This window comes from Oncorhynchus masou, chromosome 1 (genome assembly GCF_036934945.1).
Source record: "Oncorhynchus masou masou isolate Uvic2021 chromosome 1, UVic_Omas_1.1, whole genome shotgun sequence".
In the NCBI taxonomy this organism is placed as follows: domain Eukaryota; kingdom Metazoa; phylum Chordata; class Actinopteri; order Salmoniformes; family Salmonidae; genus Oncorhynchus; species Oncorhynchus masou.
Genome location: NC_088212.1, coordinates 51,436,378 through 51,580,556, shown reverse-complemented (window position 1 = coordinate 51,580,556; position 144,179 = coordinate 51,436,378). Strand labels below are relative to the sequence as shown.

Genomic DNA, 144,179 nt, shown 5'->3' with positions numbered 1-144,179 from the left:
TTTTTTTCCTGCTGTATCAAATTGGCTCAAATTAAGTTCCTACATCTGTAGTTAATTGAAGTGAAGTGGTATGAATGACTGAACATAAGATAAATTATATTATTTCAGTGTGTATGTCTCTCGCATATCACTCCCATCTATTTGTCCATACCCTCAGTCTGCAGTGTTATCATTGTTCATTTTCCTCACTTTTTTCATTACTCACTATTATAGGTGATGTGGGGTGATGTAGCGGTGGAACTTGATCCCAAAGAAACTGGAAAACTCGTCACAAGTGCCAACAAGTAAGATTATTTAATTATTTATTACGTTGTTTTTTTTTCACTTCACCAACTTAGAATATTAAAATGTATGTCCATTACATGAAATCCAAATAAAATTCAATTTAAATTACAGGTTGTAATGCAACAAAATAGGAAAACCGCGAAGGTGGATGAATACTTTTGCAAAGCACAGTAAATGTTTTGATTAAGTTTGTAACTAAAGTGGCCAAATAACTTCTTACAAATAAGCACATTAATCTACTTTATAACCGGTGTAGAGCCTGACTGGCATACAGTTTCAAGTTTGGGGAAGAACATTTTCACCATAAAAATGCTCAATGATAATAAAGCTTTACATGCATAGTGGCATTTGCGGTCATTTTTGAGAACAGTGTTTTCCTGCTAACTGATTGCATTTTCACACTTATTCTTGCTTGTAATGTGAAGAAATAGCCAAATAGTTTAACCTTTTAAGCTAAATGTTCTGATCTGTTGCATCAACCTCATTGCTTTTAAACCTTTTTTTATGGGCGTGGGTGTATTAATTTGGGATCTATCGCAACTACCACAACTGTCCCAGAATATGTTTGGAATATTCATTTATTGCACAGAAGGACAAGTTGACCAATAGAATAGGTCAACTTCCGTACTATTGGGGATAGTAGCTTGACATGGCTAGTGCTTTTGCTGCTCGTTAGCTCTACTCATCTTGTTGGCTGACAAAGTAAATGTGGACGTCTTCAATATGCACCTCGGAATTTGATACAAGGGACTCGCACAGTTGCGTCATGATGTGTCATACCTTTGAAAAGGACCCCATCACATGATGTCCGTTAGCTAATAAGAATTGAGATATCTGAGAGAGCCATGTGAGTGTGAGGTGCTTCGGAGCATGGCAGTTGGGAGAAGGGAATTCTAATTATTAAATTCAGCACAAGGGCACAACAGCCAAAGGTTAGTTCCTCTCGTAGCCTATAGACTTACTTGTTGGCAAGTGTCTTCTACATTTTCAACCTCCCTGTCTGAGTCTGTAATACTGTCATGTTTCAAGCAGACCACCATAGTCCCTGTGCCCAAGAACACTAAGGTAACCTGCCTAAATGACTACCGCCCCGTAGCACTCACGTCTGTAGCCATGAAGTGCTTTGAAAGGCTGGTCATGGCTCACATCAACACCATTATCCCAGAAACCCTCGACGCACTCCAATTTGCATACCGCCCCAACAGATCCACAGATGATGCAAACTCTATTGCACTCCACACTGCCCTTTCCCACCTGGACAAAGGGAACACCTATGTGAGAATGCTATTCATTGACTATAGCTCAGAGTTCAACACCATAGTGCCCTCAAGGCTCATCAATAAGCTAAGGACCCTGGGACTAAACACCTCCCTCTGCATTTGTGTCCTGGACTTCCTGATGGGCCGCCCCCAGGTGGTAAGGGTATTTAACAACACATCCGCCAAGCTGATCCGCAACACAGGCGCCCTTCATGGGTGCGTGCTCAGTCCACTCCTGTACTCCCTGTTCACTCATGACTGCACGGCCAGACACGACTCCAACACCATCACTTTTGCTGATGACACAACGGCGACAACAATGACACAGCCTATAGGGAGGAGGTCAGAGACCTGACTGTGTGGTGCAAGGACAACAACCTCTCCCTCAGTGTGATCAAGACAAAGAAGATGATTGTGGACTACAGGAAAAGGAGGACCGAGCACGCCCCCAGTCTCATCGACTGGGCTGTAGTGGAGCAGGTTGAGAGCTTCAAGTTCCTTGGTGTCCACGTCACCAACAAACTAACATGGTCCAAGCACACCAAGACCGTGGTGAAGAGGGCACGACAAAACCTATTCCCCCTCAGGAGACTGAAAAGATTTGGCATGGGTCCTCAGATACTCTAAGGTTTTTGCAGCTTACATCACTGCCTGGTATGGCAACTGCTTGGACTCCGACCGCAAGGCACTACAGACGGTAGTGCGTACGGACCAGTACATCACTGCGGCCAAGTTTGCTGCCATCCAGGACCTCTATACCAGGCAGTGTCAGAGGAAGGCCCTAAAAATTGTCAAAGATTCCAGCCACCCTAGTCATAGACTGTTCTCACTGCTACCGCACGGCAAGCGGTACCAGAGCGCCAAGTCTAGGTCCAAGAGGCTCCCAAATAGCTTATACCCCCAAGCCATAAGACTCCTGAACATCTAATCAAATGACTACCCAGACTATTTGCATTGCCCCCCATGTACCTACATGTACATATTACCTCGACACCGGTTCCCCTGCACATTGACTCTGTACCGGTACCTCCTTGTATATAGCCCCGCTATTGTTATTGAATGCTGCTCTTTAATTATTTGTTATTCTTATCTTACTTTTTTGGTGGTATTTTTGGTAAGCATTTCACTTAATAAGTTCTACAAAAATGTATTTGAGTTTACAATAGAGACAAGATAATCAAACTGACTTTATATTGCATTCAAAGACTTCCGTAACTGGCTTTATCGCTGGATGAGATAACCCTGTTGCCATGCTCACCAGAATGGTAGAATGCAATGGCAATGAGCTACGTTAATGTACCTGGAGAAATTGTGGTATTGGTCAGCTAGTGTGCTTCCTGGGTTAATCAGAGATGCCCTCTGTACCAAGCAGGGGAGAACTCAGTACATAAGCAGATTATCTACTGTTTTCCAATATAATACTCATTATCCTTAACTACAGTATCTCTCTATAAGATTCATAAATTATATTTGTTGCTTTCCTAACTGTATGTAATGACATCAATATAATATATACACTTGTGTAGTCGCTTACCCAATCAAATATATTTTTGCCCTCCAGGTTCTCCATCCCACAGTGGAAGCAGAACGAGTGAAGTGGTTCTGTTAACAAAATCACACAATTGCTGAATGGTTTCTTAATAGTCCCCCTTTATCTTAAATCAAATTATGTTTCATAGTGTAATTCATTATCAGGGACTGCCAGTCCTTGCATCTAGAGCTCTGTTTAAGAGTTTGGTTACATTTCCCCATCATTCAACTTTAGACCTTTGTCTCGTGAAGGTTGTGAGACCGAAACTTTTGTATACTGTAGCAAGTTACGCACCTCTTCTCTTTGTTGTTTTGACCACAAAACCGAAATAATTAGTGGCCACCTATTCAATGGAGGCTCGTGACTATTCTTTTTACTGTCTTTTCACAAATGTAATTTGCATGATCAATTTACAATCTCAAACATGTTATAGAAATATACTTGTCTGCCATTTAAAAAATTGTTTAATTGATATTAGAATTGGGGGGCTGGGCTGTGGATTTTTGTCCTTCCTTCCCCGCTTCAGAATATATAATTTTCATAGTCATGCTATGCAAGAAATACAATATACACTGAATTGTCTCTACAAAAAAATGTCTTGTGGATTTTTGACCATCCTCCCCTTATTCAGAATATCTTTATTGTCATGGCATGCTTGGTTCAATAGCTATTGCTGAGAGAACCGAATATCCACTACTTTTTACCTCGGACATAAACCCTGACTTTGTGGCTGTGTTAACTAGTGACGACCGGCTAACTAGCTGCACTGCGGTTTGCTACTAGCTGTTACTGCACCCGGATGCATTTTCGATATCATAGCTAGCTATGGTTTGGAGACCGCGTCTATCCTGCACTTCCCAATGAAATCTGATCTATGTTTTTTCTGAAGTTTTTTTCAGAGGAAAATAACAATAAGGTAACTATTCAACTAACGTTAGCTCGCTAAAGTAGCCATCTGCCAAATCTGAGACCGTGGAATTTCTACATTTTCACGGGCCTGTGTTCATGCTAGCTAAGGTTAGCTAATAATGTTACATACTAACTAGTTACACAACGAATGGCATGGCTTCTTTAATCTAAATGTTTTTATCATTTGTATTTTTAAATTACTTTTGTGTTTGTCCTTTGGATGGTGTGTGTGCACCGGGTTTGTGGATGTGTCTTAATAGACGTAGCTACCCGGCTAGCTAGTAACGTTAGCTACTTCCCCAATCCCCAGCTAAGACTATTGGTGTATAGCTAGTACAGTATGTCCAAGCTAACTGGCTTTGTCACGAACAAAGACACATTACTTTATCCAATGTGGAACTTTATATAGCTTCAAGTATACAGTAACTTTTGCTAGATATTAACGTTTCTTATTCATAGACAATCACCGTTTTGTTGGTGATTGAAATAATTGAAAACGTTAGCTTGTGAAACAACACATGATTTCAACAATCTAGCTACTACAGTTCTTTTAATTTTGATTTCTGAATATACATTTTGTCTCCATCCTGGACAGTGCTTTCATGGGACTACAGATGCCGATGCCTTTGATGGGATTGTATTGCATGAAGCATAATGAAGGTGTATTGAAAAACAGGACAGAACCTTAATGTTAACATTTGGAGGTGCTGAATCTGCATACTTTTGGGGGAAGAAGATCTGCATAAAATGGAGATGGAGGAAACATGCGTTGTTAGAAAGAATATAGTCGATTTTTAACCTCAGGCCAAATCTTATTGGTCTTAAATTGTGTATTGGGAAAAAGATATCATATATAAAGATGACTTCAGAAGGATACCAGTACAGAGCACTGTATGACTATAAAAAGGAGAGGGAGGAGGACATTGATTTGCATGTAGGCGATATACTTGTGGTGAGCAAGGGTGCTCTGCTGGCCCTAGGCTGCCCTAATTGGGCTGAAGAAAAACCAGATGAGATTGGGTGGCTGCCAGGATTCAATGAGACAACTCATGAAAAAGGTGACTTCCCGGGGACTTACGTTGAGTTTGTGGGAAGAAAAGTAATTTCACCACCAACACCAAAACCAAGGCCACCTAGGCCTCTTCCTTCCACATCAGATCTGGCCAGGACGGATTCAGAATCAGAGGGTGAGTAGTTGTACATCAGGTTACATTGCTGATGTTTTTATCTTGTCGGTTTTAAAGTACTGTACTACCAATCTGATTTTAAATTACAGTGACCTATCTTTTTGCACTGTTGGTTATGAATGTTATTGTGCATAGACATGAATTTCAGGCTGTAGTTTTGTGTTTCAGCTCTTCCTTGGCTTGCTGTTTCATCAGTTTGAGTTGGTTACAACTAGTATTAAGCACTGAGCTGCAGATGTGCAGCAAGCCAAGGAAGAGCAGCTGTGCTGAATATGGATCTATGAAAACGCTGATGTGGAGGATTAGAGTGCTTCATAAGCTTTTACAAAGGAAGCTTAAGAGGCAAAACAGCAAATGCTTGTGTGTAACTCTGATCTAATACTAATAATTTACTGTAAGGCAGGCCTATACCTACAACAGTGCTGTGACTCCGCAAGGAAAAATGAATATCTGTGCAGGCTTGTTAGATGCGACACAACCATTGCTGTGTGTAAGATCTTAAGATCTTCATTTTAATTGAATGCCTATAAAGGAAAGGTGAGCAAGATGGGTGTTTGTTATCAGGTAACAATCAACTGTCCGGTAGCAGTTTAGAAAGCTTCAGGTACGTCATCTTTCTGTTGTACAGGCTTCATGTTGCCAGATCTGCCAGAACAGTTTGCTCCTCCAGAGACCGCATCACCCATCCTGGTCAAGCTTCTGGAGGCAATAGAAGGCAAAGGTAAGAAGAGACGGTGGCCTGGTGCATGGGAGTAGTTAACGATGGTGAATGTTTTGCTTTTACATTGAAATGGTTAATCAAATCCACCTCCTGATCCTATTTTCTGTCCTGCAGGTTTGGAATGTCCAACCCTTTATAGAACTTTCACAGCAGCTTGTGGGCTGGATATGAGACAGTTCACTGACTGTGGTGAGTGAGTGGCAGACTGTGCCTAATGTGGTGGTTCATTTCTTTACTATCAAATGAGGCGAGACAAACTTATCACGCAAGTCAGAGTTATACTTAAACTAAATATTTAATCACTTATTAATAAGGGAGCAGGTCAATACAACGCACACACAAGTGAATCGAATGAGTGCTCTACGATAATGATGGCTGGTCATGGCTGGTTGACAATTTACGCTCAGATGATTAGTTGAGAGCCCCGAGACAAAAGTACAAAGGTATTTTATAGCCAAGATACACCCCTTCCAACCTACATTTAAATTATTATTTTTTAACATTTATTTAACTAGGCAAGTCGGTTAAGAACAAATTCTTATTTTCAATGACGGCCAAGGAACAGTGGGTTAACTGCCTTGTTCAGGGGCAGAACGACAGATTTGTACCTTGTCAGCTCGGGGATTCGAGTCCCAATGCTCTAACCACTAGGCTACGCTGCCGCCCCTGACGAACAACAGATGTATAGAATGGGTCACAAGGTTAAGATTTGTATGGAAGATTTCTATAATACATAGCAGACAGTATCTGCTGTGTCAACAGATTTCATTGTATAGAGACCAGTGTCTGGCCCCGTATAGAACAGAAACATTAACTCATGCTCTGGAATGCTCTTTAGGTTTTATCACCCAAAAGACATTGTAAATCTCCTGTCAGTGTTATCTCCCAGAGGCCCATCCTCAGTAGAACACACACACAATAGTTAACAGAATACTCTATTCTGTTGCATAAAACAGCCATTTGATGTAATAAAAGTATTATAACATAATCTTGCAATTTTTTCCACCATACTACTTCTCCCATTTTTAATAGTTCTTGAGAAATATTATTATTTTTTCTTAACCAAGTGGTTGTTGTAACTGTCATTTGTTGCGTTCATCTCTACCATCTAAGTTTATTGATGCATTTACAGATTTGGAGCCTTTGGACCTACAGTCGCTATGTGATGGCCTTTGGAGATACCTGCAGGATTTGCCTAATCCAGTTGTTCCCACCTCTCTCCAAAGTGAGATGATTCATGCAGTACAGGGTGAGTAAGACCTGATGGCTATAAAACTAATAGAATCCCTCAAACCAAATGTATACTCAAGAAGCGGCCCACGGACCAAATCCGGCCCGCAAGCCCGTTATATGTGGCTCACCATACAAATAAAGTTATGGTATGTTGTGGCAAGTTTTCCAGGGCAATGCTGTGCAGTACATGTTAATAGTGGTTGTCATTGATTTAATCTTTACCTTGTGTGACTGTTTCCTCTTTTCATGCTCACAGAGGTAAAGGATCCAAAGGACTGTGCCCAGTTGTTGCGCAGAATAGCCAGCTCATCTAACCATCCGCCCCAATACTGCCTCACGTTCTACTGCCTCATCAAACATTTCTGCCGGATTTCTCAGAACAGCAGCAAAAACCAACTCTGTGTCAGAGACTTGGCGGAAATCTTTAGCCCTGTGCTTTTCAGGCTTCAACCAGCAAGGTCAGTATACAATTACAATTGAAATACTTTATTTATCCCACAATGGGCAATTATGCTGACAGGAATGCTTTTATGTATGAGGGCAGTATAAAAACAACATGTCATAGAGACAGTAACACTCACAGTAACTGTAGAATGTGAACAGATTATTTTTTGTGTGTTTAAATACACATACCAAATTTATTTAACCTTAATTTGATCAAGGAGTCATACTGATACCAAGGTCTCTTTTACAGATGAGCCCTGAATTACATAAATTACAGAAAATACACACATCAGAATATAAATACAAAATGCAAGCAGAAAGAAAGAAAAAACACGGTCTACAATTTAGCGAGAGGCAGGATCCATTTCTATAGAAGAAGCCCGTTTTTATTCTCAGCTTCTAAACTAACTCCTCAATTTGCTTTTTAAGACAGATTTTCATCTTTCCAGATGCCCAGATATTTGTAAACAGGGGCACGATCAATATGGACACCATCTAAAGTACATATGCTTAAATCATCAAACGTTTTTTTTGTGCGCTCTAGAAAACAACATATACTTAGTTTTACCTGCTTTCAGAACTAATTTCAGCTCAAAGTTTTTCTGTAATACAATGAAGGAAGACTGTAGTTCAGATAGTGCCTGGTCAACCGTGGAGGCAATAGCATATACAACAGTATAATCGGTATACAAGTACAGGTTACAACTTTTTACAGACAAGTCAATATTCTTAATGTAAACGGTAAAAACTACCGGACCCAGAATCGACCCCTGCGGCACACCTTTCGTAATATCCAGGAAGATGGATTTAACACCAGCAGTAGATATACATTGAGTTCTATCTGTCAAGTAATGTTTAAACAATTGACATGCATCCTGGTCAAGACCAATTGAGGAAAGCCTCTGAATTAGCAGTGAGTGATCAACATTATCGAAAGCCTTTGACAGGGCAATGAAATAAGGATGCAGCAGATAATAAATGTAACCATTTCCTATCTCTCAGCTGTGAGGCCAGCCTGGATTCCCTTATCAAGATTCTAGAGATCTTGGTCAACAGTGAATTGAGTGAAACCCAGGCTGCTCCAGGTAATACAATTAATATTTTTTATGTTTCATATTTGGAATTGAATGTGATTTTCATGTCTGCTGAACTAATTGCTGACTATAGATCTCGAAGATAGAAAACTCTTGCATGGGCCATAGCTGGTTACTTTTTCTTTTAGTAATTACTAAATAGTATCAGTATATGTTCTAGTGCTGGATTAAACTATCAAGTACACAAACTGTTTTCTGAGATGCTCATGCGTATTAGTATCGTTTATGGATCTTTTTTTTGGTGAGAATTTAAGGTTGAATGATTGTTCCGTGTTTGCGAGAGAGGGAGAGCGAATACTGGAACCATACAGTATTGTAACTATTTGGTAAAGATGTAGTCTATTTTAAGCTCAATATAATATTGCTTGTATCAGAATCTCAAGTGCCCTTGAGCTAGGCACTTAACCTGCTCAAGTGGAGCTTCTCTGCGGCTGACCCTGTGCTACTTCCAGCCTCTACCGGTCAAAAGTTTTAGAACATATAATCATTCAAGGGTTTTTCTTTATTTTTACTATTTTCTACATTGTAGAATAATAGTGAAGACATAAAAACTATGAAATAACACACGTGGAATCATGTAGTATCCAAAAAAGTGTCAAATCAAAATATATTTTAGATTCATCAAATAGCCACCCTTTGCCTTGATGACAGCTTTGCACACTCTTGGAATTCTCTCAACCAGCTTCACCTGGAAGGCTTTTCCAACTGTCTTGAAGGAGTTCCCACGTATGCTGAGCATTTGTTGGCTGCTTTTCCTTCACTCTGCGGTCCGACTCATCCCAAACCATCTGAATTGGGTTGAGGTCGGGGGATTGTGGAGGCCAGGTCATCTGATGCAGCACTCCATCGCTCTACTTCTTGATCAAATAGCCCTTACACAGCCTGGAGGTGTTGGGTCATTGTCCTGTTGAAAAACCAATGCTGAGACCCACTAAGCCCAAACCAGATTAGATGGTGTATCTGGTTTGCACCCCAACACCATAACCATAACACCACCACCTCCATGCTTTACGGTGGGAAATACACATGCAGAGATCTTCTGTTCACCCATACCGCGTCTCATAAAGACACGGTGGTTGGTGAACCAAAAATCTCACCTTTGGACTGTAAACCAAAGGACTTATTTCCACTGGTCTAATGTCCGTTGCTCGTGTTTCTTGGCCCAAGCAAGTCTCTTCTTATTGGTGTCCTTTAGTAGTGGTTTCTTTGCAGCAATTCAACCACGAAGGCCTGATTCATGCAGTCTCTTTTGAACAGTTGATATTGAGATGTCTGTTACTTGAACTCTGTGGACCTTTAATTTGGCTGCAATTTCTGAGGCTGGTAACTCCAATGAACTTATCCTCTGCAGCAGAGGGGTTCTGTGTCAGTACCCTGACAGTCAATAAAGTAGGAATTGAAGGTTATGGGTCCTTTTGAACAGTTGGGTCCTCTCCCATGGAACATTGAACCAATGTGTTTGGTGTTGATATTCTCCGCCAGTAGATTGATTGTCATCCCAGCAAGGACGCACTGAGATTATGAGTAGAGCGGCTACATAACTGACAATCATGGCAATGTACTGGAGATAAAACACATTGAGCTTTAAATCTTTTCATGAGTTACTTAGCTGGGGGCGGCGTACACCTGATGCTTTAGATAAAATAACAGCATTCGTAGGAGAAGCGGCACCTGCTGCACCACCCTCCCTTCCGTCTGCCATTTTAGAACACCAGTAATCCACGGAGACTGTGTGCCACAATGAGTGACAACTTTACAAAACCTGACCAGATCATTTTAAGTCATCAGTCGAGTCCCAAGTTGAGGCTCCAAGTCAACCGCTGTTGTGTCATCGGCAAACTTGATGGTGTTGGAGTCGTGCCTGGTCAGGCAGTCATGTTTTCCTTTTTGCTTATGGCCGTATACAGCTCATTGAGTGCGGTCTTAGTGCCAGCATCGGTTTGTGGTGTTAAATAGACAGCTGTGAAGAATATAGATAACTCTCTAGGTAGGTAGTGTGGTCTACAGCTTACCATGAGGTACTCTACCTCAGGCGAGCAAAACCTTGAGACTTCCTTAAATGTCGTGCACCAGCTGTTGTTTACAAATATACAAAGACCGCCACCCCTGTCTTACCAGAGGCTGCTGTTCTATCCTGCCGATACAGTGTATAACCCGCCAGCTGTATGTTATTCATGTTGTCGTTCAGCCACGACTCGGTGAAGCATAAGATATTACAGTTTTTAATGACCCGGATATGGGTGCTTGTAGTTCGTCCACTTTATTATCCAACAATTGTACGTTGGCCTATAGTAAAGATGGTAAAGGCAGATTAGCCGCTCGCCGCCATAACCTCACAAGGCACCCCGGCCTCCTTCCGCGATATGTCTCTTTCTCCTGCGAATGTTGGGGATGAGGGCCTTGTCTGGAGTAAATCCAACTCGTCAAAGGAAGAAAAAAAATTCCAGTTCAAGGTGAGTAATCGCAGTTCTGATGTCCAGAAGCTCTTTTCGGTCATAAGAGATGGTATCAGCAACATTATGTACAAAATTATTTACAAACCATGCGAAAAATAAATAAATAACGAATAGCATGGTTGGTTAAGAGCCCATAAAACGGGAGCCATCCCCTCCAGCGCAACATCTGTTCTCCATCTGAGGTTTGCATGTGTTTCTTTGGCATCCTCCTACATAATTTTTTTTGTGATGTTACCATTAGGCTGTATAACGTATTTTCATTGTGGGTATTTCTACATGCATTGTGATGATTAGGCTATGTTACATTGATAGCTTGGGAGAGCAGATGAACTGCAGCGACGTACTACTATTTCACACAGGAGTAGTTATGGTGTACAGAGGCGTACTTCTTTTGGGATTTAATGTCTTTGCATTCAGTCCTCATTTTCTCCGTTTTTTTATTTATTTAGTCTGTCATCATAATATTTTGATATTGTTACATTAAAATGTGGCCAAATAACACACTTCCACTTTTTTCCCCCCTTTTTTCTGGTCATTATGTTAATGCAACAAAGTGTAGCTACTTAACTGGTAATGCAGTAGTTGACACAAATAAACCAAACAATAGCCTACATGTAGGTATTTAGTTTTGAGCCATTACACTCATATTGTTATGAACCGTTGCAATTTTTTTAGGAATTTAAGCCTGTTTCTGGTAGCTGATAACTATCTTCCTCACTCACCTAATCAAGTCAACTTAAAATTCACAAGTTCAGAAAAGGTAAGTTTTGCGCTGTGAGACTGCAAATTGACAGCTTCATTCTCTCTTCTTGCCGCAGCTTTGCCCCCGAAACCACCAAAGGCCACTACCCCAGTTCCAAACAACGGGTTCAACAACAACATGGCCTTGCAAGACGGGGAGTGGTACTGGGGAGACATCTCAAGGCAAGCGCTTATGATCTTAATGATAATTCAATTAATAATGAATTAATGGTCAGTGTCTTGTGATGTAAATCTCTTGGTTTCCAGTTTGATAATGAGTCCTATTGGATTTGTGAAGAAACTGTAGCATAGCCCTTCGTTTTCTTGTAGGGAGGAGGTGAATGAGAAGCTGAGAGACACAGCTGATGGTACGTTTCTGGTCCGAGATGCATCCACCAAAATGCATGGAGACTACACACTGACTCTGAGGTACGTTGTGAATCGCATGGTTGCTAAATTAATATGGAACTCTTAATATCCTGCTCTGTCTAATGCAGGGTTTCTGTTAGCCGGTAATAGACGATTTTTAAATAAAATAATTGAAAAGCCAATAAATAAAATTGTCCGTAAGAAAATAAAAAATCCCATAGCAAAATAATGCTTTTAGCCTATTAATTGATGGAAATACCAGTCATGCTTATCGGTCTGTGGGTTCATTTGCATAATTGAGTGGAATTCAATTGGCAGCATACAGATAAGTAGCACGAGAGCTGCTACTACAGCTCGTTCCTTTCTGCTGGAGTGAAACATGCTTTTATAACTTCCAATGCGCATCAATTTTAAACGCAGTCGCATGTTAAATCGTGGCTATCAAAACTGTTTTTTAAAATGGCAAACTTATTTTTCAACTGGTCATTGACCCACACTTCCCATTTTGCCATTCAAGTGCACAGGCAAGGGTCGGCAGGCAGGCTTCAGTGTGTCACTTTGCAATGAGCTAGGGGCAATATGCACTTTAAAAACAAACTTAATTGTTTTAAACATGATTGTTTTGCTTCATACTATAAGGCATGTCTTACCTTGCTTTGAAGTAGCCTAGCCAAAATCTGACCATAGAAACAGTTACTTTATAAAGACTTCCATATGCCATTGAAACCAGTAGCCTATTTTTTTCAAATAAACTTTTTCATTGTCCAGTAGCCAAAGACACAATCCTGCTCATATTAGAAGCCTAGTTGTTGCATCATTAGATCTTCCCTCTTTCTTAATCTCTAACGGATATTTTGATCTCTGCCGCTCTTATGTGCGGTGCGCTTTTGGAAACAGTATTTTCCCGGCTAATTAAATTATGGAACAAGCATTCGTGAGCTTATAATGCGAAGAAATAATAGTTTATCAACATTTTAAACTAAACTTTCAAATCTGTTGCATCAGCCTGATTTTGCTTTCTAACGTTCTTTTTATGTAGCTAAATTGGTTATATAAGTTAGGGATCCCACAACTGTCTTAGTCTGTGGCGAATAGTAGATTGACATCGGCTAGTGATTTCAGTGTTTGTAACTCGTCTTGTTGGCTGAGGAAAAGTGGCAGTTATTCTAACGTCTTCAAAGTGCGCATCAGAATTCGGTTAGAAGGACACACACCGTTGCATCCTAGAGTTGCATGTTCTGTTAAGATGAATTACCATAATCTAAATGTGATTTCTGTCATTCTGAGCACCGTTGGTGGACGCCCTAATCACACAATGCATATGGGTCCGGTATATTTCTCAAATGTCCGGTATATTTAAAATTAAACCCTGGCCTAAAGAGACATGGCCATTTTCAAAGTTCCCTTTTTGATCTCGCTCATAGGAAAGGAGGAAATAACAAACTGATCAAAATATTCCATCGGGATGGGAAATACGGCTTCTCGGACCCACTGACATTCAACTCGGTGGTTGAGCTCATCAATCACTACAGACACGAGTCCTTAGCCCAGTACAACCCAAAGCTGGACGTGAGACTGCTGTACCCAGTGTCAAGGCTCCAGCAGGTAAGGGTGCCTCCACAATTCAAACACAAATGGAAGCTACACGTATTCACAGATAAGAGATCCCTTGGTCAGATTATTCTATGAGCACAGTCAGTGCTTCATTTTCATATCTGGAATTTGAGTGTCACCCAGAGCTTTTTTTGCCAGATGACCGAGTGAGATTTGTTCCTCTAACTGCTTTGTTGTCTCCTGCAGGACCAGGTTGTTAAAGAGGACAACATTGAAGCTGTCGGTAAAAGGCTGCAGGAGTACCACCTTCAGTTCCAGGAGAAGAACCGAGAGTACGATCGTCTGTACGAGGAGTATACAAGAACATCACAGGTGAATTGCTTTTGTCATTCAATTGTGATTGAATCGTTTCTGATTGTACTGTATCCAACCTCCGGTTCTTTGTTTTCCTCAGGAAATTCAAATGAAGAGAACGGCCATTGAGGCATTCAATGAAACCATTAAGATCTTTGAGGAGCAATGCCAAACCCAAGAGCGCTATAGCAAGGAGTACATTGAAAAGTTCAGGAGAGAGGGTAACGATAAAGAAATCCAGAGGTAATAATGAAAATTCTTTTATATTATCTTTTCAACCAAAGATGTAGCTAACACTAATCACAGTTCAGTTCTATGATAAAGTGGTTAATATCTGTTAGGGATGCACAATGTATCGGTGAGCGTATCAGAATCAGCCTACATTAGCTAAAAATGCCAGCATCGGCCCAATGTCTAGTTTAACGCCGATGTGCAAAACCGATGTCAAAGCTGACGTGCATACCTATATATAACATAAGTAGATCATGTAATAACGCCATGAAAACTACAGCGCTGCACAGAACAAAAGCAGAAAAATACTAAGCGCACGCTTCCAACAAGTTCAATTTGAGCAGTCATTTGAAAGAGTAAGAACATTTCAGCGAGACAACTCAAAGGCGAAATGCATTAACACCAAGATTATGGAATTCATTGCCCTTGACAATCAACAGTTCTCTGTCGTGGGTGATGTTGATTTCGCGACTGGTCGAGCACCGGCACACACTACCAAGTGCTCTATTTTTCAGATGTTGCCCTACCGGAGTTACACAGTAATAGCGTCACTCCACTTAGCTTCACAACATACTATGGAACGCCATTTGGGTATTTTGCGTGTCAAATAACACTATTTGACAATAACACTACTTGATGCATTTAAGCTTTTTTTATTTGACAGTTCTACTATAGAATGTTGTGTGTTCTGAATTTGCACGTGCAAGCCAAGCGCCACCACTACTATCAGTAGCACTGTCAAAGCTGTACAAAAAATCTGCAAACAAGAAAACACTGTGTTGGTAATAAAGCGTTATTTGTTCAACCGCAACTTCTGGGGTAGCTTTAGCGTGGTACCTAGCTAGCACCAATACAACCAGCCTGAAAACAATGACCAGTCGAAACTTCAGTCATTTTCATTATTCTTAGCAATGATTTAGGAATCCTGGTAAGTATTAGCTAGGTAGCCACGTGTTGTTCACCTATTGAAATTGAACCTCAGTTCATGAAAATAAATAGCCAGTCAGCTACTTAACCCTGTTGCCCAAAGTTAACGTTATAAGCAGCCAGCTAGCTTCATCTGGCTAGTGAGGCTCGACGGGACCGGGTTATGTGTTGTTAAGCTAGGCACAATAGGGGAATTTGCGGTTTGCTTTCAAAATAAAAGTACCTCCTTTGAAAGTGATGCAGAAGGTAAAGTACCTCCTTTGAAAGTGATGCACAATTGGTATAATCATTCCATATTTAGACTAGATAATGTTAAACAAGGTTGGAATGTGAAGCAATGAAATGGGGTATCCGTCTACTCGGTGACACCCACAGAACACAACTGAAGAGTTTACGCAAATATTAGCGTTGTAGCTCTTATCGCGGGACTGTGACTGTGTGAAATCACCTCCCCAGTCAGCCTATTGTGTGTATTGACATTCATATTGTACAGCTTTACGTAAGGATTGGGGATCAATGAAATGGGGTATTAGTCTACTCAATACCCAAGCTATTTTTTCCCAACATCCTCAGAGTTATCGGACTCCAAAATATCCACAAAATATGGTTTTTCCTCTGGAATAGTGTTCAATACACATAGGTGGACAATAAATGTGGCTCAAATGTGGCTCAAGTTGTTTGAGTCCTGCAATAAGAGCTACGACACTAATGTTCTCTGGGTGTCACTGAGTAGACTGAAACCCCATGTCATTGATCCACAATCCATAGGTAATACTGTACAGTGAAATAAGTATGCCCCTCCTCCCAATGCAATTCTAAAGTAAAATACATTGTGTGATTTCAGATTTTTGTCAAATTAACAAATTGTCTTTTGTTGGTTTTATATAACATTCCAACCTTGTTTAGCATGATTTATTCTACTATTTGTATTCATTTGCATCTTTGTCAATGACATTCTTTTATTTTGAAGGCTAACTGCAAAGTACACTATTGTGGCCATCTTCACATAGATGAGTCTGACCATTACATTTACATTTAAGTCATTTAGCAGACGCTCTTATCCAGAGCGACTTACAAATTGGTGAATTCACCTTCTGACATCACCATTAATCAAATAAGAACTGTCTTATAAATGAGGGTTATTTTAGATGGTGACACCTAGCTATATATATAGTTAGCCAGCCAACTATAGCTACTGAAACAGATTGTCTTTTTGCTATATTTTGGGGGAAGAACATTGCTTGCATCCATGAGCTAGCTAGCTTTTTTTATGACCAGCAATGTAGGTGCGCGAGACAACTTTACAGGCATCGTAGCATAAATATTGATGAATCGTTGTGACATATTAAATACAGATGATAGTGTAATCACTACGTAAAACAATAAAACGTGTTCAATTATTATGTGACATGCAGTCATATTCAGGTCCTGATTGGTCAACAAGCTTATTTGACACGCAAAGGCTCAAATGGCGTTCCATAGAAATCCTGCTTGAGAATGAAACGAAACAGCGCAGCAAGTACATGAAAGAAATAGCTTTTGATTATGTTTTACTGGTAATGGGGACAAACAAAATAACTTGTTGGTCAGTGTGGTGTGTAAAACCTTTATTTAACCAGTCAAATCAGTTCAGAACAAATTCTTATTTACAATAATGGCCAAACCCGGACGAAGCTGGGCCAATTGTGCGTAGCCCTATGGGACTCCCCAATCACAGCCGGATGTGATACAGCCTGGATTTCAAACCAGGAACTGTAGTGACTCCTCTTGCCCTGAGATGCAGTGCCTTAAACCGCTTTGTCCGTGTGTGTGTAACTGTTTAACTGTACTAGAATGCTTAAAAGGCCGCTAAATGTTTAAATATCGGTATTGTTTTTTTGGCAAGGAAAATATTGAGTATCGGCCAAAAATGTCATATCGGTGCATCACTAATGGTAATAGTATAGTAGAAGTTTGTATACCCACAGAATAATCACTGGAGTTTTGTTGATGCTACAACTACTCAGATTGCTTCACTGTTGGAGAAGCCAAATGTGCCTTTCTTATAGAAGTACAACAGCTGTCTCATATATTGACAATAGGTGATATATTTTTGACAACAATAATTGTTTCTCCTAGAATCATGGGAAACTACGACAAACTGAAATCGAGAATAAGTGAGATTGTGGACAGCAAACGGCACCTGGAGGACGATCTGAAAAAGCAAGCAGCGGATTACAGGGAGATCGATAAGAAGATGAACAGCATCAAACCTGATCTGATTCAGCTCCGCAAGACCAGAGACCATTACCTAATGTAAGTATAGCACCAGTCTTTGCTGTTATCAAATATTTTGTCTATAATGTCCCGTTACTAAATGACTGACACACAACCTTTTTTTATTTTCTCGTGGTAGGTGGCTGACACAAAAGGGAGTGAGGCAGAAGAAGCTGAATGAATGGTTGGGTATCAAGAATGAAAACCCAGAGGAGTAAGTATCCATTTCCCACGCTTTTACTTTGGATTGTTTTTTAAAGATCCACTTCAAAGTTGTCTCCTTTTGCATGTTTCTTTTTAAAGGAGTAATTCAAACAGAAGTTAGTGCTGTATAAAACTAACGTGATTATTGTATTGCAGTGAGTACTCAATGGTTGAAGATGACGAGGACCTCCCACATCATGATGAACGTTCGTGGAGGCTAGGCAACATCAACCGGCTGCAGGCAGAAGCTCTGCTCCGAGGGAAGAAGGACGGAACATTCCTGGTCCGGGACAGTAGCAAAGCTGGCTGCTACGCCTGCAGTGTTGTGTATGTATCTAATAATACAAGTTTGCTTATTTAATGCGATCCGATTATTCAGTCTTAATGTGTTGACAGATTTTATGATGTTAATTTGCAGCATTAGTATTGAGTGTATATTGGCAACTTGATTAGCATATTGATCAGATTTGTCATGCTCGATCATATACATAATAAACAAACTGGTTCTCCTCATGCTACATATTGAGAGAGACTGAAGGAAGAAGGAAAAGTTGACCTTGGTGTGTTTTCTAAATGATCAAGTTGACAACATGTAACAAATCAGGTCATTCTTTATTTTCGGAACCATGTAAAATAGTCCATACATGGAATTTGGAAGTATTCTGAACTTGATGTATTCTAATTTAAAATGTCTTTCTTTGCAGTGTTGATGGTGAGGTGAAGCATTGTGTTATCAACAAGAGTCATACGGGCTATGGATTTGCAGAGCCGTATAACCTGTATGGCTCCCTAAAAGAACTAGTCCTGCATTACCACCACACGTCACTCGTACAGCACAATGATTCTTTAAATGTCACGCTCGCCTACCCAGTTTACACACAAAAGAGGCGGTGAGGAACTCATGGTGAGGACTTGGACTTCATGATGGACAATCAAGATGATTTCTTTGGAAATGCAAATGCCTAGGATGGTATCAATTAAAAAAGGGAAACATTGGTACAGGTGTTTGACATTTTGGAAATTTCAAAAATCAGTAGATGGTCCACGTTTAATCTTTTTTTTGTGCTTTTTTTGTGCTTTTTCCTTTGGATAGCCATGATTACATATGTGTGAATGAGCATGGTATGTGTAGTCAAGCCTACTAATTGAAAAAGGAGGAGAGACTTGAAGCAGCATGTGACATTTTAAGACAGGTTTTTCAGACACAGATTAAGCCTGGTACTGGGCTAAAATGCATGGTCAATGGAGAGTCTCCATTGAAATTGCTTTTTAGTCCCGGACTAGGCTTAATCTGTGTCTGGGAAACCGCATTTTCAGTGTTTGCATTTAACTGAAATGTTTGGCTTTCAATACCAAAGTCTTCATTCAACATCCTGACACTGTCAAGTGTAAGTTTTTGTTGTGCTATGCAATGCTGTCTGCGTCCTCAGAATTAATATGTACCCTAAAATATATTTGTATTTTTTTTTATGATTATTGTCCATCAATGTAGGCTACCTATTAGCCAGACATGGTATGGGACATTTTTCATTTTCTACTTCTACACACAAGACTTATTTGATTTACACTTTGTAAAATGTTAAAAGCATTCACATTAGAGTAATTTTAAATGTATATATATATATAATATGACACACACAGTACCAGTCAAAAATCTGGACACCTACTCATTCTTTATTTTTACTATTTTCTGTAGAATAATAGGGAGGACATCAAAATTATGAAATGACACATGGAATCATGTAATAACCAAAAAAGTGTTTGAAGAATCTCAAATATATTTTAGATTCTTCAAAGAAGCTACCCTTTGCCTTGATGACAGCTTTGCACACTCTAGACATTCTCTCAGCCAGCTTCACTTGGAATGCTTTTCCAACATTCTTGAAGGAGTTCCCACATATGCTGAGCACTTGGCTGCTTTCCCTTCATTCTGCGGTCCAACTCATCCCAAACCATCTCAATTGGATTGAGGTCGGGTGATTGTGGAGACCAGGTCATCTAATGCAGCACTCCATCACTCTCCTTTTTAGGGGCGGCAGATTGGTTAGTGTGTTGGACCCGTAACCGGAAGGTTGTTGGATCGAATCCCAGAACTGACAAGTTAAAAATCTGTTGTTCTGCCCCTGAGCAAGACGTGGATGTCGATTAAGACAGCCCCCAGCTCCTCTCTGATTCAGAGGGGTTGGGTTAAACGTGGAAGACACCTTTCATTTGAATACATTGTTGGACAACTGACTAGGTATCTCCCTTTCCTTCATGATCACATAACCCTTACACAGCCACGCGGTGTGTTGGGTCGTTGACCTGTTGAAAAACAAATGATATTCCCACTTAGCGCAAACCAGATGGGATGGCGTATCGCTGCAGAATGCTGTGGTTGCCATGCTGGTTAAGTGTGCCTTCAATTCTAAATACATCACTGACAGTGTCACCAGCAAAGCACCATCACACCTCCTCTCCCATGCTTCATGATGTGAACCAGACATACAGAGATCCGTTCACCTACTCTGCGTCAAACAAAGACATGGCGGTTAGAACAGAAAATCTCGAACTCATCAGACCAAAGAACAGATTTCCACCTGTCTTAATGTTATTGCTTGTATTTCTTGGCCCAAGCAAGTCTCATCGTCTTATTGATGTCCTTTGGTAGTGGTTTCTTTGCAGCAATTCGACCATGAAGGCCTGATTCACACAGTTTCCTCTGAAGAGTTGATGTTGAGATGTCTGTTACTTGAACTCTTTCAAGCATTAATTTGGGCTGCAATCTGACTAATGAATTTACCCTCTGCAGCAGAGGTAACTGTGGGTCTTCCTTTCCTGTGGTGGTCCTCATGGGAGAGTTTCATCATAGCGCTTGGTGGTTTTTGCGACTGCACTTGAATATTTTTTTTCCGCATTGACTGACCATGTCTTAAAATAATGATGGACTATTGTTTCTCTTTATCTAAGCTGTTCTTGCCATAATATGGACTTTTACCAAATAGGGCTATCTTTTGTATATGACCCCTACCTTGTCACAACTGACAAGGAAAGAAATTCCACAAATTTACTTTTTAACAAGGCACACCTGTTCATTGAAATGCATTCCAGGTGACTAACTCATGAAGCTGGTTAAGAGAATGCCAAGAGTCGGCAAAGCTGTCATCAAGGCAAATGGTTGCTACTTTGAAGAATCTCAAATATAAAATATTTGGATTTGTTTAACACTTTTTTGCTACATGATTCCATGTGTTATTTCATAGTTTGTCTAAGCTATTGTTCTGCAATGCAGAAAATAGTTAAAATAAAAATCCTTTAATGAGTAGCTGTGACAACTTTTGACTGGTATGCATATATATATATATATGGTTTTATTTATTTCCCTTTGACCCAGAAACCCTGTGCAAAGATGATTTGTTTCTCTAATTATTTTATGTTGTGTTATTGTGTTACTAATATTCCCTGTTGTGAGTGCATATAAACCACCCTGTTTCCTCATAGAAAGGTCAGTGAAGTATTTGGTGTCCCTGAGAGAGAGAAAATGTCATTCCTTGATTCTGTATTTTCTGTATCAGAAAATCTTTACTTAGAATTCTTTAGTTGCAACTGTTATCTTTTTTCTTTTTGTGTAATTCATGCCATGCCTGACTTGATATGACATAGGGAACATTAAAGCACCAAATTCATGAAATATATAATTTACATTTGTTCTGTTTTTACTTACATGTATTTGCCAATTGGGACAATTGTATGCTTCAACAGTGCAAATACGACCTACACAGATTGATTAATATGGTAGACACAAGTATAGGGACAAAGTGGAGGAGCGGGTCGAACATGAGGGCTTCTAACAATCTCGGATTACAAAAATAAAGCTGCCCTACCCGATGAGCTAAACACTTTTTTTGTCACACTTCGAGCATAGCTAGTCTGAGCAACTGAGGACGAGGGCTACATGCTTATGGTCTCCATGGAGGACGTATGTATGTATATCGCATTCGGAAAGTATTTAGACCCCTTGACCTTTTCCACATTTTGTTACGTTACAGCCTTATTCTAAAATATATATTTTTTTTAATCCTCAATCTACACACACTACCCCATAATGCAAAGTAAAAACAGGTTTTTAGAAAATGGTAATTTCTAAAAACAAAAAAACCACCTTTTACGTAAGTATTCAGACACTTGACTCAGTGCTTTGTTGTAGCACCTTTGGCAGCGATTAAAGCCTCAAGTCTTCTTGGGTAGGATGCTTCAAGCTTGGCACACCTGTATTTGGGGAATGTCTCCCATTCTTCTCTGCAGATCCTCTCAATCTCTGTCAGATACATGTTTGATCGGGTTCAAGTCCTGGCTCTGGCTGAGCCATTCAAGGACATTCAGAGACTTGTCCCGAAGCCACTCCTGCATTGTCTTGGCTGTGTGCTTAGGGTCGTTGTCCTGTTAGACTGCGGCGAAGGTTCACCTTCTGAGGTCCTGAGCGCGCTGGAGCAGGTTTTCATCCAAGATCTTTCTGTACTTTGCGCTGTTCATCTTCCCTCGATCCTGACTGGTCTAGTAGTCCCTGCTGCTGAAAAACATCCCCACAGCATGATGCTGCCACCACCATGCTTCACCGTAGGGATGGTGCCAGGTTTTCTCCAGATGTAAAACACATTTATCACACAAGTGATTATGACAAATAATATTTAACAATGGTAATGTTTTACAGTCATGAGAAATGACAAAATACATACGAATTATGTAATTTTCAAATTTATTTTCAGATTTTTCATCAGGGGCTCCTGACCAATTTTGCTATTGTGTTTTTTACTACTTATTGTAACTTTTCTTTAGATAATGTTTCTGCCGTTGCCTGCGTCTTCTACCTTTCTGTCTGAGGACTACACAGATGAGCTGGCTGACAGAGTCAGGAATCGAGTTCAAGAAGAGAGTGAGAGTATCCGTGACTTTGCATACAGTTACTACTGTATGTGGAAACCTGGTGGAAACCTGGCATTGAGGAGGAAGAGGTTATTAAGTTGATCTTGAAGGGAAAAAAACAACCCTCTGCTAGCCTATAAACTCAGTCACCACTGTAGATGGACTGGTTAGACCGGGACAGCTGTTCGAGAATGATAGTGAATGTCATCAGCAATATGAACAGAGAAAGAAACAGACACCCAAACAAATACCCAAGCCATGCCATCGATCCCTCCGGTGTTCTGTTGGCGATGTAGTAAAGCGGGACATTCTCCAGCTACATGTCCAAATCAGCATCAAGTAAACTCATCCAGAAACCACAATCTGTACAGCAAGTCACAACAGGCCAACACACCTAACTCCCATCACAAGAACAACCATTCTACTCTGGGTGCTCTGACCAGAGCTGAAACCCCAAGAGTCACTGCCTACGCCCACCCATCGGCATCTCCTTCCTTTCAGCCAATACCGCACCAGCTGGTGTTACCCTTGTCCATAGGCCCTTGGACAGGAAGAGCCATCCTGGACACTGGATCATCCTACACGCTGCTCAATGAGAAGCTGTGAAAGGTCCACAATAGAACAGGAAGCCATGGACAATAGGTCCATTATATCTGGCTGACGGTGAGGCTAAAAGACCACTCGTATGGAGTGAGGTGGGAATCCGCCTGTGTAACCACTCCTATATGATTCCTTCTGTTATTACTTTTCCTGTTTCGTGTTGGGAATTGATTTCATGTGGTTCAGTGATGTCCAGATGGACATCGCACTACTGATTTCCAAACAATCAGAGCGAGAAGCTTTTCTTCCAAGCAGAAGCTACACAGTTACATGATTGGGGTCCAAGTGTGGCAGTCTTCTCTGCCATTGCTCCGGTACAGTTAACGCCTGATAAGCACCGAACTCCTGAAGCACAAAACATTCCTGCTTTTTGGATTAAAGAATGCGCCTGCCACCTTCCAAAGAGTCATGGAGACTACGTTAGGTGAGCTCAAAGGGAAGATCTATTTCGCCTACCTGGAATATATACTGTTATTATCTATGCCCAGACCAGAGAAAAACACTTTCAAGATCTTCAGGCAGTGTTGGACAAGCTTAGAGAAGCTGGTCTGACATTGAACATGAAGAAGAGTAACTTCTGCCAAACCTCCCTGAAGCTCCTATGGTGACCTCTGACGGCATCCATGTAGATCCTGAAAAGACCGAGACTTCCCTGTGCCAACCACCCTCAATGCCCTTCAACGGTTCCTTGGTATGGCAGGATGGTACCATCGGTTTGTGTCAAACTACTCCCTGGTGGCAGAACCACTCTAGGATTAAAGCAGAAAGGATCAAAGTTTGTTTCATGCACTGTTTATTGAGGACAATTGAGTGACTGAGGTTGCAGACTTGTTTACGTGTCGCTGTGCAATTTTGTTGCCAACCTTATTTGCTGCCTGACAACTTTACGGTTTTTAATTTTTAATTAAAAAATTCATATTTTTAGTTTTCCCTCACTCAACTTTTTCTTTTTCATTCAACCTTTTCACTCCGGACGCTTTATCTGGACATGGTTCGTCAGGACTTCCAACAGCCGAAGCTAAGTAGTAACATTAACATGATGCCTTCTAATTGCAGTCGATGTACCCATAATATACAGGAGAACGATCGCCTTACGGTGAGGATAGCTGTGCTGCAAGCCCAGCTTTAGATGCAATCGTTAGGCAAGGGTAATTTCAGGAAAGGATGAAACATCGTCTGTGCCACCAGTAAGTACAGATAGTAACGTTAGTACAAATCCCCTCGCACGGTCCCCGCAGCCGGACAACTTTCTCATGGTTCTGGAGGGAATAATGCTGTAGGAATGCTCAACCAGTGTCGCTCATTCAGCCGACAGAAACTTTTAACCGGTTTTCCCCATTAATAAGCAGCGAGTCGGAGTCTGAGGCCGAGCCTTCTCTGGTCTCTACTCCTCCCGTTATGGGGTCTGAGACGCCGAAGCTTCCCACCATAAGCTCTGACAAATTGAAAACCCTAGTCATTGGTGACTCCATTACCCGCCGTATTAGACTTAAAACGAATCATCCAGGGGGCAGGGCTACCAATGTTAAGGCTAATCTGAAGATGGTGCTGGCTAAAGCTAAATCTGGCGAGTGTAGAGAGTATAGAGATATTGTTATCCACCTCGGCACCAACAATGTTAGGATGAAACAGTCAGAGGTCACCAAGCGCAACATAGCTTCAGCGTGTAAATCAGCTAGAAAGATGTGTCGGTGGTTGAGTAATTGTCTCTGTCCCCCTACCAGTTAGGGGGAGTGATGAGCTCTACAGCAGTCTCACAACTCAATCGCTGGTTGAAAACTGTTTTCTGCCCCCCCCAAAAAGATAGAATTTGTAGATAATTGGCCCTCTTTCTGGGACTCACCCACAAACAGGACCTGGCCTTTTGAGGAGTGACGGACTCCATCCTAGCTGGAGGGGTGCTCTCATCTCATACCAACATAGACAGGGCTCTAACTCTTCTAGCTTCACAATGAAATAGGGTGCAGGCCAGGCAGCAGGCTGTTAGCCAGCCTGCCAGCTTAGTGGAGACTGCCACTAGCACAGTCAGTGTAGTCAGCTCAGCTATCCCCATTGAGACCGTGTCTGTGCCTCGACCTAGGTTTGGCAAAACTAAACATGGCAATGTTCGCCTTAGCAATCTCACTAGGATACCTCCTCCATTCCTGCCATTATTGAAAGAAATTGTGATACCTCACATCTCAAAATAGGGCTACTTAATGTTAGATCCCTCACTTCAAAGGCAGTAATAGTCAATGAACTAATCACTGATCATAATCTTGATGTGATTGGTCTGACTGAAACATGGCTTTAAGCCTGATGAATTTACTGTGTTAAATGAGGCCTCACCTCCTGGCTACACTAGTGACCATATCCCCCTTGCATCCCGCAAAGGCGGAGGTGTTGCTAACATTTACGATAGTAAATTTCAATTTTCTAAAAAAATTACGTTTTTCTTCTTTTGAGCTTCAAGTCATGAAATCTATGCAGCCTACTCAATCACTTTTTATAGCTACTGTTTTACAGGCCTTTTACAGCGTTCCTCACTGAGTTCCCTGAATTCCCATCGGACCTTGTAGTCATAGCAGATAATATTCACATTTTTTGTGATTTTAATATTCACATGGAAAAGTTTACAGACCCACTCCAAAAGGCTTTCGGAGCCATCATTGACTCAGTGGGTTTTGTCCAACATGTCTCTGGACCTACTCACTGTCACAGTCATCCTCTGGACCTAGTTTTGTCCCATGTAATAAATGTTGTGGATCTTAATGTTTTTCCTCATAATCCTGGACTATCGGACCACCATTTTATTACATTTGCAATCGCAACAAATAATCTGCACAGACCCCAACCAAGGAGCATCAAAAGGCATGCTATAAATTCTCAGACAACCCAAAGATTCCTTGATACCTTTCCAGACTCTCTCTGACCACCCAAGGATGTCAGAGGACAAAAATCAGTTAACCACCTAACTGAGGAACTCAATTTAACCTTGCGTAATGCAGTGGCGCCCCTAGAAATTAAAAGCATTTGTCATAAGAAACTAGCTGCCTGGTATACAGAAAATACCCGAGCTCTGAAGCCAGCTTCCAGAAAATTGGAACGGAAATGGCGCCATGCCAAACTGGAAGTCTTCCGACTAGCTTGGAAAGACAGTACCGTGCAGTACCGAAGAGCCCTCACTGCTGCTCGATCATTCTATTTTTACAACTTAATTGAGGAAAATAAGAACAATCCGAAAAAAAATGTTGATACTGTTGCAAAGCTAATTAAAAAGCAGCATTCCCCAAGAGAAGATGGCTTTCACTTCAGCATTAATAAATTCATGAACTTCTTTGAGGAAAAGATCATGATCATTAGAAAGCATATTATGGACTCCTCTTTAAATCTGTGTATTCCTCCAAACCTCAGTTGTCCTGAATCTGCACAACTCTGCCAGGACCTAGGATCAAGAGAGACACTCAAGTGTTTTAGTACTTTATCTCTTGACACAATGATGAAAATAATCATGGCCTCTAAACCTTCAAGCTGCATACTGGACCCTATTCCAACTAAACTGAAAGGCCTGCTTCCTGTGCTTGCCCCTCCTATGTTGAACATAATAAACGGCTCTCTATCCACCGGAAGTGTACCAAACTCACTAAAAGTGGCAGTAATAAAGCTTCTCTTGAAAAAGCCAAACCTTGACCCAGAAAGTATAAAAAACTATCAGCCTATATCTGTTACGGCTTTCTAGGTGTGAAGGAGAGTCGGACCAAAATGCGGTGTGTAGATTGCGATCCATGTTTATTAAACTGAAGCAACACGAATCTAAATACAAACACTACAAATAATAAACGTAACGAAAACAGCCTAATACTGGTGCAAACTAGTACACAAGACAGGAACATAAGGACACTAAGGACAATCACCCACGAAACACTCAAAGAATATGGCTGCCTAAATATGGTTCCCAATCAGAGACAACGATAAACACCTGCCTCTGATTGAGAACCACTTCAGACAGCCATAGACTTAACTACAACACCCCACTAAGCTACAATCCCAATACAAACACACCACATACAAAAACCCATGCCACACCCTCGCCTGTCCAAATAAATGAAGACAAACACAAAATACTTCGACCAGGGCGTGACAATATCGATCTTCCATTCCTCTCAAAAAGTTTTGAAAAAGCTGAAATGCGAAATGCTTCAGTCTGGTTTTAGACCCCATCATATCACTGATACTGCACTTGTGAAGGTGGTAAATTACCTTTAAATAATGTCAGACCGAGGCTCTGCATCTGTCCTCGTGCTCCTAGACCTTAGTGCTGCTTTTGATACCATCGATCACCACATTCTTTTGGAGAGATTGGAAACCCAAATTGGTCTACATGGACAAGTTCTGGCCTGGTTTAGATCTTAACTGCCGGAAAGATATGTTTGTTTCTGTGAATGGTTTCTCCTCTGATAAATCCACTGTAAAATGTCGGTGTTCCTCAAGGTTCCGTTTTAGGACCACTGTTGTTTTCACTATATATTTTACTTCTTGGGGATCTCATTAGAAAACATAATGTTAACTTTCACTGCTATGCGGATGACACACAGCTGTACATTTCAATGAAACAGGGTGAAGCCCCAAAATTGCCCTCGCTAGAAGCCTGTGTTTCAGACATAAGGAAGTGGATGGCTGCAAACTTTCTACTTTCAAACTCGGACAAAACAGAGATGCTTGTTCTATGTCCCAAGAAACAAAGAGATCTTCTGTTGAATCTGACAATTAATCTTGATGCTTGTACAGTCGTCTCAAATAAAACTGTGAAGGACCTCAGCATTACTCTGGACCCTGATCTCTCTTTTGACAAACATATCAAGACTGTTTCAAGGACAGCTTTTTTCCAATCTACGTAACATTGCAAAAATCAGAAACTTTCTGTCCAAAAATGATGCAGAAAAATTAATCCATGCTTTTGTCACTTCTAGGTTAGACTACTGCAATGCTCTACTTTCCGGCTACCCGGATAAAGCACTAAATAAACTTCAGTTAGTGCTAAATACGGCCGCTAGAATCCTGACTAGAACCCAAAAATTTGGTGCTAGCCTCCCTACACTGGCTTCCTGTTAAGGCAAGGGCTGATTTCAAGGTTTTACTGCTAACCTGCAAAGCATTACATGGACTTGCTCCTACCTATCTTTCCGATTTGGTCCTGCCGTACATACCTACACATACGCTACGGTCACAAGACGCAGGCCTCCTAATTGTCCCTAGAATTTCTAAGCAAACAGCTGGAGGCAGGGCTTTCTTCTGTAGAGCTCAATTTTTATGGAATGGTCTGCCTACCCATGTGAGAGACGCAGACTCGGTCTCAACCTTTAAGTCTTTACTGAAGACTCATCTCTTCAGTGGGTCATATGATTGAGTGTAGTCTGGCCCAGGAGTGTTAAGGTGAACGGAAAGGCTCTGGAGCAACGAACCGCACTTGCTGTCTCTGCCAGCCTCACAACCGCAGACCACGTGTAACTACGCCAGCCCAGGACATTCACATCTGGCTTCTTCACCTACGGGATCATCTGAGACCAGCCACACAGACAGCTGATGAAACTATGGGTTTGCTCAATTGAATAATTTCTGCACAAACTGCCTGAATCCGTCTTAGGGATGCTCATTCGCGTGCTCGTCGTCCTCACAAGGGTCTGTACCTGACTGCAATTCGGTGTCGTAACCAACTTCAGTGGGAAAATGATCACCTTTGATGTCCACTGGCACGCTGAAGAAGTGTGCTCGTCACAGATGAAGCCTGGTTCAACTGTACCGGGTAGATGGCAGACAGTGTGTATGCAGCGTGCTAATGTCAACAATGTGAATAGAGTGCCCCATGGTGGCTGTGGGGTTATGTTGTGGGCAGGCATAAGATGGACAATGAACACAATTGCATTTTATTGATTTCAATTTTAATGTACAGAGATACCGTGACGAGATTCTGAAGCCCAATGTCGTGCCATTCAACTGCCGCCATCACCTCACATTTCAGCATGACAATGACCGTCCCCATGTTGCAGCGATCTGTACCCAATTCCTGGAAGCTGAAAATGTCCCAGTTATTCCATGGCCTTCATACTCAGACATGTCATCCATTAGCATGTTTGGGATGCTCTTCATCAATGTGTATGACTGCATGTTTCAGTTCCCGCCAATATCCAGCAATTTAGCACAGCCATTGAACAGGAGTGGGACAACCTTCCACAGGACACAATCAACAGCCTGATCAACTCTATGCGAAGGAAATGTGCTGCACGGTGCTGACAACAGATACTGACTGGTTTTCTGATCCACACCCCTACCCTTTTTAATGAATTCATTTCAATTTATTGATTTCTTTATATGAACTGTAACTCAGTAAAATCTTAAATTGTTGCATGTTTGTTGCGTTTATATTTTTATTCAGTGTAGATAGGGAAAAGAGGTTAGTTAACTCTTGATACTACCCATCCCGGATCCGGGATTGTGAATAAAGCCTCAGGCTCATTAGCATAACGCAACGTTAACGATTTCTGAAAATCGCAAATGAAATGAAAATAATATGCCTGCTCTCAAGCTTAGCATTTTCTTAACAACACTGTCATCTCAGATTTTCAAAATATGCTTTTGAACCATAGCAAATCAAGCATTTGTGTAAGAGTATTGCAAGCTAGCTTAGCATTTTGCGTAGCATTTAGCACACAACATTTTCACAAAAACCAGATAACCAAATAAATAAAATCATTTACCTTTGAAGAGCTTCGGATGTTTTCAATGAGGAGACTCTCAGTTACATAGCAAATGTTCAGTTTTTCCTGAAAGAATCTTTGTGTAGGAGAAATCGCTCCGTTTTGTACATCAACATTTGGCTACCGAAACTAACCGAAAATTCAGTCACCAAAACGTCAAACCTTTTCCGAATTAACTCCATAATATCGACCGAAACATGGCAAACGTTGTTTAGAATCAATCCTCAAGGTGTTTTTTCACATATCTCTTCATTGATATGCCGTTCGTGGAAGCCTGCTTTCCGCTCAGAATCCCATGGAAAAATACCAGCAGCTGAAAATGACGCAGGAATTTCGACGGAGGACACCGGGCGGACACCTGGAAAATGTAGTCTCTTATGGTCAATCTTCCAATGATATGCCTACAAATACGGCACAATGCTGCAGACACCTTGGGGAAATGATAGATAGGGCAGGCTCATTCCTCTCGCATTCACAGCCATATAAGGAGACAATGGAAAACAGAGCCTCAAAAATCCTGCTCATTTCCTGGTTGCCGTTTCATCTTGGTTTTGCCTGAAGCTCCTGTTCTACGGCACCCACAGACAATATCTTTGCAGTTCTGGAAAATTGAGTGTTTTCTTTCCAAAGCTATCAATTATATGCATAGTCGAGCATCTTTTTGTGACAAAATATCTTGTTTAAAACGGGAACGTTTTTCATCCAAAAATGAAATTGCGCCCCTGGAGTTAAGAGGTTAAGAGATGGCAGAATTATTGATAAATGTGACTCGTTTCAGGTTTCTAGGCATATTTTGCGCATTACTACTTCACAGGAGAGGCATATGAACTTTAAAAAATGTTTTAATCAAAATGCATTTTAGGGCTGAACTGCCTTCTGGAACATGTGAACTTTCATGTGCCTTAATAACAAACTTGTATGCCATCTGTAAATACAAATAAAATTACTCCTTAAATTAAGAACCTGAGAAAACAGATGGGCTGGACATGCCAAGAGATGAGTTCAGATTGGTCTGCCATGTAGCACGCTTCTGTCTATAACATGAGCTGGTAGGTAATCCTTTCTAATGCAGCTTTTTTTTTAAATGATATCAAAGTGTTGATCTCCCCTTTTTGGAGGACCGAGGTTTGAAATTAGTGAAAGGCCCGATGGAATTTGAATATGATAGCTAAGGAGATTGCAAATATGCCAATGGAGACAAAAAGAACACAAAAGGCTGTATAAAACGCCTGTCTCTGGATTACATCTTCAAACTAAGGGAAACCATGGCCTCCATAACAGAGAGGGAGAAGTGTCTATCCATGATAAGGTAAGATAGTAGAGCTAGCTACATTTTCAGATGTTACACATTTCTAATTTTGTCAGAAGGTAGCTGGTAAATTTGCTCTCACTATCTACTCCGATTTCAGAGCACTCTCATCTGTGTGCCAGAGGGCAGAAAAACTGACACATTTGCGAACCCTCAATACCCGTTGAATATGGCCGGTCTACGTAAATGTTGGCAAAAAAGTGTAATTAAATTGTTGCCAGCAGCACAGTTACAGTCATAACATAAAAACAGCCTAACCAGCTCTGCTAGGGCGAGTAAAAAAGTCAGAATGAGCTGTTCTCTCATGTGTCTGGAAGTAGCTAGCAAGCTAGCCAACGTTAGCTTGGGATCAACCCTACTCTTCGGCCAGAGCATCCAGTGTGCGCTCTGAACGCTCCGAGAGCGAAATGCTCTGAAATTATGTAAGGGCAATTTGACAAGCTCTAAGTTTATGAACGCCCAGGTCGCACTCTAGCACTCCAGATTGAATTTAAATGTCACGAGAATTATGTTCTCAATGTTCATAAACTGAACTTCAATTAAACTGCTCAGTCTGCAACCCAGAATTTGTAAGATTCTAGTTGAATGAAACAGAGTCCCAGCTTATAATAGTCAGAAGGTTTATTCACGAGAGCGCTAAAAATCATACAATGCACATAGCCTTTTATACCTCACATTTGGTAATATAAATGCCCCTCCTCTCTAACACTGTCAATGATGTTTACAAGTTTTCTCCAACTCATACCTTGCTTATCATATCCTGCAACATGTTACACAATCTACTGCAAGCCCAACGGTTTCTCCCCTTCCTGGGTGGGGAGACCTCCTTCCCTGTTATCAGTTTCACAGTTGTCCCAACTTGTCTGCTACAGTCTCTTGTCTGTTAACAGTTCCTCTTTTTTATGCACATACAATCAAGAATTCTAGTCTTATGATTCAAAGACATTTTATTCCTTTATACAGTGACCGAGTGGAATACTGTTAGTTATGGCCTTAACATTAATTGGAACGTATTAATCATTTAGTCATTTACTTACCATTACCTTAACCATATGAATCTCCATAACAATCCACCCTTTGACTAAATATTATACACACACAATTTTACACCTATTTTTATTAAAATGATCAATGTTACTCAAAATCAACCACAAAAAAACAATATATGTATTTACATCTTATCCTCATTAATGACTGCCTTAGGCCTACATCCAATCATGACTCTTCCCTTCAAGATTTTTGTCATAATCTTCATTAAAAAAAACAGTCTAAACATTAAAAAGAGTCGCCGATGACAATTCGTCACCTGGGTTGTGGGGAACCTCCCTGCAGTGGCTGACGTGAACCTAAGTAGACCTCTCTGCATCCTTAATCGCGGTCTGTGTTGACTGGAGCACCTGGAATGGAAGAGTCCAGCGCTGTTGGTGCCTAGTCTTTCTGCGGAGGTCCTTGATGACCACCCAATCGCCTGGCTGAAGTTTGTGGAGTGGTCCAGGTAAAGCAGCTTTTACCCTGGGTAAAATAGACTTCAGAACAATATTAAGTGCAGGACAGTAACTTACCATTTGGGCCTCACAGTCCATCAGTGTCAGCCTATTCTGTGGGAATGGGGTGTTTAGTATTCTCATGGGTCTTCGTGTGAATATTTCATGAGATGCTAAACCAGTAGTACGATGTGCACATCCACGCATGTACATCAGAGGCATTACTGTTACTAATGTGAGCGGACCAAGTAATTGGGCATCACTCTAAAGCGGGAAGGTGGAATAAACAAGTCAAGAGTAGGTTCTCTTGACTGAACACTGTTCTCTATTGAGGGCATTTGGTCAACACAAACATTCCAACATAATCAATGAAAATCTTCCAAGGAAAAACATACATCTTCTCCAGATGAAACAGGAACACAAAAGGATTATCTTTAAACTACAACAAAAGTCACGGGATTGTTACCGTCTTAGTGGTTCTTCCTGGATAGCTCCTCTGTCTCGGTGGCCATCTTCCAGAGATAGTTTTCCCCTCCCGTCTCTACTGGTTCCATTCTCTCTCTTTTATAGGGGAAGGAGAATATGTCATTAGTACCGTCAGCTGTGCTTAATTGCCTCTGGTTACCTTGTCTCCCATGCCTTGTTGGGCTACTATCCGTGAGCCCAGCCTGCCCTCTGGTGGGCCTTCCACATACCTTCCCGCCCAGGACCGAACCGGAGGGTCAGGCTCCAGACGCACCGTCTTGGTCACGTCGGGACAGCGCGTCTGCATTCCCGTTCCTCGATCCGGCCCTGTGGATGACATGGAAAGAGAATGGTTGTAAAGACAAAAACCATCTGGCTATTCTGTTGTTATTGTTTCTCTTACCAGCCATCTATGTGAGGGGCGCATGGTCAGTAACTAATGCAAACCTCCGACCCAGTAGGTAGTACCAGAGATAATCGAGGGCCCACTTGATGGCTAAGGCCTCTTTCTCTACGGTAGCATACCTCTGTTCCTGATCGCTGAGCTTCCTACTTATGAAGAGAATCGGCTTCTCTGCTTCACCTTTACCCTGAGCTAGTACAGCCCCGAGCCCCGTATCCGAGGCATCGACCTGCACAATGAACTCTTGTGAGAAGTCTGGAGCCTGTAGAACGGGATCAGAACACAGGCCATCTTTTAGCAATTGAAAGGCCTCTTCTGTCTCGTCTTTCCACTCTACCTGGTTTGGCAGGTTTTTCTTGATGAAGTTTGTGAGGGGGTTGGCAATGGTTGCATATCCCGGGATAAAATGGCAATAATATCCTGTTATCCGCAAGAAGGCCCGAACGTCTCGCTTGGTCCGGGGTAGAGGCCAGTCACGAATTGCCCTGGTTCTCTGCCTGTGGGCGTATTTTCCCATTCCCCACGGTGTACCCCAGGTATTCCGATTCGGACAGGCCCAGGCAGCATTTATTTGGATTGGCTGTCAGCCCTGTGGCTTCCAAACTCACGAGCACTGCCCGTAATCGCAGGAGGTGACTATCCCAGTCCTCGCTGTGGATGACCACATCGTCTATGTACGCCGCTGTATACTCTTGATGGGGCCGTAGAATAGCATCCATGAGGCGTTGGAAAGTTGCAGCGGCACCATGCAGTCCGAAGGGCATCCTCACATACTGGAAAAGCCCCTCTGGGGTGGAGAAGGCAGTCTTTGGGCGATACTCTGGAGCCACCGGCACTTGCCAATATCCCTTTGTCAAATCCAGGGTGGTGATGAACTTGGCCTTTCCTAAGCGCTCCAAGAGTTCATCCACGTGGGGCATGGGATACGCATCGAATGTAGAGATGGCATTCACGCCCCTAAAGTCGTTGCAGAGTCTCATACTACCATCGGATTTGGGGACCAGGACTATGGGACTGGACCACTCACTCGTCGGTGGCTCGATCACGCCCATCCGCAACATCTCCCGTACCTATTTCTTAGCGATGACTCGGCGAGCCTCAGGAATCCTGTAAGGACGGATATGCACCTTCTTGCCAGGTTCAGTGTGGATATGGTGGAACAGGACATCTGTTTGTCCTGGGAATGGAGAGAATATTCGACCGAAGTTCATAATCAGCTTGTCTAGCTGTCTTGACTGCTCCAGTAGGAGAGTTTGGCCACGGCGCACCGGTGGTAGAGCCTCCTCTTTTCCTTTGCCCTCCAGGGCCATCAAAGCCACCTCCTCCTCTCGTCCATGGTACGTCTTCAACAGGTTTATGTGATAGAGTTGGACCTTCTTCCTCCTGTCAGGTTGCTTGATGAGGTAATTAACCGGTGAGACCCTTTTCATTACCTCGTAGGGCCCCCTCCACTGAGCCAGCAAGCGATGTTTGGCCGTGGGCACGAGCACCATCACTTTCTCTCCCACGGTGAACTCACGGGGGGGTCGCGGACTTATCATAGGCCCGGCCTTGGGTCCTTTCTGCCTTCTCCATATGCTCCTTGACTATGGGCCACACTGCTGACAGGTGGTCTCTCATCAGGGTAACGTGTTCTATTGTGGATCGAAAGGGGCATGGTTGGGTCTCCCAGGTCTCCTTGGCCAAGTCGAGGATCCCTCGACAGGGTCTGCCATAGAACAATTCAAACGGAGAGAATCTAGTGGATGCCTGGGGTACTTGTCGCAGGGCAAACATTAAGTGTGAGAGAAGCATGTCCCAGTTTTTCCTGTCTCGGGACACCACGCTTCTCAACATGCTTTTAATCGTTTTGTTCAAGTGTTCACACAACCAGTCTGATTGAGGGTGGAATATGCGTGTACGTATCTGTTGAACCAGATATAACCGACACAAGTCCTTCATCAACCGGGACATGAATGGGGTTCCCTGATCGGTTAAGATCACCTTGGGGAGGCCCACACGAGAGAACATCAGGAATAACTCCTTGGCAATTCCCTTTGACGACATGTTACGCAGGGGTATGGCCTCCGGGAACTTGGTTACATAATCTATAACCACTAGGATGTACTCGTGTCCTATGGTGGATTTTGGAAGGAGTCCTACGAGGTCCATAGCTATCAGTGGTGGGCCGTCAGGGCCAGCAAGGCCTTCTCTGCTGGCCTAAACATCATCAGAATATATATTTTTTTAAATATGTTTTCCCACAAATATGTATTACATTATTCCCCAGAGTAGGAGTTACACTCTTCATTTCATAGCGTTCCTCTTGGTTGAACTGCTTCCAGCCCCAGGTTGAGATTTGGAGGGCTGGTCTTTATGTTAGATATTTTATCCAATCATATTCAGCCATGTGTTGCCAGGGGTCTAAAATCTGCACTCAGGCCTTCAGAATCAACAGTGCGGGCGCTTGTAGCTTAAAGTGAATGGAAATTAAAATTTAGTGTCAACCAATCAGCTTTAGAGTTGGCTATTGTACGCCTGCTGGCTGGCTCCAGTGTTACACAGGAGCCAGCTAGCAGGCGTAGTGCCTGCACGTCTTTTGATTGGATTACCAATATTGAGAGGCAGGTCCTATATGGGCAGGTCTCAGAACTAGGAAACTGAAATTGATCAACAAATTAATTAATTTGCGTACTACTAAGCTGTTTTTTCAATCCACAATGGCGGAAGGAGAAGATATCGATTTGGTCAAGGATATAATTATAACGCCATTCTCAAGACAAACTTTTCAAGAAAAGTTAGACATTGTCAGGAGAAGTAGACGCCGACGCTACAAAGCCTGTCACAGGCGGGAAAGGGGTTCGTTCGCCACTTTCAATTATGGGTGCTATCAATGACTCACAGGCTCCGAGAAGCACTGCAAACTGTACTGCTGGGAATGCCTATTATTTGCAAGTGATCGATTTAGTGTTTGCAGCCACACTGGCTTTGCAAACCTGAGTTGTCTAACCAAGGCAGCAACGAGACACCAAAGTACGGCTGGGCACACACAAACAATGGTGCTTTTGAAAACTTTTGGGGACACCCGAGTGGATCTACAGCTCAACAAACAAGCGCGCAGGGCAACGAAGCTGCACAATGAAAAGGTATTGTACTCTTCCCCTGCAATTCTCTGGATAAAAATGTCAAGGTGACGTAACGCCTGGTTATACTGTGTTTCTGTCTAAATGTATAGTGTCTAGAGCCATGGCATCATAATGATGGTAATAAGAGATGGATTCATTCGGGTGGGACTGTGTAGGACTTCACTGAAGGCCCAGGCCCCAGAACCATGGTACGCTACTGATAGCTATGCGTTCAAAGGGAGTCTCTATGATGGGGAGAGGAATCAAAGGGTTACGTAGGTGTGGCCGTGGAGCTGTATGTTGACATTGATCACACGTCCTACAATACCTGGCCACATCCCGGGTGACCCGGGGTCAATAGAATCTCTGCATGATTCTGTCAATAGTCTTGTCTCATGCCAGGTGTCCTCATAGGACGTGGGAATGGGCTAACTGTAGAACTGTATCCCTGTATGGTCTAGACACCATTAGTAATTCCTGGTTTTCCCCCCTTCTTCAAACGACCCAGTATAAGAGACCCCGCCTGATTGCATAGTAAGGAAGAGGGGGCTCACCTGATCCGTCGACGTTCCTCCCGTCGATCACCTTCACCTTCCTCATGGCCTTCCTTAGGTCTGGGTCTCTATGCTGCGAGGTGCCGAACTATCCCTTTAATTCCTGGGGCAGGTTGACCTCGGTAGAGGGATGTGGAGGTTGTTCCCCATCCCCATCAGGGGTGACCGAGGAGAATCCCTTCCAGGTTCCCTCCTCGGGTGGAGCTTCAAATATATCACATAGCACCTGGTTGCTCATTCCTTCCTGTCTTGTGTATAACCCTTCACAGGTGTCTTCATCGGTAGTTTCCTGGAATATCTGTCGTAAACGTTGGGTCACTATTTCTTCCTCTGCTGCAGAGGACGAGGACGCGGCTACGTCTCCTTGTCGTCCCTGCTACCTCAGGCTTGGATTTTCTCTTCTTTCCTGTCCCCCTTCTTCCCGTGCATAACGTCATCTGCCGAAGCTCCTTATATAGGGGACAGTCTCTCCCGATCAATAATGGCACCTTCAGCTGGGACACTTTCCCTGCCCTGACTGTACACCTTCCTTTTGGAGTGAGAATAGGCAGATTCATAGTGGGGTAATAGTGGGTGTCTCTATGGATACAGGATATGGCTACTTTGTCTGGTAGCAGTGTTGCGGAGGTCACCATCCTCTCCTCTACTAACGTAAGGAGAGAATGGCTACCGCATCTTGTCCTTCGACTCGACCGGAATCTCTGGGGCTGGGGCCATCTCTGCTAACCAACAGTGTTGATCCTGCCCCTCAAAATGGGATGTGTGGTGGTAGGCAGTGATGACACCGTGACCATGGGCTCATCCTTGCTAGGACATTGTGGGGCATAATGGTCGGGAGACTGATGTTTATAACACCGACCCTGCTGTGTGGTGGCTGACTTCTCCCACCTCCGGGGGGGGGGGGCTTGGACGTTTCGGTGGCGGACGCGCCGGGGTGAGTCATGGTACGGGATTGGAAGACTCCTTCCGTTCCTCCTTGTCACTTTTTAACAACTCCCCTGTAGACCGATATGTTTCCACCACCTGGGCAATGTCGTCGGCTGACAACGGGTTGGCTTGCCCCACAACCCTTTAAGTCACTGGGTAATTGTCTCAATATCTTGTCCACTACAAGTGTCTGTAACACACGTCCTACTCCCTTTCCAGGTTCAAGCCACTGTTTTTCGTCAGTCGTATTAATGCGAAGATCTGGGCACAGACGGGTTGATCAGCTGTATAGGTCCATTGATGGAACTTTACGGCCCTATCTCTGGCAGTCAGCTGGTACCGGGACAGGATCTCGTTTTTTAGTCGCCCATAGTCCGCAGCTTCGCGGGAATCCAGGTCAAAATAGGCTTCCTGAGCCACCCCGGTCAACAGAGGGGCTAATGTGCTTGCCCATTCTGTGGGCGGCCACTCTTCCAAGGTGGCCGTCCTTTTGAAGGTCATGAGGAAGGCCTCAATATCATCCTCCTTGGAGAGACGAGGTAAGATGGCATGAGCAGCCACTCTTGGCTTAACTCTAGGTTCTTCTCGTCGGCTCAGCTGTTGTTGCAGGAGTTCTATGGTTGTCTGCTGTGCCGTGATCAATTGTTGTAGTAGGGCGTTATCCATCGTTCTTGAATGGTTCCTCCGGGTCTACTGAAAGAATCTTGATTTACTCACTTTTCCTTGTGTCACTCGTCCACCTAATGCCCGCATTCTCCACCAATGTGAGTGGACCAAGTAATTGGGCATCACTCTAAAGCGGGAAGGTGGAATAAACGAGTCAGGAGTAGGTTTTCTCTATTGAGGGCATTTGGTCAACACAAACATTCCAACATAATCAATGAAAATCTTCCAAGGAAAAACATACATCTTCTTCTCCAGATGAAACAGGAACACAAAAGGATTATCTTTAAACTACAACAAAAGTCACGGTATTGTTACCGTCTTAGTGGTTCTTCCTGGATAGCTCCTCTGTCTCGGTGGCCATCTTCCAGAGACAGTTTTCCTCTCCGATCTCTACTGGTTCCATTCTCTCTCTTTTATAGGGGAAAGAGAATATGTCATTAGTACTGTCAGCTGTGCTTAATTGCCTCTGGTTACCTTGTCTCCCATGCCTTTTTGGGTTACTATCCGTGAGCCCAGCCTGCCCTCTGGTGGGCCTTCCACACTAATGACAATCCAGTCTCAGCAGTCCTCTGCCTACGTTGTTAATCATACAAATCACACACTTTGCTCTGCAAAAACAGAGAATCCAGGATCAAACGAAAAATGAAGTACAGTTTCTACAACTCCCCCCTTTGACACTTGGTCTTGGCCAGAGGTTCCTCTGTGTGCCAAACAAACACTTTTTTCCTCCATAGCCTCACTTCCCTAGGCCCTCCACATGATTGCAGATCAGAAACATCCTGTAAAGAAAACATGCTTTTAGCAGAGACCGGAAGTGAAACCATCTGGAGTGTGGGGGAGACAGTTGACATTGTGGCTCCCTTAGTAGTCATATAAGCAACAGCATTTTCTTGGGAAACAGTGTCTGAGGCATTAGTGTGAGCTTGACACTTGCAAACAGAAATGGAGGTAGGCAACAAAATAGCTTCTAACCAGTTTTTAACCAATTTAGTTGCAAAATTGCCTTACCAGATGATGTGAGGAACCCGCGTTGCTTCCACAGTGTACCCGAAGTCATGCACAACCCCAAATGCATATCTGCTGTCAGTGTAGATCGTAACAGTTTTATCCTTAGCCAACATGCATGCTCTAGCAAACAATTCTGCAGCATGAACTGACAAATGTTAATTGAGCACTCTCTAGGCTAGACGCACCGCACCATAGTTACTGCATACGCCACTAATGGTTCACCTTAAGGGGATTTTTGTGCGAAGCCATTAACAAACAGTTCCAATTCAGCGTTTATCAAAAGCACATCAGCTAGATTAGGGCGAGGCTTACAGACTTGGTCTACCAGGACAGCACCCTCGTGGGGTTCACCCTCATCATCAGTAGGTAGAAGAGTAGCTGGGTTAAGAACCGTGTACCGCTTCAGGGTAACATGAGACATTGCCAACAGCACATTCTGATAATGTAGCAGCCGTGATGTAGTGAGATGGGCGGTCCGTGCCTGTGAGATGAGAGCATGAACAGCATGAGGAACGTGAATGGTTAATGGGCACATTGCAACAATGTCAGCACAGGCTAACATGGCCTCTGTAGCAGTCGCTACAGCTCTGAGGCAACATACCAATCCTCTTAGCACAATGCCAAGTCTCTTAGAATAGTAAGCTACAGGGCGCTGCTTCCCACCATGGTCCTGAGTGAGGACAGATGACATGAAAACATTTTTCTCACAAACAGATTAAATGGTGTATATTACAGTGATCCGGCAAACCCGAATCCGGCAAATTGACTGGGCACCATTTGGAGGTGATAAATTGGTGTGTGAAACACTTATTTTAACCAGCAGGATCATTGTGAGCAATTCATTCATTGCTCCTGAGGCCCCCACGGTGCTGACTGATTCATTTGACATAGGAGAGCCAGACATAGATTTAGAATTTATGACAGACATTGCAGCCCCAGTATCAACTAGAAATTCAACAGACTCACCATTGATGAGGAGAAGAACCATTGGCTCCTCACGAGGGCTTGAACAAAAATCCTGAAATGCTGTCCAAGGGGTCAACTTACTACTTCATGTACGTCAATATGTGGGTTGTAAAAGGCTAGTTTTCGGCGGTCGTCCGGTTATCCACCCCCCCCCCCCCCCCCCACTGCCCCATGTTCGGTAGGTTTGCTTCGACATGTTCTGGCATAATGCCCCTCCTGTCCACAGATATAGCAGGTCAAGCTATTACCTTGCGATGTCCGTTGTCCAGCCCATCCTTCAGCAGTCTCCTCTGCCTCCTCTTCCTCTACCCCTTCCTTTCCCCTCTGTCCACCATTTTGAGGTCCTCCCTGAGCCTGCCGCTGCTGGCCCTGTCCTTGATAGAAGGCCAGCTGTGCAGCTTGTAGTCTCACGCCCTCCTTTTCCATTCTCTGTTTCATCTTATCTTCTTGAGACAGTTGCTGCCTCTCAGCAGGTTTACAGTGTTCAATGACCGTCTGTTGGGTTGGAGTTTCCCAGCCCTTTCGCAGGCAATCCGCTAGAGAACCACCTCAACAACATCCGGTGAAATTGCAGAGTGCCAAATTCAAATACAGAAATAGTCATAATAAACATTAATAAAAAATACAAGTGTTATACATTGGGGTAAAGATGAACTTCTTGTTAACCTCACTAGGGTATCCCATCTGGCCAACATCCAGTGAAATTGCAGAGCACCAAATTCAAGTACAGAAATGCTCATTATAAAAATTCAGAACACATACTAGTATTTTACATAGGTTTAAGATTAACTTCTTGTGAATCCGACCACTGTGTCAGATTTCAAAAAGGCTTTGCGGCGAAAGCATAACTTATGACTATTTTAGAACATCACCCAACAGACAAATCATTACAAACAGTAACCAGCCAAGTAGAAGAGTTACACAAGTCAGAAATAGAGATACAATCAATCACTTAACTTTTATTTTATTTTTTATATTAGATGGTGGATCAGCATAATATTGCGGAAAGAATTTTGCTTCCAATGTAATTGTCTGCATCATTTCCAATCCCCCATATTTTTTTGGTAAATATATATATCCATACACGCATACATATATATACACATCTATACATACACATATCTACAGTGCCTTGCGAAGTATTTGCCCCCTTGAACTTTGGTGACCTTTTGCCACATTTCAGGCTTCAAACATAAAGATATAAAACTGTATTTTTTTGTGAAGAATCAACAACAAGTGGGACACAATCATGAAGTGGAACGACATTTATTGGATATTTCAAACTTTTTTAACAAATCAAAAACTGAAAAATTCGTGCAAAATTATTCAGCCCCTTTACTTTCAGTGCAGCAAACTCTCTAGTTCAGTGAGGATCTCTGAATGATCCAATGTTGACCTAAATGACTAATGATGACAAATACAATCCACCTGTGTGTAATCAAGTCTCTGTATAAATGCACCTGCACTGTGATAGTCTCAGAGGTGTTAAAAGCGCAGAGAGCATCATGAAGAACAAGGAACTCACCAGGCCCGAGATACTGAAGAAGTTTAAAGCCGGATTTGGATACAAAAAAGATTTCCCAAGCTTTAAACATCCCAAGGAGCACTGTGCAGCGATAATATTGAAATGGAAGGAGTATCAGACCACTGCAAATCTACCAAGACCTGGCCGTCCCTCTAAACTTTCAGCTCATACAAGGAGAAGACTGATCAGAGATGCAGCCAAGAGGCCCATGATCACTCTGGATGAACTGCAGAGATCTACAGCTGAGGTGGGAGACTCTGTCCATAGGACAACAATCAGTCGTATATTGCACAAATCTGGCCTTTATGGAAGAGTGGCAAGAAGAAAGCCATTTCTTAAAGATATCCAGTTTGCCACAAGCCACCTGGGAGACACACCAAACATGTGGAAGAAGGTGCTCTGGTCAGATGAAACCAAAATTGAACTGGCAACAATGCAAAACGTTATGTTTGGCGTAAAAGCAACACAGCTCATCAACCTGAACACACCATACCCACTGTCAAACATGGTGGTGGCAGCATCATGGTTTGGGCCTGCTTTTCTTCAGCAGGGACAGGGAAGATGGTTAAAATTGATGGGAAGATGGATGGAGCCAAATACAGGACAATTCTGGAAGAAAACCTGATGGAGTCTGCAAAAGACCTGAGACTGGGACAGAGATTTATCTTCCAACAAGACAATGATCCAAAACATAAAGCAAAATCTACAATGGAATGGTTCAAAAATAAACATATCCAGGTGTTAGAATGGCCAAGTCAAAGTCTAGACCTGAATCCAATCATCTGTGGAAAGAACTGAAAACTGCTGTTCACAAATGCTCTCCATCCAACCTCACTGAGCTCGAGCTGTTCTGCAAGGAGGAATGGGAAAAATTTCAGTCTCTCGATGTGCAAAACTGATAGAGACATACCCCAAGCGACTTACAGCCAGCAAAAGGTGGCGCTTTTAACTTAAGGGGGCTGAATAATTTTGATTTTTCAGTTTTTGATTTGTTAAAAAAGTTTGAAATATCCAATAAATGTCGTTCCACTTCATGATTGTTTCCCACTTGTTGTTGATTCTTCACAAAAAAATACAGTTTTATATCTTTATGTTTGAAGCCTGAAATGTGGCAAAAGGTCGCAAAGTTCAAGGGGGCCGAATACTTTCGCAAGGCACTGTATATGGACAATACCAAAATAAATGATCTAATGACTCTGCCTCCTCACAGCAGAATCTGCAGAGCTGGGAAGATTGTATCCCCCATATATATAACATTCTATTATTTGCAAGAATTTTGTATAGTAATTTATATTGAATAATTCAAAGTTTTGAATCCGGCATTGTTTTGCGTATCAATTCATTAACCATGTGCCATGGAATGGGTACATCGAAAATCTCTTCCCAACTATTTTGCAATTTATATGGCACAGCTGTCAGTTTTTTGGTCCTTAAATTAAATTGGTATATGTTTTTATTTATCACAATTTTGTTTAACCATTTATGTTCTTTAATACAGGGCCGACATAAAAGCTCCTTACTTTTTCCCCTTCTACTTGCCTCTTCCATTTTTGTGGTAATGCTGCAATTAAACGGTTGTAATTTTGGGTAGAGCAGACATTTCCATATGTCTGTGTTAGCTACATGTGTGACATAACTCCACCAGTCCTATTTATGATATCATTCACTAAAAGTATACCTTTTTTAAATTTCTTCGATAAATACAGTTTTTTTAATCAATTAGTATATTTTAATTTAACCACAATATTTGTTGAACTATTTGTTCCGTCCTATCAGGTGGATTAAACTGAAATTGCAACCAACTTTCTAAGGCTTGTTTAAAAAATAAAGATATTTTGGAGATTATTTCCTTTTCAAACAACCGAAATTGAGCAGGTGTAATCTGAATGAAGGGGAAAAGGCCCTTCCTGAATATAGGATGAGACATTCGTACCAATTTACTAGAGAACCAGTTTGGATTTAAGTATAACTTTTGTATGACTGATGCCTTTAGTGAGAAGTCTAATGCTTTAATATTTAATAATTTCTGCCCACTGAATTCATATTCGTTATATAAATAGGCCCTTTTAATTTGTTCTGGTTTGCCGTTCCAAATAAAATTGAATATTTTTTGTTCATATCATTTAGAAAGCAGGTCACTAGGTGTAGGCAAAACCATAAGCAAATAGGTCAACTGTGATATAACTAAGGAGTTAATCAGGGTGATTTTTCCACAAATAGACAGGTATTTTCCTTTCCATGGTAGCAAGATCAAAAAGATTTATTGGAGTTCTTTTGGGATTTGTATACCGAGTATGTCCACATCTCCGTCAGACCATTTAATTGGTAAACTACATGGTAATGTAAAATGTGCATTTTTAGTGATCCAATACGTAATATGGTACATTTATCATAATTTGCTTTTAATCCAGAGAGGATAGCAAAAGTATCTAGATCCTCTAAGAGGCCATGGAGAGACTCCAATTGTGGTTTTAAAAGAAAACATGAATCATCAGCGACCAATGACACCTTAGTTTTTAAGCCACGGATTTCTAATCCCTTAATATTATTGTTTGATCTAATCTTTGCAGCTAACATTTCGATGGTAATAATAAATAGATATGCCGATAGTGGACAACCTTGTTTTACTCCTTTAGATAGTTTAAAACTTTCTGAGATGAAGCCATTATTTACCATTTTACACCTAGGGTTACTATACATAACCTTAACCCATTTTATAAGAGATTCCCCAAAATTGAAATATTCTAGGCGTTTATATATAAACTCCAGTCGTACTTTATCAAAAGCTTTTTCAAAATCAGCTATGAAAACCAGGCCTGGTGTCCCCGATATTTTATAGTGTTCTATTGTTTCCAGTACTTGTCTTATATTATCTCCAATGTATCGTCCATGTAAAAAACCTGTCTGATTAGGATGAATAATATCTGACAATTCTTTTTTCATTCTATGTGCCAAGCATTTTGCTAGGATTTTTGCATCACAACACTGAAGTGTAAGAGGTCTCCAATTTTTTAAATGGACTGGATCTTTATATATACCACTTGGGTCCTGTTTCAGTAATAATGATATCAGACCTTCTTGTTTGATAATCTACCATTTATATAGGAGTGGTTAAAACAAGCCAATAATGGTCCTTTGAGTATACCAAAAAAAGTTTTGTATACTTCCACTGGTATGCCATCCAACCCTGGAGTTTTCCCATCCTCAAAGGCCCCAATTGCCTCAAGCAGTTCCTCCTCTGTAATTTTGCCTTCACATGAGTCTTTCTGTACAGATATTAATTTTACATTATTATTAGGAAAGAAAACCATACAATTAGTTTCAGTTAGTGGAGATGGAGGAGTCTGAAATTAAAACATATTCTTAAAGTACTTTACTTCCTCTTTCAAAATATCATTTGGCGAAACATGCGTGACTCCATCATTTGTAACAAGTTTTAATACATTCTTTTGGTAGCATTTCTATATTGAAGATTGAAAAATAATTTGGTGCATTTTTCCCCATATTCCATCCAGTTGCTTTATTTTTATAATATATTACACTTGATCTTTCTTGAATAAGTTCCTCCATTTCTTTTTGTTTTTCCTCTAACTTATTCTGTGCCTCTATAGTACCGTTTTTATTGCTATCTAACTGTACTGTTAGTCCTTCATTTTCCTTTGTTAATATGGACTCTTGATCTACATTGCTTTTGTTTTATAGATGAGTACCTAATTGCATTGCCTCTAAAGGCACATTTAAAAGTGTCCCATACAGTAAGGGGATCTGCTGTACCTATGTTATGTCTTAAAAAGTCAGTTCTAAATTCTTCTGTCCTAGTTCTAAACAATTTAATCATCCAGTAGGCTTTGATTCAATTTCCAATATCCACGCCCACATGGAATTTTTATAAGAGTAATAATAATGCCAATTTCTTGATGATCCGAACGCATTCTGTCCCCTATCAACACTGAACTTTTGGTGCCAGAGAGAATGGAAAGTAGTCAAGGCGACTAGCTTGATTAAGCCTCCCCCATGTATATCTCACTATGTCAGGGTATTTAAGTCTCCATATATCCACTAATTCCAATATATCCATGACATTCATGATTTCCTTAAGTGCCTGAGGGTGATAGTTTTTAGTGTGATTTTTTTCTGGTCCATAGAGGTATTTAAGACCGTATTAAAATCTCCCAACATAATAATGGAGTCCAGTGTTGCTTGTAGAGTTGATAGATTCTTATATATATGTCCAAAGAAGCTTGGATCATCATTATTCGGACCGTATAGTTTAATAAGCCATATCTGTTTATTGTCCAATAACATATTCAAAATAATCCATCTACCTTGAGGATCTGTTTGGACAATTTGCACATTTGGATCAAAATTATTGTTAATTAAAACCATCACCCCTTTTGAATTTCTTTACCCATGGGAGAAGTATATCCCCCCCCCCAGTTCTTTTTCCACAAAACTTCATCTCAAACTGTTGAATGTGTTTCCTGTAAACAATATATATTATATTCCTTCTCTTTTATCCAGGTAAATACTGATTGTATTTTCTTATTATCTGCTAGGCCATTACAATTGTAACTGGCTATACTTATTTCACCACCTACCATAATGAGACAAAACTTTCAATTCTTTTTATCAAAATGTATGTTTGTAAACGTACCATTAAAAAGTAACATGATGACTGAGTGTCTATATAGCTGTACCATGATCTTTGCCTTTCTACTAAGTAAACCTCCAATTGGTCCCTACTATTCCACCCGCTAAAAGCCCTCCTCATCCCGAGTTGGTTTGTCATCCCAATGCCCGGCAGACCACCCTCGACCCCCTGTATCCCATAACCCATAACCGACTGGGATCCATCCTTTGAAAAGAGCACACAGTGCCATTTACCGAATTGAAGTAGATGAACTGCCAAATGCATTTTCATCGCCATCATCACTTACCTTTGATGATCTTCATATGGTTGCACTCAGAAGACATTCATTTACTCAATAAATGTTTGTTTTGTTTGATAAAGTCTCTCTCTATATCCAAAAACCTCAATTTTGTCCGCGCGTTTTCTTCAGTAATCCACAGGTTCAAACGCAGTCACAACAGGCAGACAAAAAATTCCAAATTGTATCCGTAACATGTAACATAGAAACATGTCAAACGATGTTTATATTCAAATCTCGGGTTGTTTTAAGCCTAAATAATCGATAATATTTCAACCGGACAATAACGTTGTCAATATAAAAGGTAAACAAGAAAGGCACTCTCAGTCGCACGCATGAAAAAGCTCTGTGACACTGCAGGGTCCACTCATTCAGACTGCTCTTACTCCCTCATTTTTCAGAATACAAGTCTGAAACAATTTCTAGTGGAAGGCATAGGAACTGCAATTTGAGTCCTAAATCAATGGATACTGTAATGTAATGGCATTGAATAGAAAACTACAGTAACAAAAAAGATCCTGCTTCCTGAATGGATTTTTCTTAGGTTTTCGCCTGCCAAATCAGTTCTGTTATACTCACATACACTATTTTAACAATTATATGCATATATGCATATATTATATGCATATCCTATCTTCTGGGCCTGAGTAGAAGGCAGTTTAATTTGGGCACACTTTTCATCCAAAATTCAGAATGCTCCCCCCTAACCTAGAGAAGTTAGTCCAGCCGCTTTGTCAGATTTCAAAAAGGCTTTATGGCGAAAGCATACCATGCGATTATCTGAGGACAGCGCCCTGCTTACAAAAGCATACAAACATTTTACAACCAAGTAAAGGAATTACAAAAGTCAGAAATAGCAATACAATTAATCACTTACCTTTGAAGATCTTCATATGGTTGCAGTCACAAGAGTCCCAGCTACACAATAAATGTTAGTTTTGTTCGATAAAGTCACTCTTTATATCCCAAAAACTCAGTTTTGTTCAGTATTCCACTGGCTCAAAGGCGGTCAAAACATGCAGACGAATACATCCTAATAGTACCAGTAAAGGTTGTCGAAACATGTCAAGCAATGTTTATAATGCATCCTCAGGTTGTCAATTGTTGATAGTATTTCAACCGGACAATTGCGTATTCAATAGAACAGAAAGAGTTTCAGGCTGGTTTTTGGAAAAATAAGCTAGATGTTGTAGTTTTCCTAAGTGGCTCCCATTTTGGCTGTAGTGTTTCCAAGCGCGTGGGTGAAAGCGCGTTCTTTGTTATTTATCTCCGGTAATGAACATTACTATTCTCCATCTTAAATTTTGTTTATTTACGTATTAGGGTTCCTGAGGTTTGATTCTAAACATTGTTTGACTTGTTTGGATAAGTTTATTGGGATTCATTTTGTATGCATTTTGAAGAAGAGAAACCAGTGGATTATTGAATGAAGCGCGCCAGCTAAACTGAGTTTTTATGGATATAAAGAAGGACTTTATCGAACAAAAGGACCATTTGTGATGTAACTGGGGCCTTTTGGAGTGCCAACCAAAGAAGATCTTCAAAGGTAAGGCATTTATTATATCGCTATTTCTGACTTTCGTGTCGCACCTGCCTGGTTGAAAAATGTTTTTCATGTGTTTGTATGCGGCGTGCTGTCCTCAGATAATCGCATGGTGTGCTTACGCCGTAAAGCCTTTTTGAAATCTGACACAGCGGCTGGATTAACAAGAAGTTACTCTTTATTTTGATGTATAATACTTGTATTTTCATGAATGTTAAATATTTCTATTTCTGTCATTTGAAATTCGCACTCTGCAATTTCACTGGATGTTGGCCAGGTGGGACATTACTGTCCTACCTGCCCATAAGAAGTTGTCACTTTGTCACAAGTTGTCACTTTCTGAACTTAGTTCTTTTGTTTTGTCTTTGTTTTAGTATGGTCAGGGCGTGAGTTGGGTGGGTATGTTCCTTTTTCTATGTGGTATTTTTGTGTTTGGCCTGGTATGGTTCTCAATCAGAGGCAGGTGTCGTTAGTTGTCTCTGATTGAGAATCATACTTGGGTAGCCTTTTCCCACCTGTGTGGTGTGGGTGATTGTTTTCTGTCTTTGTGTATGACACCAGACAGGACTGTTTTGTTTAGTTCGTTCTCGTTATTTTGTTTTTGTGTTCATGAAAATAAATTATTAATATGGACACTTACCAAGCTGCACATTGGTCCTCCTCTTCTTCCACCACAGTCAAATCCCAATTATAATCAACTGTTTAATTGATTCCTTATTTTTTACAATAACAAATGTTTTAACCTTCTGGAATCACATAGCTCATGCATTTACATCTAACGATCGTAACCCATGGCATATTACTTCAGGATCTTGTCCTGGAATACTTTCATCAGGATCCTGTCCTGGTATCTCTATAGTACCTCAGGATCTTATCATGGAATCTCTTTCAACAGGACTGTCCTGGTATCTCTAACACACATAACCTGTTTCTAGAACAAGATTTTCTAAAAGTTAACAGAACTTTCCCCAATTGGAGGTTGTGTTTAAGAAAATCAGTCTCACCCTTAACTCTGTATTTTCGGGATGGCGCCTCACTCCCTGCCGGGTCCGAGGCAGTTCCCTTCTGCTCCTCTCAATTGGAGTGTGGGCTCCCTGAGCCACGTCTAACCTAGCCTCTATGCACAGTTAACCTTGGTGTCCCTGGGAACGATCAGCAAGTGGAATTAGCCATCTCATCCTTGTCTCCAAGAATTGTTGTGGAATTTCTAACCCAAATGAAGAGAGACTGTAGATTCTTAAAACATCAACTTTATTAGAAGACTTTTAAACCTGAAGTGGTAAACAAATCACTCAATGGTGCAGAGTTAGGAGCCCAACAAACGGAGTTGGGTTTCAGCTTTTATAGAAAAGTACAACCTCTGTCTACGTGGCAGTTAGCAGATGTGTGAAGACATAGGTGGAGGAATAGAGTGCAGACAAGTGATGTTTTGTTACTATTTTTTGCTTATATTTAGGTGCTGCTGCTCCAGCTAGTTTCTGTTCTCTTGCATATCTCCACACAGCTGTGCCCTTGGTGGATACCAAAATAACAGGATGTATCACTCACTGTGGTCACCCCCAAACGGCCCTTGGCCACATGACTAAGTTACTCAAAGACAGTTTGTATCAGTAGAAAAAACACTATCATATAACAATAGACAGTACTCTAAGTAACAACATGCATGGCATGTCTAATTTGTAACTTTACACCACATTATCCAAAACATGATGTAGCTACCACTATGCTTGAATTTAAGGAGAGAGGTACTCAGTAATGTGTTGTGTTGGATTTGCCCCAAACATAAAACTTTGTATTCAGGACAAAAAGTGAATTGTTGCAAACAGGATGCATGTTTCAGAATATTTGTTTTCTGTACAAACTTCCTTTTTTTAACTCTGTCAATTAGGTTAGTATATTGTGGATTAACTACAATGTTGTTGAGCCATCCTCAGGTTTCTATTACAACCATTAAACTCTGGAACCTTAACAGTTACAGAAGGATGTCTGTATCTTTGCGTTGACTGGGTATATTGAAACACCATCCAAAGTGTAATTAATAACTCTATCATGCTCAAAGGGATATTCAATGTCTGCTTTTTTGTGTTTTACCCATCTGCCAACAGGTGCCCTTCTTTGCGAGGCATTGGAAAATCTCCCTGGTCTGTGGTTGAATCTGTGTTTGAAATGCACTGCTCGACTAAGGGACCTTTCAGATAATTGTATGTGTGGGGTACAGAGATGAGGCAGTCCTTCAAAATCTTGTTAAACACTATGAGTCCACACATTCATAAAAAATATAAAAAACTGAAATAATACATTTACACAAGTATACAGACACTTTATTCAGTACTTTGTTGAAGCACCTTTGGCAGTCTCAAGTGTTCTTGGGTATGATGATATACAAGCTTGGCGCACCTGTATTTCGAGAGTTTCTAACATTCTTCTCTGCAGATCCTCTCAAGCGCTGTCAGGTTTGGATGGGGAGCATCTCAGCACAGCTGAGGGTCTCAGGTCTCTCCAGAGATGTTCAATCGGGTTCATGTCCGGGCTCTGGCTGGGCCAATCAAGGACATTCAGAGACTTGTCCCAAGCCACTCCTGCGTTGTCTAGGCTGTGTGCTTAGGGTTGTTGTCCTGTTGGAAGGTGAACCTTCGCCCGAGTCTGAGGTTCTGATCGCTCTGGAGCAGGTTGTCATCAAGGATCTTTCTGTACTTTGCGCCGTTCATCTTTCCTTTGATTCTGACTTGTCATCCAGTTCCTGCCGTTGAAAAACATCCACATATCACGATGCTCCCACCACCATGCTTCACCGTTGGGATGGTGCCAGGTTTCTTCCAGAGTGACCATCGGGTTCTTGGTTAGGGAGGTGACTAAGGCTCTTCTCCCCCGATTTCTCAGTTTGGTCGGGTGGCCAGCTGTGGGAAGAGTCTTGGTGGTTCCAAACTTCTTCCATTTAAGAATGATTGAGGCCCCTGTGTTCTTGGGGACCTTCAATGCTGCTGACATTTTTCGGTACCCTTCCACAGATCTGTGCCTCGACACAATCCTGTCTCAGAGCTCTAGGGACAATTCCGTCAACCTCATGGCTTGCTTTTTGCTCTGACATGCACTGTCAACTGTGTGACCTTATATAGACAGGTGAGTGACTTTCCAAATCATGTCCAATCAATTTAATGTACCACAGGTGGACTGCAATCAAGTTGCAGAAACATCTCAAGGATGATCAATGGAAACAGGATGCACCGGAGCTCAATTTTGAGTCTCATAGCAAAGGGTCTGAATACGTATTTACATAAGGTATTTCTTTTTTTAATTTTAATGTGTTTTTGCTTTGTCATTATTATTATTTAGAATAAGGTTGTAACAAAATGTGGAAGAATTCAAGGGGTCTGAGTACTTTCCGAAGGCATTGTAAATCGTGAATCTTTATTTGTGTTGTTGTGTGGCCGGGAATGTGCATGGTGCTGAATTTCACATGGTTCTTGTTATACGCTTCATCTTTATGAATGGACAATTGCGTGCCTGAGGTCACTTGGGTTCATGGATTTTTTTTATGCCCGAGGTACGGGACATTTACTGAGGAACCTAAGTTATTATTTTGTGACTAATATTGATTGTGTGATAATTTATGTTAGTAATTGTAACGGAGACGCTGATTTGAATTTGGAAAGAACTGGGCCCTGCGGAGGTATTTGATGGCACCAATGGGAGATTGTACCGATACTTTGTGGTGATTTCGTTAAGTCCTCTGAGGTGTGGGACATCTACCTCCATGGGTTCAGGCTCTGATCCCGAGTGTTCACTGAGGAAAGGAGAGAAGCGATGAGTACCGGCTCTCCTGAAGTTGGTCATCCAGACGGCCATCGCAATAAGTGTGTCCAGGGTGAGGTTGTCGTCTCAACAGGCCAGTTCCATCTGGACTTCTTTGAGTAAACCTCTTCTGAATAGCGTACGAAGCGCCGGCTCATTCCATCCACTGGATGCTGCTACTGTCCGGAAGGTGAACGCGTACTCATAAGCTGACATGTCCCCCTGTCGTAATTGCCATAGAGCATTACCCTCTGGGGAATTATCAAAAATACATTTAAAACAGAGCCATGAACCCCTAACAGGAATCCTGTCTCCCAGATGGCCGTAGCCCATTCCAACACCCGCCAGTCAGTAGAGTAATAACCGTGGCAACGTTGGACCTCTTGATGGTGGGGGCTCCCAACTGGTGTGTAAAGTAGAGGGAGCACTGAAGTAGGAAGCCACGGCTTGTGGATGGTGTACTATCATACTTATCCGGGAGGGAAAAATGGCCATAGCTGACCTGAGCAGGTTGCTGAATGGGCTGTTGTGCTGGTTTGCTGGGTCGACTGGTTGTAGAGTATTCTCCGCTGGTTGAAGGCAACACCTCCTGGGTGTGTTTGAGACATTTCAAACCGCAAAGAACCTCCTCCATAGCCGTCCCCAGTTGTGCCAGCTGGTTATGGTGTTGAAGTAGAAGGTAACCCTGTTCGTCGACCGTCAGAAATATTCAAAGTTCCTGCTGCTTCCATAGTTGGAGTCGGTATTCTGTAAAGTAGACGCTGTGAGTCGAGAAGCATGTGCAACATTTAATAAAACAACAAACATGAACCAAGACACCACAACAGTGGCGATAATGCATGTACACAGGAACAATACCGACTAATGAAGGAACCCAAGGGAGTGACAGATAAAGGGAAGGTAATCAGAAAAGAAATGGAGTCCAGGTGAGTATCAAAATTATCTGCAGGTGTGCATAATGATGGATGCCAGGTGTGAGTAATGATGGATGCCAGGTGTGAATAATGATGGATCCCAGGACTGGTGGTTAGTATACCGGCGACGTCGAATGCCGGAGGGGAGGAATGGGAGTATTTAAAAAATATATATTTAACCTCTCTGGGCAACCCGACGCGCTAGCGTCCCACCTTGCCAACAATAAATGCAAATGCGCTACGCCAAATGCTAATAGCACTCGTTAAAACTCAAACGTTCATTAAAACACACATGCAGGGTACTCAATTCAAGCTACACTCGTTGTGAATCTAGCCAACAAGTCAGATTTTTGAAATGCTTTTCGGCAAAAGCATGAGAAGCTATTATCTGATAGCATGCAACACCCCGAAATACCTGAAGGGGACGTAAACAAAAGAATTAGCGTAGCCGGCGCTACACAAAACGCAGAAATAAAATATAAAACATTCATTACCTTTGACGAGCTTCTTTGTTGGCACTCCTATATGTCCCATAAACATCACAATGGGGTCTTTTTTTTCGATTAAATCGGTCCTTGTATACCCAAAATGTCCATTTATGAAGACAGGAAAAAACACTTTTTCTAAACGCAACGTTATTTTTTTAAATTAAAAAAGTTGCCTATAAACTTTGACAAAACACTTCAAACTACTTCTGTAATCCAACTTTAGGTATTAGTAAACGTTAATACGCGATCGAATTCATCACGGGGCGATCTGTATTCAATAGCAGTAAGTCTTGAGACGATGGTCGATATTCTCTCTGCCAAAACTTCCTTTGTGATGCAGTGATGACAGGACGTGCCTCTTCTTCGTTGAACCAAGGAATAACGTCACACCAATTGCCAAGACTGGCGACATCGTGTGGAAGCTGTAGGAATTGTCAACTGGGAGCTATCTATTTTCTCTTGCCATAGACAATACAGGCAACTGGCGCATTGATATTTTTTTCTTTTGTGTGATCAGTTTTCCTTGGGGTTTTCCCCGAGACACATGTCCTGTTATAGTCACAGTCGTGGTTTAACCAGTTTAACCAGAGTGTTTTCTATCCACACATACTAATCATATGCATATACTATATTCCTGGCATGAGTAGCAGGACGTTGAAATGTTGCGCGATTTTTAACAGAATGTTGAAAGAAGTAGCCCAATCTCTAACAGGTTTTAACTAAGCAAGTCAGTTAAGAACAACTTCTTATTTGCAATGACGGCCTACACCGGCCAAACCCGGACAAAACTGAGCCAATTGTACACCCCCCTATAGGACTCCCAATCACGGCAGGTTGTGATATAGCCAGGAATTGAACCAGGGTGTTTATAGTGACCCCTCAAGCACTGAGATGCAGGGCCTTAGACCGCTTCACCACTCGGGAGTAGACGTTACAGTCAAATGCAAAATAACCATTGTTTTGAAGTTAATTCCTTCTATGTTTTAAGGGTTTACAGTTCAAGTCGGAAGTTTACATACACTTATGTTGGAGTCATGAAAACTCATTTTTCAACCACTACACAAATCTCTTGTTAACTAACTATAGTTTTAGCAAGGCAGTTAGAACATCTACTTTGTGCATGACAAGTAATTTTCCAACAATTGTTTACAGACAGATTATTTAACTTATAATTCACTGCATCACAAGTCTAGTGGGTCAGAAGTTTACATACACTAACTTGACTGTGCCTTTAAACAGCAATTCCAGAAATTATGTCACGGCTTTAGAAGCTTCTGATAGGCTAATTGATGTAATTTGAGTCAATTGGAGGTGTACCTGTGGATGTATTTCAAGGCCTAACTTCAATCTCAGTGCCTCTTTGCTTGACATCATGTGAAAATCAGCCATGACCTCAGAAAAGAATCTGTAGACCTCCACAGGTCTGGATCATCCTTGGGAGCAATTTCCAAATGCCTGAAACGCCCTGAAGAAAGGGAAAGAGAATGTGCAGGCAGACAAGAAGAAGAAGAAGAATGTGCTCCTGTCACTCAATTAAAAGATATGGAGCAGGAAGCGTGACAAAGGGAGATAGATCTGGAAGTACTCCAAATCAAGTCAGGCCATCCTGTAGCCTTAACAGTGATCTTGGTCGGAACCACCGTCTTGTACTACTTTTCACCGAAAAGGAGGGTAGGCAACAACACATCGGCCACAGTGATCCTCAACACGGGAGCCTTTCAGCGGTGCGTGCTTAGTCCCCTCCTGTACTCCCTTTACTCCCTGTTCACCTACGACTGCATGGCCAAGCACGACTTCAACACCATCATTAAGTTTGCTGACGACACAATGGTGGTAGGCCTGAACACCGACAATGATGAGACGGCCTATAGTGAGGAGGTCAAAGACCTGGCAGTGTGGTGCCATGCCAACAATCTTTCCCTCAACGTGAGGAAAACAAAGGAGCTGATCGTGGACTACAGAAAAAGGAGGACTGAACAAGCTCCCCAGTCACATCAATGGGGCTGTAGTGGAATTCATTTTTGACCATCAAATCATCTTTAAGCTTAATGAGTTTATCAAAATCATCTTTAGAATTGTCTGTGAATATACTGAAACTGTCTTTATGACCCTTGATTAGATTGGTATAATCAGTGATTGATATAGAGGGTGACTGGAGGCCCTTCATAGTGAAATCACTGACATCAAATAACTTAACAAATGCTCCAGCATCCTTTTCTATTTGGGGTCTCTTTAAAAAGAATTGAAGGCTTTGTTTTTCCTGGTTAATAATCAACCATAATTCAATGTCATTACATAGGTCTACATTAAATAGATTTTATGTACAGCAGTAGATTCTATGTAGGCCTACTTTTAATGTACAATGTTCTTGACTGTCCTGAAAGGCATCTGCCAAATAACATTTATTACTATTATTATTATTGTCAATATACACTGAACAAAAATATAAAGTGTTGGTCCCATGTTTCCCAGAAATGTGTTTACAGTGAGCATTTAGTGAGCATTTCTCCTTTGCCAAGATATGCCACACCTGTCAGGTGGATGGATTATCAAGAAGCTGATTAAACGGCATGATCATTACACAAGTGCACCTTGTGCAGGGGACAATAAAAGGCCACTCTAAAATGTGCAATTCTGTCACACAACATAATGCCACAGATGTCTCCAGTTTTGAGGGAGTGTGCAATTGGCATGCTGACTGCAGGAACGTCCATTTCTCTACCATAAGCTGCGTCCAATGTAATTTTAGAGAATTTGGCAGTACGTCCAACCAGCCGAAGACCACATCCGGCTTCTTCACCGGCGGAAATGTCTTTGGGGGGTGGGGTATTTCTGTCTAATTGGCTGGACCTGACTCCCCAGTGGGTGGGCCTGGCTTCCAAGTGAATGGGCCTATGTCCTCCCAGACCCACCCATGGCTGCACCCCTGCCCAGCCATGTGAAATCCATAGATTAGGGCCTAATTAATTAATTTAAATTGACAGATTTTATCATATGAACTGTAACTCAGTAAGATCTTTGAAATTGTTGCATGTTGCATTTATATTTTTATTCAGTATATATCCCTTTCCCACCCCATCCTACTTCTTGCTATGAATTCTATCTGATGGCATATGCCTGTTTAGGCCAGTGCTTGACTTGGACTGAAATAGGGGCCGGTACTCATTTTGGGTGCCAGTAGCATTTTTATTTAGGTGCAGGAACTCCTCAATACTTTTGAGCTAATATTCTATAGGAGGTGGAGGAAGTCAAGCAGAAGACAATTTGAGGTGCCAGTACTCAATTCCACTGAGCTCCTGCCCAAATCAAGTACTGTGTTTTGGTAAAAAGACAAATAATGTCTGATTTGGAACACTGATTGAGTGGGCCTGGGTCCAGGTGGTATATTGGTGTACACTATCAGTTAAAAGTTTTAGAACACCTACTCATTCAAGGGTTTTTCTTTATTTTGTACTATTTTCTACATTGAAGAATAATAGTGAAGACATCAAAACTATGAAATAACACAAATGGAATCATGTAGTAAACAAAGAAGTGTTAAACAAATCTAAATATGTTTTATATTTGAGATTCTTCAAATAGCCAACCTGTACCTTGATGACAGCTTTGCACACTCTTGGCATTCTCTCAACCAGCTTCATGAGGTAGTCACCTGGAATACTTTTCAATTAACAGGTGTGCCTTCTTAAAAGTTCATTTGTGTAATTTCTTTCCTTCTTAATGCATTTGAGCCAATCAGTTGTGCTGTGACAAGGTGGGGGTGGTATACAGAAGATAGCCCTATTTGGTAAAAGACCAAGTCCATATTATGGCAAGAACAGCTCAAATAAGCAAAGAGAAAGACAGTTCATCATATCTTTAAGACATGAAGGTCAGTCAATACGGAACATTTCAAGAACTTTAAAAGTTTCAAGTGCAGTCGCATAAACCATTAAGCGCTATAATGAAACTGGCTCTCATGAGGACCACCACAGGAATGAAAGACCCAGTGTCACCTCTGCTGCAGAGGATGAGTTCATTAGAGTTACCAACCTCAGAAATTGCAGCCCAAACAAATGCTTCACAGAGTTCAAATTACAGACACATCTCAACATCAACTGTTCAGATGAGACTGTGAATCAAGCCTTCATGGTCGAATTGCTGCAAAGAAACCACTACTAAAGGACAGCAATAAGAAGAAGAGACTTGCTTGGGCCAAGACACATGAGCAATGGACATTAGACCAGTGGAAATTAGTCCTTTGGTCTGGAGTCTAAATTGGATATTTTTGATTCCACCTGATGTGTCTTTGAGAGACGTGGTGCGAGTGAACAGATGATCTCCGCATGTGTATTTCCCAATGTAAAGCATGGAGGAGGAGGTGTTATGGTGTGGGGGTGCTTTGCTGGTGACACTGTCTGTGATTTATTTGGAAGGCAGTGGCTGCGATGTTGACACTACACTAATCAAGTCGAGTGTAATAGTTTCTACAGTGCTGCTATTCGGGGGCTAGCTGGCTAGCTAGCAAGGTTGATTGTCTGTGATTTATTTGGAAGGCACACTTAACCAGCATGGCCACCACAGCATTCTGCAGCGATACGCCATCCCATCTGGTTTGGGCTTAGTGGGACAATAATTTGTTTTTTTAACATAAAAATGACCCAACACACCTCAAGAATGTGTAAGGGCTATTTTACTAAGAAGGAGAGTGATGGAGTGCTGCATCAGAAGACCTGGCCTCCACAATCCCCAGACCTCAACCAAATTGAGATGGTTTGTGATGAGTCGGACCGCAGAGTGAAGGAAAAGCAGTCAACAAGTGCTCAGTATTTGTGGGAACTCCTTCAAGACTGTTGGAAAAGCATTCCAGGTGAAGCTAGTTGAGAGAATGCCTAAAACGTTTGACCGGTAGTGTATAAATAAAATTGTACTTTGAGTGGTGATGTTTAAGGTCAGACTCTCCATGTCACGAATCCCGCTTCCTGAGTCTGTGTTTGCCTGTGTTTCTGTCCTGGAGTGTGTTTCCGGTGTCATGGAACGCACCCTGTCTGGTTGCCGGGCGAATTAGCTTGTTGGGAGATCGATGTTCACCCGCACCTGTATCCCATCAGTAATCTGCACACCAGTCCTGATCATCACCTCTCACCTTCAAAAGCTCTGACCTGACATCCATTCCCTGCCGGATCGTTAGCCATGAACAGTATGTTGTGCCCACGAACCAGCCTCCAGTTTATAGTTTGTTTTGTTTTATTCTTTTGTACGTCTTGCTTGCCTTTAACTTACCACCGTTTGTTTTGTCTACAGCCATTCACCCGGAACCCATCCCTGTCTGCTCGTCGCCAGTGTGTTATCCATTGGATCTGCCTATCCACTCCCATCAACCCACCTCCACCCGAAACTATCTACCTCCACGTTCTAATTGATTAATAAATACTCACCATCTTTATACTCACCTTGTCCTGGTCTGCTTCTGGGTCCAATTCTGGTAAACCCTGACACTCCAACTGTTATGGCTTACTTTAAACTGAGACTCAACGATATGATGTGATAAGTTGGCCGCATATAGCTGTTTACTTTGCATAACTGACTTTGCCTTTATTATAATACCTATTTTGCTATAATGAGTTGGGATTTTATTTTTTTGTCAATGTGGGTCTAGACTTTGACTCTCATACTACAAGATACACAGGGTGAGAACCTGGGCTATTGCTGAGTAGCAGTGAATCATGCTCATGACAACATCTTTCAGCATTGGCACCAGGAAACAATATTTTGAGTGTGATACAGTGGCATAGCATCTGTAGTTTGACAGGGCAGTAAACACATTTTGCCACTGCTGTCAGTCAGATATTTGCCTACCACAGAGAGTACACATGACATGATAATGAATGCCCTTCAGACCACCTGTTGGGTGCAAATGGCTGCATGTCAGAAGTGTTTGGGGAGCCTTGTGCCCTCTAGTTGTGCTGTATTTACTTAATTTCAATGATCTTCTTGTGTTATATGTTTTATGTTCTTTGACCATTCTGTAATTGAAAATGTTTGTACCACCTAGCATTGGTCTTGGAAAATAATACCAGCATGCAAAATTGGCTAGGACTACTCTATAGACTGACAAGTGGTCGGTACAGTAATAGCGAACAGCTGAGATATTCCAATATTTTAGGCTATTCATTGTGTGAATATGTCACAGTGGTAGTGCTCTGACAACTTGTTCTAACTACACTGAACAAAAATATAAATGCAACACTCAACAATTTCAAAGATTTTACTGAGTTACAGTTCATATAAAGAGATCAGAACATTTTAATAAATTCATTAGTCCCTACTTGGGAGCTAGGCCCAGCCAATCGGAATGAGTTTTTCCCCACCGAAGTGCTTTATTACAGAAAATCCCGCAGGTGAAGAAGCTGGACGTGGAGGTCCTGGGCTGGCATGGTTACACGTAGTAGTTGTGAGGCCGGTTGGACGTACTTCCAAATTCTCTAAATTCTCTTGGAGGTAGCTTATGGTAGGGAAATGAACATTCCATTCTCTGGCAAAAGCTCTGTTGGACATTCCTGCAGTCAGCATGCCAATTGCACGCTCCCTCAAAACTTGAGACATCTGTGGTATTGTGTTTTGTGACAAAACTGCATATTTTAGAGTGGCTAATATGTCTACCAAAACAAGTGGCTGACAATTTCACTGGAATATAGAGGTAGATAGATATATTTCTAATTACCAGTTAATACATAGAACACAGTAAATATATATTTTTTTAAACATGACAAGGATATCACAAAAGTCAGAGACTTATTTCCATTGTAGTCCCTATAACTTGCAAAGCAAAAGAATAAACAGGCACAGCAATTTATAGCTATATAAAAAAAATGTAACGCAAATGGTGTCTCTAGCCTACTTCAGATAGAAGTAGAGGCAGTTCGGAAAGGCAGGATTGAGTGAAGATAAGGGTATTGATAGTTACAGTAGCCAGGGTCCGGGAGAAAGTCAGCCTGACAGACAGGCTCTTCTTCAAGGCACCTTGCCATCTTCAACATTCATTCCCCCATACTTCCTCTGAATGTCTTAGTGCACCACCGACAACAGTGTAGCACCCGCCTCTAGGTGATGCTTCGGCTGCTCCTGAGGAGGTATCACAAATATATCAGCATAAGTGTCTTAGGCCTTAGAATTTAAAAATATCTACTCATAGCCGCTAGCCTATAGTTTATAAAGTGATAAATACCTACACGCCTTCACCGACTGCTTAGGATACTGAGTATTTTCCAACAGAAATAAATCAACTTACAAAATCATTTGGCATATTTACCAACGTAATCTGTCCCAAACTAACATTTACTTTGATATTTTTATACATGATCTCAGTAAAACTTCCTATATTCATACCAATAGTGTCATTGTTCCATGTAGAAATGGCACAATTTATATAGTTGACTTCTGCAGTCCTTTTACAGTGATACTAGAATACACTTGAGAAAACTGAACTCCTCGGGTCAGTTTCCAACACTCTTCAACCTGTTTTAACTGCAAGTGTGTACACTTCGTTCACTTAAGCCTACTTAAGCCTATGCGTAAGCCTTAAACCTAAGTATAGATAATGCTGGACTAAAAAGTATGCTCAATAGTGAATCTTCCCTCAGTGTGAGACAAAACAGGAGTGATCATGATAAAACATGTTTTTTATTGATATCAGAAAAAATACATCACTCTTCACGAGAACAGAGGGGACAAATGCAACACTCCGTTATGTGTCATCTGCCTGTTTGGCAAGTTTGCTCTTCCTCAGAAGTTCGTCGTTTAATTTCTTCAGATGTTTTGTTCGACTCTCAAGCCTTCGGTGCCATTCGTCTCGCAGCCTATGTGAAGACAAAGTATTATAATTTTTTAAAAGTCGGACACATTCCATAAGCCATATGTTTAGGCTACTTAATTGTATGTGTATTGTTAAGACAATGGATTTTTTCTAGCCTGGTTACAGATCTGTTTGTGCTTTTACCTACTTCATTAGCAAGAGTGCAGAAACAAACGGGCACCCAGGCAAAATTTCTACAACAATTCCTCTAGGAATTCCAATGGGTTTATTATTTGTGACACCATGCTCTTGTGCCCAGTATTGTGAGGATGGCTCTGCCACCTTCCTCACATCTACTTGGCTTATTGCATTTGTTGCTGCTGTGACACTGCTATGACACTGCTGTGTCTGATAATCCTCTAACCTTAAAGCAGCACAGGTTATTGTAGGACAGCTAAGCATGGAATATGGCATCCCCTAATATCACTCAACACTTTCTGATTATCATATCGGATTCCCTAAAGTTTTTCCAGTCCTTCTCAAATCAGGGATATACACATGATTACATGGACTAGCTACGGACAAGCCATGGGGTTATGAGATATTAGAGTGCACTCTTGCTTTTGTGGTTAGAGATTCTTATGGCCAAGTACTTTAATATGATTGTCAGTGTAAGTTGTCCTGAGATGCCCTTAGTGTTAACATTTTGCTCGTAACAAAATCATGATCTGTTACATACATGTAACATGTGCGTCGAAAGTGATATCGCCTAAATTGTGTAAGTTTTATCACTCATAGCAGGATGTATTCCTAATCCAAATATGAAGAAGAAAAGTTCTGCAAAAACATAAATAAATAGACCTTTGTTTCCCTTGAGTAACCTTTCCTCATATCCTGTGCAGTATTCTTATAGCACAAAAGTGTATCCCTTCAGAATGTCCAACAATTCTTACTTGGTGAGAGCACTATTTTTCTTCCTCATGTCTTCAGTTTCTGTCCTTTGGTCGTGTTTAGCAATTTTTTGTTCCCAGAGATCTTTTATAAAAAGCTTATCATGAATAAGAGCCACATTCATTTCCTAGAAGAAAAGACACATCTAATTAGTTAACATGGACTCAAATAAATTCTGCTAGATTTAATTCTGGTTTGAAAAAGCTACGCAATGTCTCACATTTCTCAATGGCTCAGAAAATCAATGTCAATTATGTTTACTCTTGACAGTAATACATTTTTCATCTTGAATATGTATTTGTATAGTAGTAGATAGTAGCTACAGTATATGTAGTCAGATATTAGTGATGAGACAATGAGTTCCAAACAGCTGGACTAATAAGAGGAACAGCATGCATAGATCATTAAAAAACAAACCTTCTGTGGATATGAATTGTCTTCTCCCAAAGAGCCTCAATGTCACAGGATGTACTGTATAGTCCTGTCGTGGTGGATGTGGTGCCGATGAAAGTCTCCCCTCTTCCGCGCCCCCTGCTGAGCTTTATTTAAGAGGGGACAACATAAGACCTTCGTGTCATCTGGCCTTTTTGAGAAGAGTTTGGAAGGGAGGGGGAAACATAACGTTACTTCCCTTTGTTACGTCTGATGACATTATGTTTAGAGGGGACCTATAGCAGAGCTGTAGTAGTGCTCAGCTCAGCATTAGGGGCCTCCCACACGGGCCTTATTCTAATCGCCCCCACTACTCCAATGACACCAGCACCAAAAGAAGGATTGGCTTGTTCTGTTCATTCTGGCTAGATCGCATCAGTCATTTGATATCATCCCCTTTTATTCAATTTGAATGGCTCGCGCCACATTTTAAGACGGTGGCCCCTGAGAGGCTAGAGCAGCAAGGCTAGACTGGGTAGCTGTGGATCGTGTTACTTGTAAAACTGATGAATGTATCAGGTTCTAATTTATGACCAGAAAATCCTTGACATCTTCTTGACAACTCCTTGACTGCTTATGACAACCTCAATGATTGGATGGCATTGAGGTAAAAGGAGGGCAGTCCAAATGATTAGCCAAGCAAGGGAAGTTTGCAACGTAAGCCCCTCAGCCCTCGTGTTTAGTCGGCTTTGCAAGTGTACAATTATGTTCACTCCGGGGCCTGAAACTCCCCATAATTCAATTCGTGACAATAGTACATCCGCTAAGAAACGTCTGTCAAAACTTAAAAACAACGTCAATGGAGAAGTCAACATACAAATGTAAGTAGAAACAAATGCAAATAAGTTTGAAATGGTGCTACTAATGCACATGACGATACAAACACGTCTTGTAAAAAGTAAATGTGTTTTTGTTTGGTTATCTTTTGGAAATTGTAGAAATAAAAAATCTTGAAATAAAAAACCTTCTTCAGAGGTTCCAGCTAGGCAGGCAAATGTTAGTTAGCTAATTCATTTGCTAGCTTTCATTCAGTAAGCCTATATTAATTATATATTTAATATAAGTAGACATGCACTCATAATTGACTGTGGTGCATATAAAGCAAGACCACAAGCTACCGGTGGCTGAAAACACAATCATTGCGGGATGAACGAGTGACGAATTTCCGGCCAAGGGTGGTCCATTTAAAAATCATTCCTTCCTCTCGCCAATTGCCCTGCAAGTTTATTCTCGTCAGACGTCATGACACGTCATCAGAAGTGTCCACTTCATTTGAGGACTGAGGGGATAGGGTGTGTCTTTTTAGTGTTTGGACCGCAACCAGTGTCTTTATATTGCAAGTGCAACAGTTCACTTTACCTCAATGCCATCCAATCATTGAGATTCCCCCAAGGGCATAAGGTGAGGGTAAGTGGACGAGGGTGTATTTTAAGTGTTTGGACCGCAGCCACTGTTTGAAGCTACAATTGATATTAAGTGTTTTTTGTGTGTTAACTGACTGCAGATGAGTGGTAATAGTATTCGTTCTGAAAATGTTATACTGCCACTACTCCTTTGTTTTATCTCTCTGAAAACAATTGTGCAGGACAACACTTAGCCTAAAAAAATGTAAATGTGCCCCACAGAAAATGTTTTGATATCCCTACAATTTATTAAAATTGAATTGCATTTATTTTATCTTTGCTTACGTTATACGTTTTATATAGTCATCTATGCCACCTTGACATGACTGGTTGATGTATACAATATAGATACATTTCACAATAAATCTGATTCATTAATTGATTTTTACTATTATAATTTCTCCTCTTTGTCCATAGAACATTTTTGTTTTCTTTGTATAGTGAACTTAACCTGTCTCAGATGTGTGATACAGTTTCCCTCATAATGTTGGCCTTAAACTTTTTTGAATAAACAGGGCTATAAAATCCAAAATAACTTTTCATCACATGGATCTTTTTAATATGAATAGGTTATAACATCTAAAAAGCTCAATAAATCAATGCCATATAAATCAACCACAACAATCAAGCCACCACTCACATGCTGAATGAGGTCTAAAATGAAGACAATTGGTAATCCACTCCCATAGTATTGCACCAGACATGTCCAAGGCAGAACGACGACAACATTTACTTCGGCCAATCAGTGAAAGAGGCACAGAGAACATTGTGTGGAGCGAGAAAGTGATCTATGTTGGCCATGAGGCAATTAACACTGGTGGTCAGTGTAGCGAATACTTTTTTGAGAGGGTAGCTGTGATGATAAATGTGATAACACATGTCTGACATTTAATTTCCTCTGGGTGTGACACACTGTACGCCAACAGTATTAAAAATAGGTAACAAGGGTTGTCATGTGGTCTATTTTGGGTACAGCCAGAGCCTTTGCTAATGTACTATAATTACACTATCATTTCCATATACTGATTCAGTTGTCATTGGATACAATTTTGAAGAGTAATCAATCAATAATTACCACGATAAGTACAGTTAAAATAATATAGGCATCAATCAATATTGAAGATATCCAGCTATGTGAATGATATGCAAACTCTCAAGGAATTAGTTGGGACTGAGAGTGAAGAGAGCATTCACTCACACACAACAAAAGCACAAGAGACAAATATTTTGTGAAAGGCTAGAACATTTCTTGTTGATGAAAAAAACATGATTTGAAATAATTCCAAATGATAATAGTGCTGCATTAAAAGGAACTCGCATTTCATTGCTCCTTTGTTCTATACAGAATATCATGAAGGTGGAGATAGTTTAGGAAGTGCAAATGAATCCAAAGACTAAACTGGTATACAGTGCATTCAGAAAATATTCAGACCCCTTGACTTCTTTCACATTTTGTTTCAGCCTTATTCTAAAATGGATTAAATATCAATCAGGCCTTTATGGTAGAGGGGCCAGACAGAAGCCACTCCTCAGTAAAAGGCACCTAAAGACTCTCAGACCATGAGAAACAAGATTCTCTGGTCTGATGAAACCAAGATTGAACTCTTTGGCCTGAATGCTAAGCGTCACATCTGGAGGAAACCTGGCACCATCCCTATGGTGAAACATGGTGGTGGCAGCGTCATGCTGTGGGGATGTTTTTCAGAGGCAGGGACTGGGAGACTAGTCAGGATCGAGGGAAAGATGAACGGAGCAAAGTACAGAGAGATCCTTGATGAAAACCAGCTCCAGATCGCTCAGGCCCTCAGACTTGGGCATAGGTTCACTTTCCAACAGGGCAACGACCCTAAGCACACAGCCAAGACAATGCAGGAATGGCTTCAGAACAAGTCTCTGAATATCCTTGAGTGGCCCAGCCAGAGCCCGGACTTGAACCCGATCGATCGAACATCGCTGGAGAGAGAAAAAACTAGCTTTGCAAGCGATGCTCCCCATCCAACCTGACAGAGCTTGAGAGGATCTGCAGAGAAAAATGTGTGAAACTAATACAGGTATTCCAAGCTTGTAGCATCCTACCCAAGAAGACTCAAGGCTGTAATCACTGCCAAAGGTGCTTCAACAAAGTACTGAGTAAAGGGTACACAAAATACCTCATAATGACAAAGCAAAAACTGTTTTTTATAAATTAGCCAAAATGTATAAAAAACTGTTTTTGCTTTGTCATTATGAGGTAGTGTATAGATTGATGAGGGAAAAAATGACTTACTCAATTTTAAATAAGGCTGTAACGTAACAAATTGTAGAAAAATTCAAGGGTTCTGAGTACTTTCCGAATGCACTGTATTTATCTTTGATATGAAGGTGCTAAATATAACCATCAGTGGCGACCCATCATTCAGGGCAGGTGGGCAGAGCCCCACCTGATTTTTGTTGCCTATTTTGCATGTTATTTTGTCATCAGCTTGCAAACAATGTAAAAAATAATAATAAAAAGCCGCATACAAACATGGTCTCTTTTTTGCTTTCTTGACTAAGTCAGCTCCAAACTGCAGGTGTTTCAGCCTAGCTCAGTGCTTTCTATGGTAATTGGAGCCAGTGGAAAATACGGAGCGTAGGGGTTGGTAATGTTCTCTAGTTGCTCCTTGATTGGCTCCAGTGTTCTCTCACTCATGGGGACACTACTTCACCGCAAGATCTACGGGGAGAGATTGAAAACTCAAGCCCATGGGTGCTGCCATAGAGTTACATTAGAAGTGCCCATCCAAGAAGGCTGAAGGTCATTGGACACGGATATAATGCTGTCAAATTGCACTATAACTACCGTAGCTTTGATTGGACTGATCATGTCAACATCATACTTTCAAAATCTTAACTATCAGTCGTCATGAATCAAGTCGACAATCTACTGGCAAATATTTTTCAATCCTTGTCACATAAAGAGAAATTATAGATAAAGTGTATCGGTACTCATTGGACATTGGACATTAACATTACGCAACAAGTTGGATGTCGAAAATTCAACAATGAATGGTTTGGAAGAAATCAGTGGCTAACTGCAAGCATTGCAAAAAAAATCACTTGCCTGCTATTCCTGCTATTAAGGGTCTCTTTTCCAAGCTTAAATGATAAAAACATTCAACATTGGCCATGTTGTCAATCCAGCATGACTTCTGCCACGTTCAAAACAACTGGAAACTCTGAATTTGGAAAACTCAGACTTCAGTGAGTTCAAGACAACTGGGAACTCTGGAAAAAAAACTAGTTCCGTTTTGAATGGTCCTCCAACTCGGAATTCCAAGACGGGAACTCGGCCTCTTTCTAGAACTCTGACCTGAAGATCACGGACGTCATGATTCTACCTTGTTTTTTTTTTCAAAATTCCCAGTTGTCTTGAAAGCACCATAAATCCAGAGAATGGCAGAATTTAATGGCAAATTTTGATGAGAAAATTTGCCCACAAAGGGCCGCTGCGCCATCTTCCTGTTCAAGTAAGCACAGTACAACAAGTCCAAATATGTCTTGTATGCTGCTGCAAACATTATGTAATATGCCAGTGAGATATGTATACTGTAGCTAAGGAAGTAACACTAAGTGTATGTTGTGTAGTAAGCTGTTAGTAGCCCATGTGCTTCACCCTCAAAATGTGGTCCCTTTTATCCTCATAACTTTGCCTACTGTTCTGACTTGGTGGTGCACATGTAGCCTTTAGCCTGTTTTAGAGAAATGTCATCATCGAATATTGTAAGAGCTTTCATTGTCTGCTTATATGCCCTCTTTATTTATCCTACAGTTCTGACTTTGTGAACATGGAGAATACTGTAAGAATGGCCCATGATCTGAAAACAAAGTTATATTGACTACGTCAGTCCTAGCTCGTTCATTAATGTCTTAATCTAAATTATGAATTGCCTCTTATCTGCTCATCGTCCCCTTATGCCCCTTATGTACATCTCAAATGTCATTAGAAACCACATTTGTTTAAGCAAGTCAGCCATATATGTTTTTTTAAAGGCAGTAAATTAGGCTGAATTAAGTGTTTTGCTGCCAGACAAGGCTCTGCTGATAGCAAGGTGTAGCAGAGATAAGGTGTTGGGACTGCTGTTGGGATAGTTTTATGTACAGTTGAAGTCAGAAGTTTACATACACTTAGGTTGGAGTCAATAAAACTTGTTTTTCAACCACTCCACAAATTTCTTGATAACAAACTATGGTTTTGGCAAGTCGGTTAGGACATCTACGCGTTCTGTCTCTTAAACATGAACGTACTTTGGTGTGAAAAGTGAAAATCAATCCAACAACAACAACAAGGGACCTTGTGAAGATGCTGGAGGAAACAGGTACAAAGTATCTTTATCCACAGTAAAACGAGTCCTACATTGACATAACCTGAAAGGCCGATCCGCAAGGAAGAAGCCACTGCTCCAAAGCAACCATAAAAAAAGCCAGACTATGGTTTGCAACTGCACATGGGGACAAAGATCGTACTTTTTGGAGAAATGTCCTCTGGTCTGATGAAACAAAATTTGAACTGTTTGGCCATAATGACCATCGTTATGTTTGTAGTAAAAAGGGGGAAGCTTGCAAGCCAAATAACACCATCCTAACCGTGAAGCAGGGGTGGCAGCATCATGTTGTGGGGGTGCATTGCTGCAGGAGGGACTGGTGCACTTCACAAAATAAATGGCATCATGGGGCAAAAAAATTATGTGGATATTTCAAAGCAACATCTCAAGACATCAGTCAGGAAGTTAAAGTTTGGTCGCAAATGGGTCTTCCAAATGGACAATTAACCCAAGCATACATCCAGAGTTGTGGCAAAATGGCTTAATGACAACAAAGTCAAGGTATTGGAGTGACCATCACAAAGCCCTGACCTCAAACCTATAGAACATTTGTGGCCAGAACTGAAAAAGCATGTGCGAGCAAGGAGGCCCACAAACCCGACTCAGTTACACCAGCTCTGTCAGGAGGAATGGGACAAAATTCACCCAACTTATTGTGGGAAGCTTGTGGACGGCTATCCTAAACGTTTGACCCAAGTTAAACAATTTAAAGGTAATGCTACCAAATACTAATTGAATGTATGTAAACTTTTGACCCACTGGGAATGTGATGAAAGAAATTAAAGCTGAAATAAATCTCTACCATTATTCTGACATTTCACATTCTTAAAATAAAGTGGTAATCCTAACTGACGTAAGACAGGGAATTTCTACTAGGATTAAATGTCAGGAATTGTGAAAAACTGAGTTTAAATGTATTTGGCTAATGGGTATGTAAACTTCCGACTTCAACTGTATGTCCTAACAGTTTGTAGGCACCGTTTGTCACCGTTAAAGTGCAATTGATGTATTGTTTAGTGTTGTGGTGATTAATGGCTTTGCTGGCATACATCAAATAATGTTTTGGGGAGATTGCCCCACCAAGATGTACATGCTAAAATTGCCATTTGATGGAATAAATGATGATGAACTTCACAGTGTGGTGAAAGTGAACACAGTGATGAGCTTGATGCTGCTTTCCAATAAATATTGAGGGTCTTTTTCTGGTGACATGATGATCCATGCTTGACTGCCATTTGAGAAATACAAATATCGCTCTTATCCATAATAATGTCATCATGTAGACTAGCCAACCCTCACAGCATACCCGCACTGTATTTGCAAGCTGTTGACTAGAGCGCAGGTGCCAGGACCAGAGTAGGCACATTTGCTATTTGACAGTTTTTGTGACTAAACTATCAGGTAGAGTTGAAAATGTGATGGAAACACATTGAACTTCAGAATTGTATTCAGTACATGAAAACTTAAGTGAAAAAGTACATTTTGTGTGCACTACCTCATCATGCACTGATTTTTATCCGCAACAAGTCCGTTTGGAGGATCCGCCAGTCAGCCAGACTCTTCCAGATCCGCCAGACTCTTCCAGATGCGCCAGTCAGCCAGACTCTTCCAGATCCGCCAGTCAGCCAGACTCTTCCAGATCCGCCAGTCAGCCAGACTCTTCCAGATCCGCCAGTCAGCCAGACTCTTCCAGATCCGCCAGTCAGCCAGACTCTTCCAGATCCGCCAGTCAGCCAGACTCTTCCAGATCCGCCAGTCAGCCAGACTCTTCCAGATCCGCCAGTCAACCAGACTCTTCCAGATCCACCAGTCAGCCAGGATCTGCCGGATCCTACTACCTGCCTGAGCTTCCTCTCAGTGCTGAGCTTCCTCTCAGTGCTGAGCTTCCTCTCAGAGCTGAGCTTCCTCTCAGTGCTGAGCTTCCTCTCAGTGCTGAGCTTCCTCTCAGTCCCGAGCTTTCCCTCAGTCCCGAGCTTTCCCTCAGTCCCGAGCTGCCCCTCAGTCCCGAGCTGCCCCTCTGTCCAGTGGGGTTCTGGGTGAGGACTACTAGGCCATGGTCGGCGGCGAGGGTGGACTGTCATAGGACGCGAGGAGGAGGGATTAAGACATTAATAGAGTGGGGTCCACGTCCCGCGCCGGAGCCGCCACCATGGACAGACGCCCACCCGGACTCTCCCCTATTGTTTTGATGTGCGTCCGGGAGTCCGCACCTTAGGGGGGGGGGGTTCTGTCACGCCCTGGTCGTAATATATTGTGTTTGTCTTCATTTATTTGGTCAGGCCAGGGTGTGACATGGGTTTATTGTGGTGTGTTTTGTCTTGGGGTTTTGTGGGGTGTTGGGTGTGTGGCTTAGTGGGGTTATCTAGCAAAGTCTATGGCTGTCTGGAGTGGTTCTCAATCAGAGGCAGGTGTTTATCGTTGTCTCTGATTGGGAACCATATTTAGGCAGCCATATTCTTTGAGTATTTCGTGGGTGATTGTTCCTGTCTCTGTGTTTGTTGTCACCAGATAGGCTGTATAGTTTTTCACGTTCCGTTTGTTGTTTTTGTATTGTTCGTTTTCTTCGTCATTAAACATGTCTCAAAAATACCACGCTGCATTTTGGTCCGCTTCTCCTTCGACAGACGAGAACTGTTACAGTTATGATAATTGCTTTGTTTGCTCTATAACCCATTCGTTCATACACCAACTTGATATTGCGTACAATAAGGCGGAAAAAAACAAAAACAACCCCCCCCTCAAAAAAAAAATCGCCCTCTGAATATTACACATACACAATCCATGTCTGAATTGTCTCAAGGATTAAAAGTCTTTCATTACCTTGTCTCCTCCCCTTCATCTACAGTGATTTGAAGTGGATTTAAGTGACATCAATATGAGATCATAGCTTTCACCTGGATTAACCTGGTCAGTCTACACTGTGTACACAAAGTATGTGGGCTCCCCTTCAAATTAGAGGATTTGGCTATTTCAGCTACACCCGGTGCTGACAGGTGTATAAAAATCGAGCACACAGCCATACAATATCCATAGACAAACATTGGCAGTAAAATGGCCTTACTGCCAAGAGCTCAGTGACTGTGAACATGTCACCGGCATAGGATGCCACCTTTCCAACAAGTTAGCACGTCAAATTTCTGCCCTGCAAGAGCTGCCAACTGTAAGTGCTGTTACTGTGAAGTGGAAACGTCTAGGAGCAACAATGGCTCAGCAACGAAGTGGTAGGTCACACAAGCTCAGAGAACAGGACCGATGAGGGCTGAAGCGCGTAGCACGTACAATTTGTCTGTCCTCGATTGAAACACTCACTACCGAGTTCCAAACTGACTCCGGAAGGAATGTCAGCACAATAACTGTTAGTCGGGAGCTTCATGAAAAGTTGTTTCCATCACCATGTGCAATGCCAAGCGACGGATGGAGTGGTGGAAAGCTGGCCGCCATTGGACTCTGGAACAGTGGAAACATGCTCTATTGAGTTATAAATCACACTTCGCCATCTGGCAGTCCGAATCGGTTTGGCAGATGCCAGGAGAATGCAACTTGCCCGAATGCATAGTGCATATTGTAAAGTTTGGTGGAGGAGGAATACTGGTTTGGGGCTGTTTTTCATGGTTCGGGCTAGTCCCCTTAAGTTTCAGTGAAGGGAGATCTTAACTGAATGGAATTAAATAAGAACATTTCATGGTCATGTTCTTTTTTTTATGAAGAGCACCTACCTATGCATGTGAAGCTTGTTTATGTACGATTAGCTGTGAAAGCTTTCGTTCCCAAATCACTGCAGTGTAAAAAAAAGAAGGATTTGGCCATGTTCCAAATGTGTGCAGATGTATACTGTATACTGAAGAACAGTGTGTAGCAGGACAACGGTGTTGCAATAGTGGTGGGGATCATGATCCCGAGTTCCTGGAGTACCCTGTAAGGGTGAAGGAAATTCAGGTGGCAAAAGTTTGGGCGGTCAATCTAATCTCCTATGCGGAGGTGATTAAAAGAGTTGAGAAAACAAGTGACTTTGCCTGTAGGCCAAGTAAATTTTTGCTGCCAGTCAAAAGATACCATGTGTGTTAAGGGGGATTTTGTGGTGTTCATGCCACAGTTATAAACTGTACGGCTTAAGTGTCAAAGAAACTAGACATCATTGTGGCTGCGGCAGCAATTTATTTGGGACTTAGGAGTTTATATTGGAGACTTTCAAGGTGTACTGGCTCCAACATACCATAGAAGAAGAAGTGAGAGAGAACGTAGGTTTTTCGATGAAATTTGTTTAGCTTTTTGGATACAGTAATTGTGCTGGATGATTTAGCACAGGTAGCTAGTTAGCATTTGCCAGCTAGCCAGCCTAGTGTTGGCTAGCTAGCTATCGATAGCTTGCTAGCTAACCAGCTAACATTATCTATGCTAAATCGTCCAGCAGAATACCAAAAACTAGCTAGCTACATTAGCTGCCATTTTTGGTAGGCCTACCAACTAGGCTAGACAGGAGGCTAGCTAACTTAGTTAACATCTCCACAGAATATACTTTCCATACTAGCTAGTTTTCTAACCTTGACAGCTAACATTAGTTACCTAGCAAACTACCTAAAGCTGGCAAATAGCTAGCTCGCTAGGCTCTACGGTCAAGTTCTTCCCTGAACCTTGTTCTCAGGGTATCTGTACCCAGGAGTATTATGTGAAGCACATTCAGCATGTTAACCTTAGGTAGCTAGCTACATGTGTCAACACACCTATGTATACACTCCTTGGGTATCTTTACTATTTGTTTTTTGACAACTTTTACTTTTATTTCGCTATATTCCTAAAGAGAATTATGTGCTTTTTACTCCATACATTTTCCCTGACACCCAAAAGTACTTGGGCTTTCCGGAAATTTAAAAAAAGACAATTGTACAGTCTTGTTTGCTTAATATAAAGATTTTGAAATTATTTATACTTTCACTTTTGATACTTAAGTATATTTAAAACCAAATACTTTTGGACTTCTACTCTACTGTTCCTAGGCCGTCATTGAAAATAAGAATTTGTTCTTAACTGACTTGCCTGGTTAAATAGGTAAAATAAAATTAAAATAAAAGTAGGATTTTACTGGGTGACTTTCACTTTTACTTGAGTCATTTTCTATTAAGATATCTTTACTTTTACTCAAGTATGACAATTGGGTACTTTTTACACCACTGAGGCTATGTCCTTTTCAATGGAAACACTATTAGTATAATACTAGTTGAATAACACAACTAGGTATCTATGCAAAGCTACGGACTAGACCCTAAATGATAGAAATCATGATAATGATCATTACAGAGGAAGGTTATAGCTATACTGCCTCTGAGTCTGATGATAGCTAGCTAATTGTCTTTGCTAACGATGCATTATTTTTCTCAAATTTTACCACAGATTTCCACAAGTTCTCAGACTCCAGGTGTCACGTTCGTCATAAGGATCGGACCAAGGCACAGCGTGAGTAGAGTTCCACATAATTTTAATAAATCGAAACTCACTGAACAAAACAACAACCGACCGACCGACCGACCGACCGACCGAATCGTGACGCTACTGATGTGCACTAAGGCAACTATACATAGACAAGATCCCACAACACAAATGAGGAACATGGCTACCTAAATATGATCCCCAATTAGAGACAACGATAAACAGCTGTCTCTGATTGGGAACCATATCAGACCAACATAGACATACAAATGCCCCTAGACATACAAAAACTAGATTAACAACCCTAGTCACTCCCTGACCTAACCAAAATATATAGAAAAACAGAGATATCTAAGGTCAGGGCGTGACACCAGGATAGGAAAAATGTTTACAAGAATCAAACAGATGAAGACATAGATGTTTCCATTGTTATTTCTATTGTTGCTTGTAAAAGGGGGAATACTTTTCTGTCTTCTCTGAATTACCTAGCTACCTAGGCTACTCAACATACTATAGGCTGCAGATTTGAATCACCACTAAATCAGTTATTTTTTGCAATTGAGTAAGCCCAAATCTTTGTTTAATCTAGTTAATCAAATGATTAATAAAAATAATACAATCCTTATTACTTTGTAAGAAATGTAAGGTTGTTTTACATGTTGCAATAGAGTTAACTAGAAGCTCATCTTTTGTTTGTTGGTATTTTCACTTGGTAATGATTAGTAAGTAGGTACTGTATATGGTAATTGCTCATTGGTAACCTATATATGTAGGTAATGTACTATGTAGGTACACAATAATTACACGTAAGTACCCCTCAATGTACACTTCGTTTTAACTAGCTAAATTCTGTGTAACACCAGTAATTACGTTGTACTTAAGCAGATATTACATTGTACTTTGCCAGCAGCATACCACCCTGCATCCCACTGCTGGCTTGCTTCTGAAGCTAAGCAGGGTTGGCCCCTGGATGAGAGACCAGTTTCTGCTGGAAGTGGTGTTGGAGGGCCAGTAGGAGGCACCCTTTCCTATGGTTTAATAAGAATAATAATATCCCAAAGCCCCAGGGCAGTGATTGGGGACATTGCCCTGTGCAGGGTGCTGTCTTCCGGATGGGATGTTAAATCGGCGTCCTGACTCTCTGTGGTCACTAAAGATCCTATGGCACTTATTGTAAGAGTAGGGGTGTTAACCCTGGTGTCCTGGCTAAATGTTCATCACCAGCTTACAATTGGCTCATTTATTCCACCTCCTCTCCCTTGTAACTATTCCCCAGGTCATTGCTATGAATGAGAATGTGTTCTCAGTCAAGTTACCTGGTAAAATAAGGGTAAAAAAATATTACATGTACTATTATGTTTATCCTCCCACCTGGATGGAGCTTCCAGAAGCCTTAAAATGAGAGTCAGGATGGGTAACGTACTATGTAAATACACATTTTTACAAGTGTGTACCCCTCAGGATACACTTCATTTTAACCAGCTAAATCCTGTGTAACAACTAGTAATTACACTGTACTTATACAAATATTACATGTACTCTATGGTGTATTAGTGAATTTATTCTCCTACTTGGATGGCGCTTCCAGAAACTTAAATTAGGGCCAGGTTGTCAGGATGGGTAAAAAATGTTTTTTTAATTTTACCTTAATTTTACCTTTAGATAACCAGGCAAGTCAGTTAAGAACAAATTCTTATTTTCAATGACGGCCTAGGAACAGTGGGTTAACTGCCTGTTCAGGGGCAGAACGACAGATTTGTACCTTGTCAGCTCGGGGATTTGAACTCGCAACCTTGCACCTTTTCCTTGCACCGGCAGAACAGAGAAGAAGCTACGTCTGGTAAGACGAGGGGTGAGGGTGTGTGTCTATTTGTTAATAACAGCTGGTGCGCGATGACTAATATTAAAGAAGTCTCAAGGTATTGATTGCCTGAGGTAGAGTACCTTATGATAAGCTGTAGAACACACGACCTACACAGAGAGTTCTCATCTATTTTAATGAGTATACCACCTCCTCAGTAAGTGCATCGATGACGTCGTCCCCACAGTGACTATACGTACATATCCCAACCAGAAGCCATGGATTACAGGCAACATCTGCATTGAGCTGAAGGCTAGAGCTGCTGCTTTCAAGGAACGGGACACTAATCCGGACGCTTATAAGAAATCCCACAATGCCCTCAGACAAAATATCAAACAAGCAAAGCGTCAATACAGAATTAAAATCGAATCCTACTACACCGGCTCTGATGCTCGTCAGATGTGGCAGGGCTATGACTACAAAGGGAACATTCTTGAACTCCACACTGCCCTTTCTCACCTGGAAATAAGGAACACCTATGTGAGAATGCTATTCATGCTGATCCTCAACACTGGGGCCCCTCAGGGGTGTGTACTTAGTTCCCTCCTGTACTCTCTGTTCACCCATGAATGCATGGCCAAACAAGACTCCAGCACAATCATTACGTTTGCTGACGACACAACAGTGGTAGGCCTCATCACCGACAATGATGAGACAGACTATAGGGAGGAGGTAAGATAACTGGCAGTGTGGTGTGAGGACAACAACCTCTCCCTCAATGTGAGCAAGACAAAGGAGCTGATTGTGAACTACAGGAAAAGGAGGGATGAACAGGCCCCCATTAACATCGACAGGGCTGTAGTGGTGCGGGTAGAGAGTCGAGAACGAACTATCATGGTCCAAACACACCAAGACTGTCATGAAGAGGGCACAACAAAACCTATTTCCCCTCAGGAGACTGAAAAGATTTGGCATCCCAAGATCCTCAAAAAGTTCTACAGCTGCACCATTGAGAGCATCCTGACCGGTTGCATCACCGCCTGGTATGACAACTGCTTGGCATCTAACCGTAAGGCACTACAGAGGGTAGTGCGTACGGCCCAGTACATCACTAGTGCCGAGCTTCCTGCCATCCAGGAAGTAATAGGCGGTGTCAGAGGATAGCCCATATAATTGTCAGAGACTCCTGTCACCAAAGTCATAGACTCTTCTCTGCTATCGCACAGCAAGCGGTACCGGAGCGCCAAGTCTAGGACCAAAAGGCTCCTTAACAGCTTCTACCCTCAAGACATAAGACTGCTGAACAAATAATCAAATGGCCACTGTACTATTTGCATTGCCGTCCCCCCAATAGTTGTGTTGTACACTGCTGCTACTCGCTGTTCATTATCTATGAGAGAATACCAAGAGTGTGCTAAGCTGTCATTAAGGCAAAGGGTGGCTACTTTGAAGAATCTCAAATATAAAATATATTTTGATTTGTTTAACACTTTTTTGGTTACTCCATGATTCCATGTGTTATTTCATAGTTTTGATGTCTTCACTATTATTCTACAATGTAGACAAAATAAAAAAAATAAAGAAAAACAATTGAATGAGTAGCTGTGTCCAAACTTTTGACTGGTACTGTAGGTCAGAGAAGGTAGGACAGAGGTCACAACATCCAATGTGAAATACCATTCAAGCATGCAGCCTGAGGGTTGAGTATTCTTGCATGCAAGCACACACATACACACACACACACATTTGCACGCACGCACATGCCTATGTAAGTTTAACATTCCAACTGTTTTCTTTACTGATGTAGAATGTATAGTTAAGCAATAAGGCACAAGGGGGTGGGGTATATGGCCAATATACCATGGCTATGGGCTGTTCTTATGCGCACCACAACGTGCCTGGATACAGCCTTTCGGCTCGGTATATTGGCCATATACCACAAACCCAGAGGTACCTTATTTCTATTATAAACTGGTAACCAACGTAATTAGATCAGTAAAAATACATGTTTTGTCATACCCGGTCTGATATACTGTACCACAGCTGTCAGCCAGTCAGCATTCAGGGCTCAAAACACCCATTTTATAACTTGCAATGTATCACTTCTAATCACTTGGAACCACTGCAATGAGAGCTTTTTAGTTTCTTAACCACTGAAACTTGAGAGCAGTTTAGTAGAACAGTTTCCATAAGGTGACAGACGGTAGGGCTCATGCTGTAATGTTGGTACTCATGAGAGTGCCTCCATGTGACCCATGGAATCATATCTCCAGTGTAAAAATAGCACCTTGGTCACAGAGAGGCAGACAGTTGTTAGTCATCTGTATTTTAGCCTAACAACTTTGTAAACAACTAAACAAGCAGTTGAAGTTACACAGAAGCGGTCAATTTACACAGGTAAGAAAATGTATTTGTTGTACGCATTGTCTTATCACTAATCGTACCTATGGATGTATTCATTGTTTTCATACAGGATTTATAGCTTAGGGGGAAATCTGCTTATTTTCACACAATAATAAATATGTGTTGTGCAATTCAAGGTACAGACAAACTACAGCAAATAACTGTTTTGGATCTAAAAGTAGAGAGAAACCAATATGTTTCCAAGTTAGATTGATAAATGACCCGACTCTTGAGCTGAAAGTAATATATATGAAGACATACATTTATGAAAGCATTAAAGCCGGTTCAAGTGCTTGCTACCATGACTTGCTACCACACCCTCCTGTAGTCTATGGACCAGGAGAAACTATCGCCAATGGTTTGTTTTTCTTTAAAACCATCTAAAATAAAGTTGTACAATCCTGAAATTCCCCATTAATGAATATTCAGTTCAGACTGTTCAACAGGGTTAAAGTCAAGTCACATGTTTAGGTTTCAGTTTGGTATGACTGTGATCAGAGACCAAATGTGTCAGTGTGGTCAGAGGCATTAGAGAGCGAGGTGAGCTTAGCAAAGCGGACTGCTGTGACTGTTCTCATCAAAATGCTGTGGTGATGATTGATGTGCTCCACATATAGGGCATGGTTACCTTTAGCATACATAATATATACTGTATACAGTTCCAGTCAAAAGTTTGGACACCTACTCATTCAATTTTGTATTTTTTTGTGTGACTATTTTCTACATGGAATGGAATCATGTAGTAACCAATAAAGTGTTAAACTGTCACGGTCGTCATAATGAGGAGACCAAGGCGGAGCGTGATAAGCGTACATAACACTTTTAATGAAAAGAAAGAACGAACACTGAACAAAACAAACCGTGAAGCTATATGACAAGTGCAAACAGGCAACTAAACATAGAATAACAACCCACAAAATAACCAAGGAATATGGCTACATTTACATTTACATTTAAGTCATTTAGCAGACGCTCTTATCCAGAGCGACTTACAAATTGGCTACCCCCCTCCAAAGGTGCGGATCCCCAGCCGCAAACCTAAACCTATATGGGAGGGTCTGGGTGGGCATCTAACCTTGGTGCCGGCTTTGGTTCTGGAAGCCGCCCCCCTTCTTTACTCTGAGTCCACTTTTGTATCACTGACCCGTGGATCGTCGCCGGATGTTCTGGACAGGGGATCGTCGCTGGAGACCTCGGACTGTGGCCCGTCGATTGAGGTTCCGGACTGTGGCCCATTAATGGAGGTTCAGGACTGGGTACTGTCGCCGGACGCTCTGGACTGGGTAATGTCGCCGGATGCTCTGGACTGCCAAGGCGCACTGTAGGCCTGGTGCGTGGTGCCGGCACTGGTGGTACCGAGCTGGGGACACGCACCTCAGGGCGAGTGAGAGGAGCAGGAACAGGGCGTACTGGACCCTGGAGGCGCAATGTAGACCTTGTGTGTGGTGCCGGAACTGGTGGTACCAGGCTGGGGACACGCACCTCAGGGCGAATGCAGGGAGCAGGCACATGACGTACTGGACCGTGGAGACGCACTGGAGGTCTGGAATGTAGAGCTGACACAACCCGTCCTGGCTGGATGTTTATTTTCGGGACTGGGTACTATCTCCGGACGCTCTGGACTGGGTAATCTCGCCGGATGCTCTGGACTCCCAAGGCGCACTGTAGGCCTGGTGCGTGGTGCCGGCACTGGTGGTACCGGGCTGGGGACACGCATCTCAGGGCGAGGGAGAGGAGCAGGAACAGGGCGTACTGGACTGCCGAGGTGCACTATAAGTCTGGTGCCGGCACTGGTGGTACCAGGCTGGGGACACGCACCTCAGGGCAGGTGCGAGGAGCAGGAACAGTGCGTACTGGACCCTGGAGGTGCACTGTAGACCTTGTGCGTGGTGCCGGAACTGGTGGTACCAGGCTGGGGACACGCACCTCAGGGCGAATGCAGGGAGCAGGCACATGACGTACTGGACCGTGGAGGCGCACTGGAGGTCTGGAGTGTAGAGCTGACACAACCTGTCCTGGCTGGATGTTTATTTTCACCCTGCAAATGCAGGGAGCTGGCACAGGATGCACTGGGCTATGCAGACTCACCAGATACACAGTACGCAGAGCCGGCGCAGGATATCCTGGTCCAAAGAGGTATACTGGAGACCAGGAGCGCTGAGCCAGCACCCTCCTTCCTGGCTGGATGCCCATTCTAGCCTGGCCAAAATGGGAGGAGCTGGAATAGAGCGCACCGGGCTAGAATAGCGCACTGGACACACCATGTGATCTACCGCATAACACGGTGCCTGACCAGTAACACGCTCCCCACAGTAAGCATGAGGAGTAGGCTCAGGTCTCTGACCTGACTAATGCAATCTCCTCGTGTGCCACCCCAAAAAAATGTATTGGGGCTGCCTCTTGGGCTTCTTTGCTAGCCGTGTACCTTCATATCGTCACCATTCCTCCAGTGCAATCTCCACCTGCCTCCATGGTAGGTGATCCTCTCCTGACAGTATTTCCTCCCACGTCCCGTATTTCATCCCATGTCATTGCTGTCTGCTCCATCAAACGCTGCTCCTCCTTTTCACGCTGCTTGGTCCTTTAATGGTGGGTTGTTCTGTCACGGTCGTCATAATGAGGAGACCAAGGCGAAGCGTGATAAGCGTACATAACTATTTTAATGAAAAAAACGAGCACTGAACAAAACTATACAAAACAACAAACCGAACTGTGACGCGATATGACGAGTCCAAACAGGCAGCTAAACATAGAATAACAACCCACAAAATAACCAAGGAATATGGCTTCCTAAATATGGTTCCCAATCAGAGACAACGATAAACAGCTGCCTCTGATTGAGAACCAATCCAGGCAACCATAGACATAAACACCTAGACTAAAAAGAACTAGACATACAAAAAACCCTAGACATGAAAACCCAAAACAATACAAAAACTAAACAAACCACCCTTGTCACACCCTGACCTAACCAAATAATAAAGAAAACAAAGAAAACTAAGGTCAGGGCATGACATAAACAAATCAAAATATATTTTAGATTTCAGATTCTTCAAAGTAGCCACCCTTTGCCTTGACAGCTTTGTACACTCTTGATATTCTCTCAACCAGCTTCACCTGGAATGATTTTCCAACAGTTTTGAAGAAGTTCCCACATATGCTGAGCACTTGTTGGCTGCTTTTTCTTCACTCTATGGTCCAATTCATCCCAAACCATTTCAATTGGGTTGAGGACGGGTGATTGTGGAGGCCAGTTCATCTGATGCACCACTCCATCACTCTCCTTCTTCGTCAAATAGCCCTTACACAGCCTGGAAGTGTGTTTTGGGTCATAGTCCTGTTGAAAAACAAATGAAAGTCCCACTAAGTGCTAATCAGATGGGATGGCGTATCGCTGCAGAATGCTGTGGTAGCCATGCTGGTTAAGTGTGCCTTGAATTCTAAATAAAGCACTGACAGTGTCACCAGCAAAGCACCCCCACACCATCACACCTCCTCCTTCATGCTTCACAGTGAGACCCACACATGCAGAGATCATCCATTCACCTACTCTGTGTCTTACGAAGACACGGCGGTTGGAACCAGAAATCTCATATTTGGACTCATCAGACAAAAGAACAGAGTCTAATCTCCATTGCTCATGTTTCTTGGCCCTAGCAAGTCTCTTATTTTTATTATTGGTGTCCTTTAGTAGTGCCTTCTTTGCAACAATTCAACCATGAAGGCCTGATTCACGCACTCTCCTCTGAACAGTTGACGTTGAGATGTGTCTGTTACTTGAACTCTGTGAAGCATTTATTTGGGCTGTAATTTCTGAGGCTGGTAACTCTAATGAACTTATCCTCTGCAGCATAGGTAACTATTGGTCTTCCTTTCCTGTGGTGGTTTACATAAGATCCAGTTTCATCATAGCGCTTTATGGTTTTTGTGACTGCACTTGAAGAAACTATCAGATTTTAAATTTTCCACATTGACTGACCTTCATGTTTCAAAGTAATGATGGACTGTCATTTGTCTTTGCTTATTTGAGCTGTTCTTGCCAAAATATGGACTTGGTCTTTTACCAAATATGGCTATCTTCTGTATACCACCCCTACCTTGTCACAGCACAACTGATTGGCTTAGATGCATTAAGAAGGAAAGACATTCCACAAATGAACTTTTAAGAAGGCACACCTGATAATTGAAATGCATTCCAGTTAACTACCTCTTGAAGCTGGTTGAGAGAAAGCCAAGAGTGTGCAAAGCTGTCATCAAGGCAAAGGGTGGCTACTTGGAAGAATCTTAAATATATTTTGATTTGTTTAACACTTTTCTGGTTACTATATGATTCCATATGTGTTATTTTATAGTTTTGATGTCTTCACTATTATTCTACAATGTGGAAAATAGTAAAAAAAAAAAAAAATTAAGCATTTATTTTTTTAATCAATATCAAATGTTTTTTACAGGAGAAATCAAGACTTTTCCTATTCAGCGCACTGAAAAGTAAGCATGGTAAAGCATGTTTGTTCTTGTCCAATCTCGCTTGGGGAAGCCTGTGCTTCTGATGCTAATACTTGTCTTAACAACTGTAGAATAAATTATTTGTGTAAGATTTTCTCCCATAGCTCTAGAAAATGCATGTCAAGTCGCTATGGATAAAAGTTTCTGCTAATTGACTAAAATCTAATGTACACATAAAAGACAAAGGGCACAAAACCAATGTTTGTTTTCAAAGGCACTTCCTGCACTATGGTATTAATTAATACATTTTTATTTAACTAGGCAAGTCAGTTAAGAACAAATTCTTTTTTACAATGGCGGCCTACCCTAATGGCCAAACCTAACCCGGACGACGCTGGGCCAATTGTGTGCCGCCCTATCGGACTCCCAATCAAGGCCGGTTGTGATACAGCCTGGAATCGAACTAGGTTCTGTAGTGATGCCTCTAGCACTGAGATGCAGTGCCTTAGACCGCTGCTCCACTCGGGAGCCCAAAAAAGGAGGGTCGAATGATACCAATTTCAATATGGAATCAAAGATCTACAACTCTACATCTGAACTTGTACAGTGTCATTCATATTGGCAGACACGTTTAAAACACATAACATGGAATCAACAATCAACTGTGAGATTCAATCTAACAGTTCCAGAGGTAAGATGGTGGGTCAAACGGCTAGACACAGTTTTTGGATTGCCCTTGTTTTATGGTAGATAGTCATCTGATTTCTAACAAGATATTACATTTTACCCCCTTGATGCTGCTTAACTTTTAATCCAATCCTTTTTTAAATATAATTTAAAAACAGATTTTCTCAAAAGGATAGAGGCTTGAGGTGAAATACCTTTTTGTTTGTGGGTATAATGTCATGTTTTTTACTTACCCTAAATTTATGCATTTTTCCACAGGGGAAATCAACATGAGGGTGGACAGGACGGTTGATATACCAGTTTATGACATCTCACTGCTCAGGAACATTTGGGAAGGCAGAGAGAAAAAATACAAAAACAAGCAGAAGAAGGAACACGAGCGACTACAGAAAAGCGCTCTGGCAAAGTATGTTTATTAATCAAAGCTCAGAGGTTTGACAACCATATTCTAGATATATTCTCATATTATTTTTAACTTAAAGGAAAATTAAACCCCAAAACTATATTTAAGGTATTTGTTTCATTAGTCCATTGTTAATATAGTCCCATTTTTTTTGCATGACAGCAATCAAGTTTTTAAGATACATAACTTTCAAAGTAGAGTACCGCTGGTATGATGCATTGTGGAGAAAATATGGCGCCGACAGAGAGTGCTGCCTCACTTCTAGTCCTGAGGAAACTTACCAGTATTTTATATTTTTTATGTATTATTTCTAACATTGTTAGCCCAGAAAATCTTAAGTGTTATTATATACAGCCGGGAAGAACTATGGATATCAGAACGACGTCAACTTACCAGCACCACGACCAGGAATACGACTTTCCCGAAGCGGATCCTTTGTCCAAACCACCCAGGGCATTTGAACTGATTCCAGAGGCTGACCCAAAACAACGCCGCCGGAGAAGAGGCAGACAGAGCGGTCTTCTGGTCAGACTTCCGCGCACACCACCCACCCAAGTATATTCCTCGCTAGTGTCCAGTCTCTAGATAACAAGGTAGACGAAATTAGGGCAAGGGTTGCTTTCCAGGGAGACATCAGGGATAGTAACATAGTCTGTTTCACAGAAACATGACTCTCTCGGGATATGCTGTTGGAGTCGGTACAGCATAATGGATTCTTTGTGAGTAGTGCCAACAGGAATAAACATCTCTCCGGGATGAAGAAGGGTGGGGGTGTATGTTTCATGATTAACGTCGCATAGTGTAATTGTAACAACATACAGTCCTTTTGTTCACCTGACCTACAATAAAATGCACAATAAAATGCCAACCATATTTATCGCCCAAGGGAATTCTCCTCAAGCCGATAACACAACGGCCCTCAAGGAACTTCACGGGACTTTATGCAAACTGGAAACCACATTCCTGAGGCTGCATTTATTGTAGCTGGGGATTTTCACAAAGCAAATTTGAGAACAAAGCTACCTAAATTCAATCAGCATATTGACTGTAGTACTGACACTGATAAAACACTGGATAACTGCTACTCTAACTTCTGCAATGCATACAAGGCCCTCCCCCGCCCTCCTTTCGAAACATCTGACCACGACTCCATTTTGCTCCGCCATTCATATAGGCAGAAACTCAAACAAGATGTACCCGTGCTAAGGGCTATTCTGACCAATCGGAATCCACACCTCAAGACTGTTTTGATCACGCGGATTAGGCATGTTCCGGGTAGTCTCAGACAATAATATTGACGTATACGCTGATTCGGAGTGTGAGTTTATAAGTAAGTGTATTGGAAATGCTGTAGCTACTGTGGCTGTTAAAACCTACCCTAACCAGAAAACATGGATAGATGGCGGCATTCGCACAAAACTGAAAGCACGAATCACCACATTTAACCATGGAATGGTGACTGGCAATGTGGCCGAAAACAAACAGTGTAGTTATTCCCTCCGCAAGGCAAACAAACAAGCAAAACGTCAGTATAGAGACAAAAGGGAGTTGCATTTCAATGGCTCAGACATGACACGTATGTGGCAGGGTCTACAGACAATAACAGACTACAAAAGGGAAACCAGCCACATCACGGACACTGACGTTTTGCTTCCAGACAAACTAAACACCTTCTTTGCCCACTTTGAGGATAATACAGTGCCACCGACACGGCCCACTACCAAGGACTGTGGGCTCTCCTTCTCTGTAGTCGACGTGAGTAAGACATTTAAACGACATTTAAACCCTCACAAGGCTGCTGGCCCAGGCGGCAACCCTAGCCGCATCCTCAGAGCATGCGCAGACCAGCTGGCTGGTGTGTTTACAAACATATTCAATCTCTCCCTATGCCAGTCTGCTGTCCCCACATGCGTCAAGATGGCCACTATTGTTCCTGTACCCAAGTAGGAAAAGGTAACTGAACTAAATGACTATCGCACGTAGCACTCACTTCTGTCATCACGAAGTGCTTTGAGAGACTACTCAAGGATCAATCATATCACCTCCACCTTACCTGTCACCCTAGACCCACTTCAAATTGCTTACCGCCCAAATATGTCCAGACGATGCTATCGCCATCACAATGCACACTGCCCTATCTCATCTGGACAAGAGGAATACCTATGTAAGAATGCTGTTCATTGACAGTAGCTCAGCATTAAACACCATAGTACCCTCCAAGCTCATCATTAAGCTTGAGACCCTGGGTCTCCACCCCGCCCTGTGCAATCGGTTCTTGGACTTCCTGACAGGTCGCCCCCAGGTGGTGAAGGTAGGAAACCACTTCACTGATCCTCAACACTGGGGCCCCACAAGGGTACGTGCTCAGACCCCTCCTGTACTCCCTGTTCACCCATGACTGCGTGGCCATGCACGTCTCCAACTCAATCATCAAGTTTGCAGATGACACAACATTAGTGGGCTTGATTAGCTACAATGACGAGACAGTCTACAGGGAGGATGTGAGGGCACTCGGAGTGTGGTGTCAGGAAAACAACCTCTCACTCAACGTCAAGAAAAAATAAAGACTTCAGGAAAGAGCAGAGGGAGCACCCCCCTATCCACATCAATGGGACAGCAGTGGAGAAGGTGGAAAGTTTTAAGTTCCTCGGCGTACACATCATGGACAAGCTGAAGTGGTCCACCCACACAGACAGTTTTTTTTATTTCACCTGTATTTAACCAGGTAGGCTAGTTGAGAACAAGTTCTCATGATGTGCAAGTAGAGATACTGGTGTACAAAATAACAGAAAAGTAAATAGAATGAATAAAGTATGGGGATAGGTAGGTAGATTGGGTGGGCTATTTACAGATGGACTATGTACAGCTGCAGCGATCGGTTAGCTGCTCAGATAGTTGATGTTTAAAGTTGGTGAGGGAAATAAAGTCTCCAACTTCAGCGATTTTTGCATTTCGTTCCAGTCACTGGCAGCAGAGAACTGGAAGGAAAGGCAGCCAAATGAGGTGTTGGCTTTGTTGATGATCAGTGAGATATACCTGCTGGAACGTGTGCTACGGGTGGGTGTTGTTATCATGACAGTGTGGTGATGAAGGCGCAACATTGCCTCTTCAAACTCAGGATGTTGAAGAAATTAGGCTTGTCACTTAAAACCCTCACAAACTTTCACAGATGCACAATTGAGAGCATCCTGTCGGGCTGTATCACCACCTGGTATGACAACTGCACCACCACAACCGCAAGGCTCTCCAGAGGGTGGTGCGGTCTGCACAACGCATCACCGGGGGAAAATTACCTGACCTCCAGGACACCTACAGCACCCAATGTCACAGGAAGGACAACAACCACCTGAGCCACTACCTGTTCACCCCACTACCATCCAAAAGGCGAGGTCAGTACAGGTGCATCAAAGCTGGGACCGAGAAACTGAAAAACAGCTTTTATTTCAAGGCCATCAGACTGTTAAACAGCCAAAACTAACACAGAGAGGCTGCTGCCTACATACAGACTTGAAATCATTGTCCACTTTAATAATGTCACTTGAATAATGTCTACATATCTTTCATCACTCATCTCATATGTATGTACTGTATTCTATTCTATACGATCTATTGCATCTTGCCTATGCCGCTTCGTCATTGCTCATCCATATATTTATACATTTATAAAGTCGAAAGTTTACATACACTTAGGTTGGAGTCATTAATTAAAACTTGTTTTTCAACCACTCCATAAATTTCATGTTAACAAACTATAGTTTTGGCAAGTCGGTTAGGAAATCTTCTTTGCGCATGACACAAATCATTTTTCCAACAATTGTTTACAGACAGATTATTTCACTTATAATTCACTGTATCACAATTCCAGAGAGTCAGAAGTTTACATACACTAAGTTGACTGTGCCTTTAAACAGCTTGGAAAATTCAAGAAAATTATGTCATGGCTTCAAACTCAATGCCTCTTATCTTGACATCATGGGAAAATCAAAAGAAAATCAGCCAAGACCTCAGAAATAAATTGTAGACCTCCACAAGTCTGGTTCATCATTGGGAGCAATTTCCAAATGCCTGAAGGTACCACGTTCATCTGTACAAGCAATAGTATGCAAGTATAAACTCCATAGGACCATGCAGCTGTCATACCGCTCAGGAAAGAGGCATGGTCTGTCTCCTGGAGATGAACGTACTTTGGTGCGAAAAGTGCAAATCAATACCAGAACAACATCAAAGGACCTTGTGAAGATGCTGGAGGAAACAGGTACAAAAGTATCTATATCCACAGTAACACGAGTCCTACATCGACATAACCTGAAAGGCCGCTCAGCAAGGAAGAAGCCACTGCTCCAAAACCACCATAAAAAAAATCCAGACTACGGTTTACAACTGCACATGGGGACAAAGATTGTACTTTTTGGAGAAATGTCCTCTGGTCTGATGAAACATAAATGTAACAATTTGGCCATAATGACCATCGTTATGTTTGGAGTGTCACGACTCCGACCGAAGGACACTCCCCTTCCCGTTCGGGTGGCGCTAGGCGGTCGTCGTCGCCGGCCTACTAGCTGCCACTGATTATTTCCCCCCCCCCTTATGTGTTTATTGAGTGCACCTGTTTTGAGTTAGGTAGTTAGTAGTAAGGCTTTATTAGTCAGCCGGCCCGCCTGGTTCCTTGTGCGGGATTAATTATTGTGACCGTCTGTTTGGTGTACTTGTGTGCACGTCTATGGGTTTTGTGTTTTCCCATTTTGTGGGGTTTTTCTGGAGAGTTTAAGTCCCCCTTTTTGGGGCATTTGTTTGTTCATTATGCCCTGTGTTTTCGTGGGGGGTTGGCTTATGTTCGCCGTTTCTCTGTGCATTAAAATAGCACTCCCCTGAACTCTCTGCTTCCTGCGCCTGACTCCTCACCCACTACACTCAGACCGTTACATGGAGGAAAAAGGGGGAGGCTTGCAAGCCGAAGAACACCATCCCAGCCGTGAAGCATGGGGGTGGCAGCATCATGTTGTGGAGGTGCATTGCTGCAGGAGGGACTGGTGCACTTCACAAAATAGATGGCATCATGAGGCAAACAAATGATGTGGATATATTGAAGCAACATCTCAAAACATCAAGCAGGAAGTTAAAGCTTTGTCGCAAATGGGTCTCCCAAATGGACAGTGACCCCAAGCAGACTTCCAAATTTGTGGGGCTAAATGGCTTAAGGACAACAAAGTCAAGGTATTGGAGTGGCCATCACAAAGCCCTGACCTCAATGCTATAGAAATTCTTTGGGCAGAACTGAAAAAGCGTGCGCGAGCAAGGAGGCCTACAGACCTGTCTCAGTTACACCAGCTCTGTCAGGAGGAATGGGTCAAAATTCACCCAATTTATTGTGGGAAGCTTGTAGAAGGCTACCCGAAACGTTTGACCCAAGTTAAACAATTTAAAGGCAATGCTACCAAATACTAATTGAGCGTATGTAAACTTCTGACCCACTGAGAATGTGAGGAAAGAAATCATTCTCTCTTCTATTATTCTAAAATTTCACATTCTTAAAATAAAGTGGTGATCCTAACTGACGCAAGACAGGGAATTTTTACTACGATTAAATGTCAAGAATTGTGAAAAACGAGTTTAAATGTATTTGGCCAAGGTGTATGTAAATTTCCGACATTAACTGCATGTTTATATTTGTATTCCATTCCTTTACTTAGATGTGTGTGTATTAGTTAGTTGTTATGGAATTATTAGATTACATGTTAGATATTGTTGCACTGTCAGAACTAGAAGCACAAGCACTTCGCTACACTTGCAAAAACAGCAATCAAATTTATTTTCAGTCCTTTTTACATCTGCTAACCATGTGCATGTGACCAATAAAAATGTATTTGAGATTTGAACGCATCATTATTTGATGCAAAATTAATCACACCAGCTATATTGCTTTATTCTGAAAGTTATATATCTTGATTTCTTATATATCTTATATATATATATATATATATATATATATATATATATATATATATATATATATATATATATATATATATATATATCTTGATTTCTGGCATGCAAAACATTTTGGAACTATACCAACAATGTTCTAATGAAACAAATACCAAAAGATAGTTTTTGGGTGGAGTTTTCCTTTTAAGTCACAGAGATTACCAGTCTGTTTGTGCCATCATGCAACTCCTTGTTTGGAGCGGCAAAAATATTTGGTGTGACAAGACGAGTAGCATGATGGCACAAAAAAAGACTGGTACCCCAGTAAACTAGATTCACCTCAGCTATGTGATAATAATGACATTCAACAGCAGTGTCTTTCTCATTGCTCTCATCCAGACAATGTATTTTCAACAATTGATGGTGCTGTGATGATCTGGTCGAACCATGCCTTTTGTAAATATGCTACTACGCAAATGTCAACATTTCCAGAAAAACTTTTAAATGTTTTTCCCAAGGATCAATCAACAATGGCAGTATCGCATAGCATGCAAGACATTGAAGTCCAACGAGGTGGAAGTACTCCAACACTACCTGACGAGAACAGCTCTGAATGAAATTCAGCCCCACCAGGATATACCAAACACAGGCAAGCTCAGCAAAACAATTAAATCATTAGCACAGCAATCCAACATGTCCCATGAAAATGTTGTAAATGTATAAAAATAAAACAAATATGCATTTACATAAGTATTCAAACCCTTTACTCAGTACTTTGTTGAAGCACCTTCGGCAGTGATTACAGCCTTGAGTTTTTTTGGGAATGACGCTACAAGCTTGGCACACCTGTATTTGGGGAGTTTTTCCAATTCTTCTCTGCAGATCCTCTCAAGCCCTTTCAGGTTGGATGGGGAGCGTCGCTGCACAGCTATTTTCAGGTCGCTCCAGAGGTGTTCGATTCAGAGACTCCTGCATTGTCTTGGCTGTGCTCTTAGGGGCGTTGTCCTGTTGGAAGGTGAACCTTCGCCTCAGTCTGGCCACTCTATCATAAAGGCCTGATCGGTGCAGTCCTGCAGAGATGGTTGTCCTTCTGGAAGGTTATCCCATCTCCATAGAGGAACTCTGGAGCTCTGTCAGAGTGACCATCGGGTTCTTGGTCAACTTTCTGACCAAGGCCCTTCTCCCCCGATTGCTCAGTTTGGCCGACGGCCAGCTGTAGGAAGATTCTTTGTGGTTCCAAACTTCTTCCATTTAAGAATGATGGAGGCCACTGTGTTCTTCGGGACCTTCAATCCTGCAGATATTTTTTGGTATCCTTTCACAGATCTGTGCCTCGACACAATCCCGTCTCTGAGCTCTACGGATAATTCATTTGACCTCATGGCTTGGCTTTTTCTCTGACATGCACTGTCAACTGTGGCACCTTATATAGGCAGGTGTGTGCCTTTCCAAATTATGACCAATCAATTGAATTTACCACAGGTGGACTCCAATCAAGTTGTAGAAACAGCTAAAGGATGATCAATGGAAACAAGATGCACCTGAGCTCAGTTTCGAGTCTCATTAGCAAAGGGTCAGAATACTTACTGTATGTATTTCTGTTTTTTATTTGTGCAAAAAAACTGTTTTTGCTTCGTCAATATGGGGTATTGTGTGTAGAGTACATGTTATAATTTAATCAATTTTAGAGTAAGGCTGTAATGTAACAAAATGTGAAAAAATGGAAGGGGTCGGAATAGTTTCCGAATGCACTGTATATTTATCTGAATAAATACTTGTGCCATAGTTACTGTGCTCTCTCTCTTCTCGCTCTCAATCAATGCCATGCTCCACTCTTTAACTGACTTTTTTATCCTACAGATGCAAATTCCATAATTGAGGGCATCAAATTCATTTTTGAGCTGGATGGTGATAAATGGATGGTAAATTGGCTCATACCATCTCATTCTTTTTCATCATGATTGTTTTCAGATAAAATCACTACCATTGTATGTATCCACATTATTGTTGTTTTCATGTCGTATTACTTTCAATGCAGGAACTTCCTGATAATCTTCTTGATATGACATACCTTCGAGAATGGCACATAAGAAGAACTAAAATCTGCAAACTACCAGAGTGGATTGTGCAGTTTCCGGACCTCTGCGTATTGGATATACCCCAAAACGGAATTGACAAGCTGCCTGTTGAAATAGGTAATTATTATGAATCATGCATGTCCTCCTATTTGAAAATATGAAAGTTGAAGTCTCTCCTATGACTTTGTCTTTATTTGTTACATTAGCTCATTAAACATCCTTCATTTGAATTTAATTTAAATGCGATTTAGAACATATCTGTTTCTTCATTCCATTACATGTCTTTCCAATGTTTTTTTGTAAGGTCAATTAACAAAGCTGAGGGTGCTGAAAGTTAATTACAATAGGCTGTCCAGTATTCCTCCAGAACTTGGTGAATGTGAGAATCTGGAGAGATTGGAGCTAACTGGAAATTATCTTGAACAGTTGCCTTTTGAGGTAAGGGGTATTTGTGTGAAATGGCTTGTGTGGTATGATATCTTCAAAAGCTCCATTTATACCTTGTTCTAACATGAATCCATTTTCCTGATTTCATCCAGATTCTGATTGTCCCCAACATTTTTTGACAGGGGTAGACAATCAAAATACACATTGTGATCTGATTGTGATCAGATCTTCTTGCCCACCTCCAGAGTTAGTCATGCACACATTGGTTCTGAATATCTTGCATTTGTAGACAGATCTGGGCCTCGTTTCCTAGTTGTGACACAAATTAAGCATTACGATTATAGTACCAGATGCAGTGCTTCCCAAGTTATTTACTTTTTAGTGTTTCCCAAACAAGAACGCAGAGTGAATCTGTAAGTGTGACAGCTAAGAGCATCATTGCCATGTTCGGTTTTTTACGTGATCCCGTCCAGTTCCCTGGTGCTGAAATCGCAAACACAACTAATAGCCCACATTTCATGTGAAATGTAAGCTATGTCAATACATTTCACAGATTAGTTTTTAAGAATGAAAATAAATGACAAAAATAAATAACAAACAATCCATTGATTTCAAGATTTGAATCTGTCGTCTTCTTTTCTACAGTGCTTAAGCTCTAGTGCTGAGCCAATTGAATTTTGGTATTATTTTTTCTGTGAGCTCAATGTGCACATTGCGCAGTTTCTCTAGAGATCAATCAAATCAAGCAGGCTATGGTGTGAAATAGGCTTTTAGAAGTGTCATCTTAATTTTTTTCCTTATCATTAATGCCGTATTTTGTGTGCTTATCAATACACGAGCACATCTTTTCAAGATTGAAGTTTGAAGTTTTAATGTCACTGTGACACCCGGGGTGTAGTGGAGGAAGAAGTCAGGAAGCAGAGAGTTCAGGGTAGCGCTACTTTATTTGCACCACAACGGGGAAACGACGCCAACCCAAACAAATGCCCCAAACACGGGGAACTTAAACAGTCCAGCAAAATACAAAATACACGGACAACCGTGACCTACAGCCGTGTACAACATGTACACTGAAAACAATCCCGCACAACCAGCAGGTGGGCCGGCTGGTAAATAAAGCCCAACCAATTATCCTAAACTAAACACAGGTGCAACTAATAAACAGAAAGGGGGAAAAGGGATCAGTGGCAGCTAGTAGGCCGGTGACGACGACCGCAGAGCGCCACCCGAACAGGAGGGTGGCCTTCGGTAGGAGTCGTGACAGTCACATGCAGTACAGTGAAATGCCTTTCTTGCAAACTCGAAAACCAACAATGCAATAATCAATAACAATGTACAACTAGAAGAAAAAAACTCAAGAAATAAAAATAAATATGAAGAACACAATAAGTAAGTAAGCATACTGTATACAGGGTCAGTTCCAATACCACATTTACAATGTGCAGGGATACTGGAGTGATGGAGGTAGATATGTATAGGGGTAAGGTGACTAGGCAACAGGATATAAGATACACAGAGTAGTAGCAGCTTGTATGTGAGTGGGTGTGTTTAGAGTCAGTATAAATGTGTGCGCATATTATGTGTGAGTGAGAAGATGATGGAGTGAGTGTGTGTGTGAGTGTGTAGGGCCCTGTGAGAGTGCAGTGCAAAAATAAAAAGTAAAAGGTCAATAAGGATACAAGGTTAAATCTGATAGCTATTTTGTTATCTATTTATCAGTCGGTTTGCTTGGGGATAGAAGCTGTTCAAGAGCCTGTTGGTGCAAGACTTGATCAAATCAAATCAAATTTTATTTGTCACATACACATGGTTAGCAGATGTTAATGCGAGTGTAGCGAAATGCTTGTGCTTCCAGTTCCGACAATGCAGTAATAACCAACAAGTAATCTAACTAACAATTCCAAAACTAATTTCTTATACACAGTGTAAGGGGATAAAGAATATGTACATAAAGATATGAATGAGTGATGGTGCAGAGCAGCATAGGCAAGATACAGTAGATGGTATCGAGTACAATATATACATATGAGATGAGTATGTAAACAAAGTGGCATAGTTAAAGTGGCTAGTGATACATGTATTACATAAGGATGCAGTAGATGATAGAGTACAGTATATACATATACATATGAGATGAATAATGTAGGGTATGTAAACATTATATTAGGTAGCAATGTTTAAAGTGGCTGGTGATATATTTTACATCCTTTCCCATCAATTCCCGTTATTGAAGTGGCTGGAGTTGAGTCAGTGTGTTGGCAGCAGCCACTCAATGTTAGTGGTTGCTGTTTAACAGTCTGATGGCCTTGAGATAGAAGCTGTTTTTCAGTCTCTCGGTCCCAGCTTTGATGCACCTGTACTGACCTCGCCTTCTGGATGATAGCGGGGTGAACAGGCAGTGGCTCGGGTGGGTGTTCTCCTTAATGATCTTTGTGGCCTTCCTGTAACATCGGGTGGTGTAGGTGTCCTGGAGGGCAGGTAGTTTGCCCCCGGTGATACGTTGTGCAGACCTCACTACCCTCTGGAGAGCCTTACGGTTGTGGGCGGAGCAGTTGCCGTACCAGGCGGTGATACAGCCCGCCAGGATGCTCTCGATTGTGCATCTGTAGAAGTTTGTGAGTGCTTTTGGTGACAAGCCGAATTTCTTCAGCCTCCTGAGGTTGAAGAGGCGCTGCTGCGCCTTCTTCACGATGCTGTCTGTGTGAGTGGACCAATTCAGTTTGTCTGTGATGTGTATGCCGAGGAACTTAAAACTTACAACCCTCTCCACTACTGTTCCATCGATGTGGATAGGGGGGTGTTCCCTCTGCTGTTTCCTGAAGTCCACAATCATCTCCTTAGTTTTGTTGACGTTGAGTGTGAGGTTATTGTCCTGACACCACACTCCGAGGGCCCTCTCCTCCTCCCTGTAGGCCGTCTCGTCGTTGTTGGTAATCAAGCCTACCACTGTTGTGTCGTCCGCAAACTTGATGATTGAGTTGGAGGCGTGCGTTGCCGCGCAGTCGTGGGTGAACAGGGAGTACAGGAGAGGGCTCAGAACGCACCCTTGTGGGGCCCCAGTGTTGAGGATCAGCGGGGTGGAGATGTTGTTGCCTACCCTCACCACCTGGGGGCGGCCCGTCAGGAAGTCCAGTACCCAGTTGAACAGCGCGGGGTCGAGACCCAGAGTCTCGAGCTTGATGACGAGCTTGGAGGGTACTATGGTGTTAAATGCCGAGTTGTAGACGATGAACAGCATTCTCACATAGGTATTCCTCTTGTCCAGATGGGTTAGGGCAGTGTGGTTGAGATTGCGTCGTCTGTGGACCTATTTGGGCGGTAAGCAAATTGGAGTGGGTCTAGGGTGTCAGGTAGGGTGGAGGTGATATGGTCCTTGACTAGTCTCTCGAAGCACTTCATGATGACGGAAGTGAGTGCTACGGGGCGGTAGTCGTTTAGCTCAGTTACCTTAGCTTTCTTGGGAACAGGAACAATGGTGGCCCTCTTGAAGCATGTGGGAACAGCAGACTGGTATAGGGATTGGTTGAATATGTCCGTAAACACACCAGCCAGCTGGTCTGTGCATGCTCTGAGGGTGCGGCTGGGGATGCCGTCTGGGCCTGCAGCCTTGCGAGGGTTAACACGTTTAAATGTTTTACTCACCTCGGCTGCAGTGAAGTAGAGACCGCATGTTTCCGTTGCAGGCCGTGTCAGTGGCACTGTATTGTCCTCAAAGCGGGCAAAAAAGTTATTTAGTCTGCCTGGGAGCAAGATATCCTGGTCCGTGACTGAGCTGGATTTATTTTTATAGTCCGTGATTGACTGTAGACCCTGCCACATACCTCTTGTGTCTGAGCCGTTGAATTGAGATTCTACTTTGTCTCTATACTGACGCTTAGCTTGTTTGATAGCCTTACGGAGGGAATAGCTGCACTGTTTGTATTCAGTCATATTACTAGTCACCTTGCCCTGATTAAAAGCAGTGGTTCGCGCTTTCAGTTTCACGCGAATGCTGCCATCAATCCACGGTTTCTGGTTAGGGAATGTTTTAATCGTTGCTATGGGAATGACATCTTCAACGCACGTTCTAATGAACTCGCACACCGAATCAGCGTATTCGTCAATGTTGTTGCCTGACGCAATATGAAACATGTCCCAGTCCACGTGATGGAAGCAGTCTTGGAGTGTGGAATGAGCTTGGTCGGACCAGCGTTGGACAGACCTCAGCGTGGGAGCTTTTTGTTTCAGTTTCTGTCTGTAGGCAGGGATCAGCAAAATGGAGTCGTGGTCAGCTTTTCCGAAAGGGGGGCGGGGCAGGGCCTTATATGCGTCGCGGAAGTTAGAGTAACAGTGATCCAAGGTTTTGCCAGCCCTGGTGGCGCAATCGATATGCTGATACATTTTAGGGAGTCTTGTTTTCAGATTAGCCTTGTTAAAATCCCCAGCTACAATGAATGCAGCCTCAGGATGTATGGATTCCAGTTTGCAAAGAGTCAAATAAAGTTCGTTCAGAGCCATCGATGTGTCTGCTTGGGGGGGAATATATACGGCTGTGATTATAATCGAAGAGAATTCTCTTGGTAGATAATGCGGTCTGCATTTGATTGTGAGGAATTCTAAATCAGGTGAACAGAAAGATTTGAGTTTCTGTATGTTTCTGTGATCACACCACGTCTCGTTAGCCATAAGGCTTACGCCCCCGCCCCTCTTCTTACCAGAAAGGTGTTTGTTTCTGTCGGCGCGATGCGTGGAGAAACCCGCTGGCTGCACCGCCACCGAGAGCGTCTCTCCAGTGAGCCATGTTTCCGTGAAGCAAAGAACGTTACAGTCTCTGATGTCCCTCTGGAATGCTACCCTTGCTCGGATTTCATCAACCTTGTTGTCAAGAGACTGGACATTGGCGAAAATAATGCTAGGAAGTGGGGCACGATGTGCCCGTCTACGTAGTCTGACCAGAAGACCGCCTCGTTTCCCTCTTTTACAAAGTCGTTTTTTTGGGTCGCCGGCTGGGATCCATTCCGTTGTCCTGGTTGAAACGCAGAACACAGGATCCGCTTCGCGAGAGTCATATTCTTGGTCATACTGATGGTGAGTTGACGCTGATCTTATATTCAGTAGTTCTTCTCGACTGTATGTAATGAAACCTAAGATGACCTGGGGTACTAATGTAAGAAATAACACGTAAAAAAAAAACTGCATAGTTTCCTAGGAACGCGAAGCGAGGCGGCCATCTCTGTGATGCACCGGTACCGCTTGCCGTGCAGAAGCAGAGAGAATAGTCCTTTGGCTTGGGTGGTTGGAGTCTTTAAAAAGTTTCCTGGCCTTCCAACTATACTGCCTGATATAGATGTCCTGGATGTCAGGGTGCTCGGACACAGTGATGTACCGGGCTATCCGCACCAACCTCTGTAGCTCCATGCGATTGAGGGCGATGCTATTGCCAAACCAGGCAGTGATGCAGCCAGTCAAAATGTTCTCAATGGTACAGGGGGGAAAAGAGGAGCTGTCGTGCCTTCTTCACAACTGTGCGCGTGTTTGGACCATTGTAGGTCTTTAGTGATTTGGAAACTTGAAGCTCTCAACCTGCATCACTGCAGCCCCATCGAGGTGGATGGGGGCGTGCTCGCTCCCCCGTTTCCTGTAGTCCTTGATCAGCTCCTTGGTCTTACTGACATTAAGGGAGAAGTTGTTGTTCTGGCACCACACTGTCAGGTTACAGATTTCTTCCCTGTAGGCTAACTCATTATCGCCGGTGATCAGGCCTACCACCATCATGTCATCAGTAAACTTGATGATGGTATTGGAGTCGTGCGTGGCCACGCAGTTGTGGGTGAACAGGGAGAACAGGAAGGGACTAAGCACACACCCCTGTGGGGACCCTGTGTTGAGGGTCAGCGTGCCGGAGGTGACGTCGCCTACCCTCACCACCTGGGCTCGGGCCGTCAGAAAGTCCAGGATCCAGTCGCAGAGGGAGGTGTTCAGACCCAGAGTCTTAAGCTTGGTGGAGAGCTTGGAGGGGACAATGGTGTTGAATGCCAAGCAGTAGTCAATGAACAGCATTCTCACATACAGTATGTATTCCTCTTATCTAGGTGGGTAAGGGCAGTGTGGAGAGCAATTGAGAATGCGTCATCTATGGATCTTTTGGGGCGGTATGCAAATTGGAGTGGGTCTTGGGTGTCTTGGTGTCAGCTTCTATCCTATCGATAAAATAATTTGATTAAGTCATACAAAAGTTTGAATTTGATTAAGTCATACAAAAAACGAATTTAAGGGTTCTTCTTTATTTAGACAATTTTCTATATTGTAGAATAATTGTGAAAACATCAAAACTATTAAATAACATATGGAATCACGTAGTGACGAAAAAAGTGTTAAACAAATAAAATACATTTTATATTTGAGATTCTTCAAAGTTGCCACTCTTTGCCTTGATGACAGCTTTGCACACTCTTGGCATTCTCTCAACCAGCTTCATGTGGTAGTCAGCTGGAATGCATTTCAATTAACAGGTGTGCCTTGTTAATTTGTGGAATTTCTTTCCTTCTTGTTGCTTTTGAGCCAATCAGTTGTGTTGTGACAAAGTAAGGGTGGTATATAGAAGATAGCCCTATTTGTTAAAAGACCAAGTCCATATTTTTTACATTTTTAATTTCACCTTTATTTAACCAGGTAGGCCAGTTGAGAACAGGTTCTCATTTACAACTGCGACCTGGACAAGATAAAGCAAAGCTGTGTGACAAAAACAACAACACAGAGTTGCACATGTGATAAACAAACGTACAGTCAATAACACAATAGAAAAATCTGTATACAGTGTGTGCAAATTAAGTGAGGAGGTAAGGCAATAAATAGACCATAGTGGCGAAGTAAATACAATTTAGCAATTAACACGGGTGTGAAAGATGTGCAGATGAGGATGTGCAAGTAGAAATACTGGTGTGCAAAATAGCAGAAAAACAAAATCAAATAAGGGGAGGAGGTAGGTAGTTGGTAAGAACAGCTCAAATAAGGCAAGAACAATATGGCAAAAGCAGCTCAAATAAGCAAAGACAAATTAGTCCATCATTACATGAATATCAGTCAATACGGACAATTTCAAGAACTTGGAAAGTTTCTTAAAGTGTAGTCACAAGAACCATCAAGCACTATGATGAAACTGGCTGTCATGAGGACCTCTACAGAAAAGGAAGACCCAGAGTTACCTCTGCTGCAGAGGATAAGTTCATTAGAGTTACCAACTTCAGAAATTGTAGACCAAATAAATCCTTCACAGAGTTCAAGTAACAGACACATCTCAACATCAACTGTTCAGAGGAGACTGCGTGAATCAGGCATTCAAGGTCAAATTTCTACGAAGAAACCACTACTAAAGGACATCAATAATAAGAAGAGACTTGCTTGGGCCAAGAAACACGGGCAATGGAGATTAGACCGGTGGAAATCTGTCTGATGAGTCCAAATGTGAGATTTTTGGTTCCAACCACCATGTCTTTGTGAGACACAGAGTAGGTGAATGGATGATCTCCGCATGAGTGGTTCCCACCGTGAAGCATAGAGGAGGAGGTCTGATCATGTGGGTGTGCTTTGCTGGTGACACTGTCTGTGATTTATTTAGAATTCAAGGCACACTTAACCAGCATGGCTACCACAGCATTCTGCAGCGATACGCCATCCCATCTGGTTTGCATTTAGTGGGACTATCATTTGTTTATCAACAGGACAATGACCCAAAACACACCTCCCTTCTCTCTCTCGGAGGACCTGAGCCCTAGGACCATGCCCCAGGACTACCTGACATGATGACTCCTTGCTGTCCCCAGTCCACCTGGCCGTGCTGCTGCTCCAGTTTCAACTGACCTGAGCCCTAGGACCATGCCCCAGGACTACTTGACATGATGACTCCTTGCTGTCCCCAGTCCACCTGGCCGTGCTGCTGCTCCAGTTTCAACTGTTCTGCCTTATTATTATTCGACCATGCTGGTCATTTATGAACATTTGAACATCTTGGCCATGTTCTGTTATAATCTCTACCCGGCACAGCCAGAAGAGGACTGGCCACCCCACATAGCCTGGTTCCTCTCTAGGTTTCTTCCTAGGTTTTGGCTTTTCTAGGGAGTTTTTCCTAGCCACCGTGCTTCTACACCTGCATTGCTTGCTGTTTGGGGTTTTAGGCTGGGTTTCTGTACAGCACTTTGAGATATCAGCTGATGTACGAAGGGCTATATAAATAAATTTGATTTGATTTGATTTGATTTGACCTCCAGGCTGTGTAAGGGCTATTTGACGAAGAAGGAGAGCGATGGAGTGGTGCATCAGTTGACCTGGCCTCCACAATCATTTGACCTCAACCCAATTGAGATGGTTTGGGATGAGTTGTACCTCAGAGTGAAGGAAAGGCAGCCAACAAGTGCTCCTCAGCATATTTGAGAACTCCTTCAAGACTGTTGGAAAAGCATTCCTCATAAAGCTGGTTGAGAGATTGTCAAGAGTGTGCAAAGCTGTCATCAATTTGACAACAGCCAGTGAAAGTGCAGGGCGCCAAATTCAAACAACAGAAATCTCATACTTAAAATTCCTCAAACATACAAGTATTATACACCATTTTAAAGATACACCTGTTGTTAATCCCACCACAGTGTTCGATTTCAAAAAGGCTTTATGACAAAAGCATTCCATGCAATTATGTTAGGTCAGCGCCTAGTCACAAAAAAAACGCCATTTTCCAGCCAGAGAGAGGAGTCACAAGAAGCAGAAATAGAGATAAAATTAATCACTAACCTTTGATGATCTTCATCAGATGGCACTCATAGGACTTCATGTTGCACAATACATATATGTTTTGCTCGATAAAGTTCATATTTATATCCAAAAATCTCAGTTTACATTGGCGCGTTATGTTCAGTAATGTTTTGCTTCCAAAACATCCAGTGATGATTTTGCAGAGAGCCACGTCAATTTACAGAAATACTCATCAGAAACGTTGATGAAAGATACAAGTGTTACACATATAATTAAAGATATACTTCTCCTTAATGCAACCACTGTGTCAGATTTCAAAAAAGCTTTACTGCAAGTACAGCGCTCAGCTACAAAAACAAGCCATACAGATACCCGCCATGTTGTGGAGTCAGTAAAAGTCAGAAATAGCATTATAAATATTCACTTACCTTTGATGATCTTCATTGGAATGCACTCCCAGGAATCCCAGTTCCACAATAAATGTTTGTTTTGTTCGATAAAGTCATGATTTATGTCCAAATACCTCCTTTTTGTAAGCACGTTTAGTCCAGTAATCCAAAATGCACAAGGCGAGAGCACTAGGTCCAGACGAAAAGTCTAAAAAGTTCTATTACAGTTCGTAGAAACATGTCAAACAATGTATAGAATCAATCTTTAGGATGTTTTTATCATAAATCTTCTATAATGTTTCAATCGGATAATTCCTTTGTCTTTAGAAAGGAATATGAGCTCAGCTCGTACTCACGGCTGCACGCGTGACTAAACTAATGGCTTTCTGCCAGACCCCTGATTCAAACAGCTTTTATTCCCTCCCCCTTCATAGAAATAGCCTGAAACAATGTTCTAATGATTGTTGACATATAGTGGAAAGCCTTAGGAAGTGCAATCGGACTCAATGTACATTGTATATTGGATAGGCACTCACTTGAAAAACTACAAACCTCAGATTTCCCACTTCCTGGTTGGATTTTTCTCAGGTTTTCGCCTGCCATATGAGTTCTGTTATACTCACAGACATCCTAAAATGCACATCTCAGCTTCTGGGCCTGAGTAGCAGGCAGTTTACTCTGGGCACCTTATTCATCCAAGCTACTCAATACTGCCCCCCAGCCCAAAGAGGTTAAAACATTTTTGGTTACTACATGATTCCATATGTGTTATGTCATAGTTTTGATGCCTTCACTATTATTCTACAATGTAGAAAAATAGTCTAAATAAAGTAAAACCCTTGAATGTGTAGGTGTCCAAACTTTTGACTGGTACTGTATGTATTTACACACAAAAACAGTTGAATAATACAATATTTATTAAATTGTCTTCATTAAACAAAGGGGGATCTTCATCAAACAAAGGGGGTGATGACACAATCTTTGCAAGAGGGAGGCATTCTGATTTCATTGGTCCTCAACTCGCAGCTCAAACACTTCATTCAGGATAAACGGAGTTAGCCCTGAGTTCGTCTGCCCCTGAGCAGGTTAGATCTGAAGGATTTGTTGCCATAGAAATTGACCTGACTAAAAGGTAAGCCATAATCATATGACTGGTTATCCTGAGTTGAACTCAGAGTTGACCAAAGTTACGTCACTAACTCCTCAACCCTGATTTGTATGATACCACTCTGGTCTCATAGACTAGATGTAACATAGTAAATGAAAATCCAAAATTAACCCTAACCCTTTAACCTAACTTCTAACCTTATCCTTAACCCCTAGCCTACCTAACGTTAGCCACCTAGCTAATGTTAGCTTTAGCCACCTAGCTAACATTAGCCACAACAAATTGGAATTCATAAAATATCATGTATTGCATATATTGAACATATTGTACGAATTTCTGACATATACGGATTGTAATTCAAACCATATCATGCTAATTGTAATTTGTAACATATCATACGAAATGGATGATGGACATCCACAAAGTAATACATACAAACGTAACATATCATACTAATTAGAGTGTCACGGATTTTTGTTTACTATGTTACATCTACCCTAAGCCCAGGTTGCAGCACTCAAGCAAAGTTGCAGTGGGTTGGTCGGCTTATTGAGGGAGACACAAGGTCAAGCAGTCTGATTATCTCCTCTCGTGGGACCCTGTATTTTTTAAGGAAAGCCCCATCATTGTGAGTCTGCAACGGGCTCAGGTTGTTGTGAATATGCACATTTATATACACCAACCAACTGCGCGGCAGTCGCTGCAAGTTATGTTACAGAGCAACAATCCTCTGAATAGCAGCCATGCTATATTACTGTTGTTCCGCTGATCTCTGACCACTAGCTGGATGTTTATAGTGTCCAAGGTCTTTCCAAAAGTGTCTGGAACTCTATTGGAGGGATGCAACACCATTATTTCTCGAGAAATTCCAAAATTTGGTGTTTTGTTTATGTTGGTGGAAAATGTTGTCTCAGGCACCTCTCTAGAATCTCCCATAAGTCTTTAATTGGGTTGAGATCTGGTGACTGAGACTGCCATGGGATATGGTTTACATCATTTTCATGCTCATCAAACCATTGTGACCACTTGTGCCCTGTAGATGGGGGCATTGTCATCCTATGGGGGCATAGTCATGGTAGCCAAAATAATGGCCTATCCATCATTTTTATATATGACTCTAAGTATGATGGGATGTTTATTGCTCAGGAACCACACCTATGTGGAAGCACCTGCTTTCAATATACTTCTTCAATATACTATCCCTCATTTACTCAAGTGTTTCCATTATTTTGTCAGTTAACTGTATTAGAACCAGGTATTTCCACTGAGTGTAAAAAACATTAAGAACACCCTTTCCATGATATAGACTGACCGGGTGAATGAAGTTGAATGCTATTATCCCTTATTGATGTCACTTGTTAAATCCACTTCAATCAGTGTAGATGAAGGGGAAGAGACCGGTTAAAGAAGGATTTTTAAGCCTTGAGACAATTGAGACATGGATTGTGTATGTGTGCCATTTAAAGGGTGAATGGGCAAGACAAAGGATTTAAGTGCCTTTGAATGGGGTATGGTACTAGGTGCCAAGAGCACTGGTTTGTGTCAAAAACTGCAACACTGCTGGGTTTTACAAGCTCAACAGTTTCCTGTGTGTATCATGAATGGTCCACCCAAAGGACATCCAGCCAACTTGGTTGTGGGAAACATTGTAGTCAACACGGGCCACCATCCCTGTGAAACGCTTTCGACACCTTAAAGTCCGTACCCCTATGAATTGAGGCTGTCCTAAAGGGGGGCTACTCGATATTAGGAAGGTGTTCTTAATGTTTGTACACTCAGTGTGTATATTGTACAACAAGCAACAATGGCGAACCACAACCATGTGAAAACTTAACAAAAATGCAAAAGGTCTCATTCTGTGATGATAATGTTTTTTAAGGCCTTTATTGTAGGGATGTGTTTTCTTGCTACTGCTCTTCTATGTAAACACAGAATAAATCAATCTTTGTTTCAGTTAAGCAATCTCAAGAAAGTCACACATCTGGATATAGCAGAAAACCAATTCGCCAGCATACCCATCTGTGCTCTTCGTATGACAAGCCTACAATTGTTGGATATGAGTATCAACATGTTGACGGATTTGCCTGAGGATATGGACAGGTATGTGAAGCATAGCCTTAATGCTATAACAGATTACCATTTCATCATTCATCACTCACACATTACTATAATGTATTATCATCATGATCATCTAATGATAAAAGTTTCATATTCATAAATTATATTAAAGTGGTTATAATGATGACATGTTTCCACTTTGGTTGGGGGCAACCTTCTGCCTGGAGAGCTACTGAGTGTGCAGGTTTTTTCTCCAACCCTGCTGAATGCTCTGTTAATCAGCTGCTTATCAGGATCTTGATTAGCTGGGGTGTATTTGCTAGTGCAAATCGTAGCAAAGTATTTGGCAACGAAAAATGTTCTGCAAGAAAAACTAGTTAATTTTTGGACAAATTTAGGTAGGACCCTCCACGTTTTGTCGCATTTGCTTTGGTTTAGTTCCTAGTGAGTACACCCCTGAATTAGATACAGTGCCTTGCGAAAGTATTCGGCCCCCTTGAACTTTGCGACCTTTTGCCACATTTCAGGCTTCAAACATAAAGATATAAAACTGTATTTTTTTGTGAAGAATCAACAACAAGTGGGACACAATCATGAAGTGGAACGACATTTATTGGATATTTCAAACTTTTTTAACAAATCAAAAACTGAAAAATTGGGCGTGCAAAATTATTCAGCCCCCTTAAGTTAATACTTTGTAGCGCCACCTTTTGCTGCGATTACAGCTGTAAGTCGCTTGGGGTATGTCTCTATCAGTTTTGCACATCGAGAGACTGACATTTTTTCCCATTCCTCCTTGCAAAACAGCTCGAGCTCAGTGAGGTTGGATGGAGAGCATTTGTGAACAGCAGTTTTCAGTTCTTTCCACAGATTCTCGATTGGATTCAGGTCTGGACTTTGACTTGGCCATTCTAACACCTGGATATGTTTATTTTTGAACCATTCCATTGTAGATTTTGCTTTATGTTTTGGATCATTGTCTTGTTGGAAGACAAATTTCCGTCCCAGTCTCAGGTCTTTTGCAGACTCCATCAGGTTTTCTTCCAGAATGGTCCTGTATTTGGCTCCATCCATCTTCCCATCAATTTTAACCATCTTCCCCGTCCCTGCTGAAGAAAAGCAGGCCCAAACCATGATGCTGCCACCACCATGTTTGACAGTGGGGATGGTGTGTTCAAGGTGATGAGCTGTGTTGCTTTTACGCCAAACATAACGTTTTGCATTGTTGCCAAAAAGTTCAATTTTGGTTTCATCTGACCAGAGCACCTTCTTCCACATGTTTGGTGTGTCTCCCAGGTGGCTTGTGGCAAACTTTAAACTACACTTTTTATGGATATCTTTAAGAAATGGCTTTCTTCTTGCCACTTTTCCATAAAGGCCAGATTTGTGCAATATACGACTGATTGTTGTCCTATGGACAGAGTCTCCCACCTCAGCTGTAGATCTCTGTAGTTTATCCAGAGTGATCATGGGCCTCTTGGCTGCATCTCTGATCAGTCTTCTCCTTGTATGAGCTGAAAGTTTAGAGGAACGGCCAGGTCTTGGTAGATTTGCAGTGGTCTGATACTCCTTCCATTTCAATATTATCGCTTGCACAGTGCTCCTTGGGATGTTTAAAGCTTGGGAAATCTTTTTGTATCCAAATCCGGCTTTAAACTTCTTCACAACAGTATCTCGGACCTGCCTGGTGTGTTCCTTGTTCTTCATGATGCTCTCTGCGCTTTTAATGGACCTCTGAGACTATCACAGTGCAAGTGCATTTATACGGAGACTTGATTACACACAGGTGGATTGTATTTATCATCATTAGTCATTTAGGTCAACATTGGATCATTCAGAGATCCTCACTGAACTTCTGGAGAGAGTTTGCTGCACTGAAAGTAAAGGGGCTGAATAATTTTGCACGCCCAATTTTTCAGTTTTTGATTTGTTAAAAAAGTTTGAAATATCCAATAAATGTCGTTCCACTTCATGGTTGTGTCCCACTTGTTGTTGATTCATCACAAAAAAATACAGTTTTATATCTTTATGTTTGAAGCCTGAAATGTGGCAAAAGGTCGCAAAGTTCAAGGGGGCTGAATACTTTCGCAAGGCACTGTATGGGTTGGGTTAAGGTAAAAGCCTGTACCTTGTAGCTCTCTAGGAGGAGGGTTGGCCGCCGCTTCTTTAACTATTCCCAATATCTCCTATGTCCGATTCAGGTTGGAAGAATTGGAATCCTTGTTTGTTCATAAGAACAACATGTCATATTTGCCAAAGTGTTTGGTAAATATCACTACACTCAAGATGATTGTTGTTAGTGGAGACACATTGATCTGCTGGCCTTCAGGGCTTAAAGAAAATCCTGCCATCAAGTAAGTCTGACGAGATGACTGAGAGTGTATAGTATCATAATATCACTGTATAACTACGCCTGGCGGTCACATATACGCTATATATACAAAAGTATGTGGACACCCATTCAAATTAGTGGATTTGGCTATTTCAGACACACCCATTGCTGACAAGTGTATAAAATCGAGCATACAGTCATGCAATCTCCAAAGACAAACATTGGCAGTAGAAGGGCCTTACTGAAGAGCTCAGTGACTTTCAACTTGGTACTGTCATAGGATAAAATTCTATTAAATTGTATTGGTCACATACACATTCAGCAGATGTTACTGCGGGTGTAGCGGAATGCTTGTGTTTCTAACTCCAACAGTGCAAAACTATCTAACAAGTAACATCGAACAATTTCACAAGAATACACACAATACACACAAATCTAAGTAAAGGAATGGAATTAAGAATATATAAATATAAGGACAAGCAATGTCAAAGCGGCATAGACTAAGATACAATAGAATAGAATACAGTATATACAAATGAGATGACTAATGCAAAATATGTAAACATTATTAAAGTGACTAGTGTTTCATTTATTCAAGTGGCCAGTGATTTCATGTCTATGTACACTACCGTTCAAAAGTTTGGGGTCACTTAGAAATGTCCTTGTTTTTGAAAGAAAATCACATTTGTTGTCTATTAAAATAACATCAAATTATATCTAATTGATCAGAAATACAGTTAATGTTGGAAATGACTTTTGTTTCTGGAAACGGCTGATTTTTAATGGAATATCTACATAGGCGTACAGAGGCCCATTATCAGAAACCATCACTCCTGTGTTCCAGTAGCACGTTGTGTTTGCTAATCCAGGTTTATAATTTTAAAAGGCTAATTGATCATAAGAAAAACATTTTGCAATTACATTAGCACAGCTGAAAACTGTTATAATGCTTAAAGAAGCAATACAACTGGCCATCTTCAGACGAGTTGAGTATCTGGAGCATCAGCAATTGTGGGCTCGATTACGGGCTCAAAATTGCCAGAAACAAAGAACTTTCTTCTGAAACTCGTCAGTATATTCTTGTTCTGAGAAATGAAGGCTATTCCATGCGGGAAATTGCCAAGAGACTGAAGATCCCGTACAACGCTGTGTAGTACTCCCTTCACAGAACCTGCAAACTGGCTCAAACTGGAATAGAAAGAGGAGTGGGAGGAACTCTACCTAGAAGGCCAGCATCCCGGAGTCGCCTTTCACTGTTGACGCTGAGACTGGTGATATTTTTGGCCTTACCGTGACATCGGGTGCTATAGGTGTCCTGGAGGGCAGGTAGTTTGCCCCCAGTGATGCATTGGGCAGACCGCAACACCCTCTGGTGAACCCTGAGATTGTGGTCGGTGCAGTTTCCATACCAGGCGGTGATACAGCCTGACAGGATGCTCTCAATTGTGCATCTGTAAAAGTTTGTGAGAGTTCTAGGTGCCAAGCCAAATTTCTTCAGCCTTCTTCACCACACTGTCTGTGTGGGTGGGCCATTTCAGTTTGTTAGTGATGTGTCCTTTCGATGTGGATAGGGGGATGCTCCCTCTGCTCTTTCCTGAAGTCCACAATAATCTCCTTTGATTTGTTGACATTGAGTGAGAGGTTATTTCCCTGGCACCACACTCCCAGAGCCCTCACCTCCTCCTTGTAGGCTTTGTCGCTGTTGGTAATCACGTCTACTACTGTTGTATCATCTGGAAACTTGATGATTGTGTTGTAGGTGTGCGTGGCCACGCAGTCATGGGTGAACAGGGAGTACAGGAGGGGGCTGAGCACACACCCTTGTGGGGCCCCAGTGTTGAGGATCAGCGAAGTGGAGGTGTTGTTTCCTACCTTCACCACCTGGGGGCGTCCAGGACCCAGTTGCACAGGGCTGGGTTCAGATCCAGGGCCTCAAGCTTAATGTGGAGCTTGGAGGGTACTATGGTGTTGAATGCTGAACTATAGTCAATGAACAGCATTCTTACATAGGTATTCCTCTTGTCCAGATGGGATAGGGCAGTGTGCAGTGCAATGGCGATTGCATCGTCTGCGGATTTATTGGAGCGGTAAGCAAATTGAAGTGGGTCTAGGGTGTCAGGTAAGGTAGAGGTGACATGATCCTTGACTTGTCTCTCAAAGCACATGTGAGAAGTGAGTGCTACGGGGTGATAGTCATTTAGTTCAGTTACCTTTGCTTTCTTGGGTACAGGAACAATGGTGGCCATCTTGAAGCATGTGAGGACAGCAGACTGGGATAGGGAGAGATTGAATATGTCCATAAACACACCAGCCAGCTGGTCTACACATGCTCTGAGTGCGCGGCTAGGGATGCCGTCTGTGCCGGCAGCCTTGCAAGGGTTAACACGTTTAAAAGTCTTACTCTTGTCGGCCACAGAGAAGGAGAGCCCACAGTCCTCGGTAAGCCGGTCGCATCGGTGGCGCTGTCTTATCCTCAAAGCAGGCGAAGAAGGTGTTTTGTAGTCCGTGATTGTCTGTAGACACTGCAACATACCCCTTGAGTCTGAGCCGTTGAATTGCGACTCCACTTTGTCTCTATACTGACGTTTTGCCTGTTTGAATGCCTTGCAGAGGGAATAACTACATTGTTTCTATTCTGCCATATTCACAGTCACCTTTCAATGGTTAAATGCAGTGGTTTGCACTTTCAGTTTTACGCGAATGCTGCCATCTAGCCACGGTTTCTTTTTAGGGTAGGTTTTAATAGTCACAGTGGAAACAACTTCTCCTATACACTTCCTGATAAACTCAGTCACCGTATCAGAATTTTCATCAATGTTATTCTTGGAGGCTACCCGGAACATATTCCAGTCTGCGTGATCAAAACAATCTTGAAGTGTGGATTCCGATTGGTCAGACCAGCGTTGAATAGTCCGTACTTCCTGTTTGAGTTTCTGGCTATAGGAAGGGCGAAGCAAAATGGAGTCATGATCAGATTTGCCGAATAGAGGGCGGGGGAGGGCCTTGCAGGCATCCCGGAAGTTGGAGTAGCAGTAGTCAAGTGTTTTAGCAGCACGAGTACTACAGTCGATGTGTTGATAGAATTTTGGTAGCACTTTCCTCAAATTTGCCTTGTTAAAAATCCAACTACAATAAATGCGGCCTCAGGATAGGTGGTTTCCAGTATGCATAAAGTCCAGTGAAGTTCTTTGAGGGCTGTCGTGGTATCGGCTTGAGGGAGAATATACACGGCTGTGACTATACCCGCATTTGATTGTGAGGTGTTCTAGGTCAGATGAAGAAAAGGACTTGAGTTCCTGTATGTTATCACAATTACACAATGAGTAGTAAATCATTTAACATACACCCCCGCCCTCCTTCTTCCTGGAGAGATATTTATTTCTGGCTGCGCGATGAACTGAGAACCCAACTGGCTGTACGGACTCAGACCGTAAATCCCAAGAGAGCATTGTTTCCGTGAACCAGAGTATGTTACCGTCCCTGATGTATATCTGGAAGGAAATCCTCAGGTCATCAACTTTATTATCGAGAGACTAAACATTAGTGAGTAATATACTTGGAAGCGGTTGGTGCTGTGGGCGTCTCCTGAGTCAGATGGTGATGTTTTGGGGCAGCCTCTGGAATCAGTTCAATTGCCCTGGGGGGTACAAACAAAGGATTTGATTCAGGAAAGTCAAATTCCTGGTCGTAATGCTGGTAATATATCGCCGCACTGATATCTAAAAGTTCTTCCCAGCTGTATGTAATAACACAAAAATTATTCTGGCCTAATAATGTAAGAAATAACACGTAATCAAAACAAAATGCTGCAACGTTGCCTAGGGGCTAGAAGCATGGCTGCCCTCTCTATCGGCACCATTTTTTTAATCGACCCCCTTAGTGCCAACAAGTCAGTTCATCAAATTGCTGTACTGCTAGAGTCGTCTCAGTCAACCGTAAGTGCTGTTATTGTGAAGTGGAAACGTCTAGGAGCAGCAACGGCTCAGCCACAAAGTTGCAGGCCACAGAATCTCACAGAACGGGACTGCCGAGTGCTGAAACGCGTAGCGCATAAAAATAGTCTGTTCTCGGTTGCAACACTCACTACCGAGTTCCAAACTGCCTCTGAAAGCAACATCAGCACAATAACTGTTCATCGGGATCTTCATGAAATGGCTGAGCAGCTGCACACAAGCCTAACATCACCATGTGCAATACCAAGCGTTGGCTGGAGTGGTGTAAAGCTCGACACCATTGGACTATGCAGCAATGGAAACAAGTTCTCTGGAGTGATGAATCATGCTTCACCATCTGGCAGTCCGACGGACTAATCTGTGTTTGGCGGATGCTAGGAGAACGCTACCCGCCCCCAATGCATAGTGCCAGCTGTAAAGTTTGGTGGGGGAGGAATAATGGTCTGGGGCTGTTTTTCATGGTTCAGGCTAGGTCCCTTAGTTCTAGTGAAGGGAAATCTTAATGCTACATTATACAATGACAATCTAGACAATTCTGTGCTTCCAACTTTGTGGCAACAGTTTGGGGAAGGCCCTTTCCTGTTTCAGTATGAGAATGTTCCCGTGCACAAAGCGAGTTCCATCCAGAAATGGTTTGTCAAGATCGGTGCGGAAGAACTTGACTGGCCTGTACAGAGCCCTGACCTTAACCTCATCAAATATTTTTGGGATGAATTGGAACGCCGACTGCAAGCCAGGCCTAATCGCCCAACCTCACTGATGCTCCTGTGGTTGAATGGAAGCAAGTTCCCCGCAGCAATGTTCCAACATCTAGTGGAAAGCTTTCCCAGATCAAAATGAATCAAATCTGTAACATATTACATCATATACTACAACAAAGATCATGTTATATGATTCCATGAAATTTGTTCTAATGAAGGGGGAACTAAATCAAATGGGGGAACAAGATTGGGACAACACAGGATAATTGTTTCTGTATTACAAAACTGGGTCCAGATGGTAAATATTAAATTAAAATTGTAAAGATTGCAAATGGGATGGGTTGCCAAAAAAGCCACACCCCCAATAAGCCACAAATATGACTGCAATGAAGCTTATATCCTTGTGCTTCTATGCCACTGCCTATTTCATTTGTTCATTTAGCAAACAAGACAGCTCATATTCCAGTGCCTTTATCACAGTCAACCACCTAAATTTGACCTTTAATTAGCTATAAAATTGCAGGAAATTATCTTTAAAACAGCAACATTTTCTCTCAGCCTTATGGCAAAATGTAAAGAATAGCATGAGATTAGCTATAAAACAGCACATTTTTCTCTTTGCCCCATGAAAAAAAATAATAATAATAAATTGGCCCATGCCACTGTTTTAACATATAAACTAACTCCATCATATGATTTTGCAATCTGATATGCCTTTTCTTTTCAGATTCATTAAGCTATATGACAACATGGTTGATGAAATAATGGAGGGGGATGATGAGATATTGGAAACAAGGCAAGACCATCACAAAGAGTTTATGCAGACATACATTGACACAGTGAAGGACAGAGGTAAGACATCACTTTTCATATTTGTGGGTTGCTTCACTGTTGGCCAAGTTAGCAATCACTTAGCAAGACATTAGATCCATCCACCACAGACGATTTCTTTACCACTCAAGGCACTCATATGTCTAATACTGTATTATTGTGTAGCCTATAAATGCAGAGTTCGACATGTAAATGTATAATTTCTCTCCAGAAACTGCCCCAACATACACCACCAAAGTGTCATTCTCATGCTGTCTGTAATGGAGATTCAGATGACCAGAAGAAAACGGACAACCATGCTGCTGTGCATGCATTGCATGTCAATCCTCTGAACACTTGTAAACAGTGGCCGAGTTCCAGGCTGACTACATTGCCGATGCATGCCAAAACTCACATCACCTGGATAGATGTTTAACACAGGGGCGTAGGCATGTAATGCTCTTTACTTGTCAGTGTTCCAAATGGGATATTATTTACCTAAACATACAAACACCATCAGATAGAATTCATAGCAAGCAGTGCATTGGGTTAGTCAGATTTGAATAAATATAACAGAAGAGATGAACTGGAATTATTATTTATTTTTTTTAAATTTCACCTTTATTTAACCAGGTAAGCTACCGCGACCTAGCCAAGATAAAGCAAAGCAGTGCGACAGAAACAACAACACAGAGTTACACATGGAATGAACAAGCGTACAGTCAGTAACATAATAGAAAAAAAGAAGGTCTATATACAGTGTGTGCAAATAGCATGAGGAGGTAAGGCAATAAATAGGCCATAGTAGCAAAGTAATTACAATTTAGAAGATTAACACTCTGGAGTGATAGATGAGCAGATGATGGTGTGTAAGTACTGATACTGTTGTGCAAAAGACCAGCAAAGTAAATGAAAACAATATGGGGATGAGGTAGGTAGATTGGGTGGGCTATTTACAGATGGACTATATACAGCTGCAACAATCGGTTAGCTGCTCAGATAGCTGATGTTTAAGGTTAGTGAGGGCAATGTAAGTCTCCAGCTTCAGAGATTTTTGCAATTCGTTCCAGTCACTGGCAGCAGCGAACTGGAAGGAAAGGCGGCCAATGGAGGTGTTGGCTATTGGGATGACCAGTGAGATATACCTGCTGGAGCGCGTGCTACGAGTGGGTGTTGTTATCGTGACCAGTGAGTTGAGATAAGGCGGAGCTTTACCTAGCATAGACTTATAGATGACCTGGAGCCAGTGGGTCTGGCGACGAATATGTAGCGAGGACCAGCCGACTAGATCATACAGGTCGCAGTGGTGGGTGGCATAAGGCGCTTTGGTAACAAAACGGATGGCACTGAGATAGACTACATCCAATTCGCTGAGTAGAGTATTGGAAGCTATTTTGTACAGGACATCGCCGAAGTCGAGGATCGGTAGGATAGTCAGTTTTACTAGGGTATGTTTGGCGGCGTGAGTGAAGGAGGCTTTGTTGCGAAATAGAAAGCCGATTCTGGATTTGATTTTGGATTGGAGATGTTTGATATGAGTCTGGAAGGAGAGTTTACAGTCTAGCCAGACACCTAGGTATTTATAGTTGTCCACGTATTCTAGGTCAGAACCGTCCAGTGAATGACATTCACTCTCATGGGATGGGTTGCCAAAAATAACTAACTGGAAGCCACACCCCCAATAAGCCACAAATATGACTGCAATGAAGCTTATATCCTTGTGCTTCTATGCCACTTCCTGTTTCATTTGTTCATTTCACAAACAAGACAGCTCATATTCCAGTGCCTTTATCATAGTCAACCACCTAAATTTGATCTTTAATTAGTTATACAATTCCAGGAAATTATCTTTAAAACAGCAACATTTTCTCTCAGCCTTATGGCAAAATGTAAAGAATAGCATGAGATTAGCTATAAAACAGCACATTTTTCTCTTTGCCCCATGAAATAAAAAAAGAACACAAAATTGGCCCATGCCACTGTTTTAACATATAAACTAACTCCATCATATGATTTTGCAATCTGATGCCAACGCAGTCGATGACATTTCACGCAACCATTGGTTGATGCAATGCAATGTCTGCAATGAAGTTGACCTGGAACAGTTCAGTTAGTTTTTCAAGATTATGGATGGGTTAATGTTGTCCCGTGATTACTAGTCTCTGCTGGAGTGCAATATCATTTTAAAATGTTGCAATATAGTATGCTGTGTGTTTTTTACTTGACATATCAAATGCCTTTTGGGGACCTTGCATTTTGCAAAGGAAGCATGGTCCCCCACTTTTTAATCCATGATCATTAAGGCTTGTAAATGACATGACCATATCGATATACATTTGTTAGGTGTAGAATTTGTGCAGATTGGGCTAGCACTAGCTTCAATATTTACGAAAGGTCTCTCACATGTTATGGGAGACCATACGGTAGTTGTAATATGGTATATGTGTTCTGATGTGACCAAACACTTGTTGCATTGCAATAGTTAAAGGCCTGAATCTAGGTTTATATTATTATATTTTTCTAACTTTTTTCTCAAAGACAACAATTGTCAATCAAGTTTACTGAATGAGTGTCTGGGATGCTGAGTGTTCTGCAAGTGAGCAGTTTGTATGATTTGTTATAGATAATGCTGTATGATTAAACACTTTTGAAGTCTGCACTCTGATACCAAGAACAAATATGAGGAATCCTTTTCACAAAATCAAATTTTATATAATACCCACATAATGGTGGTCAAAATGTGTGGATTATAAAATCCATACATACTAGTATAAATTATGTAATGCAGACATCCAACAATGGCTATACATTTCTTTATTATTGTAGATATTATTCAGAATTATGATTTAAGAGAAAACAAAGCTATTACAAATGCACAACCCATGAAGAAATAATTCAACATTATTTAAAAAAAAGACCTCAAAATAGATTGAGCAAAAATATAAAACGCAACATGTAAAGTGTTGGTCCCATGTTTCATGAGTTGAAATAAAAAGAAATCCCAGAAAATGTTCCATACGCACAAAGCGTATTTCTCTCAAATTGTGTGCACAAATTTGTTTACATCCCTGTAAATGAGTATTTCTCCTTTGCTAAAATAATCCATCCACCTGACAGGTGTGGCATATCAAGAAGCTGATTAAACAGCATGATCATTACACAGGTGCAACTTCTGGTGGGGACAATAAAAGGCCACTTTAAAATGTGCAGTTTTGTCACACCACACAATGCCACAGATGTCTCAAGTTTGTTGGGAACCTGCTGACTACAGGAATGTCCACCAGAGCTGTTGCCAGATAATTGAATGTTACTTTCTCTACCATAAGCTGCCTCCAACGTCGTTTTAGGGAATTTAGAAGTGCGTCCAACCGGCCTCAAAACTGTAGGGGGTTAGGAATATTACAGTCTGTAATAAAACCATTTTGTGGAGAAAAAGTCATTCTGATTGCCTGTGCCTAGTTCCCCATTGGGTGGGCCTATCACCTCCAAGGCCCATCCATGACTGCACCACTGCCCAGTCATATGAAATCCATAGATTAGGGACAAATTAATTAATTTCAATTGACTAATTTCCTGACATGAACTGTAACTCAGTAAAATCTTTGAAATTGTTGCAAGTTGCGCTTATATTTTTGTTCAGTATATTAAACATGTATATATATTTTTAGGCACACATATTCATTGAAATTAAGGTGCAGTACTCAGCAAATGAATGCATAATTTACACTGCAAGCGTTGAGTAAATGACTCGTTCATGTAGAAATAAGTATTTTAACTGCATAATTGAATCGTTTTCTTTAGCAATAACAATGGCTAAATATATTAACCTTGTTCTTAAAATATACAAAGTGCTGCATTACGAAAGTCCAAGACTTGGGTCTTACAAGTTATTGAACAGATTCATACCGTTTCATCAACATGAGATATGTCATAAGTTAGATTCAAACCTGCTGGCAAAATTAATACAGTACACAACATGGAAAATGTAACACTAAATTCCACTTTTACAGGTTAGTTATGATTGTATGCAAAAATATAGGTTGTATTGTTTTTTTACACCAACTATCTTTGAGAGAGCAACATTTAAAAAATCTTAAGATCTGACAGAGCAACATCTTGGTCTCCATTCAGTCTGGGGTCATAATAGATACAGGAAACCGCTAAAATAAAGGAAACACCAACAAAATGTCTTAATAGGTCATTGGGTCACCACGCCAGAACAGCTTCAGTGCACCTTGGCATACAATAGATTCTACAACTGTCTGGAACTACATGAGACACCAGTCTTCCACGAGAAAATCCATAATTTGGTGCTTTGTTGGTGGTGGAAAACGTGGTCTCACACTCCGCTCCAGAATCTCCCATAAGTGTTCATTTTGGTTGAGATCTGGTAACAGACGGCCATGGTATATGGTTTAAATCGTTTTCATGCTCAGCAAAAAATTCAGTGAACCTTCGTGCCCTGTGGATGGGGGCATTGTCATCCTAGAAGAGACCACTTCCATCAGGACAGAAAGGATTCACCATAGGTTGAAGGTGATCACTCAATGGCTGTGTATTCATTGGTGTTTACCTTGTCCTCTAAAGGGGTCGAGTGGAACTAAACCATACCAGGAAAATGCACCATAACAGAATGGCCAGAACCCTCATTTACTCAAGTGTATCCTTTATTTTGACAGTTACCTGTACCATACCACAAAAAAGCACTTTCCAACTAGTTGCAATAGTTATGAGGCCAAACAACTGTACTCTGAAAATACATTTTTAAAGTACCACAATATGCCATTATCACAGTTTTAATTTCAATTCAGGATTGGCAGTTAAAATGTTAAAGTCTCAAGTTAAAAACTGAGGAGTACAACTGTACTGTGGGTCTCAAGTTAATCCATTAATACGTCACGGGTAGCCACAATCCCACCAGACCTTTATGCAAAACAAGAACTAACACTCAGATGTAAAAGGTAACAGTTCCTGTAAAAGTGATGATTTAGTTTTTAAAGGTTATGAGAAGCTATACCAAATCAGGGGGCCAAGATTTGTCTTTAATTTACATCTTATGAAGAGGTAAAAATTTGAGGTAGCTGACAATATACTTCGGTTAGGATTTGTAGGGTGGATAGGCATATTTGGAATGTCATGTTTAACTCTTTCAGCAACTATTTCTGTAACATTCAAGTCCAAGTCAAGTCTCACTCGGCTGATTCAACAATGCATGACAAAAGGCAAAAATAAAAAATAATATATGGCACAGCATTTATAATAAATTGCATCACCTTTAAGGTACATACACTATATATACACAAAAGCATGTGGACACCCCTTCAAATTAGTGGATTTGACTATTTCAGCCACACCCGTTGCTGATAGGTGTATAAAATTAAGCACACCGCCATGCAATCTCCATAGACAAACATTGGCTGTAGAATGTCCTTACTGAAGAGCTCAGTGACTTTCAACGTGGCACAGTCATAGGATGCCACCTTTCTAACAAGTCAGTTGTCAAATTTCTGCCCTGCTGGAGCTGCCCCGGTCAACTATGTGCTGTTATTGTGAAGTGGAAACATCTTGGAACAACAACGACTCAACATGACAACGCCCCCGTGCACAAAGTGAGGTCCATACAGAAATGGTTTGTCGAGATCGGTGTGGAAGAACTTGACTGGCCTGCACAGAGCCCTGACCTCAACCCCATCGAACACCTTCACTGTTGGAGCTAGAAACACAAGCATTTCGCTACACCCGCAATAACATCTGCTAAACACATGTATGTGACAAATCAAATTTGTTTTGACACCTTTGGGATGAATCAGTGCCCTCTCTCACTAATGCTCTTGTGGGTGAATGGAAGCAAGTCCCCGCAGCAATGTTCCAACATCTAGTAGAAAGCCTTCCCAGAAGAGTGGGGGTTGTTAAAGCAGCAAAGGGGGGGGGGGGGGCAACTCCACATTAATGCCCATGATTTTGGAATGAGATGGTCTAAGAGCAGGTGTCCACATACTTTGTCATGTAGTGTATTTACCTAACTATACACCAATCCGTTTACAATCTAGATTGCACAGTAACTTTGATAAGATACAGGTCAATATTTTATTAACGTAAAGCTGGAGTGGGCATTTATTGGCATTTTAAACCATTTAATAGGAGGGGGGTTCTTTAAGCATATGAGAAACCAGCAGAGCTTACGGTCATCTCTTCAACTCCACAAACACTGTCTCGGCCAATGTTTGAAACCAAAACACATTGTCACTCAACCCGGTGCATTAAGAAGTGTTTCTGTCCTTGTCGCAATGTAAAATCAAAGTAAACGATAAAACCATCTCGCTGGACAAAAGACCGATCCCTAATCGTAGAAACAGAACTGTGTTCAACGTGGTTGAAGGATATACCCTGCATGGCTCCATGTCGGCTGCTGCTGGTTGAGGTTGTAGTTTAGGGGCCATTAGGGGGGCTCATGTTGGAGTCTCTTTCAGACAGTCACATGCTGCTGTCCTGCAGGAGAGGCTCTATGTCCTCTTCGCTGGCAGGCAGGGGGTTTAAACTCTGGAGGTTGTTGCTGGTGCTGATTTTGCGCGTGTCCGTGTAGGTCTTCACTGCCATACTGTGGTGGTCAGGGATGAAGATGGCCACTAGGAGAGCCAGCAACACTAAACAGGCTCCGAACAGGAAGGGCGGACCGGGAATGGTCGGTTTCTGAAAGAAAATTCACAATAACTGTTACCAAAATGAACCGCTTGCATGTACAATGCTGTCGTTAAGTATTCAGACCCCTTGACCTTTTCCACATTGTGTTACGTTAGAGTGTTATTCTAAAATTGATTGAATTGTTTCCCCCCCCATCAATCAACACACAATACCCCATAATGACAAAGCAAAAACAGGATGATATTTTTTGCAAATGTATCAAATAAAACTTACTTTTACATAAGTATTCAGACACTTTACTCAGTACTTTGTTGAAGCACCTTTGGCAGCAATTACAGCTTCGAGTCTTCTTGGGTATGACGCAACAAGCTTGGCACACCTGTATTTGGGGACTTTCTCCCATTCTTCTCTGCAGATCCTCCTCTCAAGCTCTGTCAGGTTGGATGGGGAGCGTCGCTGCATAGATATTTTCAGGTCGCTCCAGAGATGTTCGATTGGGTTCAAGTCCGGGCTCTGGCTGGGCCACTCAAGGACATTCAGAGACTTGTCCTCTAGCCACTCCTGCTTTGTCTTGGCTGTGTGCTTAGGATCGTTGTCCTGTTGGAAGGTGAACATTCAAGCCAGTCTGAGATCCTGAGCGCTCTGCAGCAGGTTTTCAAGGAGCTCTCTGTACTTTGCCTCAATCCTGACTAGTCTCCCAGCGCCTGCCGCTGAAAAAAATCTTCACAGCATGATGCTGCCACCACCATGCTTCACCGTAGGGATGGTGCCAGGTTTCCTCCATACGTGACGCTTAGCATTCAGGTCAAAGAGTTCAATCTTGTTTTCATCTGACCAGAGAATCTTGTTTCTCATGGTCAGAGTCTTTGGATGCCTTTTGGCAAACTCCAAGCGGGCTTGTCATGCATCTTTTACTGAAGAGTGGCTTCCGTCTGGCCACTCAACCATAAAGGCCTGATTGGTGCAGTGCTTCAGAGATGGGATAACCTTCCAGAAGGACAACCATTTCTCCAGAGAAACTCTGGAGCTCTGTCAGTGACCGTTGGGTTCTTGGTCACCTCTCTGCCCAGTTCGGCCGGGCAGTCAGCTCTAGGAATAGTCTTGGTGGTTCCAAACTTCTTCCATTTAAGAATTATGGAGGCCACTGTGTTCTTGGGGACCTTCAATGCTGCAGAAATGTGTTGGTACCCTTCCCTAGATCTGTGCTGACACAATCCTCTTGGAGCTCTATGGACAATTCCTTTGACCTCATGGCTTGGTTTTTGCTCTGACATGCACTGTCAACTTTGGGACCGTATATAGACATGTGTGTTCCTTTCCAAATCATGTCAAATCAATTGAATTTGCCACAGGTGGACATCAAGGATGATCAATAGAAACAAGATGCACCGGAGCTCAACTTCAAGTCTCATAGCAAAGGGTTTGAATACTTACGTAAATAAGGCATTTCTGTTTTTGCCTTTTCATTATGGGGTAGTGTGTGTAGATTGATCAGGATTTTTGATTTATTTAATCCATTCTAGAATAAGGCTTTTACATAACCAAATATGGAAAAGGGGAAGGGGTCTGAATACTTTTGTAATGCAGTGTATGTATTGATGATAGGTTTTACTTTGATAATGATTATTTTAACCATCATCAAAAAGTAGAAGAAGCTTCTCTTAATGGGATAACTTTTTGTTTTTCTAATCCAACTCCATAAAATAAAACTACTGTTTCTTAGCCAACAGAAGGGGTTTTTGTGCTCTAAGGGCCTAAAGCAAACTGACTATCACATTCACCATCACAGCTGTACTCATATGATCTCAGAGTTACACAGCCATGAAATTAAAGATGTAAGCGTATTCTGGGCTCTGTACCTCGCTGGGCTCCTGAGATGTGCTTTTGTTTCTTCCTGTCATAGGGTCAAGCTCGTTCAGCTCCACGTTGAACAGGAAGAATATGAAGCCGTACAGAGCTGGACCCAGCCCATTGCATAGGCCTCGGATACCCGTAATCATTCCTTGGACACATCCTGTAAGCGTAACACCAAAACCAGATTTTATTCTGACAGCACAGATAAACTCACAATTCACTTCCTTTCAGACACCTCAGGTAGAAAGGGCACAAAAAGCATAATGCCTGTTATGGTGAAAGGGAGAACAAGGTAGAGATTACATAGACCAAGGCTTGAATCATTTGTCACATGTCAGCTGTTGCTCTTTAGTTGGTCAGTGGCAGTGACCTCTACAGCTCCGTGTAAGGGCAATGTGTGGAGGGGAAAAGGTAGAGCCACAGAGAGGAGACTGGTGTTGTCTTACCTTGCTGATCAGAGGCTGCTATCCGGGACACCAAAGCACTGACTGCAGGGAAGGTGATACTGGACATGGCTGCGACTGTACCCGCAGCCCACATCATCCTGAAAGGCAGGAGGTCCCACAGTGGGGTTAGAGCAATTTCACACGGACAATGGACAAATCCCCTCCACACTCACGCGGTGCCAACACTTGGACAGCTGGACAACACTAAAGACTAAAAGACCAACCCTATGTATTCTAGCACGTATGAGATATCGTTTTGGCTGTGGATCAAACACAAACTTACCATGGTTCTGATCCAAAGCCATACCAGGCTAGCTGGAACAGCTGAAACCCCAGTCCAAGTAACACTGTGTTTTTATTCCCGATAGTTCTCATAAAATAGGTTAAGAGCAATGTCTGTTAAAAGAAAAGAGGAGAGGAAAAAAAATCACAGTAAATCCAAAATATTGTATTCTTCATTATCTTTTAATAGTTTACTGAGGTAAATATTGACGTGGAACATTGTAAATAGTGACACTTTTCACAGTTGATGAATAGAAGAAATACTAATATAGCAACAAAATACCTGAGCGATAATAGAGAGGATCCCGACCATTGCTATAAAAGCAGCAATTGCCGCAGGCGAGAATTCAATAACCTGAAAAGGAACGCAAAGCACAGCGCATCTCATATTACACAGTGTGGATAAAAGTGAAGTATACACGTCACCCTCCCCATATCCAATTAATTTAGACAAGGCAGATGCAATGTTGCCAATTGAGTGACTTTGTTGCTAATCCTATGCAAGTTCAGACCCCTCCAGTAACTTTTATTGGTTCTAGTGACAAATTCAGCTACTTTTCAGGGTGCCTTTGGGAAGTTTTGACACGAGGGCTTTGCACACTAAATTCTGCCGCAAACGAGAGTTGGATTCCCAGCAACGACACACACACCGGCTGAGAAGCACACGGGGAGAGGATGTGCAGCGAGAGAGGGTGCGAAAACGGGGACTGCAGCTATGCCACAAGCAAGCCAAATTTGTGCTGTGACGTCATCACAGAAATGGCAAAACATCTAGAGACTTCTAGCGACAAATCAAGGAGCCAATAGCGAAACTCACTGCAAAATTGTTGGCAACACTGGTCAGATAACATTACATAATGATTGATAACAATGCTAGAATGACTTAAGACTTCCCATGATGCTTATAATTGACTTATAACCAGTCGCACCTGTCGCAGGTAGAGGAAGAAACTGGAGTACTGGCCTGCCTCTGGCAAGTAGGACAGGAACACTGTGACACATATAAGCAACACTGTCGGGTCCTTTCCCACTCGCCTAAGAGACTGGACAAATGACATGGGAGGAAGAAAAACCAAGTGGTCAACATTCAGTATCACAGTGAAATTCTAAACATATTGAACAGCTGTAAGACTTGAGGCTAATTTGTACCTAACCAACATACGCAAGAATGCAAAATGCCGATCCTGCGTAGCCAAAATACGCAGACGTATGCAGCCCTTCAATTTTTTTACTCCTCAAAATGGCCATTTTACGGAGCTAATTGCCTTCTTGCATTGTATATATACATACGGTATAACAGTTCATTCAATTTGGGTAAGGTTATGTCAATGTCACTCACAGCAAAGGGGTCAGCTTGCTCCCAGGAGATAGGCGACCCCCAGGACGTCAGTCTCATTTTGTCTGGGAGAGATTCTGGCACGACCAAAAGGACAAAGGCGATATCCACCACTGCAATGATAGTGGCCACTAACACCACCAAACTGTCGCCGTAATTTGCAGAAAGGTAGGCACCGATGGCGGGACTCGTGACCAAACTGGCAGCAAACGTTGCTGACACCTGAAGCAGAAGGTGGAACATCCTCAACATTTGTGTCTTAATTTATTTGATCCTCTTTAACATATAAGTAAGTCATAAGGGTGGTGGGGGATAAGGCGTTAAGACAGACAAGAGCCATTACCAGTCCATATGCGGTGCTTCTTTCATGTTCTTCAGTGATGTCAGCAACATATGCAAATATTACAGAGAAAGTCACAGCGAAGACGCCAGAGACTGATATCATGGCAAAATACCACCTGTACAGAGACATTCAAAAGTAAAAATCTTACTCAAAACAGAGGAAATGTTACATATATTCAACACTGATAGAAATGTATAGTTGAAAACAATGTTGAAAAGAAAGTTGTTTAAATTCAGCAGCAAAGATACATTTGTCCCAGTGTGAGAAGGTAAGCATCAGCAGAAAACACATGTGCGCAATGGGAAAATCTCAATTTCATACTCCTCGCTTCCTCTCTTCTTTCCTCCTTCTCAAAACCCATTGGAGGAGAAGATCAGAGGGGAGGGACTTTCTCATCCAATAGGTTTTGAGAAGGAGGCGAAGAGAGAGGACACGAGGAGTATGCAATTGAGATTTTCCCAATGCGCACATACAACCCTTGTTCCCAGCAGGTTCGCAGTCAGAAGCCACAGAGAGCGCTGTAGAGATCACTCACATGAGAAGCATGTGACTGAGCACAAAGGGTGCTATGTCTACCGGTGCCTCTTACCATGGGCTTATCCTCATTAGGGGGATTGGGGCACAGGTGAAGAACACTGTAACCAGCAGGAAGGACTTCCTGCCCCAAACATCTGATAAGGCACCTATCAGAGGGGCACTCAGGAAAGACAGCAACCCCTACACACGACACAGGGGGGTGGGTAAAATGTCATCACAATGCTACGCCAAAAATGCATCAAGCACGAGACCTATATGGGAAGGCGTTTGACACAACTCAATGTAGGTGTGAAAGAGCTACATTACCAGTGTTAAAACTGCTCACCTAAGCACATAAAGAGTGTGACATAGCTAACTGAAGTATAGTAACATGGGGTCTTGCTGTGGGTAGTAAATGCAGCACAAAGACGCTCATGACCAGACCTGGGTTACCAGGCAAGCTCAATCCTCTGTGATTTTGACTGACAACCATCTCTATGTCATACATGAAAATAAGTTATATTACAATGCTGTAATACTGAGCTCTTTTCACCATTGACTAATGCTGATCTGAACAAACCAGATAGGCGAAAAGACGATGCCTAGTAGAAACTTGACAAACAGGTTTTCCCCCCTGCACCTCTCATCCTCTCAAAGTGAGCATAGTGACCAAATATCCTCTCATCGCAACTTTGAAATAAAAGTTCCTAATTAAAAAATATATAGTAAACATTGATTCTTAAAAGCAACCCAAATGGAAATGCCTCTTACCTTAACACCTTGAATCAGACCATTCATGAGAAATGTGTGCTGGGGGAATGTTTCATGAAGAACCTGGAGGACAGAGGAAGGAGACAATATAAATACCCTTGTTAGGTCATTTGCAAAGTCTCTACAGATAATGCTGTCATTTATTCATGACCTTTGGGGCACTGAGTAGGGCGCACGTCTTGCCGCTTCCTGCTCGACTTTGCTTTTATTCATTGGTATTTTTTGCATTAATTATGACTATGTTTGCTCAGAATGTTTGTGCAATAATTTCCTACGAGCGACAAACTTCTGGATCATGAATCAGAAGCTACAGACTTATCGCTCAGCCTCCCAGATCTGGAATAATAAATGTCTCGCACAGCTGGCTTACCTGTTGCTCCTGGCCGAGACGACAGAAGGCAATGCCGGTGATGAAGAAGAAGAACGAAAGGGGGACTCCAAGCAAAGCTGAAAAGACAGGCTACATGGCCTCCTCTTTCTAGCATCCTGTTGGCTAATGTCCAATCGCTGGAAAATTAACTTTGTGAACTCCGAGCAAGGCTTCAAATTGTAGAGGGACATCAGGGAATGTTGAGTATTGGTTTTTACAGAGACATGGCATATGGACAATTCACTTGACTCTGTCTTCAACCAGACAACTTTTCAATTTTCCATATTGATTGAACGCAGGCTTCTGGTAAGAGTAGGGGGAGGCATAGGCTTCCTCATCAACAGTTCATGGTGTCCCGAAGTTAAAAACATCTCAAGCTCCTGGTCACCCTACCTGGAGTTTTTGGTGCTAAAATTCAGACCCCACGATATGCCGAGGGAATTCACATGCGTTATTAGCACAGCTGCGTACATACAGCTACAAGCAAACATCAAGGCAGCACTCAGCGAATCGTACAAGAAGATTGGCCAGCAAGAATCCTCTCACCCAGAAGAAGTCTTTATGGACGGGGGAGATTTTAACAAAGCAAGTTTTTTTAAAGTTTTTATTATTATTTCAAAGTATCATCAAAATGTATCCGGGACCACAAGAGGAAACAACGTGCTGGACCATGTGTACACAAACATCTGTGACGCATATAAAGCCTTCCCCGCCTCCACAACGGCCAAACAGATCACGTCTCTCTGTTCCTACTCCCTGCCTAGAAGCAGCAACTCAAGAGAGAGCCACCAACACAAAGAATAGTGAAGTGCTGGACAGATGCAGACTCAATGCTGTAGGAGTGTTTAAGAATATTAATTGGAATATGTTCAAAGATTCATTCACCCAGGACTCATCCATCAATATTGAGGTATATACATTGTCAGTCACAGGCTTCATTATGAAATGTGTTGATGTACTTGCAAAAACAATCCGGACATGCCCCAACCAAAACCTTGGAAGAACAGAGAAATCCGTACCATGCCGAGAGCCCATACTGCAGCATTCAATGTCAGCAGCGCGAACCCCAACAATTCGGTGGCGTGAGACGCGTACAAGGCAAGCATGAACGAGCTCTACAAATCCTTTAGGGATGCAAAAAAGACACTACAGACTCAAATTTTAAATCGATGTTTGACAACTCAGACTCGCAACGCATGTGGCAAGGAATACAGGCTATCACGGACTACAAAGGCAAATCCAGCTGTGTGGTGCCCTCCCTCTCAGACAAGATTAACACAATCTATGCACTCTTCGAGGCAGACAATAGTGAGCAATCCTGGAAGGCTCTCGCTGCTCCGGAACCAGATGTTTTTGCTCTCCGAGTCTGACGTGAGGAACTCTCATGAGTGAATACACAAAGCCGCCGGCCGAGATGGCATCCCTGGCCACGTCCTCAAGAGTGTGTGCTGACCAGGGGGCGTCTTCTCTGCAATCTTCAACCTGTCCCTGTCCCATGCTGTAGTCCCCCCACTTGCTTCAAGGAGACCACCATCATCCCAGTGCCCAGGAAAAACAAGCTGACATGCGTAAATGACTATCACCCAGTCGCACTCACCGGTCATCATGAAGTGCTTCAAGAGGCTGGTCATGGCTCACATCAAGGCCAGCATGCCAGGCACACTGGACTCACTCCAATTTGCCTACCGCTCCAACAGATCCACGGAAGATGTCATTACAACCATTATTCATACGGCCCTAACACACAAGAGGAACACCTATGTGAGAATGCTGTTCATTGACTACAGTTCAGCATTCAACACTATTGTTCCCTCTAAGGTCAGAGTCCCGACTCTGGACACTACCCTCTAAAACTGGACGCTGGAATTCCTGATGGGCAGAACACAGGTTGTGAGGAATAGCAACAGACCCTCCATACAGACTCTTAACACGTGGGCCAGCATCCACATCAAAGAGGACTTGACATGGACCAACACCACCACTCGTCGAGGGTGCAACAGCACATTTACTTCCTAAGGCAGGCTGAAGAAATGTGGCATGCCACCTCGGGTCCTCTCCAAATACTACCGCTGCACCATCGAGCGCATCCTGACCAGTTGCATCGCAGCCTGGTACCGGAATTGCTCCACTAACGGCCGCCAGCAGGTGGTGAGCACTAGGCTTGGGTGGTATACTGTATACCAAGGTATTTGAAAATAGCCACGGGATGGTTTTTCAATACCGGTAAAACTATTTATTACATGTTTTTCTATACATTTTAACATTTGTAGCTACTTTTTAAGTAAATACCTGCAGTCAACTTGTGCAATATGTTAGAAGATAAAGCAGATTGCGTTCTCCATTTCACCTGTCACATTATGAAGCATACCGAAGTTCCCCAGAACATTTGAGCCAGTCACATGTTTGTTTGTAAATAGCACAACTGGAGAAAGCGGAAGCAGATGAGTACAGCTGTTTATTTTTTTTTAACCTTTATTTTACTAGGCAAGTCAGTTAAGAACAAATTCTTATTTTCAATGACGGCCTAGGAGTCTGAATACATGTACATATGTATATTGACAGCAGTTGCGTTTTATATTGAAAGTCTTTTTTTTTTTTTTCAATAGACTGTTCAGGGACGTGCAACTATAGTTTTCCATTACAGAAAGTACTTTTGTGTTGCACTATTGGCAGAAAATAGTCATTTTTCATCAGATGACAACAGAAGTGCAACGCTATTTGGCTGGAAGTAGGCTAAATTAGCTTACAATGAAAAAGCAAGGTATTTTTTTGCTAAATCAATGCACGGTCATCATATTTCAGTTGATCGCAGAAAGAATGTAGCCGGCTTGCATTTTACCGGAGAAAAGTTCGCTGGCCACACCTTGAAAAGTACCAGAGAAAAGTAGCTACACATCAGTCAGAGCGCTGTCTGCTGATAGAATGCCCGTTTTTGAATTCTCATCCCAGTGGAGAAGTGCAAAAAAAAGCACAAAGTTGTCTGATGCCGAGAAGAAAGATATTTATGCGTTTTAACTTCTTTTCCCAGTGTGAAAAACAAAGAATTCTACATTAAAGCAACCCTTAAGTTTAACTTTCTAGTTATCTAAGTAAGTGGCTGAATTAATAAGGTGACGGGGCATCATATTATTTTGGCTTTCTGTCGTGTTTGAGAAGTCAAAGCCCTTTGGATGAATTGTCTTTTGATTTCCTTGCATTTTTTCTCCTCTCCGTTCTCGGCCTGTCTGCTCTTTCGCCCTCTTCTCCAGGCAGGCCCATTGCCCTAACAACTCCAGACTCCACACAGACACAGCATCTACACATGCTGCTCCATAGCCAGTACTGTTCATTTGCACAATGTCTCTCGTTCACATTCACATGTAAATGTCCAAACTCCCCAATAATGACATTTGGTAGCACCTACCTATTTACAGTGCATTCGGAAAGTATTCAGACCCCTTGACTTTTTCCAGATTTTGTTTCATTACAGCCTTATTCTAAAAATATATATTTTTATTATCAATCTACACAATACCCCATAATGTCAAAGCAAAACATTTTGTTAGACATTTTTAAAACTGAAATATCACATGTACATATGTATTCAGACCCTTTGTCAGTACAGTGATTACAGCCTAGAGTCTTCTTGGGTATGACGTTAAAAGCTTGGCACACCTGTATTTGGGGAGTTTCTCCCACTGTTTTCTGCAGATCCTCTCAAGCTCTGTCAGGTTGGATGGGGAGCGTCACTACACAGCTATTTTCAGGTCACTCCAGAGATGTTCATTCGGGTTCAAGTCCGGGCTCTGGCTGGGCCACTCAAGGACATTGAGACTTGTCCAGAAGCCACTCCTGTGTTGGCTTGGCTTGGCTGTGTGCTTAGGGTCATTGTTCTGTTGGAAGGTGAACCTCTTCCCCAGTCTGAGGTACTGAGCAGGCTTTCATCAAGGATCTCTCTGTACTTTGCTCCATTCATCTTTCCCTCGGTGGGCTGTCATAGGGAGTGGCTTCAGTCTGGCCACTCTACCATAAAGGCCTGATTGGGGGAGTGCTGCAGAGATGGTTGTCCTTCTGGAATGTTCTCCCATCTCCACAAAGGAACTCTGGAGCTCTGTCAGAGTGACCATCGGGTTCTTGGTCACCTCCTTGACCAAGGCCCTTCTTCCCCGATTTCTCAGTTTGGCCGGGCGGCCAGCTCTAAGAGTCTTGGTGGTTCCAAACTTCTTCCATTTAAGAATGATGGAGGCCACTGTGTTCTTGGGGACCTTCAATGCTGCAGAAATGTTTTGGTACCCTTCCACAGATCTGTGGCTTGACACAAATCTGTTTCGGAGCTATAGGGAAAATTCATTTGACCTCGTGGCTTGGTTTTGGCTGACATGCACTGTCAACTATTGGACGTTATATAGACAGGTGTGTGCCTTTCTAAATCATGTACAATCAATTGAATTTACCACAGGTAGAAACATCTCAAGGATGAGTAATAAAACTCCTGTGTTAAAATGACTAATAAAATATCAAACTTAAAACTTGGGTGTCTGGTGTGTTTACTTACAGTCAGCATTGGTGTTGTAAGCAGCCCCCAAGCAAAGAACTCTAGAAAGATGACCACAACTGCATGGGACACCTTGGCACGGCCGGTGGTGTGCTGCAATGGGAAGATGGTGACAGAAGATGTTTAGGACATTCCACGGTGCAAAATAGCAGTGCCTGATCTGTAATAACAACAATGAGCAAGAACTTGCCACACCATTCCTTGTTGTTTTAAAAGTGAAAATATGTCAACGTGGGGAGATGCTACAATAGGGGGACTACTGCCGCGTTCAGGTCATGTCGGAAACTCGGGAACTCAGAATTCAAATTAATGTAAGTTAGTTACGTAGACTCTTAAAGCTTCCTATTGCTTGATTCTGATTAATATTAATGGAAGGAGTTACCTGCCGAAACTCAATTGGAAATGCAAATGGGCAAATGATAAATCAATATCAAGATTGCAATTCCTTTTCCTCAATGGGTGATGAAATTCAAATTGAAATACAAAATAAATTGCATTATCATTTTCATGATTGAGTACGCATGTCTGCCAATTTGAAAAAGAAAATGTGTGACATTTAATTCCCATGGTACTAACCAGTACAACACTGACACGTTTAAAAATCTAACGTAAATGCGTAAATGACAAATCATTTCTCATGTTTGCCATTTAATTGCATTGTTGTGATAACATGAATTGTGACAAATCTAATGAATTCTCAACTGGCAATTGACAATGCGTTTCCATACTCTGTGTGGTTTAAGAATGTCAAAATTCAAATGATCAAATTCAATAAATCAATCGCAATTCTTCATTTTGCAATTTAGTTTAGGTTATCGGTTTTGACTTGTGGGCGGATTTTGGTAACATGAGGCGGAAGAGGTTGCCTATGCTTGTTGGGGACAGTAACTTTTAATCATAGTCGTATCGATGTGGCGTGTTTTTAGGCAACAACAGCCAGTGTCCAGCCAGTTGTCCAGGCAACAACAGCCAGTGTGAAACCCCACAGATGAAGAAAACAGACAATGTGCGCGAGGAGTTTGCAAGAGGGGACTATAAATCTCAGTGGAGGGGACACAGGGAGCTAGTAGCTAGCTAATATAGCTAATTGGCTATTAGATGTACAGTGCGGAGAAAGTTTGTGAACCCCTTATCATTTTCACATATTTCAAACCTAAAATGTTAGATCATAATCTATGTCCTAATAATAGATAATGATAACCAGATTAAACAAATTACACAAAAACATTATACTTTTTCAACATTTATTTATCCACAAATGATTCAACATGCAATATCCATGTGTGAAAAAGTGTGTGAACCCCTTCTTTTAAGGGGAAAATTAGAATTGGGTGTTTAAATAATTTCATGGAGGCTCATCACCACATTAGCTCTTTGAGATACATTGGCATCGAACATGTTAAGAATCCTAAGATTGGGGAAGATACTGATAATCTATTATTGAAGAAGAGAAATGTAATGGATTGGATTCACCATGAGTACCTTGTCTCCTAGAGGTCTGAACCAAGAGTTTGATATCTGACCATTTTTTACATTAATATGTCACTTTGATTTGTCTCGTCTTCCAGGTCACCTACTTGGACATTTTGTAATTATCTGGAACTACTACATGTACCCATCTCATTGTTATCAAATTGTTAGAGATACACAAATAGTTTTTGCACCCAACAAACGTCATGTCTGCAATGGTCATGTGAGGTGAAATGTGTATATTTTGGGATGTGAGCACCCAGTTTGTGTGTTTGTCCTGACGAAGATCCGTTCCGGATCAAAACTTTGTCAATAAGCGGTGATTTGGGAGCTTTAACAGTGTGGGGGAATTACTGTTCTTTACTAGAATTCTTTATAAGCCCAGCACCTACAGTACCAGTCAAAAGTTTGGACACACCTACTCATCCAGGGTTTTTCTTTATTTGTACTATTGTCTACATTGGTCTAATAATAGTGAAGGCATCAAAACTATGAAATAACACATATGGAATCATGTAACCAACAAAAACAAAAAAGTGTTAAACAATTCTAAATACATTTTATATTTGAGATTCTTCAAAGTAGCCACCCTTTGCCTTGATGACAGCTTTGCACACTCCTGGCATTCTGTATTGTCATGTGTTGTTGCTTTGCTATGTTGTCGTCGTCGGGTCTCTATGTAGTGTTGTCTCTCTTAACGTAATGTGCATTTTGTCATATATTTTTAATCCCAGCCCCCGTCCCCACAGGAGGCCTTTTTCCTTTTGTAAATAAGAACGTGTTCTTAACTGCCTTGCCTAGTTAAATAAAAGGTTAAACACAAAATAAAAACGCTCTCAACCAGCTTCATGAGGTAGTCACCTGGAATGCATTTCAATTAACAGGTGTGCTTTGTTAAGTTAATTTCTTTCCTTCTTAATACATTTGAGCCAATCAGTTTTGTGACAAGGCAGGGGTGGTATACAGAAGATAACCCTATTTAAACCAAGTCCATATTATGACAAGAACAGCTCAAATAAGGAAAGAGAAACGACCATGCATCATATCTTTAAGATATGAAGGTCAGTCAATCCGGAAATATTCAAGAACTTTGAAAGTTTCTTCAAGTGCAGTGGCAAAAACCATCAAATGCTAAGATGAAACTGGCTCTCATGAGGACCACCACAGGAAAGGAAGACCCAGAGTTACCTCTGCTGCAGAGGATAAGTTCATTAGAGTTAACTACACCTCAGAAATTGCAGCCCAAGTAAATGCTTCACAGAGTTCAAGTAACAGACACATCGCAACATCAGCTGTTCAGAGGAGACTGTGTGAATAAAGCCAAATTTCTGCAAAGAAAACACTACTAAAGGACACCAATAATAAGAAGATACTTGCTAGTGCCAACAAACATGACCAATGGACATTAGACTGGTGGAAATCTTTCCTTTGGTCTGATGAGTCCAAATTTAAGATGTTTGGTTCTAACCGCTGTCTCTTCTTAGTAAGACGCAGAGTAGGTGAAAGGATGATCTCCGCATGGAGGTGGTGTTATGGTGTGGGGGTGCTTCGCTTGTGGCACTGTCAGAAACGTATTTCGAATTTAAGGCACAATTAACCAGCATGGCTTCCACAGCATTCTGCAGCAGTATGCCATCCCATCTGGTTTGAGCTTAGTGAGACTAACAATGACCCAACCCTCCTCCAGGCTGCGTAAGGGCTATTTGACCAAGAAGGAGAGTGGTTGAGTGCTGCATCAGATGACCTGGCCTCCACAATCACCCGACCTAAACCCAATTGAGATGGTTTGGATGAGTTGAACCGCAGAGTGAAGGAAAAGCAGTCAAAAGGTGCTCAGCATATGTGGAAACTCCTTCAAGAACTACGTCAAGACTGTTGGAAAAGCATTCCAGGTGAACCTGGTTGAGAGAAAGCCAAGAGTGTGCAAAGCTGTCAAGGCAAAGTATCTCAAATATAAAGTATATTTAGATTTGTTAAATACTTTTTTTGGTAACTATATGATTCCATCTGTGTTATTTAATAGTTTCGATGTCTTCACTATGATTCTACAATGTAAAGAAAAATCCTTGAATGAGTAGAGATGAGTCTAGATATTTGACAGTACATATTTTTTTATCATGGTGAACAAGAAACCAGTCTGATTCCCGCCTCTCTGAGTGGACTAATTCACCATGGAGGCTGTGGGGATGACAGTCCATCACAAGACATATGCTACTGAAATGGTATATGTTAATATTAAGTAAGAACACAGTTGCAAAACTTATAAAAATAGAGAGAATTTTGAATAATTAAAGTAAACAATAAATAAAACTTTCCATTTTGGAAATTGCGTTCATTAATGAATGTGATTCTTTTTAATTTTGGAGAAGCTTAAGGAGAAGTTTCTGTATTCGTATGTTTAACACTTGTATCTTTTATCAATGTTTATAATGAGTATTTCTGTTATTTGATGTGGCTCTCTGCACTTTCACCAGATGTTTGTTTGAGACAATGCATTTTTTCTTTTACCCCCTTTTTCTCCCCAATTTTGTAGTATCCAATTATTAGTAGTTACTATCTTGTCTCATCGCTACAACTCCCGTATGTGCTCGGGAGAGACGAAGGCCTAAAGTCATGTGTCCTCCGAAACACAACCCAACCAAGCCGCACTGCTTCTTAACATAGCGCGCATCCAACCCGGAAGCCAGCCGCACCAATGTGTCAGAGGTAACACCTGGCGACCTTGGTTAGCATGCACTGCGCCCGGCCAACCACAGGAGTTGCTGGTGCGCGATGAGACAAAGATATCCCTACCGGTCAAACCATCCCTAACCCGGACGACGTTAGGCCAATTGTGCATCGCCCCACAGACCTTCCAGTCGCGGCCGGCTGCGTCAGAGCCTGGGCGCGAACCCAGAGTCTCTGATGGCACAGCTAGCACTGCGTGGTGTGCTTTCGCTGTAAAGCCTATTTGAAATGGGACACTGTGGCTGGATTTACAAGAAGTTTATCTTTAAAATGGTGTAAAATACTTGTATGTTTGAGGGATTTTAATTATGGGATTCTGTTTTGAATTTGGCGCCCTGCAATTTCACTGGCTGTTGTTGAGGTGGGACGCTAGCATCCCACTTGTACCAGAGAGGTTAAAACACATAGGATGTATTTGTGGAAAAATACATTTTAAAATTTTTATGAATCTATTTGTGGAAAGAACAGACGACTCTTGGGCAACTAATATTTTTTTTAGTTGGGGACAGCCCTAAATAAAAGTTTAAAACGTAAGTGCACAGGTCGAGAGAAATTTGAGTAATCAAGGTGACAGGCACTAACACACTCAACATCACCTTCACACTCTTGCATGCATCTAGCTGATGTAGGGTGTAATCATTTGGCCAACAGTTACAAACAAGTTCAGGTATGTTTAACCTTGTTGAATTCCGTTTGCTTCCGCTTAAGAAAAGTTTTTCAACAGAGTCGGCGGAATTAATAAACCCCTGATCACACGCAAACACAGTTCACTTTCATAGTAGCTACAAGCAGGTATGGTCCCTTTGATCGTTGTATAATTCCTTCTCGCATCTACGCGCTCTCCTCCTACTCTCATCTTTTCCCTTCACTTGTGGACATCAGCTGTGTGTAACCAGATGAAGAAAACTTATCAAGTCAAATCTTAATGTTATAACCACTATACACTGCCTACATCGTTGTCACCATATTAGTTAACATCTTAGTGAACATATCTACTAGAACTAACGTGTTAGTAAACCCGCTACAATCATGCAGTACAGTGTAGTCAGCAAGCATTTTAGCAGTTACACTGGCGGGCCCCGGTGGCAATACATTTATAAAACCTTGACTTGGAAGAGTTCTAGTGTTGGATAGCCATAGCCAGCTAGCTAACATAAGATCCCAGTCTGCTTGAGTATGCTAAACTAGCTAACAAACTTCGCAAGCTAAGTGTAAAAATGACAAAATATAACTCTCTCGCTTCTTTCATTTTCGAACAAATTAATTTGTTCAAAACTGTTCCACTATTGACTTTCTCTGAGTAAACTACTCAACCACATTTCATACATTGCAGTGATTGCTAGCTGTATCTTAAGCTTTCAGTACTAGATTCATTCTCTGAACCTTTGATTGGGTGGACAACATGTCAGTTCATGCTGCAAGAGCTCTGATAGGTTGGAGGACATCATCTGGGTGATGTCATAATTACTGTGTAAGTCTATGAAAGGTAAGGCTGGGCAACATGGCCTAAAAATCATACTGATTATGGGAGATTCACAATATATATCTTGATGGTTTTTATGTTCTCTAAATAAGTGTTGTTCTACAACTAAAGGTCAAATACACTGCATTTCAAACAGTCAGCAATAATCCAATGAATTCAGGGCTTGTGAAGTTATAACTAGGCTAAATATAAGCCTTCCACAACCATAAGACCCACTAATAATTTAATTATTTTCTTAAAAAGTAGGTTAAACTATTTTTGGGGCAAAAATCACTGATCTGGCTTTCAAGTCTATCCACGAAAATGCAATTATTTTGTTAGTAACTAGAACCATGCATAATGCACATTCACTAAAAATGACAAACTTCTTGTAACATGCATTAGGCTATTAAAAATTAACACAGGTCTCATTAAAAATCTGTCACACCCACCTGCTAGTGATTAGCCAGCTAATCTTTATATTTCAAGTTCAGCCTATTTGGATCTATTTGCTAGCTAACAAGGTTGAACAGTTGAATTGTTAAACACACCCTTCTGTGTGTCTCCAACTGCTTGAAAAGCATGTTAGCCTTTCCACTTCGTTCAGATGTTGAAATCAAGTGGCCTTGCAAATTATATGACTTGACTGAATAAGCTAAGTTGATTGTCGCAAGAGAAAAGATTTGCCCTTAACATCGCCAGAATTTTCCATCAATGGAATTCGATTGAACTTGTTTGACTGCTATGATTAAGCAATAAGGCACAAACAACCCGACTAGATAGAGCCGTTAGCCATGGTACTGTATTTTGGCCATATACCACAGGGTTCCTTATTGCTATTATAAACTGGTTACCAACGTAAAAGTAATTGTGTCATTCCCATGGTATATGGTCTGATATGCCAACCAAACAGCATTCAGGGCTCGAACCCAGTTTATAATTATAAGTAAATCCCTTTTGCGCATGAGCATAACTATAGATAAATCTGACAGGGGAGTTTGAGTGATAAAAGATGGACAGAGGATCTCAATCTCTGAGCAAGAAACACTTCGATGAACTACATTTTTTTTTTTAAATGTTAGGTTAATTTCTGGCCATTGTGCCGTTATTATGTGCCAGCTATTAAGACTACAAACAGTTATAAATGGCCCATTTGCGAGACTGACTTGTCATTTCAATAGGCATAGGCTACAAACTAAAATCTGGGTTTACGATTGTACTTAAACTTTGCCATGGTTTGCTTAGATAGATGCAAGTAGCCTATAGCCCCTGATTGGCCTACATCTTCAGTCTACAGTAGCCTAACGTAGACAAGATATCATCTGAATGATTTAGCAGCTTGCTTAGTTCAAAGTTACAGACTAATTTATTTGAACATGAATAGTTTGGCGATTTCGAGATAAGAAGTGCTTGTGTTTCCAAATAGACTGCAGGAATAGGCTACTGAGAACGGGGTCATAATTTCAAATCACTGAATTAAATATTAATAATATGTTTATGAACTGAATATGCTTGTCAACAGCCAGTGTTTATTATTATTATTATTATTATTATTCTCTTTTTGTTTTCTTCTTTTTTTTTTTTTCTTTTTTTACCTGGGGCCTAAATCTGACTGACTGTCTTACCATCAATCTAATGCGTTCTAACCAGACTGGCAATTGCGATACAACTTTGATAACTTCCAATTTGATTAACTAAATGTGGCCATTACTAATTGCATAACACAAGGCTACAACTAGAATACACTGAAGTTATAGGCTATTTATTCAATCTGTTTGTCAGCTCCAGGTAGGCTACTTGATGGCCAACAGATGAAAATATATTAATTGAGGACTTTTCCCCATAACAGAAGCAAGCGAGGGAGTTCCATAACTTCCATTTCAAGTTTCCACTTGCGCATAATGACAAGTTAAATAGTCTACCTACATCTGGTAAAAAGTTGCCGAGCATGTGTGCTGCTTTGTCTCCTCTCACTCACATGACTTAGCCAATAGTGAACTAAGCTGCATGCTCTCTCAACACACACACACACACACACACACACACACACACACACACACACAAATGGCGGCCGCAGTGCAACTTAGAAGTAGCCCAAAAACCTGCAACCAATACATTTTGAACGTATCCCAATTTGGCAGGAAAAACGTGAACATGGCAACCCTGGTGAAAGAGGAAGATGTGAACTCTCAACTTTGGTGTGAGAGGCAGAGGAAGAGGCTTAGAGTGTGGGCTTATTTTGGACCTAAGCTTGACGCCTGCCTTCCCGCATTTGAGACAACGACTCCCATTGTTAGGGCGGAGATGTGCCTTTCGTCATTATATACAGATCTCTGATGTAAATGGGAAGGTGCACACAGCACAGGAGTTTTATTTTATCTTAATTTAACTAGGCAAGTCAGTTAAGAACAAATTCTTATTTTTAATGACAGCCTAGGAACAGTGGGTTAACTGCCTTGTTCAGGAGCAAAACAACAGATTTTGACCTTGTCAGCTCGGGGAGTCAATCTTGCAACCTTTCGGTTACTAGTCCAACGCACTAACCACTAGACTACCTGCCGCCCCAGTGAGTGAAGGAGACGAGACCAAAAATACAACATTAGAGCAAGTGGACGTAAGCGCTCATAAAAAAGAAAAACACCAAAACCTAGACATTTGTAATATCGCTCAAAAACTAAATTTGAATTAAATCAAATTAATCCGATATACAGTATCGCCCAGCCCGAATAGAAGTGGATGAGAACAACGAGCCTCCTAGGTTTTTTATTGAAGTCAATGTACCCAGAGGAGGATGGAAACTATCTGTCCTCTGGCTACAACATGGTGTTACCCTACAGAGGGCTGTTAAGGATACTGTAGACCTTCATCGCAAAACAGTGTGTTTTAATAAATTATTTGGTGACGTGAATATATTTAGCATCGTTATCTAAAAATGTTTCATTATTTTTATGAAATTCACTGAGGAAGGTCCTCCCCTGTCTATTCACAATATCCCATAATGACGAAGCAAAAACACATTGAGAGATTTTTGCAAATTTATTGCAAATAAAAACATTTACATAAGTATTCAGACCCTTTACTCAGTACTTTGCCACTGTGTTCTTGGGAACCTTCAATTTTTTGGTACCCTTCCCCAGATCTGTGCTTTGACACAATCTTGTCTCTGAACTCTACGGACAATTCCTTTGTATTGTCAACTGTGGGACCATATCCAATCAATTGAATTTACCCCAGGTGGACTCCAATCAAGTTGTGGAAACATGAAGGATGATCAATGGAAACAGGTTGCACCTGAGCACAATTTCGAGGCTCATAGCAAAAGGTCTGAATACTTACGTAAATAAGGTATTTCTGTTTCATTTTTTTTTATACATTTATATATTTATACATGCAAAAAATGTCTAAAAACCTGTTTTTGCTTTTTCATTATCAGGTATTGTGAGTAGATTTAATAGGGGGAAATTTGTATTTAAGCAATTTTAAAATAAGGCTTAACATGTGTAAAAGGAGAAGGGGTCTGAATACCTTCCGAATGCACAACTCCAGTGTATATTTGGCCTTGTGTTTTAGGTTATTTTCCTGCTAAAAGGTGAATTCATCTCCCAGTGTCTGGTGGAAAGCAGACTCCAAAGTTTTCCTCTAGGATTTTGCCTGAGCTTAGCTCTATTCCCATTCTTTTTTATCTTGAAAAACTCCACAGTTCTTATCGATTACAACCATACCCATAACGTGCTGCAGCCACCACAATGCTTGAAAATATGTGGAGTGGTAGTCAGTAACATACTGTATTGGATTTACCCCAAAAGTAACACTTTGAATTCAGAACAAAAAGTTAAATTGCTTTGCCACATTTTTTGCTGTATTAATTTTGAGCCATTTAGCTGCAAACAGGATGCATGTTTTGGCATATTTTTATTCTGTACAGGCTTCCTTCTTTTCACTCTGTCAGTTAGGTTAGTGTCCCGGGAAATACAGCAAAAATTGGAAGTGCCCATTTAAAGTGTTTAAAACCAAGATACGGTCACTATGACAGGGATCTCCCAAAATTACATTGTCGGTTCGACACATTGCCGGCTACACCACTATGTTAAAATTTCACAGCAAGGGAAACTGATATTTAGTAATGATAGAGTAACTTTGATCGACAATTGTGAAACAGGCTGTTCATAAATTCCAAGTGTTATCATGTTCCTCAATTAATTCAGCGATATTAAGCAGTAGGCCTAGGCTATCTCCACGGAGTGTGCTCAGGATGCACAGAACGCACCCAGAGTAGGCTATAGCGTTTTTGAATCATACAAACTTTGTTAACGACAGTCAAACAAACATCAAATTACCAACGTTGCTAAGCTTGACAGAATATCCCCTATTTGGCTAAATTGAGTTGTTGATTAAACAGATCAGCTCATGAATAAAACAGGGAGATGAAGAGAGGAAATAGTTCAAATATCAAGGTATCTTAACAGGGACAAACTCTGTAAACAAACTATCCATACCTACTCTCATTCAGTCTGTTGATCACACATTCTCTCCCGAAGCTCTCATATGGGCCGCAACAGGAGACAGCGGGGTAAATGTTATAACAGTATTTTGACATGACTAGGTGAGACGTGCTTTGATAATGCAACCTATGGATTACAAAATAAAGTTAGGAATTTTCATGCGATTCTGGGTTTCAAAATCAAATCAAACTTTATTTGCCACATTCGCCGAATACAACAAGTGTAGACTTTACCGTGAAATGCTTACTTACAAGCCCTTAACCAACAGTGCAGAACAAGAAAATATTTACCAAGTAGGCGAAAATAAAAAGTTATAATAAAAAGTAACACATACAGTGCCTTGCGAAAGTATTCGGCCCCCTTGAACTTTGCGACCTTTTGCCACATTTCAGGCTTCAAACATAAAGATATAAAACTGTATTTTTTTGTGAAGAATCAACAACAAGTGGGACACAATCATGAAGTGGAACGACATTTATTGGATATTTCAAACTTTTTTAACAAATCAAAAACTGAAAAATTGGGCGTGCAAAATTATTCAGCCCCTTTACTTTCAGTGCAGCAAACTCTCTCCAGAAGTTCAGTGAGGATCTCTGAATGATCCAATGTTGACCTAAATGACCAATGATGATAAATACAATCCACCAATCAAATTGTATTTGTCACATACACATGGTTAGCAGATGTTAATGCGAGTGTAGCGAAATGCTTGTCTGAAAGCAATGCAATGGTGCTGTCCCAATCAAAACGGTGCTGAAATTATAATGTAGGTGACCACACACACACACACACACAACTATTGCTTTAAATCAGTTAACGGTTGAATGTAACTTTGGGAGTTTCAGTATAAGCAAGAATTTGATACATATCTTCAATTGCATTAGTCTACTTTATTCTAACACACAATCAAAATAGCCTGCTGTCTTCTAGAAATCTAGCTTTTTTCGGGTTAATTTCTATGATGTCCGGACTGGGGCTCAGGCTTCAACTCACCGGGCATGGGTTGGACCACAATCTAATTTTCAGTTCTGATGAGAACTCTAAACTGCATTCGGTTCTCGTGTGCAGTCCGGCAGTGTCAATTATGCGAAATTATTGCATCTTCGTGTGAAGGAAATACACTAGTCTAAAGGCTTCGATGCAACAACCTATTTGGATAATGTGCCATTTTACTTTTGGCCAATCTGATGCTGCGCATGTTGTGTATATTTTGGAATTGCATTAGTGCGACATTGAGGGACAATTTTGTAATTTCCCAGGTCTTGTCATTACAATTTTTCAGGAAATGTGAAGAGTGGTCCCGGGATCCCGGTGTTCATCACTATTGTGGAGTAACTACAGTGTTGTTGAGCCATCCTCAGTTCTCCCATCAAAGCCATTAAACTGTAACTGTTTTAAAGTCACCATTGGCTTCATGTCCTCTCCGGCAACTGCGTTAGGAAGGATGCCTGTATCTTTGTAGTGACTGGGTGTATTGATATTGACACACCATCCAATGTGTAATTATTAACTTTACCATGCCCAACGGGATATTCAATATAATTTTTAATTAATTTGTAACATTTTCAAAAAAGATCATCCCACTTTGATATTATGGGGTATTATGTGTAGGCCAGTGCCCCCCAGAAATCGCGTCGCCATTTCCTGGTTGCTAAAGTTCGAATAGTTCGCCAATTTAGTTTTTATGTGACAAAACAAGCAAGTATAGTGTAGAAAATCATTGTAACACCTAACCACCTGTGAAATATATTTTCCATAACCAAAAATGTTGTATTTTCAGCTGTCCTATCAGTCTAAAAAAAATGATAAAGCCAGGTAATGGGATTTGCTAGTTCGCTAACGTTACATGCATAGCTCCAGACCAAACATTTTGCTTTATTACAATGTTATGTTGGATAAAGACATTTTAGGGCAACCAGCTGTATGTTATTGTGGTAGATATAGCCACTTACTGTCATGTGTACCCTGCTCATATGACCCCGACCCTCGCCTAGCTAATCATATCAGATTGGAATTCAAGAGCACGGACAGCAAACTTTATTGCTAACGAGTTCGCAAAATGCAGCGACAAAGCTATCTAACGTGTATGTATCGAATCATGTGAAAATAACGTAGCCATATGGACACAAAAACCTCCTGAAAATGATATTGTCAAAATGGCAGATATATTATCTAGCGAAAACAGAAGAGATAGCTAACGTTAGCTAGAAAGCTAACGTACTAGCTAGTAGCTAGTTAATAACATGCTAACTTCGACTGACTGGTAGCAACAAGATGGACTAAATAACGTTATTGACACTTCCGGCATAGCCATACCTAACGCGTTACTAGCTAACTACAGTAGCTAGCTAAATATTTGTGAAGGGTGTCCAAACGTGGGTAACATTAATTTAACTTACAGGGGTCCCATCTCTCATGTTTCGAACCAACATGTCGTCTTTGGTCTCAGTCGGTATTTTCTCCTGGGTCAATTCACATCTTGCTGTAACGATATTTACATAAAGTCCATGCTGTGTAATATTCTTAGATACATCCGTCTCTTCCAGTTTGTCTTGATGATTATGACTATTACCCGGACTGAGTAAACTGTTGTGAGTTTTTCTGTCAGATTCTAAACTTACGTCATGACGTTCTTCTTCTTTGGCATTTATGTGGCGTTCGCACATTTTGTTTGCGCATGAGGTCACCCACTGTGCGGTCGATCACGTTACATTTTGTGATACAAAAATAAAAAGGGGGAAAAGGAAGAAAAATAATACACTATCAGCATTCTTGGTAGAAATCTTGAAGTTGAGCTAAAAACAACCAACCTAAAGCTATTAATGTACTTAGCAAGCTAATGTAGCTAGCTAGCACTCCTGTCAGGAGCTACAGTTACCCATAGCTGGCTAGCTAGTTTTACAGTTTGGTCATTTATTCCAATAACATTTCAGAATTCCCAAAAATATGTTCATGAAGCTAGCTACATTTTACAGGCTCTTCACTACGAGACTAAGCCACTTTGCCAATGCTAAAATCAATGTCATCTACTTGTAAATATATATATTTTAGCACGCTAGCATCGTAATTTTGTCTGACATGCCGAAAATGCAGCCGTGTTGATTAAATTTCACACTTCGCAGTCACCAGAGCTTGACAAGTGACTACAATTGGCATTGAATTGTGGGTCATATCAACCCCACAAGAGATCAAAGTTCTTAACTCGCTCCCTCGAACTAAATCGAGGGACCGAGACGGCAACATTTGTGAATTAGACCTCCACTTAAGATGGCAATCAAACTGCATCCGGTTTCAACAGGGATTCCCCCGAGGGAATGTAGCCGCAAGTCAGACAATTTTTATACCCATAATGCAACACACATTGAAAGGCAGTGATCAACATTGGTCAATCTGCTCGAATGTGCCCACTCTTTTCAAGCCATTTCACCCGGTGGGCGGTGCTATACGTCAATGATTCCCAACCAGGGGTACTAGGACCCCTGTGGGTACTTGGCCTATCCACAGGAGGTACTTGAGAAGACTCATGAGACCAAAGGACTACTTTGTACAATGTACATGAGGGGGTACTTCAGGGGTACTCCTGGCAGAGAAAAATTATTTGCCTGTGTGTACGTGTGTGTAGGCTACCTGCCCCTCCCCCTTCCTCTGAAGCATGCATAGTTCACTATAGCTACTGACATTACAGGCGTGATTCAGAAATTAGGGAATTAGAGAACAATGGATTAACTTTTTCAACGCTAGTTATCATGATGAGTCAACAACATTATTTGTGTATGAGTTAACAGATAATTAACTTTTAAAAGTGAGATTTTCGCTGGACTGTTACTTTAAGGGCCGCAAAATGAACAGCAACTCTGGCCCTTTTGGAAAGTAAAAGTGCTTCTGAGTAGAATGGACCCCCTTTTACTGCGATACAATGTACAGGCAATTATGTACGGTGCAAATTGAAAAGCATACTGAACATCATGCAATACTAATGGACTAAATAACAATGTTATTTAAATGTGTTGATTATTATAATATTAATATTATTATTAATATTATTATTAATATTGATATTAATATTATCATTAACAGTTGCATTATAAATAATGTTTTGCAATTTGGATGACTGTTTGCTACCATAATAACGATCTAGTAATGATTACTTCTAATTCTGTAAAAAATATTGTCAATGCTATATTCATTTTTTTAAATATTGCTAAACAACAATCTTAGTCTTCTAACATTTCCTAATAAAATGTTACGAATTTCGAACGTTTGTATTCTTTTTTACCATCTTCTTTGCAGGACTTTTATTTTGAAGAGAAATCATTGAGGTCACGGCC

General features: G+C 41.7%; 4 protein-coding genes and 1 long non-coding RNA gene across 7 annotated transcripts; 2 read left to right on the top strand and 3 right to left on the bottom strand.

Moving 5' to 3' along the window:
- The first annotated feature begins 207 nt into the window (after positions 1–207).
- LOC135546237 (phosphatidylinositol 3-kinase regulatory subunit alpha-like) lies at positions 208–21,434 on the top strand. Of its 3 annotated transcripts, none has more exons than XM_064974506.1 (16): positions 208–284; positions 4,580–5,171; positions 5,800–5,892; positions 6,007–6,081; positions 7,025–7,141; positions 7,382–7,583; positions 8,572–8,654; positions 11,938–12,043; positions 12,191–12,289; positions 13,654–13,834; positions 14,030–14,155; positions 14,238–14,380; positions 17,414–17,590; positions 17,691–17,765; positions 17,912–18,082; positions 18,460–21,434. In XM_064974506.1, exons 2-16 carry the CDS (start codon positions 4,844–4,846, stop codon positions 18,647–18,649), a joined length of 2,166 nt encoding a protein of 721 aa, XP_064830578.1. In that variant the 5' UTR covers positions 208–284; positions 4,580–4,843; the 3' UTR covers positions 18,650–21,434. The 3 variants fall into 3 exon arrangements, with proteins under 3 accessions (XP_064830578.1, XP_064830568.1, XP_064830585.1); XM_064974496.1 differs by lacking the exon at positions 208–284 and adding an exon at positions 3,824–3,991; XM_064974513.1 differs by lacking the exon at positions 208–284 and adding an exon at positions 4,033–4,092.
- A 31,000-nt stretch (positions 21,435–52,434) lies between these two features.
- On the bottom strand, positions 52,435–54,356 carry LOC135556263 (uncharacterized). The gene is made up of 3 exons (XR_010457970.1): positions 54,074–54,356; positions 53,168–53,412; positions 52,435–52,887 (listed from the first exon to the last, which is right to left on the bottom strand). It is a non-coding gene; the product is annotated as an uncharacterized LOC135556263 (long non-coding RNA).
- Positions 54,357–61,710: 7,354 nt separating this feature from the next.
- Positions 61,711–63,399, bottom strand: LOC135556195 (protein FAM240B). The gene is made up of 3 exons (XM_064989231.1): positions 63,210–63,399; positions 62,795–62,919; positions 61,711–61,905 (listed from the first exon to the last, which is right to left on the bottom strand). The coding sequence occupies exons 2-3, from the start codon at positions 62,914–62,916 to the stop codon at positions 61,794–61,796; spliced, it is 234 nt and encodes a 77-aa protein (XP_064845303.1). The 5' UTR covers positions 62,917–62,919; positions 63,210–63,399; the 3' UTR covers positions 61,711–61,793.
- A 15,140-nt stretch (positions 63,400–78,539) lies between these two features.
- On the top strand, positions 78,540–113,074 carry lrrc2 (leucine rich repeat containing 2). The gene is made up of 11 exons (XM_064989106.1): positions 78,540–78,592; positions 83,050–83,086; positions 83,990–84,137; positions 90,578–90,691; positions 91,915–91,981; positions 92,098–92,254; positions 92,442–92,575; positions 104,697–104,842; positions 107,002–107,154; positions 112,514–112,638; positions 112,829–113,074. The coding sequence occupies exons 3-11, from the start codon at positions 84,001–84,003 to the stop codon at positions 112,876–112,878; spliced, it is 1,083 nt and encodes a 360-aa protein (XP_064845178.1). The 5' UTR covers positions 78,540–78,592; positions 83,050–83,086; positions 83,990–84,000; the 3' UTR covers positions 112,879–113,074.
- A 2,318-nt stretch (positions 113,075–115,392) lies between these two features.
- Positions 115,393–143,105, bottom strand: mfsd14bb (major facilitator superfamily domain containing 14Bb). The gene is made up of 12 exons (XM_064974474.1): positions 142,251–143,105; positions 129,691–129,783; positions 124,787–124,849; positions 124,089–124,216; positions 123,500–123,614; positions 123,160–123,378; positions 122,750–122,863; positions 122,104–122,175; positions 121,822–121,934; positions 121,539–121,636; positions 121,098–121,252; positions 115,393–119,286 (listed from the first exon to the last, which is right to left on the bottom strand). The coding sequence occupies exons 1-12, from the start codon at positions 142,515–142,517 to the stop codon at positions 119,071–119,073; spliced, it is 1,653 nt and encodes a 550-aa protein (XP_064830546.1). The 5' UTR covers positions 142,518–143,105; the 3' UTR covers positions 115,393–119,070.
- Between the last annotated feature and the right edge of the window lie 1,074 nt (positions 143,106–144,179).

Excerpts from the sequence above, each read along its gene's own strand:
- lrrc2 (XM_064989106.1), top strand. The coding sequence starts at position 84,001 with ATGAGGGTGGACAGGACGGTTGATATACCAGTTTATGACATCTCACTG. Across the intron at positions 107,155-112,513 it reads AAAGAAAATCCTGCCATCAA|ATTCATTAAGCTATATGACA; the intron begins GTAAGTCTGACG and ends TTTTCTTTTCAG. Across the intron at positions 112,639-112,828 it reads TGACACAGTGAAGGACAGAG|AAACTGCCCCAACATACACC; the intron begins GTAAGACATCAC and ends ATTTCTCTCCAG.
- LOC135546237 (XM_064974506.1), top strand. The coding sequence starts at position 4,844 with ATGACTTCAGAAGGATACCAGTACAGAGCACTGTATGACTATAAAAAG. Across the intron at positions 12,044-12,190 it reads TACTGGGGAGACATCTCAAG|GGAGGAGGTGAATGAGAAGC; the intron begins GCAAGCGCTTAT and ends GTTTTCTTGTAG. Across the intron at positions 14,156-14,237 it reads AGTATACAAGAACATCACAG|GAAATTCAAATGAAGAGAAC; the intron begins GTGAATTGCTTT and ends TGTTTTCCTCAG.
- LOC135556195 (XM_064989231.1), bottom strand. The coding sequence starts at position 62,916 with ATGAATGTGGCTCTTATTCATGATAAGCTTTTTATAAAAGATCTCTGG. Across the intron at positions 61,906-62,794 it reads AAAAATAGTGCTCTCACCAA|GCTGCGAGACGAATGGCACC; the intron begins GTAAGAATTGTT and ends GTCTTCACATAG.
- mfsd14bb (XM_064974474.1), bottom strand. The coding sequence starts at position 142,517 with ATGTGCGAACGCCACATAAATGCCAAAGAAGAAGAACGTCATGACGTA. Across the intron at positions 129,784-142,250 it reads ACATGAGAGATGGGACCCCT|CACACCACCGGCCGTGCCAA; the intron begins GTAAGTTAAATT and ends TTCCCATTGCAG. Across the intron at positions 122,864-123,159 it reads AGCAAGCTGACCCCTTTGCT|TCTCTTAGGCGAGTGGGAAA; the intron begins GTGAGTGACATT and ends TCATTTGTCCAG.